General features: G+C 35.3%; 8 protein-coding genes and 1 long non-coding RNA gene across 23 annotated transcripts; 4 read left to right on the forward strand and 5 right to left on the reverse strand.

Moving 5' to 3' along the window:
- The first annotated feature begins 7,428 nt into the window (after positions 1 to 7,428).
- On the forward strand, positions 7,429 to 12,517 carry LOC125675128 (meiosis-specific nuclear structural protein 1-like). Of its 2 annotated transcripts, XM_056160123.1 has the most exons (3): positions 7,429 to 7,692; positions 8,488 to 8,504; positions 10,854 to 12,517. In XM_056160123.1, the coding sequence occupies exon 3, from the start codon at positions 10,888 to 10,890 to the stop codon at positions 12,052 to 12,054; it is 1,167 nt and encodes a 388-aa protein (XP_056016098.1). In that variant the 5' UTR covers positions 7,429 to 7,692; positions 8,488 to 8,504; positions 10,854 to 10,887; the 3' UTR covers positions 12,055 to 12,517. The 2 variants fall into 2 exon arrangements, with proteins under 2 accessions (XP_056016098.1, XP_048768585.2); XM_048912628.2 differs by lacking the exon at positions 8,488 to 8,504 and having other exon boundaries at positions 7,430 to 7,692.
- Positions 12,518 to 16,267: 3,750 nt separating this feature from the next.
- Positions 16,268 to 37,116, reverse strand: LOC125674218 (24-hydroxycholesterol 7-alpha-hydroxylase-like). Its single transcript, XM_048911318.2, has 13 exons — positions 36,910 to 37,116; positions 35,664 to 35,799; positions 32,952 to 33,101; positions 32,461 to 32,558; positions 29,143 to 29,225; positions 27,739 to 27,826; positions 24,301 to 24,396; positions 24,124 to 24,217; positions 19,313 to 19,443; positions 18,974 to 19,069; positions 18,768 to 18,856; positions 18,517 to 18,607; positions 16,268 to 18,214 (listed from the first exon to the last, which is right to left on the reverse strand). The coding sequence occupies exons 1-13, from the start codon at positions 37,114 to 37,116 to the stop codon at positions 18,140 to 18,142; spliced, it is 1,434 nt and encodes a 477-aa protein (XP_048767275.2). The 3' UTR covers positions 16,268 to 18,139.
- Positions 37,117 to 37,124: 8 nt separating this feature from the next.
- Positions 37,125 to 65,165, forward strand: LOC125674219 (protein OSCP1-like). 4 transcript variants are annotated; one of them, XM_048911319.2, is made up of 11 exons: positions 37,125 to 37,346; positions 41,182 to 41,336; positions 44,884 to 45,051; positions 47,880 to 47,960; positions 50,295 to 50,398; positions 55,026 to 55,154; positions 55,318 to 55,341; positions 60,103 to 60,178; positions 61,491 to 61,612; positions 61,818 to 61,887; positions 63,630 to 65,165. In XM_048911319.2, exons 1-11 carry the CDS (start codon positions 37,235 to 37,237, stop codon positions 63,732 to 63,734), a joined length of 1,146 nt encoding a protein of 381 aa, XP_048767276.1. In that variant the 5' UTR covers positions 37,125 to 37,234; the 3' UTR covers positions 63,735 to 65,165. The 4 variants fall into 4 exon arrangements, with proteins under 4 accessions (XP_048767276.1, XP_056016099.1, XP_048767277.1 ...); XM_056160124.1 differs by lacking the exon at positions 63,630 to 65,165 and adding an exon at positions 62,334 to 63,620; XM_048911320.2 differs by lacking the exon at positions 55,318 to 55,341.
- Positions 65,166 to 66,435: 1,270 nt separating this feature from the next.
- Positions 66,436 to 68,092, reverse strand: LOC125674915 (enoyl-[acyl-carrier-protein] reductase, mitochondrial-like). The gene has a single exon (XM_048912282.2). It carries the CDS (start codon positions 67,677 to 67,679, stop codon positions 66,567 to 66,569), a length of 1,113 nt encoding a protein of 370 aa, XP_048768239.2. The 5' UTR covers positions 67,680 to 68,092; the 3' UTR covers positions 66,436 to 66,566.
- A 34-nt stretch (positions 68,093 to 68,126) lies between these two features.
- LOC125676701 (sperm-associated antigen 17-like) lies at positions 68,127 to 98,563 on the forward strand. 11 transcript variants are annotated; one of them, XM_056160126.1, is made up of 41 exons: positions 68,127 to 68,302; positions 68,410 to 68,550; positions 69,239 to 69,430; positions 69,657 to 69,671; positions 69,996 to 70,022; positions 71,846 to 72,008; positions 72,257 to 72,442; positions 73,736 to 73,920; positions 74,092 to 74,233; positions 74,626 to 74,810; positions 75,541 to 75,678; positions 75,852 to 76,128; positions 76,584 to 76,796; positions 77,706 to 77,738; positions 79,321 to 79,479; positions 80,364 to 80,528; positions 80,836 to 81,020; positions 81,195 to 81,349; positions 82,030 to 82,205; positions 83,571 to 83,755; positions 84,150 to 84,290; positions 84,683 to 84,794; positions 84,935 to 85,090; positions 85,315 to 85,479; positions 86,576 to 86,709; positions 87,188 to 87,323; positions 87,760 to 87,938; positions 88,232 to 88,453; positions 88,588 to 88,726; positions 89,145 to 90,027; positions 91,525 to 91,688; positions 92,021 to 92,362; positions 92,709 to 92,810; positions 93,236 to 93,253; positions 93,946 to 94,092; positions 94,943 to 95,050; positions 95,527 to 95,666; positions 96,343 to 96,603; positions 96,904 to 97,048; positions 97,376 to 97,513; positions 98,282 to 98,563. In XM_056160126.1, the coding sequence occupies exons 1-41, from the start codon at positions 68,213 to 68,215 to the stop codon at positions 98,317 to 98,319; spliced, it is 6,882 nt and encodes a 2,293-aa protein (XP_056016101.1). In that variant the 5' UTR covers positions 68,127 to 68,212; the 3' UTR covers positions 98,320 to 98,563. The 11 variants fall into 11 exon arrangements, with proteins under 11 accessions (XP_056016101.1, XP_056016103.1, XP_056016109.1 ...); XM_056160128.1 differs by lacking the exon at positions 93,236 to 93,253; XM_056160134.1 differs by lacking the exon at positions 79,321 to 79,479.
- Positions 98,564 to 100,978: 2,415 nt separating this feature from the next.
- LOC125675249 (uncharacterized) lies at positions 100,979 to 103,220 on the reverse strand. Its single transcript, XM_056160139.1, has 4 exons — positions 102,873 to 103,220; positions 102,291 to 102,414; positions 101,607 to 102,085; positions 100,979 to 101,497 (listed from the first exon to the last, which is right to left on the reverse strand). The coding sequence occupies exons 1-4, from the start codon at positions 103,046 to 103,048 to the stop codon at positions 101,029 to 101,031; spliced, it is 1,248 nt and encodes a 415-aa protein (XP_056016114.1). The 5' UTR covers positions 103,049 to 103,220; the 3' UTR covers positions 100,979 to 101,028.
- An 8,587-nt stretch (positions 103,221 to 111,807) lies between these two features.
- On the reverse strand, positions 111,808 to 121,329 carry LOC125674822 (proprotein convertase subtilisin/kexin type 5-like). Its single transcript, XM_048912126.2, has 3 exons — positions 121,230 to 121,329; positions 117,148 to 118,941; positions 111,808 to 115,499 (listed from the first exon to the last, which is right to left on the reverse strand). Exons 1-3 carry the CDS (start codon positions 121,284 to 121,286, stop codon positions 115,455 to 115,457), a joined length of 1,896 nt encoding a protein of 631 aa, XP_048768083.2. The 5' UTR covers positions 121,287 to 121,329; the 3' UTR covers positions 111,808 to 115,454.
- A 3,239-nt stretch (positions 121,330 to 124,568) lies between these two features.
- On the forward strand, positions 124,569 to 141,406 carry LOC125674820 (uncharacterized). Its single transcript, XM_048912123.2, has 8 exons — positions 124,569 to 125,269; positions 132,342 to 132,374; positions 132,764 to 132,915; positions 133,399 to 133,653; positions 138,708 to 138,812; positions 138,903 to 138,938; positions 139,043 to 139,102; positions 139,401 to 141,406. The coding sequence occupies exons 1-8, from the start codon at positions 124,714 to 124,716 to the stop codon at positions 139,596 to 139,598; spliced, it is 1,395 nt and encodes a 464-aa protein (XP_048768080.1). The 5' UTR covers positions 124,569 to 124,713; the 3' UTR covers positions 139,599 to 141,406.
- Positions 129,038 to 129,810, reverse strand: LOC130053249 (uncharacterized). The gene is made up of 2 exons (XR_008801776.1): positions 129,643 to 129,810; positions 129,038 to 129,395 (listed from the first exon to the last, which is right to left on the reverse strand). It is a non-coding gene; the product is annotated as an uncharacterized LOC130053249 (long non-coding RNA).
- Positions 141,407 to 144,179: the final 2,773 nt, after the last annotated feature.

Raw genomic sequence — 144,179 nt, forward strand, 5'->3', positions numbered from 1 at the left:
TTCTAACCCGGATCCCCACGGGAACACAATTTAATTACATGTGTATTATTGGTTATTGACTAGATGGTACCCCTAAAAGGTAGATTAACCACGAAAACGTCATTTCCTAACATAAAATCTTTTGCATTCCATATTTAAACCATCATGGATAGTGCACGTGGAAGCATTGCTCAAAACCTGATGCAAAAATTTATTTCTTCGCTCTAAAAATGACTGCTAATTTTGATTTCATAAACATGCAAATACATGTCGCTTAAATTGAAAATACCCTGATTATGAAATTTCTACGCAAAAATATATTTGTCTTAATACAAAGCTTCATCATATAAAACAATCTTTCAAAAAAATTATTTATATTTTCATATAGATGCTGCAAAAATTGTAATGAAAGACAAGTATTGTACACGTGCCCTGAAAATGACTGCGACTACCTAATCAAATTCCTTAAATTCATTACAGATGCATGCATGGGAATTGATTATAAGCCAATTACATATTTCATAATAGCTATTTGGCTACCACCATTGAATTGATTGATTAAAGGTTTTTTTATGTTGACTTCGGTATTACGATGTATATACATGCAGAAAATGACAAATCAAATATTGTTATTATAGACGAATTCTATTTTGATAGACGGGTTGATAAAATGACCCAACTTTCACATGCTGTGCCGTCTTAGCAAAAATGTCTGACCAGACAATAATTACGTTTAAGTCTTTCTAATCTAAACTGTGCTTAAGGAGTTATCTGAGGAATTCGTTACATTTGCAATAGCGTGAATTATGAGGTCAAGCATGAGTACTGGAGTTATATTGAGGTCAAAGGTTATACACTAATAGTTACACATTAAATCTTGACTTTAGTTTGAAAAGGAACTATACAATAACATCACCAAATTCAAATGTTACAGTGTATGAAAAACCTACCAAAATGAATACCCATCAATAAAATATCTGTTGATAATATTTTCTGATATTTTCGTATTTCCTTTCAGCACAGAACATTAAAATCTGTGTTTGAGACTATAACATATTTTTCTAAGATTTGAATTTGAGGAACTTAGTTATTTTTAGATAGGCCTACATGTGTATTTCGAAATGCGTTACCGCGTTTCAGACGCTACTCACACGTTATACACATTCAATCTACAGTACCGTAAATATATCACATCAAAATATTACATACACGTCTAATCTATACAGTGCTGTAAATATATCACATCAAAATATTACATACACGTCTAATCTATACAGTACTGTAAATATATCACATCAAAATATTACATACACGTCTAATTTACAGTACTGTAAATATATCATATCAAAATATTACATACACGTCTAATTTACAGTACTGTAAATATATCATATCAAAATAGTACACACACGTCTAATCTACACAGTACTGTAAATATATCATATCAAAATATTACATACACGTCTAATCTACAGTACTGTAAATGTATCATATCAAAATATTACATACACGTCTAATTTACAGTACTGTAAATATATCACATCAAAATATTACATACACGTCTAATCTATACAGTACTGTAAATGTATCACATCAAAATATTACATACACGTCTAATCTACAGTACTGTAAATGTATCATATCAAAATATTACATACACGTCTAATCTACAGTACTGTAAATGTATCATATCAAAATATTACATACACGTCTAATTTACAGTACTGTAAATGTATCATATCAAAATATTACATACACGTCTAATCTACAGTACTGTAAATGTATCATATCAAAATATTACATACACGTCTAATTTACAGTACTGTAAATATATCACATCAAAATATTACATACACGTCTAATCTATACAGTACTGTAAATGTATCACATCAAAATATTACATACACGTCTAATCTACAGTACTGTAAATGTATCATATCAAAATATTACATACACGTCTAATCTACAGTACTGTAAATGTATCATATCAAAATATTACATACACGTCTAATTTACAGTACTGTAAATATATCACATCAAAATATTACATACACGTCTAATTTACAGTACTGTAAATATACCACATCAAAATATTACATACACGTCTAATTTACAGTACTGTAAATATATCACACCAGAATATTACATACATGTCTAATTTATACAGTACTGTAAATATACCACATCAAAATATTACATACACGTCTAATTTACAGTATTGTAAATATATCACATCAAAATATTAGATACACGTCTAATTTACAGTACTGTAAATATATCCCATCAAAATATTACATACACGTCTAATCTATACAGTACTGTAAATATATCCCATCAAAATATTACATACACGTCTAATCTACAGTACTGTAAATATATCCCATCAAGATATTACATACACTTCTAATTTACAGTACTGTAAATATATCCCATCAAAATATTACATACATGTATTTAACAATATACACTGTATATAGAATGGTTATATTATTGTCCTGTATCTCTAGATATTGACAAAAGACCCCAGTCTCTCTTTTCGAGATACTTCAATATATATTGTATTATATTATACATGTTTACAGTGTATATGTGACTTTACGGCACATTAATTGTAAGAAAGTGAAGGTATATTCATTTTTTTTCTTTATTTGTTGGATAATCAAGACGGGGAGCTCGAGACATTGCATGACAGAAGAATATGTCACATTGAAGAAGGGGGAGGTCCTGAGATTTCGTATCTTGTGAATCAAAAAAGATTCTTGAACCAGATTTCAGATTATCTTTTATGCTCTAGTTTCACTAGTCAACACATGTGTATACCTCCATATATTATCTCTAAATTCTGCAGTGCTTTATCAGTCTGAAAGTCGGTGATTTGTGAAACTACTTCTTCCTTAAAACCGACCTCACATATCTCAAAGTCCGAGATACAACTTTAGATAAACCCCGGTTTCAGATTTTTAGAAATTTTCTAGAAACCACTGCTGTATCGTCAATAAATAGATAACGAGCAGCCAATCTTTTTTAAAAAAATTTTTTACCGACAGACGTCATAAATCCAAAGTTAGAGAAGATCATGTCACCAGAACTATCTCCTATACCAATAAAAGTAACTAAGTAACTACTTGAAAATCGCTGATCACATAGGAGCATCTAAACCAGAACCAGGTGTCAAATCGTAGATCACATCCAGTAACAGGTTGTTGTGGTTTTTCTTCGTTTGCGAGCTGTAAATTATGCGAACTTGTATTCATAATTTGTGAGATAGTAAATATCTAATAAAGAAATTATCTAATTTGATATTTTTCGTTTACGTTTTTAAAAAAAAAATGTTTTGCTTTGAAAATGATCTCGAATATTAGATCGTTGGGGTATGATTGGTTTATTCTTCTGTTTATAGAGGGAGGGATGACAAGGACGCCGTTGTCCTATATCCAGTTTGGTTAAAGGGGCATTAGCTGTGAAAGTGAAGACAAACACCCCACCCACCCACAAAAAATCTTTAAATGGCAAAAGAATATATATAAATGACTAATAAAAACATTTATTTTGTACAAAAACAAGAGAAACCTAATAAAACTACATTAGATAACCGCTTTTAGCGTGAAGAAATACATGTATATACGGAAGAATTATTGTCTTGCAAGACAATAAATCACCAAAATTACACATTCACGTGCCTGCTTTGAGGTTAAAAGGTGTTTGAAATAATTAGATACAGGCGTTATTACTGCAATGTATGATATAGAGCAATTTTTATTGAAATCAAATTTTGGTGACAAATTACAGCTAATGTCCCTTCAACTTGCTGATAAAACGTGTTAACTAACGGCAGGGCTAGGCACATACACATTTATTGATATGAAGTTTCGCAATATACAGCAATTTTGTAAGATGTACATTCAAGTTTACCAATGAATCGGTAGAAATCTATGCTGTGTGCATGTGCTTTGTTTCTCGATAAAAACAGCGGCCTTATATCATGATAAAATACACTTGTTTATCTTTAAAATGAAAAAAAGTCAAAGCTAATAAGGTCAATGGATGGTCAACTGAATTTACACATAAAAATTCATAAAAAAGCTTGTGTAGACATTATCAAATAAACGCAACACATGTTTATGGTAAATCTTTTCCAACAAAGCCAACCTCAGTGCTGAATTAAAGAACTGTTCGTTCTTACTCGTGAAACAACTACGTGTACAGTAAAACCTGTCTAGTCCGACATGTGCTGGGAGATTTGTCGGATTAGACAGGATGTGAGATTACACAGTGTAAAGAATGTAGGGTAATTGATTGGAAATAAAAATTGATTCGGAATTCGCAGTAAACTGTTTACACGGATATCGGATTAGAGAGGTATAACTGTACCAATGACTACTTGATGAAAACCGCCATATATGTTTTATTTTTGTTTTTAAAACACGTTCCTCAGTCGGCTCAGTAAAATAACACTCAGCTGATCACAAAATTGTTTTGATATTTTTGTCCTCTTCATATGCCCCATCTTTCCAATAACCTTTAAATGGAACTTTCATCTTTAAAGTCCTCTGTGTGTCTGTCGACCTGCTGAAATGTCGACATATCAATCGGTAGAAATATTTCAATCTGTGGACTGTAGTTAATATAACATTGTTTGGTGAGTGTGCGGTAGCTGCTGATTCTATGATATGATAAGTTATATTCATTCATTTTTGGGATGGATTATGCGTAACAGAAAAAGTGATAAGGTAAACTGCATAATGTTAACTTCAAATAAGTGATTGGACTGCTAAATTAACTCTTTTTCGCTGTCAATGCTGCATTGCTTCTCATCCCAAAATGAAAACATTTACTAAATTGAAGACTCACATGGCGTAATTCTGTATCTCTTGACATTGAAGAGTTCCTATAGTCTGTTTAATATACAGTGGGTATGGGCAATTAAAGCATATCACTAATTTAAGAAACAGACTATAGGAACTCTTCAATATCAGGAAATATACAATTACGCCATGGGAATCTTCATCTGAACGGAAAATGTAGTGACTGTTTTTATTTTGGAATTTTCTTGCCTAGACGGTAAGTATTGAAGTATCAAATGATAGTGAGAGAGAGTAAGTTTAACAGTCAATTATACGAAGCGAACGTCCATGTCACCAAAGTGCACATTAATGGCTAGAACTTGCCGAAGTCGAACGTGAATTTATGAAGGCCTGTTCACAGATTCGGTGAAGGCGTCAGTTCAAAATTTTCAGCCGAGCCGAATCTCAGACGAGATGCTGACAAAATACGTCACAATTTCACAACTGCAGATACGTCAATTGATCCCTTCGTATGATGTAAAAACAGGTGCTCACTGAGAGATTAGTAAATTCCCATTCTCGTATTACTGCAGTTGACCAATTGAATTGTTTGCAATGAATCAATTCAAGTTTTCAATTTTCTTTATTGCAGAGGACATACATGCACATCTTATAGCACAGTTTGAAACATATTGTACGTTGTTTTAGTATAGTCAAAATGGACGGTCAGTTCAACGTATTGTATTTAGTTCAAAGATGAATAAAAAAAATTCATTATATACATATTCGGAGAATGACAATGCAGGTAAAATCTATATGCATGTATTACACACTAGAGTCATTTGGCATTGAATATAAACTTTCCCAAATTACATAGTTCTGTAATATTATCGGCATTTAATAACTTGTATGTATTAACCTGTGCATAGAGAGTTTATACCAATAATACTTTTCACTAGTTTTGATCGTATTTCAACATATACTGGGCAAAACATTCACTGGTTCAAAGTTGTTCCTTGTGTATGGTGTAAAAACAGGTGCTCGCTGTCAGACTATTAAATTCCCAAGCTTGGATTGATGCAGTTTAGCAGTTGAATTGTCGCCAATCACTCAGAGCGATTGCAGCAATCCTGCAATAATTTTCTTCTGTGCTTGCATGTTCAAAATAAAAAAAATCTGACTCCTTTTCTGATAAATCATATATTTTGCCTGGGGTTCTGGGCGGCATTTCCCTCTCTTGTTCCACAACCTATATTTGATGCGGCCCAGGCACGAGGGGGGCTCGAACTCACGACCTCCCGGTTACAAAAGCGATCGTTAGACAACTAAGCTACCGGTGTATGCAAATGGAATAGTTTAAATGTTGTTAATATATTTACAGATACAAGGCATTATAGATTGACAATTTTGTCATCAACGAACCATGCAAATGTATGAAGACGTAATAAGAATCATCTATACCAGTCTGTATCACATCTGGACGTTTTAGTGCAATGACCTTGCACTTGGTAAAAAAAAAAATATAGGTTAGATGCAGCATCCAAACCATGAATGGTTGCGAACATCCACAGAACTTAGATCGATTTCATAAACGCCGTCAACACAAGATGTCACAGGAGCTAAAATTGTTCTCCACGAAAATTGGACCCCATTAAAACAACCCGATTTCACTGTACACTGTAGTATAGTCATATGAATTAACTCCCTAGGCCTGTTTCAAAGTCAGATCCAATGGTATACAGATTGATAAAGCAACCAAACGGAAGTAAAAACAAAACCGGAAGTAAAAGAAGAAAGATACACCTTTGACTGCCTGTCTCGGTTTGATTACGATTATTGAATATAGTACATGTGTTAGTCTGACTTTCTACAACAATCTGATCATAAAATGTTTAAGATTTATTGTGTTTTATAGAAAAGAAAACCGAATCTACTTTAATCTATTTGTAAAATAAGTCCAAACAAATAAACTTGGCGTAAACTTTTGAGTTTGACATACTTCTGATTTCAAATTTACTCAGATGAAAAGTCAATATTAATTTTTTATTAGACCAGCATAGTAGATCATTATATACAACAGTACGAGCTACAAACGGATCAGTAACTGCTCGATAGCAACAATTTTTATTACCAATATACTTGTGCCCCCCCCCCTCTCTCTCTCTCTCTGGTTTTTAAAACAATTTCCTCACAATACATCATTTCAAAAACCTAGATCGTTTCTCCCATGCAACGGCGAACTGTTGACATTAGTTGACGTCACATAAAACCTTTAGGATCCGCCTCCCGCGAGAAAATAACACACTCCTGCATGCACCCGATCATTGACAAAATCTGTCTGACTTCAAATATCGTGGTCAAATTGTATCAAGACTAGAATCTCTATTTACCAGTAATGTTAGAAAATGTTAAATGACAAAGTTTATTAGTGTGTTTGTTTTAAAGTTCAGACTATCACAGAACACAGCGCGATAAAAAAAAAAATTCTTCCTTCACCGGAGACGAAACTGTTAAATGCCCACCGACTGTACCGTTCTATACTAGTATTTTGTCTATATCATCTCATCATTCACCCAGGGTATTGAATATTAACTGCGTCTCCAATCTAATGACTATAGATGTTAATTAAAAAGAAGCTTTAAATGACCAACAATAGCCACACAATGAGTGTATATTCACGATCAGTCACTGAGGCGATATATGATAAATTCCACCGAAACCCGAAGACAACTGCTCAAATCCGAATCAATAATCGTTCCCTCGTTACAGAATGCACCTCTAAGTATCTGCCAGAGGATAAAGTTCTATCCCCCCTCCCCCTACAGATATATTGCAGGAGGCTGAGAGCCTGAATCGGACAAAAATCGTCTCCTTCAGTCTTACCAGAGGATATAAATAAGGGAAAACCAAAAAGGCGACTTTACTAACGGTGAGTTTGCTTTAACAATCGATAATATAAATTTCTGAAAACAGATTTCTTTTTAAAATTCTGTCACTGTCAAAATCCGTTTTATGCTGCTTGAAGTATGAATTTTAAAAATTCTTAAATTACATGTATAGGACTATCATTCAAATGAAAGGGGCACTCACAGTACCTTCATATCTGTTTCATGAAAATCCAAAGACGAAGAAAAATCGATACTGACTTATCAATTTCATTTTATATACACCAAGTTCATATTTGGAAAACTAAGGTATCAGAAATGAACTACAATGTATTCAAAATAGAAGTTGGAACGAAAAAGTAGATATTCAGAATACAATTATCGATATACTTATATAGTTACAACGACACGGTTACATGTATCTAAAGAATACTCACTAAAGTATTCAAAATTCATTTTTAGTGATGTTAGTGCAATTAAAGTTCTTTGATAGCCTCGTAAGGCCGGTATCTAACGTTATGACACATTGGGTATCGTTTAAACGTCTTCCCAGGACATGGGGGTCTCCCGTATATCAAAGACGTGTCCAATTCCTGTACTTTAAATGCCGAGAAACAAAGAAACATGTTCAAGTGACCTGGATATGTTACAAGGTCAGAGTAGGCTGGTTCTTGGTTATTTTGCATTATCATCATTATATGAGTAACGCTGGTCTTGACTGTTTCGAGATGCTATAAATGACCATTGTAATGATTGTTATTCAAATGAGGTGGTACGCCGGTAGCTCTTGTGTATACACAGCAAAGTAAACTTTTAGCATTCAAAATTTACTCCAATAGTCCAAGAAAACCTATTTGTAAGTATATATCTCTTTTCCAATAATTTGTTTTTAGTTAACGTTTGATGATGCATGCCGTTTTAGTTCCTTTCAAGTAAAATCATCTTGGTTGTGTCTTACCTATTAAATATTGTTCAGTTAACGTAACTCATACAGTTTATTGATATTTTGCAATACATTTGATTTCAAGTCAATAGTACAAGCGGTGGCTTAGTGGTTGAGCTTTCGCTTCGAGATCAAGAGGCCGTGGGTTCGAGTCCCGCTCGTGCCTTGTATATAATTCTAAATGTGTGGTACGTCGCCTAAAACTTTGTTTCGAAACAAGAGGATACTTCTCGAAAGGACCGTGCAACAAACAAACAAACAAACAAACCAAGCATAAAAGCAACAGCTACACAAGTACATCTAGGCAGAAGTATATGTATTATTCTGAATGTGAGAAAATTCAATCAGAATTCAAAATTCTAAAGTAAAAAACCGACAAAGTGAATAGATAAGAAAAATACATATTTATACCCACATGTTGAAGACGATACGATGCCACAGAGACATAAAAACATATGGTTTCATTTACCACGTACGAGATGACGGAGTTGAACCTCACAGATCCTATCTATGCAAAATGAGGGACACATTATATTTTGATGAAAGGAAAATCTACACATATTTTTTGAGAGACAGTATCTCTAGTTACAGGGAAATACACATGTACCCTTTTCATCTAAATTTCGTGAATTCATCATACATGTACTTGAGAGCCGTCAAAGTTTGTTGCAAGTATAAATGTCACTATCACTAAATATTTGCTATTTTGTATCGACGAAGCATGTGAGTGTTTAGATTACCTAGTGCCACACGTATATCAATGACAATAAATATATACATGTGCATGGTATATTCAAATATTTACTTTGCCAATGATTTTGCCTGAAGCTGATATCTTTACGAATTGTGATATAGCCATTCCCATTATGAATGCACTGTCAGGGGCGGATCCAGGAATTGTGGTTACGGGGGTGCCATTTTATGAGGCAGTGGGTCCAGGTCGAAGCCCTGGTGGGGGTCCAGGGGGCGAAGCCCCCGGAAGCTCCTGGATTTTACAGATTTTATGGGGCTTGAAATATTTCTCCTATAAAGTCATTTGTACTATTTTCTATCATTTTAATAAGGTGAAATTAATAAAACCACCCAAATTTTAAGGGTTTTTTGGGAAAAATTAGGTTCTCCCAATAAAGTAATTCAAAAAATCAAAGGATTTTGTCATTCATTTCTCCGGGAGTGGAAGAAATCATTGCTTCTTTTATCGTTTGGTACATTTTCCGAAACAAGATACCGCGATTTACCTTAAATTTGAAAATTTTAGGGGGGGGGGGGGGGGGGGCGCCGGCTGCGCCCCCTCTACATCCGCCACTGGCTGTAGTTGTGAAAAATTGCGCGTAGGGATCTTGATTGATAAATATAGTACCAGGTCTATATTTACGGCTGGAAATTTCGACAGAAATGAAAATAGAATGTGGATATGAAAAATGCATTTCATTTTTTTTTTTTTTTTTGGATAAATACATGAGGGAATGAATTGCAATTTTATGCCGGTATATTTTTCATGAGGTGATAACGAACTTCTTGTCGGCGTGAAGCGTCGCAATTCATGTCCCCATGTATTTAAAAAAAAAAAATCGTCAATATGTTCTCTATACCTTTACTTCACTAAAAGATTCCGAAAAGCCAACATGGATGTATTTTTAAGTTACAGGAATGCCTAGTAAGATATTCACAAGATACCTGTTTCACAAATAAACAAATACACAGTAGATAATATATTAACAACATTTTGCACTAGCTTATCTCATAATCAATTTTAACACCAGCAAATACCGACTTCTTATCATTTAAAGGTTTGTGGCGATATTTTTAAAGACAATTTAACAAATCTCATTAAACCAGCGGTAAACAAAAGGCTCCACCGATAGCCGTTTGTTCTGAGGGTATTAAACTGGTTCGGACGCAATATGTCACATCATGGGTGATTGAAACATATAAATTGTTTCATTATCGTCATCTCGTTACAACTAACATATCGATGAAAGAATTTAGCCAGATCTTTGGGTCAAAAGAGTATTGGAAAATTTGTCAATGTGTGTAGGAATATTAAATTGCATTAAATAAATCTGCAGGCGTACCAAGTGTACAAATTTAATTTTCTTTTCTGCACTTCCTTTGAGTCATAAATTGTTAATTGGTAACTAAGTACATGTATGTTTCTGTTTGACAAACTTTAATAAACCACGGAGTAATTTGCAATTTCATTTTTTTTCTTCTGCGGTAGTGTAACATATTTCATTTGCAAATCATTTTACCTTTCAACAGTTGAGAAGAATCAGCAAAATATGTGGACGGCAGTATGAACGATGCAATATCGGATTTAAGGAAACGCGGAAAAAAGAAAAGTAAAATAGAGCAGCTTCTCTTGGTGGACCACAGTAACATTTATTTTGAAAATGATCGTCTGGCAGAACGTCTCGCTAAGTTTGTGGACGAACTTCACAAGGACAGACACAGGCAGGAAATGCTTAGAAATGTCGAGATTCAGGAACTTCAGCGTGAAATCGAGAGTCTACAGTCTATGAAAGCAGCCTCGTCTGCACAGACGAAAAAGTTTTTGCAATCTCTTGAAAACTATTCAGGGACAAGTGCAATACCTAAACCTACAAAGAAAGTAAGACCTCACACAACCGGAAGTTACTTTAAAAAGTCACGCGCTAAATCCGAAGAGCGGGGACCGGTTGAAAAAGAAAAGATACGAACAAGGGCGCGCAGTGCGAGCAAACAGGAGGATTCTGGGAGTGAAAACGAATTCGAAAGAGCAACGAAACGCGAAAAACGTGCAGCTGCAGACGACACAAAAACTGGGGAGCAATCAGAAGGCGGGAAAAAGAAACTGAAATATCCCGAGGACTGGTATACTACAGTGCTTCCAGCCTCTGACAATTGCTTAAAGAAAATTCGCCAGCAATACAGGAGAGAACAAACTGCTCCGACATTTTCTCTCTCAAGAAAGTCAAAGAAAAAGTCGGAGAAATCAAAAGACAGTGCCAAACCTCATCCTAGTACGGCTATCGGACAACGTGGCCAAAGTCGAGAAAAGACAGAGGAAATGAAACAGAGATCGCTCGTAAATACTGCGCAAGGCCGGAAGCATTCTACCGGGACGGTAGGAAGCAAATCCGAGATGGAGGAACAAATGGAGTCGAAATCTCGAATCAAGCTGCTTTGCCAGCAGAAGGCAAAACCGGTGTTGATGTCCTTAAGACAAATGAGAGAGTTAACAGGCATGGATGGAAACAATGACTCCATGCCGAACAAACGTCAGGAAAAGTTAGATCAACAGATACAGGCCACTAAAGTCAAATTTCTTTCATTGTCACAGAGGGTTAAGACTTTTGTGAAAGAATTGGACGCCAAAATTGCTCAAGATTTAGAAGACACTAAACCTAAGGAACTTGAATCTCATCACAATGACATGTACGCCGGGATAATGCCTCCGGACCAGATACAAGTACCATCTTAGAACTTCTTAGCCTGCAGAGCATCGAATCACACCTGTTTCCCACGTATGAAATTTAAAAATATATATATACACTGTATATCCATTCCATGTATCCCCCCCCCCCAAAAAAAAAAACCCAGAAAAAATCAAACTATTCATACCAATAGATTTTATATCGTGTTCGATATAACATCTACTGTATGAAAATCAACAATGTGTTGAGCACTGAAAGAACATGTGATATCTAGCCATAGACACACATATACATATATATTGTATTTGTGAATCATTCTAAAAAGTAAAATATATTTTCATTGTTGTCTGATTTGCGTCATGTCTTCGATTCTAAAAGTATGGGTCATTTTGTAAGTGTTATCCCTTCAATGTGATTTGCATATATAATTTCTGTCTTCATTGCTTGTGTCTAGCTGGGTCAAAGGTGGCGGATTTGTATCTTGTGTTCAATAAATATCACATCGCTAAATAATAGTGTTGGTGTCAATATTGTGTAGCTAAAGTAATGAAAAAAGCCAATATGTTTTCGTGAGACAACAATAAACATCTGTTCCTATGTCTCTCATTGGACAAGGAAAGGGATAGAAGTCCATTTCTAGGCATCGTACAATATTCTAATTTTCTGATTGATTTCTACACAAATGAAACACAATCATAAACTTCGTAAGCTATGCTATTTAAAGATGCTATTTAAAGATAAATAGCACAGCTTACGAAATCTATGAAACAAGCGCTTGTGCGTTGAGAGAAGTCGAGAGGCATGAAGGCTATGCCTTTCGACTTCTCTAAAGAGAATACGTTGATACTAGAATAGGTTGTATTCAATGACATGTTAATATTTTTAGAAACAAAATGTACGTAAACCCAGATAAAAATCAAACTCAAACGAAATTTCACAGCCTATGCGTATTTACTTTTGTTTTTTCTCTCTCTCGAAACAAGCCATTGGTAGGTTGGTTTTTTGTGTGTGTAAATAATCGATGTGCGGAAACAATACATTACATGTCTGTTAACTGGCTATCAATTGACTCAAGTGAAGGAATTTGCAGTATTTTCTTTCCAATTGCACATACAATGTAACAACTTATGGTAACCTTTACTACCGAGCCGACATGAATGCCTACACACGCGCGTGTGGCTGTATAGCGGCAAAAGAACACGACTGAATTTTCTCTCACTTTATAATACGCCCTGACCATCTCTACAATGCTTGCAGATAACTTATTTTATTTAACGACCTGAAGTTTCTCATCTTTCATAAAGGCAAATATTTTCCATGTGTTATGTACTCCAGTTCACAAAGTTTTAGAAATTTTTAATGTGATGTCATATTAAGTTGGATGCCTTGTAGTGCGTCAAGTTGCCATCAATAGCGAACACACCTACATGTGTATGGAGCGCCATAATTAACATAAACTCAAATAATTGAAGATATCTTTAATCATTTGAAGATATCATTAATTCATTTGATGCACGCAACAATAGAATTAGATATATCTTCAAATGATTACTGATATCGTCAATTCTGAATTATTGCGCGCATTAAATGAATTGTTGATAGCATATATTATTCAGCTGTGTTGATGACTGCTATAATTGAATTTTCGCTCTCTTCAAACGAATTGATGATTTCAACGATTGAATTGATGCGTGCTACAATTCAATTGAAGAGAGCATTAATTCAGTAAATGCACGCATAAGTTTAAATAATGCTCGCAAAAATTGAATTATTGCTTTCTTCGATTGAATTGTAGCGCGCATAAAGTCAATTATTGCTCTCTTCAATTGAATTAATAATAACATTAATTCCTTTGATACTCGAAATAATTCTGAGAGAGAGAGAGAGAGAGAGAGAGAGAGAGAGAGAGAGAGAGAGAGACAGCAACTGTATATGATCAGTGATATCTTCAGTTCAATATATCCACAATTGAATTAATGATTTTTTTAAATTGAATGTTGCCTTCTTTAAAACATCGATGCGCGCATGAATTACTTGCATAAAAGCATTGTAAATAATTAAGATATTTGCGAGCAATAATTCTACCATATTGATACGAACATCAATTGAATTCATGAGGGCAATAATTGAATTGATGCGCACATCAAATCAATTATTGCTCTCATCAAATGAATTAATGCGCGTATCAAATGAATCGATGCTCTCATCAATTCAATTCATGCGCGTATTAATTTAATTAGTTGATGATAGTAATATTTGAAGTGATGCGCGCATCAATTCAATTTTTGCGAGCAATAATCAAATTGATGACATCTTAAAATAATTAAAGATATCTTCAATATTTGATTTTATGTTAATTTGGCACGCCATATATACCAGTAAACGTATCAGCACTGCGTTCAGGCAAGCAATTAATGAATATGTACCTTAGCAAAAGAGTCGTAAACTAACATTGGAGGAAAAGTGTTGCATATTAATGTATATGCCCTGTGAATGAAGGTGGGCAATTCATCATAAGATGTTTAGAAATATGAATAGATATAGGTTTACTAAGTTTAGATCTGACAAAAAATGGGATCAATTGACGAAACATAGAAAGTTAGTAAGTATACATAGGTCTCAATGTGAAATTATTTTCAAGAAAGATGTGTTGTGGCCATGGGACTTAGATTCTTGGAAAATTGTTAAGCCGTCCCTTATCGTTTGATATTTCAGTTCAGCTGTTTGGTTTCGCAATACCAATAATAATAATAATAATAATAATAAAAATAAAATATGAGAACGTAAATTTATGTACATCTCTTATTTACGAATATTTCAAAAGCAACATTACATAAAGCTAAACTACCCTCTCTTGAAGTTCGTAGAATGCATCGTATATAACTGTTAAACGTTTTAAGACTGTCAGACTGATATTAATAATTAGGCTTTCTAATGCTAGGACATGTTCGTGGTTAGGACTTCAACATATATAATAAAGTCTTTCAGATTTTTGGAGTTTTCGAATTCTTCCGACAAATTTTTGATGTCAGTTTTTCTTTTACAATGTACAACATGCAGATTCAGGTAAGGCTGTATTGTTTGTGTCTGAGTTTCAAGTTTAACTGGTGCCTGTTTTGTATTGTCCGTGTATGAAAAGTTAAAGATAACGAACAGTGATCAATCTCATAACTCCTATAAGGAAAAGTGAAGATAATGAACACTGATCAATGTCATAACTCCTATAAGCAATACAAAATTAAGAACTGGGCAAACACGGACCCCTTGACACACCAGAGGTGGGATCGGGTGCTTGGGAGGAGTAAGCATTCGCCGTTGACCGATCACACCCGCTGTGAGTTAGCCCATTATCTCAATCAGGTAAACGGAGTAATCCGCAGTCAAAATTAGTGTATAAAGAACGGCCTAACCATTTGTATGAAACACGTCTGCCAGCATTTGTATCTGGGTTTTTTTCCACTTACATGTAATATAGTACTAATGCTGCATCACGTAGTATATGCATTTATATCTTATACAGTTTGTTCTTTTCACAACTAAACAGAAGTACATGACACATAAATAGTGAGAGAAAAGAACAAACTGGATAAGACATAAATGCATATACTACGTGGTACAGCATTAGTACCAGATACAATTTTGGTATTCAAAGGGGGTGAGGGGGCGTGTCCACCCTCAAAATGCATTATTTTTACCTTTTCGTAGCAACATTTTCTGACGAAAAGGGGGTGGGGGGTCTAACTCTCGGAAGCCACCCCCCTCCACCACTGCAGACTACTGATAAACGTCACTCATCTCATTAAGTACGAATTTCTTACAGTAAGAGAAATTTGTTCATAGTCAGGGAAGCTTTTTGGAAAGCTGTTACTTTTCCTGTATTAGAGGTAGTGACCTTCTGTTGTGTCAGTAAGGTCAAATATCATTTGAACACCTAATCCATATACATAATAAGGAAATAGCCATCTCATTCTCTGTCTTTAAAAAACGTCCATAACGCTTGGAAATAGCCAACTTATCACTGATTTACACACTCTCTGCTAGTACATGTGAACACCTCTAAAAATTACATTACACACCAGGAGTAAAATTTTCATATGTGTGCATGCCTATGAGTAAATAGGTGCATTTGACCTGGACTATAGGTGTAAATTTTATATGGTTAGGTGATAGTGTGTGTTATCTTCAATCATGCATGCAAAATTTCACTAAGCTTCACCTCGTTGGTAAATAAAGAAATGAATAAAGCAGATTCACATAATATATGGTAACAAATTGTCAGTTTATTGATTATATTGATGTAAACATTTGATGTCACTCTAATATCATCTCATATGCATAAGATATTTCCTCATAATTACGAGAAAATCAACTCATAGTTACAAGTAACACTTCCATTCTAAGAATAGAGTGTTATGGAAAATGAGTGGTTAATTTTTTTTTTTTTTTTTTTTTTTTTTTTTATACAAAATACAGCTAACAAATGTACAGGTATATCACAGACTCTTAATCAATCAAAGAAATGTCCATACATGACAAGTAAATTATCCAGGTTATTCATCTTTCAGAGCTTCTCTAGATATAGAATATTCATGGCTGCTGCATGTATGTCAAGAAATACCTCAAAACAGATGAACAATGTGGACAATTTTATACACAACATTACTGTAACATTGAATACAATGAAACAAACATAGACATGCTATTTTTCAAGAATTACATAAAATTCAATCTCGGCTATTTCTAGAAAGCAATGAATACACTGAGACTACAGAGAGATAAGAATTACTAATTTTTTCAAAAATAATTTATCTCCTCTCTGGGTGTCTTCAATTCAAAGAAGTTTCATTGAGTAATATTTGCCAGATACAAATGTATACAGAAATCTATTAATCATCAGTCAGATGATAGATTCGCATGGCTTCTCGTTACTGAATCACTCTTGAGGGTTTGTATCACAATAATGACCTATTTTTCCCCCCTTGATTGTTTTTGTTTTTAAACAAAACAGGAATATATTTCTTTCACAAAATCCATCAAAACACACTTTTCAACATTCTTATCATAAAAATAGATTCTAATATTTGCTATTTTCAAATTTCTGCCTGGTAAATAAAATTCATTATGATGTATGTAAAACGGAGTAAATCTATGATTATAAGAATATCTATCTCATCCTCAAAGAAAGACAAATTCTCAAAATTCTAAATCAGATGAAAATTATGACTACAACAACGTGATTCTAAGGATCCCATGCTGTTTTCACCCAAAATAGGATATGCCGTAGTCGTCAAAAATACATTAAAGCATTAAGATTTAAATTTGTATTTTGGCTAATTGTCAATCTAATTGAAATTAGATGTTGGATCCGCTTGCATACTCGCTACACAAACATCTAAAAACATCCCATAGAGGGTCACGTCAGAGGTCAAATTTGGTATCACTCTAGACTTATCGGCTTCAACATTCAATGATTTTGCCAGCGGTGATTTCATTGGTCAATCGAATTTGACCTCTGACGTGACCCTCTACGGGATGTTGTTAGATGTTTGTGTAGCGAGTATGCGAGCGGATCCAACATCTAATTTTAATTAGATTGGCTAATTGTCGTTATATTTTTGTGAACTAACAATTAGAATTAATTACTGTATATATATAGGCATTAAGGAAGACAATTTACATATAATTTTGTGCACTTCGGAAACATGTGATAAGATTTTCCTATGAGTACATATGAAACATATTAGACAATGTAATAAATATACATTATTTCTATTATCAAATAATTATAAAAATATGGGAAAAAATAGTACACACTCTGAAGTATTCAATTACTGTGCTAAAACTCAGCACTCATACACCAACCTTTTTAAAATATTGTTCTCAATACATGTATGTTTCAATGCATATTTGAAAATGATTTTTTTAATTATAATATCAAGTTCAAATTACGACAACATAAATACAGTGCTATGTTTTATACATGTACCACATGGAAATTTATAACGACAATTTGCAATTTTATGATTCATTGATGATGTATGTATATGAAAAACAAAATCATAAAAATTTGCATAGAATGTATCGCTGCAGTGTGTTTTTGAGTTTTACTTCATGCAAGCAAACCTTCTTGCATTACTGAGTCCTTGTTTTGTAGGAAACAAGGAATGGCTCGGATGGTTGCTGCGTCCCGACCACATGTTTAAAGCTCTGACAAAAAATCCCAAAGAACATGCTCTTAACTGCTTGCTTTGAATTAATAAAGAACACATAAATTTGATAAAGCAATGCTTTTTTTTAATGAATATAGACACAAAATGACAGACACCAATAAAAATAATTACTTTGTGGTGTTCTATCACAAGAAATGATGCCAAATTTGTCAAGAAAATATATGATGTTTTGATCATAAAGAATTCAGCTTTGAAAGAAACACACATGCATACACGTTATTTGAATTTATAAATTTTATAAAAGAAATAGCTCTTTCAGAATGTTTAACTTTTACTTACAGGCATAGGCTCATGATCCGACAATAACGTGACTTTGTACTTGTGCAGGAATAGGGCAACAAACATCTGAAGCTCCATCTGAGCATACCACCTACAAAACATCAGGTTTGATAGGTCACTTGGTGAACAGGTGCTTCTTGTTCAAACCTTGAATTTACGTGTAACTTAGTGCAGCGCTTTTTACATAGATGGTGAGATAGACAAAGAGGATAGATGGATTGATGGATAGATTGACAGACGGACGGACAGACCTCCCAGGGCACTGGTAGCGTCCTCCACCGAATGCAATAAAACCATCCAGGAATATATTCTTCTCTAGGTCAGATGTCTTCCATCGGTCCTTAATGAAACAAAAATAAATTTTAGTAGAAATTCTAATACTAGTATTGCTACAAAATAATCTTGTCAATATAGTGGATAAGTAATTTTTATAAGTTATTCGTAGAGTAAACCTCACTGGATTGAATGCATGTGGGTCTGGGAAATACTTGGGATTTTTGTGGCTCCAGAATGGGGACACCATCAACATATCTCCTTCAGGAATAACAAAATTCTGAAAATATAAAATTTAAAAATATTCTAGAAACATTGGTACAAAAATTATTATCAGAATTACATATGCAATTTGGTTGTATTATTAATCATGTATTCATCATTCAATTTAAAATCTTATCTACAAATATAATTAAATGTAAAAAAAAAAAAAAAAATAGAAGAAAGAAACAACTTCCATTATGAATTCATGATAGAAAAAAAAATCTATCTCTTAACTTTGAAATACGAGAAATTTTCATACTCTGACTGTGAATGATGTCATCACTCTTCGTGTAATGACCCCCACCGGGTGTAACCGAATGGCCTCCAACACACAGCTCCTAAGATAGGGCATTTTCTTCAGAAACTCCTCACTGAATTCCCACTGGTCCTCTGAAAATTGGTGTTTTAACTAACAATTCATAATTGTTACAATGTAATTAGAAACGTTTTAACAAAATGAAACATGCAGTACATGTAACAGCGAGATGACTTTTCCCCCATAGATGAGAGGAATGAACACAATTGTAAGAAGTGTTTCTCCCGTCTGAATGAACACAATTGTAAGAAGTGTTTCTCCCGTCTGTTTTATTGTTTTATGTCAGTTTAAGATAATGACATTTTTACCAATGTACTAATGAAGTGGCTAATTCCCTATGAATAGTATACACTTAAAATAAAGACCATCTTGTATTCAATACCCACCATGCTTGTAAATAATGCTTGCAAAAGTAGAATTTACAGATTAGTAATATTTGACAGAGAGAGAGAGAGAGAGAGAGAGAGAGAGAGAGAGAGAGAGAGAGCACAATGTAATTCTCATATAAGACTTGGAATTATTGTACAAGATGAATGAATGCATCCAAAGATGTCGGTGATTATGTGATTAATGCTTTAGCAATCTATTGCCTGATGTTTTTAAGTGACTATGATTAAGATACTGAAATGGCTGTTTACTAGCAAGTAATTTGTTTATCTAAATTTGATTACACTTGTTCTTGCCAAGAAAACATCTTCTTGTAGTGTTTGACAGATCTTTATATCAATTAAGATGGTATCTGGATTGAAATTGTTGTTTAATTATCAGAGCCTGGCACTGATGTGAACGGCAAACAGACTATACCAGAGAAAAATTAAAATATTTCAACTTCCAGACTGTTTCCAATTATAACAAGTCCATAAAATATGAATTCACACAACCACTGGTCATTCATCTGGAAAATATAGGTCACACTCAACTTCCCCAATGTAATTTTCATAGAAGTCTGGTCCAGAAAGGGTCTGTTGATATTTCGGGAATGTGACCAACAAGAGATATTTATGAAAATTAAAACCGTTATTTGTTGATATATTCTAAATCTACGGCTAAAATGTCAAGAAACAGTCAATATTAGAAAAAAGATATATCAAAGAAATATATTTCAAAGAGAAATTGAAATGAAATGGCCAAAGTTCAGAAATATTGTGATTTTTAAAATCTGAACTAATGAAACATGGTTTTGTTGTCATTTATTGAGGAAGATGGTGATCACCAGCATTGTATGAAAATTTACAGGATGCTCTTATGCACATCATGTAATATTCACAAATTGTTTGGCATCCATCGTGCCCTGAATAATGACAACAAAGCCACACTTCATTGTTTTAATATCACCCAACCAATGGACCATGAATTCCACAGTTTGGTTATAAGCTTGCAAGCTTATTATATTGCACCCAGTTTATGTATACAAAATGTTCAGAAGTAAAAAAAAAAATATAATTTTCAAAAATTTCATTCATTTTACTACATTTTTATGAGTCATACAGCTTGACTCTTACACCAAGACTTTTGATCCCCGAGGCCATGATTTTTTTTTGATTTTTTTTTTTTATACACATTCATGCTGCACCCAGTCTGATTTCTTGATATCCAGGAGTGAAGAAGAATTCTAAAGATGACAAATTTTCATTATATGATGCAAGAAACCCATCCAATTATGGGAACCCTTGATCCAAGGGCAATGGATTTCACAGTCTTGTTAGAGACTTGCACGGTCATTATAACTATTTATGTACTAAATGTTCAGGAGTAAAAATATTTTGCTAAAGGATTTCATGCATTATACTAAAACAAGTCATATATAAAAGCTCTGACCCGGAAGCCATCAATTTCAAAACTGTTTTGACATATTCATGCTTATTATCACTATATGCACTCAGTTTAACTATTTGATATTCAGGGGTCAAGGGAAGGAATTCAAAGATATATTTGAATTATGTTCATCAAGATTTTTAAAGACAATACATTTGCGTTATATGATGCATAAAATCCCACCCAAGCACAAGAATCCTTGATCCAGGGGTCATGAATTTTACAATCTTGTTAGAGACTTGCATTTAGCTCATTATAGCTGTGCACCCAATTTACATACTAGATGCTCAGGAGTAAAAATAATTTCCAAAAGATTTCATGCATTTTACTATATGAGTCATAGAGCCTGCTCCTTGCATAAACCCCTGACCAGCAGCCATGAATGTCACAACTTTATTTGACACACCCAATTTGGCCGTTTGATGTCATGAAGAAAAGAATATATCTTAACGTCGTTTGGCTCGGCCCCACAGCTCCTAGGAGCTAGAAAATAGCTCACATGAAATTAAAAATAAATTGTTGCCATCAGCCCATAGATAGTAAATATCAAATTTGTCAAAAATTGGTCAAGTAGTATCTGAGAAAAAGCTGACAATATTCAGATGTTGACACATAGTGGAAGGCTATGGACAAAATCAGAAAGCAGTAGGTAACTTGAGTTACCCCGGTGACCTCTCTACACTGTAACGTGGTTCAACTTCCATCATTTAATGCTGGAATGGTAGAATACATACTTTGAGTGATTTCTGAGCAAGTTTACTACTGGCACTATAAAATCATAAATCAGAAACTAGATTGAGCCTAAAAAATACCTGAACATGGGCTATGATACTGTTAGATAAGCTCACATTGATTCTGTCCAGGTGAGCTAAATATCACTCCAATATAAATCTTAGATATACAGATATATTTTAGAAAGCAAAATTTAATTCATTGTAGGCTTAAATCTATTTGGCAAACACTCTTACTTTACATTTTTTATTATCTTTCCCCTCTATTAATAATCAGCACTAATGTGAATACGTGAATTTGTTTTTTCTGTTTTGATCTCAATAATCATTGAATCATTCCACAAAACACCCACTTCTCGGGTCTGGGAAAGGTTTCCTAATCTCGGCTGTCATTTCAAAAGTTTGTAAGTTTTTTTTTTTTTTTTTACAGCTATATCATACGATATCATTTCTGAATGTGTTAAAGACAACTCTTTAGGGTGACCCAGTGCTTACAACTTAATCTAACGTGCCATCAAGATCTGTTCTTACAAGACAGATAGTATTTCAGTGTAACTGGAGATAACTCGGACTGATATAAGATATCAACAAGATCAGTGTGTTATCAGTGTGTTGGAATATCAGTACACAAGATGGTGGAGTATGATATTGTTATTTGTTGCAGGAGATTGACATAGAATAGAGAACATACCTGTAAATCAGTACATCAGTACCGACACATGATACCAATAAATGTTCACAGTATGTTGCACCCTGTACACAAGTTTTGTACAGTTACAGTGATTCCCCCCCCCCTTTTTTTAGCTTATCTATAATGTCATATTTCTTCTTACTCATACTCCTTCATATGTTTAATATAGGATATACATTGTACCTGTAGAAGTCTGTGTTACCTATAGAAGTCTGTGTTACCTGTAGAAGGTTATGTTACCTGTAGAAGTCTGTGTTACCTGTAGAAGTCTGTTACCTGTAGAAGTTTGTTACCTGTAGAAGGTTATGTTACCTGTAGAAGTCTATGTTACCTGTAGAAGTCTATGTTACCTGTAGAAGTCTGTGTTACCTGGAGAAGTCTATGTTACCTGTAGAAGTCTGCGTTACCTGTCAATGTTACCTGTAGAAGTCTATGTTACCTGTAGAAGTCTGAGTTACCTGTAGAAGTCTGAGTTACCTGTAGAAGTCTGTGTTACCTGTCTATGTTACCTGTAGAAGTCTGTATTACCTGTAGAAGTCTGAGTTACCTGTAGAGTCTGTGTTACCACCTGTAGAAGTCTGTGTTACCTGTAGAAGTCTGAGTTACCTGTAGAAGTCTGTGTTACCTGTAGAAGTCTGAGTTACCTGTAGAAGTCTGTGTTACCACCTGTAGAAGTCTGTGTTACCTGTAGAAGTCTGTGTTACCACCTGTAGAAGTCTATGTTACCTGTAGAAGTCTGTGTTACCTGTAGAAGTCTATGTTACCTGTAGAAGTCTGTGTTACCTGTAGAAGTCTGAGTTACCTGTAGAAGTCTGAGTTACCTGTAGAAGTCTGTGTTACCTGTCTATGTTACCTGTAGAAGTCTGTGTTACCTGTAGAAGTCTGAGTCACCTGTAGAAGTCTGTGTTACCTGTAGAAGTCTGTATTACCTGTAGAAGTCTGTGTTACCACCTGTAGAAGTCTGTGTTACCTGTAGAAGTCTGTGTTAGGCCAAGTAAAATTAATTAGTAGATTATCATTCCCACCCGCCCCTGGAAAATCACCCCACCCCGATTTTTTTTATTTTTCAAAATTACGATTTCCGGATATTTTTATGTCCGGTCCGGTATCGTAAACGTACTTTGTTTCACTTTGCCTTTTAGAAACCCAAATACACATGTAATTATGATTTATAAAGCCTTTTCTCAATGAGAGACGGCATTTTCGAGGTCAAGAATACCATGGCGAAAAATAAAAATCCTCCCAACCGCCCCATTTTTTTTGTGAATCTACTAATTAATTTTACTTGGCCTTACCTGTAGAAGTCTGTGTTACCTGTAGAAGTCTGAGTTACCTGTAGAAGTCTGTGTTACCTGTAGAAGTCTGTGTTACCTGTAGAAGTCTATGTTACCTGTAGAAGTCTGAGTTACCTGTAGAAGTCTATGTTACCTGTAGAAGTCTATGTTACCTGTAGAAGTCTGTGTTACCTGTAGTTGCCTATGTTACCTGTCTGTGTTACCTGTAGAAGTCTACATTACCTGGAATATTTCCCATTGTGTTCTCGATCTGTGATTGAAGCTTCTGTAAAACTGCCTTATTATTGAGAATTAGGCACAGTGTCCAAAACGTCAGCTAAGAAACAAACAAGCAGATTAATCAAAAACTGCTTATTCACATGTCATCATACTTCACAAAGCATTCAAATAAAAACTCACAGGAACAGCATTGGCCAGGGAGGCCCAAAGTAACAGCAAAGCATAATTTGGAGCATGAGGTCTGTCTGTTATACTAAACAGTGTCTGCAGAACTGTCTGAAAAAACAACATTCTGAGTCTTACAAAATGTGCCCAGTATATAAATTATGCACAGATCCTGAAATATTTTGTAAGGAGGGTGTCAACTCCCAGCAATATTTTATAAGGGTGGGGATGGGGGTGTCCAAAAATTAGTTATTTATGACTGAAACATCATAAATGGTTTTTTTTGACCATTCTATAGGGGTATGTGTGTTAGGATCCCTAGTTCCCCTCTGGACCTACACTTGTAAATCACAGGTACGAGCATTACAGACAGGTGATTTACTGCTGTCGTGTGATTTCACACTCTCGGGTAAGATAACTTCCTCACTTTATTCTGAAGAGTCCTCATGCTTACAAGTATGTGAAACAACAGCTCAGAAACCGCATCCTGATACAAACATCTTTCTCCATTCCAAAGGATTCCAATGTCAGAGTTAACCGTGACAACACAATGTGTGAGTATAAAGAAATATCCATCCTCAACATGGCTACATTCACATGTGATAATTTCACCTTAAACTTCATAAACAATCTTGACATTAAGCAGAACTTTACAAAAAACAGTTAAGTTTAATTGTGACAATTTGACCTTAAACTTCACGAATAATCTTGAATATAGAATCTTGAATCTTGAAATAAAGCAGAACTTTACATAGCCCTGACCTTCATGAATAAGCTTGACCTTGAGAAGTTATATATCACTGACCTTGACAAATCAGTTTATGAAGTATGGAATCTCCATCAAGCGTAATTTAAAGATTATGGCCTTGAAGGTTAACATGCTTAAAGTTGCAAACAAAGAGACAGACAGACTGAAATTTATATCCCCTCCATTTTTTTTTTATTTCAGGGGTAATATTTACAATAAATTCTCCAACCTAAATATAACTACACATCATGACTCAGGAGTCTTCTATAAAAATCAGTCGAGACATCGTAATTAAATCAACCCAGTGAAAGAAGGTTGGATAGAAAAGATATCTCTGAAGTGAGATCACTACAAATGTACTGTTAGATGTTTATTTGTTACATGTGAGAGGTGAGAACTTTCTCCGCATCACAACAATTCTACAGTTAGATAATTCAATGTTTATTTGTTACATGTGAGAAGTGAGAAGTTTCTCCGCGTCACAACAATTCTACAGTTAGATAATTCAATGTTTATTTGTTACTTGTGATTATGGAATAGTGCATATCCTGAGGAACAACACTTTGTGAGAATGCAAAGTTTTAGAATTTATCAGTTTTACATAATAATTTTTATGTACATGTAATAGTATTAGTCCAAATTTCTCTGTGTAAATGCTGTTGTAGTGCATTTCAATCACTACTACAATACATGTCAGCACCTACGGGTATCTGATCAGTAAACAGTGTCTGAGTGTTAGATGAGTACTACCTGATACATATGTACTTTGGTGTTAGATGAGTGTTAGATGAGTACTACCTGATTCTTTGGTGTTCGATGAGTACTACCTGATACACTTTGGTTAGATGAGTGTTAGATGAGTACTAACTGATTCTTTGGTGTTAGATGAGTGTTAGATGAGTACTACCTGATTCTTTGGTGTTCGATGAGTACTACCTGATACATTTTGGTTAGATGAGTGTTAGATGAGTACTAAACGATTCTTTGGTGTTAGATGAGTGTTAGATGAGTACTACCTGATACTTTGGCAAGATGAGTGTTAAATGAGTACTATCTGATACTTTGGTTAAATGAGTGTTAGATGATTACTACTTGATACTTTGATTAGATGAGTGTTAGATGAGAACTACCTGATACTTTGGTGTTAAATGAGTGTTCGATGAGTACTACCTGATTCTTTGGTTAGATGAGTGTTAGATGAGTACTAACTGATTCTTTGTTGTTAGATGAGTACTACCTGATGCACTTTGGTTAGATGAGTACTACCTGATACTTTGGTGTTAGATGAGTGTTAGATGAGTACTACCTTATTCTTTGGTGTTAGATGAGTACTACCTGATACTTTGGTAAAATGAGTGTTAGATGAGAACTATCTGATACTTTGGTTAAAAGAGTGTTAGATGAGTACTACCTGATACTTTGATTAGATGAGTGTTAGATGAGAACAACCTGATACTTTGGTTAAATGAGTGTTAGATGAGTACTACCTGATACTTTGATTAGATAAGTGTTAGATGAGAACTACCTGATACTTTGGTGTTAGATGAGTGTTAAATGAGTACTACCTGATTCTTTGGTTAGATGAGTACTAACTGATTCTTTGGTGTTAGATGAGGGTTAGATGAGTACTACCTGATACACTTTGGTTAGATGAGTACTACCTGATACTTTTGGTGTTAGATGAGAGTTAGATGAGAACTACCTGATACTTTGGTGTTAGATGAGTGTTCGATGAGAACTACCTGATACTTTAGTGTTAAATGAGTGTTAGATGAGTACTACTTGATTCTTGAGTGTTAGATGAGTATTACCTGATACACTTTGGTTAGATGAGTACTAACTGATTCTTTGGTGTTAGATGGGTGTTAGATGAGTACTACTGATACTTTGGTTAGATAAGTGTTAGATGAGTACTACCTGATACTTTGGTGTTAAATGAGTGTTCGATGAGTACTACCTGATTCTTTGGTTAGATGAGTGTTAGATGAGTACTAACTGATTCTTTGGTGTTAGATGAGTGTTCGATGAGTACTACCTGATACAATTTGGTTAGATGAGTGTTAGATGAGTACTACCTGATACTTTGGTGTTAGATGAGTGTTAGTTGAGTACTACCTGATACTTTGGTGTTAGATGAGTGTTAGATGAGAACTACCTGATACTTTGGTGTTAGATGAGTACTACCTGATACTTTTGTGTTAGATGAGTGTTAGATGAGTGCTACCTGATATTTTGGTGTTAGATGGGTGTTAGATCAGTGTTAGATGAGAACTAACCGATTCTTTGGTTAGATGAGTACTAACTGATTCTTTGGTGTTAGATGAGTACTACCTGATACTTTGGTTAGATGAGTGTTAGATGAGAACTATCTGATACTCTGGTGCTAGATGAGTGTTAGATGAGAACTACCTGATACTTTGGTGTTATATGAGTGTTAGATGAGAACTACCTGATACTTTTGTGTTAGATGAGTACTACCTGATACTTTGGTGTTAGATGAGTGTTAAATGAGTACTACCTGATACTTTGGTGTTAAATTAGTGTTAGATGAGTACTACTTGATTCTTGAGTGTTAGATGAGAACTACCTGGTTCTTTGGTTAGATGAGTGTTAGATGAGAACTACCTGATACTTTCGTGTTAGATGGGTGTTAGATGAGAACTACCTGATACTTTGGTGTTAGATGAGTGTTCGATGAGTACTACCTGATTCTTTGTTGTTTCTTGATTCTCTAACTTGGACACTACTGCTTTGAACTTTGATAGAAGATATTGCTTTGCTGTTGACCAGTCCCTGATAAAATACACAGTATACGTGCATATAGACACACCAGAAATCAAATCCATACACATGCATTTCTTCATACGTTGTAATAACTAAGTAGTATGCAGATTGTACCGGGTACTGATGATTACATTAACAATATTTTGTAGAGAATTCTGCTTACTTCTATACTAATATTGTCCTGGTTTATCTATAGTGTGTGCCTGTTTTGTTGACATATTTTGTTTTCCTCCGAAGTAAGCAATATATAACGGTTTAATGTGACAAACCTACTCCTGGCAATTTTGTTAATCTAGCTATTAGATTTGCAAAACTATTTTTTTAAATGAATCCTTGGAAGAAACGTATCATGTCTGTATCATGTCTATTTCATGTCTGTTAGCAACCAAGTGGAGATTCACAAAATTTTCATACACAATAATAATCATAGCATTATTGTCTGTAAAGGATCAATGCATTTGATTGATTGTTTTCCTATTTTCCGCCACACTCAACAATTTTTCAGTTATCTGGTGGCGCACAGTTTTTATTGGTGGAAAAGAGAACCCAGATACAATGTACCTGGGAAGAGACCACCGACCTTCCGAAAGTAAACTGGGAAACTTTCTCACTTACTGGCGCGAGCAGGATTTGAACCCGCGCTGAGCAGAGGTGAGAGGCCCTGTGATTTTGAGCGTGATGCTCTAACCACTCAGCCACGGAGGCCCTGCAGCTGTATTAATGAAAAATATTTTATATGTGAAAATTATCAATATTTGTAACAACCTTTAATTTCTTTGTAACGGAGGCCCCTCAATGTATTTGAATGCTGAGAACGTAGAATCTTGAACAACATGTAAATATATTGGTGGCGGATCCAGAAGGGGTGTATGGGGGGTTGAAACACACACACCCCCATTTCGTCCGAAAAATGTTCTTTAAAATAATGCATTTTGCGGGGGTAATATTCATTTGAAAACCAAAATTAAAGGTAGAACCCCCCCTTTCAAAAATTCTTGGATCCGCCCCTGTATATGCACATTGTCACATGAATAAACTCATGAACATGCTGCTGTACATGCACGTACATACTGTAATCTGTACACATAAATTTCCATGTTTACAGTATACTGTAACCTGCACATGTAAATTTCCATTTTTACAGTATACTGTAACCTGAACATGTAAATTTCCATGTTTACAGTATACTGTAACCCACACATGTAAATTTCCATTTTTACAGCATACTGTAACACGCGCATGTAAATTTCCATGTTTACAGTATACTGTAACCCACACACTTAAATTTCCATGTTTACAGTATAGAATACAGGATTATGAAATACCTGATGAACATGGGAGGAAGTCTTGCTCCATACTCAAATTGTTCATCAAATACGATGAAATGCTTACACAGCTTCTCAAACTCCTAAAACAAAACAATAATAATTATTTCACACAGCAGACATGGGTAGCAGATTTATGTACAGAACTTCAATTTGAACTTATTATTGTGGAGTAGATTTTATAGGATTAATATCCTGACTAGGTCTTATCCATGGAGACTGTGAAAATGATACAGGTACTTTGTTACAATCCCTAAACTATACCCTCTGATTCAATTCCTGTTACAATGACCTTTCCTAAGCATAAGGAAACTGGGGAAACTGTGAAAACATGGCCACCTGCCAATGCTGAAGTATTCTAAGAACAAATGAAAATGTGTTTCCATGTAAAAATACTTAAATGGACAGCACACAGTACTATATTAAGTATAACAAGTGACGAAAAACCAGAGCTACGTAGGCTGCATTTGTTGTTATTATTTCAGAATCTATTTGTTGATATGTATTTTTTTGATACTTTTAAATTATGAGTCACTAAGCTGTCAAATACTTATATTACAATTATAATCATGAAGAATGAGCTTTTGATTGGAATATGTATGCGTGTGTGATTTTGTGTGTAATATCATATTTGTATATATTATTGTAAATTGTAAATGTCTGAAAATAAAGCATTAAAAAAAACAAATGAGCAGCACACCAGGTAAAACCACGACCGGTGAAGCATAAAATGTAGGTCAGATGCAGCTTCCAGTACCTGGATTAGATAATGAATCCATAGATGTGTCACATTAAGGTGGCTCGCTACATCTTCAAAAAGTTTCTCAAATCAGCACAAAATGATTTAATTATGAAAGATATGATGATATATAGAGAATATTACATACTAAAATCCATATTATATGTCATATCAGCCCGAGTGACCTCATATCAGCCCAGGGGCCAAAGACCCAAGGGTTGATAAGACATGTAATATGGATTTTGGCATGTAATATTCTATTTATCTTATACTGCACTTTTTATACTTAAATATTTCATACTAACGGGTTAGTATTTTTGTTTTAAAAAGATACGGAGTCCGAAAGCTGATTTTATAAAATGATATATTCTTGTTATCACATGTGGGTTATGTTTTTGCATTTTAAAGGCAGATCAAGGAAACTGTGATACATTTTCTGTGTTAAAAACCTTTATCAGTGATTTACTCTGGTAAAACCCTTGGTACATTGAATTACTACGATGGTAAATCTCTGATACAATGACTAACAATAGTACATGTAAAACTTTGATATATCAATCCTACTTAACTATGGTAAAAACTCTCACACGATGATTTTCTACAGTAAAAACATTGATACATTAATTTACCATGGTAAAAACATTTGATATGTTTATTGTTACGAGCGAATACGTAATTTCCGGCTTGATATGCATTTTTGCACGCTGGTCTGATATGTGATATGGATTTTTGGACCGGTCGTTGATATTGGCTATTGTGATGTCACCCGTATCACGCAGTGCATAATCTGCATAATCATTACCAAGTATAGGATGAACAAGAGGTACTGTGAGCAATGCTCACTAAGAATACCCCCCGCTTACCCCAATCTCCCAAAGGGTGTTGGTAATAGGTATAAACTACCTCTTTTCTGAGTGTAAAAAACAAATGGCATGACAAACCTTAGGTATTCTCGTTTGTAGGGAGAAATGGATAGGAGATGAAATGATTGAAATTTTCCTGTAAACTTCAGTGTCAACTTCTTATTTTCGCAAACTTCAGAATAAACTTCAGTATTATGATCCAAAAGGTATCTAGGAACACAGCATCTCCATGTGATGTAAAAAGCCATTAAAGAATTTAAATGGAAACCATATTGCTACTTCGATGTCCAGTGCACGTGACCTTTGACCTTTTGACCCCAAAATCGATAGGAAACATCTTCATCCCATGGGTAGTCCATATGTATGATATGGTGACTGTAGGTGGAAAGGATAACGCTTTAGAGCCCGAAAACCATATTGCTACTTCAATGTCCAGTGCACTTGACCTTTGACCTTTTGACCCCAAAATCGATAGGAAACATCTTCATCCCATGGGTAGTCCATATGTATGATATGGTGACTGTACAGTGTAGGTGGAAAGGATAACGCTTTAGAGTCCGGAAACCATATTGCTACTTCGATGTCCAGTGCACTTGACCTTTGACCTTTTGACCCCAAAATCGATAGGGAACATCTTCATCTCATGGGTAGTCTATATATATGATATGGTGACGGTAGGTGGAAAGAATAATGCTTTAGAGCCCGGACACCATTGCGTCTACAAACGGACGGATGGACAGACAGACAGACAGACAGACGGACAACCCGTAATAAGTACATTTGTCAAAAAGGCAGAAAATATGCAATTCTGGATGAAAAAAACATGATTTTCAAAACTTTATTTCAGTATACATAAACAATAGAATAATAGACTCTTGTGGATTTGAACTCAGGATCTGCGGTTCACCAGCCTGATGCTTTAACCACTGAGCTACGATGATATACAAACAAATCGATTGATACAAAAAAATTCACAAAACATTTAAATCACCATCTTGTGATGTAGTGTCATAAAGAGTATACCGTATATACTCCCCTATAGGTCAGTTTGCCTATAAGTCGGTTGTATATTTTGTAGGCTATTTTGGAGGGATTTGCCATTGACACACTTATAAGTTGGTATAACTTTTTTTCAAGAATCAGTTGACAATTTTTAACATTTTCACCTCTGCCCCCCCCCCCCCCCTCCCCCCGTTTCAAATAATATTTTGTGACATGCGCTGATATTTAGTCATTTTCTCAACAAATCAATTTCAATGATATACACTTAAGATAAATAAAATCATTTAAATATGTAAATACTTGTACTTTATGCATAAAATCTTAGAATACATGAATAATATAATATGTCCAGTCAACGTTAATCATGATAATCGTTGGAGTACAAAGTTGTTTAAAAATGCTACATTACGCTGTCCAGAAAAATGCTCTATCTTCTTAGGAATCACCGTCTGATATAGCGTTTTAGACCAATTTTTATCTCCCAAAAATCTGACTTATAGGTGAGTATATACAGTAAGCCTTGGTATAGTGAGCTACCTTAACAAGATTTGTTCACACTCCACAAGGGATAAAACCTACAGATAGGTTTTAAACGCTGTACTGCTGATGCACTGACAAACAGACATAGTGATTTCAGTACCCACCCATCCCCATCCCACATTGTGAAGTGTATAATGATTTTTTCAGTTATAGCAGGATATAATTAGAACTTACCTCTGCATCATCGGTTGGAAGTATGCTGTCACCAAACAAGTTGTTTATGACGCCAGCATACATAGTTTTTCTGACCAAGTTGAATAGTTCACCTTCTCCTGAAAATTGAAATGATATTCAAAAGTAGTATTACATACAAAAGTATTCCCGAATATAACATCAAGTTAATAAAAGTAACATTCATGATGAAATTCAACCAAATCTGAAAGATCCCGTAGAAGTGGAATTTTTAGCGATTGAGCAACAAATTTAGTGATTTTCCACCCAGAATTGGTTTAACTTACATATTTCTAGTGAGAGCTAATTTTAGCGACTTTATAATTCCAAGAAAGATAACTACATGTATTGACTATGATGTGGAATAAATTGTTAGCGATATTTAATTTTAGCGATCTCAACACCCTCGCTAATGATGCCAAATTTAGATGCTTGCTAAAATTCTGCTTATACGATAATTTGAATTGATTATGAATATATATATATATATATACCTTCTGAGCCAAACACAGTGTGTATTCTCTCCTTAAACTGTTGAAGAAGATGGGGAGTAACTTCATTCAGCCGTGAAGAGGCTAGTCGTCCCTTTAACATGTCATGGATTTTTGTGTGGTTCTGCATGAAAGACTCTTCACTAACAGAAGCTAAAAAAATTCAAATACTAGTATTACTAAAATTTAATTACAACATTCAAAGTCAAGTACTTTTAAGTAGTCCCTGCAACTCCTTCAAAGATGTATTGATTCCACACATAAATACAAATGTATATGTGTTAGTAGCATTTTATTTATAACAAGAGGCCCATGGGCCTAGAATCACTCCTCTGATACATTGTAGAACAGGCAAAAAGTCTCACTAACCAAGATTCATCAATTAACAAAGTTTGATGATGTTAAGTCAAATAGTACCTGAAAATTTAAATGTTACTGTCCAAAAGTAGGTCGTTTGGTCAACACACTGAATACTCAAGATGCATCAACTGACAAGTCAAATAGTATTCAAATATAGCCGTCAAATTCCAAAAGTAGGTCACAGTGACCTACTTTTTGATCGACACACTCTGAAGACTCAAGACCCATCAACTGACAAAGTTTGATGATTGTAAGTCAAACAGTACACAGCGGGGTTAAGGTGTCCCGAGTAAAATAACAAGCAATAACAGCATATTCATATAAAAGTAAAATTCTTTCAAGCGTCGCATATTTTTAGTAAAAATCGTTTGTCAATACATTAACAAACATCGTATCATGTAGGGAAATCCTTTGCTTACCTATTACGTCGTCATACAAGTGACGTAGAGCTATTTTTATCCGCTAGACTTTTAGTTGTTTATCACTTCGTTCCAGGTGAAAGATGCACTCAAATCATTTGCAGCTTGGGCTTGATATGTCGACATTAATATGGTAAATTTAAAGAGTGATACGGATCGGTACAATATCCTCTCAAATATAGCAATTTCCATAATCTCAACTCAAATGTTGGGCATTTTCCACATTCACATCCAAATCGTATCTAAACGAGGCAAAATCTTGTACTTTCCGTATCAAAATCCTAAATCTGCAACTAGTTACCTTTCTGAATATGCCTAGGTCGAAATAAAATATCGTCATCTTTCACCTGTAACGAGTCGATATGTACATGCGTTGGTTTTCTTTATTCTAAATGACTATACACATCGGGGGCGATATCAAGGTCACAAAGTGATGTAAAGATTACTTTACAGTCTTTCGTTCACATATTATATATAAATATATGAGACTTATATATTATTGAAGAAATTTAGGGGGGGGGGGGTCATCTGACAAACAGATTAAAACACATACAGCTTGAACACTAGATAACGGCAATAAATAGCGAGAAAATATTATGACATTTTCCCCGCGATACAACTATAGACCTGTATGTCGTGACGTACTTTTATATTGTGACGTCATATAGTATGAAGTGCACCGAGGTACATTTTATGATGATTATTTTAACTTTACTCGGGACACCTTAACCCTGCTGTGTATCTGAAATATTCAAATATAGCCGTCAAAATCCAAAAATATGTCACGGTGACATACTTTTTAGTCAACACACTCTGAAGACTCAACATGCATCAACTGACAAAGTTTGATAATTGTAAGTCAAATAGTATCTGAAATATTGAAATATAGCCGTCAACTTCCAAAAGTAGGACACGGTGACCTACTTTTTGGTCAACAAACTATGAAGACTCAAGATGCATCAACTGACAAAGTTTGATGATCCTAGCTTTCATAGTGTCCAAAATATGCATCTAAAATTGAAAATGTGAAATTTGGATGTCTGCAAAATTCAAAAAGTAGGTCACTGTGACCTACTTTAAAAAAAAATGTTTCGAGGCCTCTAGATGCATCAACTTACAAGGTTTGATGATTCTAAACCTCTCGGTATCTGAAATAACAACCTAAAATGTATTCATAAATGATTATTCATAAAATTCAGAGAGTAGGTCATGGTGACATACTTTTTACATGACGCACTTTAAGGTCCCATGATCCATCAACTGACAACTTTTGATGATCATAGGCCCAAAAATGTCCAAGATAGGCATCAAAATCCATTTAATAATAATTACCTGCAAAATTAAAAAAATAGGTCACCATGACCTACTTTTGAGACAACATGATATTAGGTCCTAAGATGCATCAACTGACAAAATTTGATGATCCTAGTCCTTATACTAAGCAAAATATCAAAGTTTTAACAAAACAAAATTTAAGGTCAACTCTGAAGTGACCTTGAGACCACATCCTTTGCCCCAGGATGATGCCTTGCACATTTTTTTTTTTTATCTACAACTTATCCTCATCCTTATGCATAAATGTGGTGATAATTTGCCAAGTGGTTCTTGAAAAAAAGATTTTTTAGCAACCACTACTTTTGTTTGCATTTTCCTAATTATATCCCCTTGTTAAAGGGTCACAGCCCTAGTTTTAGTACAAATGAAAGCCCTTGGGCCAAGGATACCCCGTGACAAATTTGACAAAAATTGGCCAAGGGGTTCTTGAGATATAGCCCTTTTTCCAAAAAGTTGACGCACACCGCACGCCAAACATATGGCCATATGAATAGCTCTTTGAGCCTTCGGTTCATAAGAGCTAAAAATGCAGTAACCATGAAATTCAGTCTTTTTTAAAAATAAAAGCACTTAAAAGCTTGGATCCACCACCAGTGCCTACCAACATTCTGGACTGGATCCTGCACCGCTCTCTGGAAATCGACATTCGGTGACTGGAAAAAATGGTGGAAGTCTTCAGCTTCCGTCAGGAATGTTAGTCTCTCCCCCGCCACATGGAACGTGAATACAGGACCCAGCTGTGAAGATATTAAAATGACAACAGTTTTCAGGATAAGATTTCATCCATTTCTGAATGTTTTGTACATAATCATGATCAGTTGATGTGGAGAAAATAAACATTGGTTCAGTGGGGATAGTTCTGATCAGTGGAATTTTTAGCCAGACATAATTTTTTAATTGCTCCTAGTGATTTGATACATTTATGGCAAGAAATAAGGACACTGTTTTTAGGCCATACTTGTGTGCCCAAAGTTCAAAATTATCACCTCAAATTGGAGTCCTTATACAGGTTGGGAACATTTCCCCTGTAGCGAGATCTCGCTATAACACGATTACCCCTATCTCTCTTTAGTGAGAAATAAACATACCATAAACAGGTGTTTTGGTGTCTTTATTGAAAATTTTAAATAATGGCAAATTCTGTGCAATGCTGAATAAGTGTGACACATATTCAGCATAACATGAATTGTCTCTAGAAAATTGACAACACAGTCAAGAAATTTCATATCAAAGTTGCGGTGTAAGAGGGAAGGAGGCTGAAACCCAATACACATCGTGAGTGTTTTTGTTTTGATTAATATATTTGCAGAAGTATCAGACATTTTAGCACTTTCTCTTCTTTTCACGTGAAACATGTAAAGATGTACTCCACAGGTGTTTTTCTCGGTTGTACAGGATATATTTTCTCTCGTTATCGAGGGATAATCGCGTTTTTGCGAAAATATCTTGCTACAGGGGAAATGTTCCCAACCTGTTATATCTTGCAATAGACTAAATCTAATTTGATAGGACTGGCTGATATAAATGCATTTAAACATATACTTTAATGGCATCCTAAACTTTCATTTAAATAATACAAATTGGAGTGCAAATTATTTATAGTCTTTTATCTAAGTAGGAATGAGATTGTTGTTTTTGTGTTACTAAGCTCTAATGGGTGACATACGAGTTATCTCCCCTGAAACGCACTGTTTATGCAGATGTTGTAAACCAGTTCAAAGATTCTTTAAATAGCCAACTGGAATATTAGATATTGAGAGACATTACTGGAACTTATTGTTTTTCTAATAGTGGTGTGTTTTTGTTTTTTCGGACTATACATTGGACAAGTCATAATATCAACAAACCTCCCTCCTCTTCTTATCTATAAAACCAAGTGGAGCCACCCCGAACTCAAAAGCACATCCTATCCACGGGATCCAGCCTTTATATGATGGCGGATATTTGTTATTTTGCCCTCTCTTCCTTTGTAAAATATAGTAAGTGACTGACAGAATGACAAATAATGCAGACAGAAAAACGGCAGGTTCAAGCGAAAGTGAAAGCGCTTCCATGTTTGATTTTGATTTGTCCGAGGTGTTCCAAAGGGCACCTGACAATGACCTTCACCTTGTAACAACGTGAAGCTCTTCTACGAGATCCAACAGATCGATTTCGAAGGAAGCTAACAATATGTCGTACAAAACTTTACCGCTTCTATTCATTAACCTCGGTGGTGAAATGATTTATATTTTAGATCAAAGACTGAGGGCTCAAAACATTCCTAATGAAAAATCGAGGAAAGGTGAGTGATTTCCGTTACCTGTCTTGAGAAATTTTAACGTGTCATGCTTTTATTTAACGTTTCTTTCATATCAATCTCTTTTTGTTTTCTTTGCTTTTTTTTTACCCTTGAATACTTCACTTCTATGCAAGCCTTTGAGTTCAGAATGATTTGTGATAAGTTTATCTATTGAAAGGGTGTTTAGCCTACGATCCGGAGGCCGACTTTTTACTCCTATGAAATAAACACTATCCACCCGAGTATGACTATGTCCAGTAATGTCTGCTAAGAAGGAAATTTTCGTCTCGTGTTACATTGTAAAACAATTGCAGCCGATGGTGCAAACATTTCTAAGAGAGTTATTTAGTTAATTTTGTGTCGATTATGATTAAGAGGATTCGAGCATGCAAGAACAGCACACGTGCATTAAAGTTGAAAGTGAAACTTGGAGAGAGGAAGAAATCTATAAGAGAGGCAACCTATGTATACAGTATTAATTGGTGTCTCGATTCCATCACTGGTTCTGTAAGGGAATTTGTCATGTTTGTGAATGAACTTGCGATCAATGAGCCACCAAATCTCAGTGTAACAATTTGCAAACTCTGTTCTGAATAGGAGATTATGACCAAACTTATTTCAAATGTTAAATTATTGATTGATTATATCTTGTTTAACGTCCCTCTCAAGATGTTAAATGATATTTGATCTTTGAGATGAGCTTGTATTAAAATTCCAGCTTATATATTAGTTTGGCAGTAGGATTTGTATGATATCAGGGTTAGAAATAATGATAGTTTTTCATTGCTCACTTGGGTTATCAGCTAAAATTTTTACTGGTCAGTTGAGAACTTTTGCCCAAATTCCATGAATGAATAATGTAATAAAACAAGATCATGAATAATTGTTGATTTCAAATACATTTATTTTTCAACTAACAGTAAAAGAAAACCTTTTGATAAACTTTACAAGATAGATGATAAAGTCTTGTTTTGATTTCCAATAAAGGATAATATTTGATTGATTGTATATTATTTTAATGTCTCACTCAAGAGAATTTTTCACTCATATGGAGATGTCACCATTGCCAGTGAAGGGCTGTAAAATTTAGGCCTATGCTCGGCGCTTACGGCTTTTGAGCAGGGAGGGATCTTTATCGTGCCACACCTGCATGACATGGGACCTCAGTTTTTGTGGTCTCATCCGAAGGACCATCCTATTTGGTAGCCTATTACAACAATCGGTGTAACTGAGGACCTATTCTTAGACAATTTTTGTCTTGTTTTTCACATAAACTTAGACAGTAGAACTACTTTGGTGTCATCTTTTCTTTTCTTTTTTATCATTTGTGGAAACGTAGTTTCACAGAATTGCAATAATTAAGTGTTACAGTTAAACTTAAACCTAAGACTTTAAAAGGTAGTGACTCTTCCCTCACCATGCACCTGTCATTAGAAATGAAATGATGGGTATTTCAGATATAACACTAAGTGTGGAGGTCGTGTGTCATGGTAGGCATTAGCATGATAAAGAACCTCACTGGTATGACCTTGAGAGCAATGTATAGGTCAGAATTGTGCCAGGCATTCTATTTACAGCTGGTGATGTCTCTAGTAGACGAGTGAAATGTTCTTAAATAAGACATATAACATCAAACAAACAAGTCATTAGGAAGTTTATAAACATGATAAAATTGATCAGTGTCTCAATGTCATAACAAAAAGTGGTCACTTTCAAGTAACAACTTTTCAGAATAGCTTTATAAAGGGCGGTATCATTAATTATTATATACTTTCAATTTCATCTCTTCTTTTTTCTTTAAAAGTTTGCGGGCATATATCACACGATATATGCCCAGAAACATTCTGGCCCGCAAACATTATGTCACAATCAAATTTCTACACCGTTAATTTTCAAATTTTTTCGTGTTTTTCATCTTTTACTCAGTTAAACTGATAAAGTTATTGTTAAAAATAAAATTATTGTTAGTTTCTAAATGAAATTGAAAGTATATAATAAAAAGGTTATAGACTTTGTATGGGAAATATGATGCAAGCTCGGTCCATCTACGCGCCAAAAAACTCGGTCGTCATATTTTCCCATACAAAGTCTATAACCTATAAATGTAAAGTTACCGTATATACTCGCCTATAAGTCGGTTGTATAGTTTTAGGTCATTTAGGAGGGAATTGCCATTGACCAATTTACAAGTCGGTCCAACTTTTTCAAGAGTCGGTTGGCAATTTCAAATCAATGCTCTAATGTTTTTACCCGTGTTTCAAATAATATTTTGAGAAATGCGTCGATATTTTATATCATTTTCCCAACAAATCAATCTCATATCAATACTCTTAAATATATGTATTTATCCGTGTTCCAATAATTATATTTTGGGATATGACATCGATATTTCGATCGCTTTTTATTCTCAACAAATTAAACAGTTACTATTTTGGATAATTCGTCCATGTTTTTGTTGTTTAAAAAATACTGGGCTATAAATTACGCCATCCATAAAAATACTAATCTTCTTAGGACACTCCTATAAGTCGGACATAGAGTTTTGGACCAAAATTTAACTCCCAAATATCGGACTTATAGGCGAGTATATACAGAAAGTAAATTGTACCACATTTAGCTACATGTGGTTGATTATATAACAAAGTAAAGCACTGCTGTCGAGGTAGAAACAGGCTGTATGTTGGAAATAGTAGGGCTGTCCATGGATTTCATCTCACATATAAAATGATACTCTGAAGCGAGTGAATTAAAGTGCAGAAAAAGGAGACAGATGTTTCTAATTTCGATACTATGTTTGTATAAAACCTTGCAGGTGCTTGCTGTTAATGTAGACTCCAACCCATTTTTTTTTAATTTACAGTAACTGTTTTGCAAAACAGGACACCTGTATGTCTGTCGTGTATATAGAAATTAATTCCATTTAATTCAAAGGAATGTCAAATTTTGAGATATATACATAATTACATGTATATGTTATTACTACAGTAAAATTATCTGAAGAGTCGGATCACGTCGAGTGTACAGGCGCGAATTATCAGGTAACAAGAGACGCGAAGCATTGAGTTCGATCTGATGATGCACATCTGTAAATGAGACGTACGTGATCCAAGTCTTCAGATCAAGTTACTGTAGTAATGATAAATTTATTATATACCCCCTTATGTATTTATAAGATAATAAATGTAATCCAAATAAATGAAATTATCAATAACACAGATATGCAGTGAAATTATATTTTGTGTATGCAGTTTTGTTTGTGACACGGTAGATATTTTCCACAAAAAACGTTGTGTTGATGCATTGTGACATCATCAATTTCAGAGGATACTGATACAGAATCAGAAAACCACAGTGTGGTGATCTGGAAAATAGGATAATAAATATATTATTATTACTACAGTAACTTGATACGAAGAGTCGGATCACATCGAGTTGACAGGTGCGGATCATCAGATCACACGAGATGCGACCCAACTGTTCGGATCAATTACTGTAGTAATGATAAATTTATTGTAGATCCCCTTATGCATTTTAAATCCGCATTTATAAGATAATAAATGTAATCCAAATTATCAAAATCACAGACATACAGTGAAATTCTATTTTGTATATGCAGTTTTGTTTGTAACGCAGTCAATATTCTCCCCAAATACGTTGCGGTGATGCATTGTGACGTCATTGTGACGTTTTCAGTTTCAGAGGATACGGATACGAAATCAGAAAACCACAGTGAGGTGATCTGGAAAACCGGATCACATGCTGTGAAATCCACAGTATCAAAGAACGATACATTGATGGGTATATAACAAATGTAAATATCACTTTGTTTGTCTTACAGTTCTTCATGATATCATATCTACAATGTTCCACAAAAGATTTATGGAGGAGTTGTTTAAACCCCAGCCCCTATATTCCAAGAAAGCCATGAGGACAGTATTTGACAGACTAGCACATGCTTCAATCATGAGACTTAATGCTCCAAGCATGGACAAGGTAAGACTTCTTGTCTACCAATGAATTCTGCACATGTATGTTTGTCAGGAATTGTTTACAGTAGCTCTCAGTGAATTCTGCACATGTATGTTTGTCAGGAATTGTTTACAGTAGCTCTCAGTGTTGCTCCAAGGGGAAAAAAGACTAAGGGGAAAAAGACTGGGGGGGGGGGGGGGGAGGAGACTGAGGGAGAAAGAGACTTGTGGGTGGGTGGGGAAGAGATTTGGGGAGAGGAGATTTGGGGGTGGGTGTATGGGGAGGATACTTGGGGGAAGGAGACTTTGGGGTGGGTGGATGGGGAGGAGACTTGGGGGTAGGTGGATGGGTAGGAGACTTGAGGGAAGGAGACTTTGGGGTGGGTGGGGAGGAGACCTGAGGGGGATGAGACTTGGGGAAGGAGACTTCGGGGTGGGTAGGTGGGTAAGGAGGAGACTTGGGGGAGGAAACTTGGGGGAGGGGGGTTGAGACTTGAGAGAGAAAGATACTGAGGGGAAGGAGACTTGAGGGGGGAAGGAGACTTGAGGGAGGAAGGGATTCAAGGGACTAGAGGAAAGATAAGGTTTGCTTTCTTAATGATATGAAGACATTTTTTATTTTACTTCATGTTCCACTTGTAAGCAGAGTATTTTGAATGTATTTAGTAAGTAGTACTACTTTTAAAGTTATAATGGCTCTCAATTTGAAAATTTCATTTTATTATGAAAATGTGCTATTACAATAGTTTTGTATGTAACTTAACCATAGTCATTGATAAAATCAAAATTAAGTTTAAGATTTTATCAAATTAAAGATTTTGGTTTTATTGAACATTTATCATGATATAGAAATCAATTTTTTGTATTACTTCATTCAGAGCCCCTGGATAAGTTTACTAACACAAATATCAATAATAAAGTTTATATTAAACCATATTTTTTTCTGTCATTGAAACAGTAAATCACAATTTTGCAAAAAAAAATTTCGACACAAAAAATGATAGCTAATATAACTTTAATGACATTGTTTTAAAAATGCTCACTTCTGTTGCTTAAAAAATACTAGCCCATTGCAAGACATTATACGCTTCTAAAATTAACCAGGATGTCAAGAAGTACGCCCAGCCTTGTAATGTACTCTGATTGAAGAAGTCGTGCACAATACTTGATCATTCATGCATGTTTCCGGACTGTTGTATTTCATTATTTTGTTACTAAATGTTAATTCTGAATTGATTTTTATAAAGGATCCAGTGTGTACTTGATTAGTTTCTACCTGTGTGTAGTATGATGAAATTGCTGTTCATAACGATTAATACCAATAATGTTTATCGGTTCATTACCGGTAATGTAATCTTTACATCTGAAGTATTCATCTTGTTCAGTATAGCTAGCTCGGATTTCGTCAGTAGATAGAAGCCTAATTCAGTAAAAATCAATTCCCTTCACTCTCTGTTCAGAAATTCTTTAATTTATGTTATTATTGTGACATTTGTATACACCCGCATAAATATGTAGGAGCATTATGCTATACCGCTGTTGTCTGTCCGTCCGTCTGTCCCTTTAACTTTGTCTTCGCAACTCTTCCTAGACCCTTTGGGGGATTTTGATGAATCTTGGTACAAAGAAAGAAAACAATGTGGAGCTATGCATATTGCAAAGGGAATGCTGTCCAATGATTTTTAAAGGAGTTGTGGCCCTTGGACTTAATTTTTTAAATTCAAAATACTTTGTCTTTGCAACTCATCCCAAACTCTTTCGGGGATTTTGATGAAACTTGGTACAAAGAAAGATCACAATGTGGAGATATGCATATTATGCTGCACCACTATTTTTGAAGGAGTTAGGACCCTTGGACTTAGATTGATTATTTATGCAAGTACCTTGTTTTCATAACTCCTCCTAAACCCTTTGGGGGATTTTGATGCAACTTGGTACACAGAAAGATCACAATGTGGAACTGTGTATATTGCAAGGGAAATGCTGCACCACTATTTTTGAAGGAGTTAGGGCCCTTGGACTTAGATTTATTTTATGCAAGTACCTTGTCTTTGCAACTTTTCTTAAACTCTTTGGTGGATTTCAATGAAACTTAGTACAAAGGAAGATCACAATGTGTAGATGTGCATATTACAAGGGGAATGCTGTCCCACTCTTTTTGAAGGAGTTACAGCCCTTGGACTTAGATTTGTTTAATGCAAAATACATTGTTATTACAACTCCAGCGAAATCCTTTTGTGGATAATCCTTTCTTACTTGTTCAAATTCCTGGGTCAGTAATGTATGCAGGCGTATCATATACTGGTTTAGCAATTACACATTTCCTTGAAGTCACTTGAAATGCAGTGTATGGAGTAAAGGTGTGTTTCAACATGCAATTTGTAAACGCCGGGCCGCAGCAGGCTGCCACCAAGAGACCGACGAGAAGCATGGCCACTCGGTCTAAACATTCATCAAGAAAAACACCAAGAATTGTTTCTTATGCGATTTGACTTCATTGTAGGACCCTGACCCTAGCTCTCACCCTGACATGGATGACACCAAAGACTCACCCCTCCCCCCCCCTGAAGGGCTACACAGCCCTGCCCCCCTTTCATCTCTAGGGGCAGGTCTATGGCCGTCATGAAGAACACCAAGAATTGTTACTTAAGAGGTTCGCACCTGAGATTTGGAGTATTATGTCAATTTTTTGGGAAGTGTATTTTTGATTTCTACATTAAAGGAGGATCAGGAAATTAAAAAGAAGAACTGGGGTCGCATCACTTGTTAGTTATGCTCTGACTTTGACCAGCTTTGTTTAATACCGATTCAGTTGTGCGTGACCTCACAGGCAATTTTATAGTCTCCAGCTCCAGCGGGGTTGTGGAAACTGTAATCTTAGAATATTTTTTTCCTACTTTTTCAATTACATTGGAACTTTAACAAAATTCTGTGTAAATTAGATTCCCTAAAGAATAAACAGCATCAAACAAATGATCATCATTCCATCGTTCATAATCATTGTTAGTAATGAAGAATGAAATAACGGTGTCATTTTATCTTGTGCAGTTTGCATTTCGGACCACAATGCAAGTTTATATTTAGAGAACAAATACTCATAGTAACTATGTCTATCAATCTTTTGCACTAGGTGGGAACTTACTGCTATACAACTTGTTCCACCAATACCAGAAAGAGAAAAATACAGTTATTAGGGCCCCGTCTGTATGTGAGAATCCAATAGCGATCAGCCTTCACCCTGAGCATCCATGCATTGAGAGTGTCTTGACTTTTTTGGCTGTCCATGCAGCTATTAAATGAAAACTTTTACATGAACTTATATCAATGGGTTACAGTCTTACAGATCAAGTCTGATTTTGGGTTTTAGTGACCTTTTTTTGTAAGAGTTGTGGGCCTTGAACTTGGCAAATAATGCTACACAGTGGGACCCTTTTGTGATGCTTGCCATCCCATTATCCAGTTTCTTTTATGTTTCTGTAAATATGACATATTGTGAAGGTTTATACAAAAACAATTGTGGCATCTATAAAAGTTTTGTTAATTTGTTGAGAAATAATTCTTTTCTATTGTAGCTATACGACTTGATGACAATGGCTTTCAAGTATCAAGTGTCACTGTGTCTGAGGCCAAAAGAAATCATTCTGATCACCTTGAATCACATGGATGCTATTCGTGCCTTTGTCGAGGGTCAGCCAAACATCAAACAGCAGGTGGATCACGTCTACAGATTGCTCATAGAGGTACAGGATAAAGCACACACTCAAAAAGCTTCATTAAAGCCTTGATAGTAAGCCACTTTCAAAATTGCCAAATGTAGTCCTCACGAAAAAAACTTTTGAGCACTGGCCATTCGGGCTTCTTTATCTGGTCTGTTTAAGGAGGTACTCTACATCATCGTAATGGCTGACTTCTTTAAAGGGGACGATTCACAATTTTTTTTCCCACTGTAGATGATCAAAATCTACAGTTTAATATGTTTAAAAGGTTTCACAAAAAATTAAGGTTATATATCATGACAGAAGCTCATTATAAAGAGTTTATTATTTGTTTTGAAAACAAATAAGTTCAGGTGTGTTATTGTTTATGAAGTTTTCAAATGAATAGATATCGATCCAAGTTTATTACATATTTCACATTTCAAGTATAGTTTAGATAAAATGTGTTATTTAAAAGTTGTATTTGTGACTGTACCAAATTAAGATGCTTTAATTACAAAATTAACTTACCACTTGTTTTTTAAACATAAAAAGACTCGAGTCTTAATTTGTTTACATAACACAGAGTTAAGGCTAAAATTTTGCTTTTATCCTTGCATTCAGACAGTCCAAATTTTGGTTGTCAACATTAAATGAATTATAACTTTAATTTTTAACATCAAAAATAAAAAAAATATTTTTGTTCAAAAAATGTGAACCAGTCCCTTTAAAACCATGAATGGAAAATATAGATATATCTACTCCAATATTTATCTATTCACTTTAAAAAATCATTACCTAGCCGAGTAGCTCAGTAGGTTAGCACATCGACTGCTGAACTGTAGATCGCGGGTTCAAGTCCAGCAAGTGTTATAATTTTTTTTTCAGATGACTTTCTACCAAAACTGCATTGTTTGACTTCATAAAGAAAATCTGAAGGTTTTCAATTTCAAAATATTGTTGCACATATATCCTCCATTTTTCATCCATGTCAAATTTATTCGGTGTAGCATTCCTACTTAAGAGACCAAAGAAAAATCCATGACCCATGTCAAACACATAGTATTTCATATTTTTTCAGTTTTGTAAAGAGTACAAGACACTAGCTCCTTTGGTTTTAGTCATGATTAACATGCAATAGAAACTCTTGTGTATACAATTGATTCTGATTACCGTACCATCTACATTCCAATCCATTATATGGTGTTATGATTTTAGCTTGAAATCAGTGATATTGATGAGTTTAAAAGCACAGGCCTGATGGTCTTGTATATGTAATGATTTTAAAAGCCCAACCGTCAATATGAGATTTTGTCTTCAGGCCAGTGGTAATAATTTCGAAGACTGCAAATGTTTGCCTGTCTTGAAAATAAGCTAGCAAAGTCATTGATATGGGGAAATGACGTTAACTGGTGTAACAGTTGCTTATTGATTTGATTTTGAATGGCAAGATTTGGATTCCAAATATGAGAGATTAACGGTCAGAACCTAGTTGCACAAAGAATTTATAAGTTAACTTGAACAGTTAACTTGCCATTAAGTCTTACATTTATTATATATTACATTAACTGTTACAGTACTTTCATTGTCAGTTGAGCTTAAATGTATTTTAATTCTTGTGCAACAAATTTGCAATTAGTGTTTGCATTCATGACAGAGAAATAATTAAAATTTTCTTAAGGATTCTTCTGCCTAAGATTCTATGATGTATTCATACAATTGTTGCTTTTGCTCTGCAAATTAGCTATATATGTAAGACTCTAAGGTGCGATGGTCGCTCCAAAGTGCGGTGGTGACGCCAAAGTCCGATGGTGCGGAGTTAAGTAACGTTTGTGATGTCACGTCATTGTGACGTCATTCTTAACGTCTTTCAAAATAAAACTGAAGAAATGTTACATGGACGACAGCAACAGCAAGATTTACATTGTTGAGGATAGTGAGAACGGCAAAGTACATTTGTTGTCGAACTATCTTCTTTGCCCAAATATTCTTTAATTCATTATCATTAGTTTGACGTACACATATTACATTCCTTGGGGTGTGCTATAATACAAAATATTCTATATGATTTCGTGTTGGAAAATTTTGTGTTTTTAAAACAAGAGATGGTAATTAAATAAGTTCTTATTCTTATTTTTTGTACATGGATTTTGCACTGATATTTTGGTGAAACAACACACGGTTGGTTCAGTCAGTACCAAAACCCTGTGTCGTTTACAAACCAATGGATTTCGGGATGTCACACCATCGCACTTTGGCATGTCAGACCATCGCACTTTGGCGCATGAGTGAGGACCATCGTACTTTGGCGTGCCACACCATCGGGGTTTGGCGCAGACCATCGCACTATGGCGTGACCATCGCACTTTGGAGTCCCATTGCACTTTGGAGTCTTACATATATATAATCTTTTTAAAAAAATTGACATTTTAGCTGCATGCTTTTGAAAATAAGCCTTCATCTTCTTATCAAAACTTGAAAACCAGAAATGGTTTGTTTCTAAATTTTGGTGTATATACTGTAAAAAAAAAATGTTGTTGTGTACCCCGACATGGACGAAGCCACAGAATCAAACAGAATCAAATCCTCTATGAACTAGATAAAATGAATTACAAACTGTTGTAAATACATCTACTAACTGTTAAACCATGAGACGAAGACCTCACAACTATGTTAATTTTAATGGTACCTCACAACTATGTTAATATTAATGGTACCCCACAACTATGTTAATTTTAATGGTACCCCACAAGTGATTCTATTGTATGTGTACAGATGCTTAAAGAAGGTCACAGTGAAATATATCAGTCATGAGATTTAATTGTATCTCAAAGCTCTTGTTGAGTATTACAGTGATTTCTTTTTATTTTCAGACCTTTGGGTCCCTCTCTATGGGAGAATTCCAGCTTATACGACAAACTCTTCTGAATTTTTTTCAGGATATGCATATTAGGGTAAGTACGTTAATTGTGTCTGAGTGGCATAAAGAAAGGATTGAGATGCATATATTATTTTAATTATTTACCACCAAGATTATTATACCAAATAAATTATTTCTGATCCAAAGATGATATGCATAATGTACGAGATTTGAAATTGATTGAAATAAAGCTTCTTTTTTTTTCTTCTTTTGGATGAATTCATTGAATCGATGAAGCTATATTTTTGTTGTCTTTGATGTCCCAAATCCATTCATTGATCCACAGATGTACGGCCTCACTTCTGTACTCCAGGTAAAACACTGGAAAACAAAATGTAAAAAATGTTCCTTTTGTGTTTTATCTGTTCGATTTTTATTCTGAAGACAATGTTTGCATGATTTCAGTGCATTATAAAGTTGTTGCAGTTTTGATAAAAGAAATTGGCGTTCATGAAATTCATTTACGTTCTTTATCATAAATTAATGACAGTGGAGCCCCATAATAGGTTCCCAGTCAAAATTGTCTGTATATAGGTAAGTGAAACGTCTGGATTGATCTGAATCGCCTTGATTTCTGCTATACATGTAACATTTTATATAGCCTTTTATTCCAATGACGAGATAATAAAGAAGTTTGCCTGGATATACATATGTTTGACTGTATTCAATCCTATAAGTAATTCTACGTTACATTTGTTCAAGTAAGAGAAACACTACTAAAACTACTAAGAGCTTGTGATGGCCGACATTCAATGCGATTCTGTTTTTACGGTCATATCAATAACTATCTCAGCTAATTTCTAATGACCCCCTCCCCCCCCCCCCCCCCCCAATCCAATTGCTAAGCAATCATATATCATGCTTCTCTCAATATACCCAAGCAAGCTGTCAGAAAAAAAATATAATTCTAACTTGAATGCTCATCCATGCTAAATCTGGTGTGAACTGTGCATATGTTTGTACATGTGTAAATTTGATTCAAGTTATTGATTGATTTGTCAACAAATTATGGATTAAAGTTAATGCAATACTGATTTATATGCATAGTGTGCTTACTAGAGAGTGATTGAACTGAAACTCAGGAGTCAGGGTTATGAATAACTTTATATGTGAACCAATGTTATCGATGTTATATGTAGATGTTTTGTCAATATCATATATTAACCTGTTGATATTGGAAAACTATTTTCCTTAGACAATACAATAGTGCAATTCAATGCATGTCAGGGAAGTGAGAGTGTTGAGCACATGTGTTGAGAATTACCATGCAGTAATTAGCCTTATTGTGATAACAAGTCTCTGGCAATCGTCTTTTAAAATCAGAAAGCCAGTCCAGTTTGTTTTTTACATTAATTTACTCCCAGCTCGTGGAAAACTGACTAGAGTGGACAGACAACAAAGAATTACTGTTTGGATAAATGTACCAAAATAAAATGGAAAATGCATGATGTGAAAAAGAAACCTTTCAAACAACCCAGAATGCAAAATCCCAGAAATTTGCTATATGTCATTGTTAATTTTTCATATTTTTAACTTGTTAAGAATCACAGCTATAGGAGCCTATTTCAACCACACTTTTCAGTGCAATGCATCCTAATATGTAAAAGACATTCAGAATTTAAGAATAACTAAGATATAGCTAAGATATATATATATATAATATACAAAATATAGTCACGCTTCCTTCCAAGAGGAGATTATAAGGAATTACATGTAGTGAAAATAACATTGTGTGTTCAAAACATATTCTTCACAAGAAGCACTGGACCAGAAAATTCTGAACTGCCCTATGAAATAAAAATTGAAGATTGTTTAAACATGACTTGTGGGCCAGGAAGCGGTTAAAAGTTTTACAAGGGAATTAAGATGGGAATTAAAAAAAAAAAAAAAATCTCTTTTCAAGAACTGCAAAGTTATAGTTTGTCAAACTGATGTGCAAACATTATCATTAAGAGGGGATTTATATTGATTTACATTAGAATAGAAAATTTGCCAAAAAATTTAGTGTTCCTCTCAATGGTGCAGTTTAATCCAAGTACTATAATGTAATCAGTATCTGTGCAATCTCGATATTGTGCCAAGGGTGGGACCAATATGAAAGGGCAATTCAAGTCTCAAAAAATCTTTGCAATATACAATTATCCTGCACCAGAATTGGCCAACAGTGGAGATCCAAAGATGTTTAGAATCTTTCTGATATCCGTAAAATAATCACAATATGGTATCATGTTGTGTATTAATCAAGGTTTTTCAAACTTACGAGTCTTGACTGTGTATGAGAAAACTGACTCGGGTTAGCATTGTGGCCTCTGGGCTTTATGTTTACTATTATCCGTATTCTTCCTCAATGTTTTCCTTCCTGTTTTAGGTTTCAATATTTCTGAAGGACAAGGTTCAAAACAGCAATGGCCGCTTTGTGTTACCTGTAGGTGGCGCTGTGCCTTATGGAGCAGAACTTCCAGGATCCATAAAGTAATTGAATTTGTAACCTACAACTGATGATGTATATTTGCATGTTGTGCAATCTTGCTTGAGATTCAGTGGCTAAATGTTACTGTACTTCTGGAATGGTGTTTGATATTCATCCTTGATCTTAAGGCTATCAATATAAAACAATTTTATTACAGACTGTCTATAGAAACGTATCAGATCGTCTATGGATTGATCAACCTAATATGTTTCTGTAGACAGTCAGTAACAAACGTAATAAAAAACGCATCTCAAGTGTGCACACAGAATAGTGGAACAAGTGCAAGGGGTGTTAAGATTAGATTCAGTACGGCTATAACAAGTGTAAGTCAGTGTTAAGATTAGATTCATTACGGCTATAACAAGTGTAAGTCAGTGTTAAGATTAGATTCAGTACGGCTATATTCAATACGGCTATAACAAGTGTAAGTCAGTGTTAAGATTAGATTCAGTACGGCTATAACAAGTGTAAGTCAGTGTTGAGATTTGATTCAGTACGGCTATAACAAGTGTAAGGAGTGTTAACATCAGATTCAGTACGGCTATAACAAGTGTAAGTCTGTGTTAAGACTAGATTCAGTACGGCTATAACAAGTGTAAGTCTGTTAACATTAGATTCAGTATAGCTATAACAAGTGTAAGTCAGTGTTAAGATATTCAATACGGCTATAACAAGTGTAAGTCAGTGTTAAGATTAGATTCAGTACAGCTATAACAAGTGTAAGTCAGTGTTAAGATTAGATTCAGTACGGCTATAACAAGTGTAAGTCAGTGTTAACATTAGATTCAGTACGGCTATAACAAGTGTAAGTCAGTGTTAACATTAGATTCAGTATGGCTATAACAAGTGTAAGTCAGTGTTAAGATTAGATTCAGTACAGCTATAACAAGTGTAAGTCAGTGTTAAGATTAGATTCAGTACGGCTATATTCAATACGGCTATAACAAGTGTAAGTCAGTGTTAAGATATTCAGTACGGCTATAACAAGTATAAGTCAGTGTTAACATTAGATTCAGTACGGCTATAACAAGTGTAAGTCAGTGTTAACATTAGATTCAGTACGGCTATAACAAGTGTAAGTCGGTGTTAAGATTAGATTCAGTACGGCTATAACAAGTGTAAGTCAGTGTTAAGATTAGATTCAGTACGGCTATATCAAGTGTAAGTCAGTGTTAAGATTAGATTCAGTACGGCTATAACAAGTGTAAGTCAGTGTTAACATTAGATTCAGTACGGCTATAAGTGTAAGTCAGTGTTAACATTAGATTCAGTACGGCTATAACAAGTGTAAGTCAGTGTTAACATTAGATTCAGTACAGCTATAAGTGTAAGTCAGTGTTAAGGTATTCAGTACGGCTATAACAAGTGTAAGTCAGTGTTAAGATTAGATTCAGTACGGCTATAACAAGTGTTAGTCAGTGTTAACATTAGATTCAGTACGGCTATAACAAGTGTAAGGGGTGTTAAGATATTCAGTACGGCTATAACAAGTGTAAGTCAGTGTTAAGATTAGATTCAGTATGGCTATAAGTAAGTCGGTGTTAACATTAGATTCAGTACGGCTATAACAAGTGTAAGTCAGTGTTAACATTACTAGATTCAATACGGCTATAACAAGTGTAAGTCAGTGTTAACATTAGATTCATTACGGCTATAACAAGTGTAAGGGGTGTTAAGATTAGATTCAGTACGGCTATTACAAGTGTAAGTCAGTGTTAAGATTAGATTCAGTACGACTATTACAAGTGTAAGGGGTGTTAAGGTATTCAGTACGGCTATAACAAGTGTAGGTCAGTGTTTAGATTATATTCAGTATGGCTATAACAAGTATAAGTCAGTGTTAAGACTAGATTCAGTACGGCTATAACAAGTGTAAGTCAGTGTTAAGATTAGATTCAGTACGGCTATAACAAGTGTAAGTCAGTGTTAAGATTAGATTCAGTACGGCTATATTCAATACGGCTATAACAAGTGTAAGTCAGTGTTAAGATATTCAGTACGGCTATAACAATTAAGTGTAAGTCATTTTCGTGATTGTTATCTTGTTTTTCATAATTTGAATTTTAAGATTTTAATGGTCTTTGTTTCCACGAAATTCTTTTCTTTTTTGGCATTTGCCGCAAAAAAAAATCATGAATTACTTACACATGGATGTGGTGTTGGAATTTACAACCAACACACAATTAATGTCCATATACATGAATTTATTATATAATTTGCTACGATTTCTTTTTGTAAATGTGCACTTCTTCTGTAAACATGGTAAATGTAAGAAAAATCCGTCAGCAGACTACTAGTACTCAGCAGTAATGACTGGAGTGTCACATTAGGCTTATTAATTTTCATACAGCACTATATGGTAGATGGCAGCCACTGTTTCATTTCTGCACTGATTGATGTGTGCAATATTTAGTCCCGGTGATGGCAGCCGCTGTCTTCGTCTCGCATTTCTTCCTAACCAATCAATAATTACCTGCTGATGCGACATTTAGCAGTTTTTTGATAGATAAAATTTGCCTCCTCTTGTCTGACAAGCAGAGCCTTGAGAGATTTCTCTAAAGTGTATTCTCTTTAGATGTGTCATACTGCATTAATTTAACCATTAATTGGCTTTTAGAGCTCAAAACAATCTATTTTATTGTAAATATGTCATGTGCTTCTATAGGCAGTAAATTACATCAATTGATCCAATCCTGTGATTTCTCTATGGAGTAGAATGCAGCTATTGAGTGAAATGCTGCACTATGTATATTTATCAATATATTCATTATGAACAGATTTTTTTCTCTGAGCACTGCATGGAATATTGATTCAATTTACATAACCTTTGGAGAAACAGATTTTTTGTAAATCTTGTCAAAATGCTGTACACAATTTGCAGCAGGTTCATTTTCTGAAATTTGCTTTCCTGTTCAATTCATGGGTCATTACCATTTTATATGAATTCTCTATTAATTTCACTTATATAAATTCTGTTAATTTCACTTAAGTGTAATTACAAGAATTTAAACTGTCCGCAAAGGCAGCAAAAATAAAATGTTAACTAAGGCGAATTAAAATCAATTGATAGATTATCATCCCCGCCCGCCCCTCAAAAAAGGGCCCGCCCCATTTTGTTTATTTTTGCAAAAATTATGATTTCAAACAAATTTGCTTCCCAGTGACATGAGTGAATGATTAAAATCACAGAATGTTGGTTTTATATCTTCTATCAAGGATTCTTTGAATGTTAACTTGATTAACACTTTGTGTGATGCCTTTTGTCATTAATTTTCACGGGAAATAAGAATTAGAAAATAAAATCCTCCCACCCGCCCCATATTTTTGTGTGACCCCGGATGATAATCTACTAATTAAGTTCAATTTGTCTAAATGTACATGTAAGTAAATCACAACATGTTAGTACATATAGAGTACAGTAGGCAAGATAATTTTGTGCACTGTATTCATGATGGGAAAGAAAGTTTATCCATTCGAAACTAAATCAAAATGAAATCCCCCCCTCCCCTGGAAAACCAGAGAAAAATAGTTTTTCCTGTAACCCGAATGACCCATCCATTTTTCTGTTGTCCCAGAGACTTTTAGCTTACCTGAGGTGAAAGCTCAAGTTGTTAATCAATCACCAGGTTGGGGTATATTGTGACGTGTTAATGATAATTACCAAATTGTCAATCCATGGTTTTTTTGGTTTTTTTGTTTAGCTACAATGACCTTCTCATGGGTATAAGGTCACATGACACAGATTAGATCACATGTGAATAATGGCTAGGGGTGAATCAATATATCGATATATCGAAATGTACCGGTATACTCCTGTCCAGCGATATACGATACAGTGTTTTGACGATACGATATAATGTCGGGGTTAAAAATAGCCCTTTTAATAGTCGGGATCGAAGTTCATAATTTAAAAATGGCTTCTAACAGGAACACGATTCCTCAGACTTTAATCCCCGTTTTTACATTGTGACATTGGAGTTTCCTCAGACTTTAAATCCCCGTTTTTACATTGTGACACATCGGAGATTTCTCGGACTTTAATCCCCGCTTTTACATTGTGACATTGGAGTTTCCTCAGACTTTAATTGTCATTGTTTGTTTTGTTATGAAATAAAAGATATTAAACACTTCATTTTTTAAATTTTTTTTTGATATATTACTTCAGAAAATGCTTAACTACCTTGTACAATGTATATCCAATATATCGGATATCGCATCAGAAAATATTGTATCGTATCATATCGGAAAATCTTGAGCAATACACACCCCTACTAATGGCTACACCTGTATAAACAATTAGCATTTCAGGGTATCGAGAGTAAAGTTTAATTAGGTTATAGGTAACAGGACTATAGTTTACTTCAGAAGAGAAATTGAGAGTTTTGAAAGATTGAGAGTTGAAGAGAACAGACTAAAGTTTACTTATAAAGGGGAAAACATCGGGGCCAGGAGATTACTTTAAACATTGAAGTTCGAGCTGCTCATATGTACGTAGCTTAATTGTCCCCAGCACTTTGCTATAACTGTGTTATATTGTTTTTATATCTTGTGTGTTTTTACATTTTATTTATATTGTTTTCCTGTCATATTGTACACGATTCCTCAACCAGATGCATTTTTTTAATACAGACTTTTTAATGCCAATGGTGCCGAGGTTAAAACCTCCTCATTTCGACCGGGTGGAAGTTACCAGCCCTCCCAGGGAGACGGTTCTCTGGACATCATCGGAAATAGGGTCACCACTCTGGGAACAAACATGTAAGTCTCCTCAGTTAAATTTAAGTCAGTATTTATTAACAATGTTCTGTAAGATAAGGTCATAAGTAGTGACATTGGTGTATATATAGTATCAGATATTGATAGTGATATAAATGATGAATGACTTTGATGAAGGAGATGGTGAATAGAAATAATTTTATAGGTACATACACGCCTATGGCCAGCAGTGAGTGTTGTGTGTAGTTTGTGTAGAGGGGTGGCTAATGCTTCATGTTAATTGTAGAAGCTCGTCATTAACTCTATAGATATCAAAATAGAATTCTGTGTTGCTTCAGTGGTGATTGCATTTAACGTTTTTGCATTTTTTATATGCCCGTCAAAGACGGGACGTATTATGGTATGGTGTTGTCCGTCTGTCTGTCCAGACCTTGTAGGCAAAATACAAAGAGAGCTGTAAGCTCCAGGATCTTACTATGACAAAGATTTTGGTTCAATGTCGTTATTTTTATTATATATACAAATTGGCAATGAGCTATTACAAGGAAAAGAAATAAAACACAATAAATATTGTTTCTTTTCAAAAATATACAACATATCAAATACTCAGTCAAAAAAGACATTGTCATGAATATTTTGGAAAAAATAAACACAAATACATCAATAACATACCCCAGTTGTATGGCAGTGCCACACCCAATTATACCTGTCTCACCGCAACAAAGAGGTATTCTTTTGTGAATAATAAAGAAAATTGTATAAACTCATTGTCGAAATTACTAAAGAAATATTTCACTGCTATAATGCATTAGAATTGTTATAACTATAAATTAACGTTAATTAGCATATTTATGAAATTAATAAAATGCTAAATGTTACTGTAGTAGAAATACATGTATTGATACTGATAATATTTATCCAAAATAAAATATCAAAAGCATTTATAATTTGCTTACCAATATTTAAAATGTGTTACCCCGAACTCTATTCAAACACCCAGTGAACTGTGTGAAGGGCGGCGTCAGAATGAAGAGCGTGCACATATAGTGAGTGAGTTATAAATAAGCCGACAAACCGGTTTTAATATTCCAAGTAATCAAACATAATTTATAAATTTCTTAATTACCTGGACTATTGTTATAAACACAAAATACTAATATTAAATTGTATCTGAAACTTAAATACATTATTTTGCATATTTTTTTAATCTCAAAGAAAATGATTCGCAAGGACAGAACTCTATAAATAACTCTCAATCAATTACGGTGCGCAGTTCGCGATAAAATTCCGCAATACGATTTATGCGTCACATTACTACTTGGTACATTTGATCACCATGATGAGAGGAAGATGCCTATTGTTTTTCAAGGTCAAAGGTCATAATATCACTTAGTGGGAAAACCTTGTAGGCAGGATACAGTTTGAACCATAGGCTCCAGGATTTTACAACTTGGTACATTTGATCATCATGATAAGAGGAAGATACCTATTGTTTCTCAAGGTCAAAGGTGAAGGTTGTAGTGTCACTTAATAGGAAAACCTTGTTGGTAAAAAACAGACCGAATTATTGGGGCTAGGACCATCAAACTTGGTATACATACTCCTCATGCCAAGTGGAGGATGCCATTTGTTCGTCAAGGTCATAGTATCACTTAGTTGGATACCTTGTAGGCGGGATTCAGACCGAACCATTGGGGCTAGGACCATCAAACTTGGTACACATACACCTTATGCCAAGCAGAGGATACCTATTGTTTGTCAAGGTCAATGTCATAGTATCACTTAGTAGAAAAAACTTGTTTTCGTCATACGGATTCAGATATTGCCCTGAAATTTAGTCACAAGCTTCTTATCAGAGGAATATAAGTCCAGTTTGCATTTCAGGTGGATTGGCACCATGACCTACTTTAGTAGGTCAAAAAACTTTCCAGATTTTTTTTGTTATGAATACATAATGAGTTAACACTTCCACTTGATTATCAGCTAATTTAATCATCATTAAATATGATATGGATTGTATGATACATCATAATTGCATCACATTTCAACTTGATTGGTGCATGGTGATCTACTTTAGGGCTAAAAGTAAGTCAAATGGTTTTCCGGACTTTTTCTCATCACGGATACTAACAAATATTACACTGTAGGTCTAACGGGCGTATGTTGTAGTGTTAGCGGTACTCGTGTTTTAGGTCACTTGAGTTACTCAGGAGACTTATTGCAATCTGTGCCTTTCTGCCATCATCCATTTTCAACATTTTAACTTCTAGCTCTTTAGAAACTGTTAGGAGAATAACAATGATGGATGTAGTAGTCCTTGTCTGCCCTTTTAGACCCTTTATAGGGGTAGAGACTGAAACCTACGAAAATAGTTCAATATTAGAAAGTCTTCTATGCTCCTGGGTACTTTGCATTAGATATTGGGTGTACAGTCATATTGATGAAAACCTCTCCCAAAATTAATAAATTCATGGCCTCTGGATTAAAGATTCAGAGCTGTGTATTTGCATGGCCTGGTGGTATGATTCAGAGCTGTGTATTTGCATGGCCTGGCGGTATGATTCAGAGCTGTGTATTTGCATGGCCTGGCTCAGACCTACATGCATGTAATTGCTATTAAGTTATGAATTTATGGCTTCTAAATCATGAGCTCTTCAGTATTAACTTGTAAAATGATATTGCATTATTTCTTTAGAAAATGACAAAATGATTACTAACAACCCAAATAAATGCATAGTAATAATGCGTATCTACTAATATTGTGCAAGTGATGCCCCATGTGTCAGGGGTTGTCATGTCAGGGCATTGCTTTGTGGCACATACAGTAAAACTGGGTGAAGCGTATGAAAATATTCTCCCCCTGCCCATCTAGAAAACAAAACTATAAATACACAATTAAATTGTTCATTTATTTATTCTATATTCGGGCAATAACAACCTATAAGTAGCATATAAAATGATCCAAGCATCACATGTTCATTACAATGATACATATTACAGGTGGTATCACATGATTTATCACTATTTTCAATTTGTATCACAGATGATATTGTATTTTATCACATTATCATATCACAATTCGTATCACATTGTATTGCAAATGGTATCACATAATTGCATATTTCAAATATTAAACCCATCAAAGTCAATTAGATGGCTTATTTCCAATGGGGTCCCTTGATGATAAACATTTATCATCTTTCATTTTAAAATACATATCAATTTGTTTTGGGTTCAGGCTCCAGGATAAGGCTATTTCAGTTTGTTGTGGGTTCAGGCTCCAGAATAAGGCTATGTCAGTTTGTTGTGGGTTCAGGCTCCAAAACAAGGCTATGTCAGTTTGTTGGGGGTTCAGGCTCCAAAATAAGGCTGTCAGTTTGTTGGGGGTTCAGGCTCCAGAATAAGGTTATGTCAGTTTGTTGGGGGTTCAGGCTCCAAAATAAGGCTGTGTCAGTTTGTTGTGGGTTCAGGCTCCAGAATAAGGCTGTCAGTTTGTTGTGGGTTCAGGCTCCAGAATAAGGCTATGTCAGTTTGTTGTGGGTTCAGGCTCCAGAATAAGGCTTTATTAGTTTGTTGTGGGTTCAGGGTCCAGAATAAGGCTTTATCAGTTTGTTGGGATTCAGGCTCCAGAATAAGACTATGTCAGTTTGTTGGGGGGTTCAGGCTCCAGAATAAGGCTATATCAGTTTGTTGGGGGTTCAGGCTTCAGAACAAGTCTATGTCAGTTTGTTGGGGGTTCAGGCTCCAGAACAAGGCTATGTCAGTTTGTTGGGGGTTCAGGCTCCAGAACAAGGCTATTTGGATCATATAATGAAAGTATGAATCTAGACAGGTTTTCTTCACTCCTGTATATCAAACATCAACTGGATGTGTGATAATAGTGAGCATGGAGACCTCTACCAAAATCATGAATCTCTTGGCCCCTGAACCTGGGAAGGGGATCACACTGTGAAATGGCATTCAAAAGAATCTCTTCTTCTCCTCTAATTCTGAATATTTAGCATACAAACTGAGTGTAGAAGTACAGGGAGAATAAAGGCCTCTACTCAAATTGTGAAACCTGTAACCCCTTGGTTAAGAGTCCAGGTATGGAAGTTATAAAGCTTTTACCATACTCATACTTAAACGCAGTAATGTTTGTTTTGAGTACAACTCAGAGCAAACTCCAAAGCATACTCGAAAAATCTTGTGCATATACTCCATTTGAGTATGAGAATGATTTTACAAGAGTTTTATGACCTTCACTTTTGAGTAGGAGTACAATTTAGAGCACGGAGGCCAAGTTTGAGTAGGAAAATGTGCTCAAAAAAGTTTTATAACCTCCAAGTCTGGCCTCAAGATGCTTCATATATGCAAAATGTATTTACATTTTTGAAAATATTCTTTACTCCTAAGCGTCTAGCTCACACTTTGCATCAAGGTTGCTAATGACAGGATAAGGGGTCACAACCCCGAGTCAAGGTCATTTAAATAGAGTAAAGGTCACTATTTGAAAAAATCTTTATCTGGACTACCAGCGACTCTCACTTCTCATACTTTTGGTTTTATGATCTACGTTGTACAACACTCAGATGACCGTTAAGGCCCTTGGGTCTCAAGTGATTGGTTAGATATTTAATTTACATGTAAAAGTCAATAAATTTGTGATGTGTCAAATTGTGCTCTTGTTGCATATAGAAATATTTTTATACTTTTCATAAAAGATGGGGTAAATCTTTCCACTCTCACTGTCTTAAATGTATGGTTACTGTTAGTAGCTTATTTGTGTAAAACATAGGATTTAGAACATTTTCCTTTTCTAGCTGTTTTCTAGAGGAGAAATACTACTTTGAAGATGGGTGTTGAAATAACTATTATCATCAATTTTATTAAGTGTTTGCGATCTAATTCCATATTTATTTGTTAGTAGCAAAATAACTTTCACAAAATGAGTAGACATTTGCAAATTTTGTTTTTAAATCAATCCATAATGACCTTGACTGTTTAACAGGTACTCAGTGTCAAGGCCGGTAGACACCACTGGATCCCACCGCATTTCTAAATCAGCACCCACCATCTCAGATATCGTAAGTGTACTGTACTTAAAAGTAGAGCTCTTCTTTAATGATATTGTCTTATAATCAAGTTTACAGACAAAGATATGCATGGATGAATTTTATACAATTTGACCGCATTTTTATCAGTGTAATTAGATGTTTTTGACATGATTGGATGGTTTTTGGCATTTTGCTTTAAAGGGATGTGTATGCATTTTATCAAAACATGGACCATGCCTTGTTTATGTTCGAGACAACACATGAAAGATTCGATCTGTTAATATTCCTGTCATCTGAAAAAGAATTAATTACCATAATTGTTAAACATAGTGTTAAATCTAAAGCAAATTAGCATGGTGCTGCGCCATGCCCTTTTTGGCTGGCCCCATGCCCTTTTTAATTGCACCATGCCCTTTTTTCCCTATAGATTTTTTAAAAATATTTGTGAATATAAACAATTGTTCTTTATTTCACAAGGTTGATTGAAAAGTTTAAAATCAAGGCAGCAGGTATTAACTTTTAAAGAGGCTAAATGATTATTCTATTACTATCATAGTATGATACAATGAAAGTGCCCCTAAATTGTCTTGCCGTGACGAAAAGTGCCCTTTTGAACATATGATATGTGTGCCCTCTCTAGATCCTAGATTTAACACTATAAACGTCATACCATAAATGCCAAGCACACCCTGAAAACTCATTGGTTGCAAAAAAGCATCTATTGCAGCAATGTCTTGGGCCCAGGAAGTCTGTTTCAAGCTGTACCATAGATATTCTTGTAGAGGTCTTGTTTATAAACACAAATGTTTAAAACTTTTTCTCATAATTTAAAAGCATTGGTAACCCAAACCAGGCAGCAGTTTGAAGCATTAGGTTTTTGAGATGTGATTTTAAATATTGTCTTGAAATTTTGCCTAGTGCCCATGCAGTTCACTCAAAATGTACAAAACTACAAACGGCTCAATAATATGTGTGTAACACATTTATTGATAACTTACCTGTATTAAATTGCAGTTACATCACATTTCAGACATTGAATATGGTTTAAAAATACATTGTAGCATCTCTGCATTACTGACTTAGTTACGAGTCCCAACTGCAAATTGAAAATATTTGATTGCTTTATATACAAGAACAGCTCTACTTCCCCCAATTTTCAGGATTTTAAAAAAACAAAAACAAACAAAACAGTAGAAAATCAAAGGGCATTTGTCTAAAGGATGCTTTGCCCATCCTCATTTTGTTCCTTCCTTTAATTTGCTTCCTATAGCCTGGTATTTAGTTTCTCGGTGTCAATTAACGTAACTTAAAATTTTCTCAGTTATCTTTTCCATTCATTTAGGATTCAGCAACTCCAGATCCAATGGCCAAAGCCCACCTAGATCTCCTGTGTCAGTTAATCGGTAGCTCCGCAGCGAAGTCAGAAATCCGCCTGAATCTGTTCAAAACAGACGAGGAGGAAGAGTGAGTGTTGGAAGGGAAGCAACTCTTAAAAGTCATATTTCTTTTAAATTGAGTGTCTTGTGCACATTTTGTGCAAAATACAGATATTTTGTCTTTTTGTTGCAAATATGAATTTAGGAATTTGAGGTTTTGTGTGTGAAGGATATGTTTTTGTGGAAGACATCTTGACTTGAAATGCTATGGAATGTTTTATGTATCTTTACAGACAAGCATCTGTTGCCTCTATACAACCAGTGGAACATGCTCAGTCTAAAGTAGTCAACATTGATCTCAAGGTATATACATAATATTATCTGATGATAAATGGATTGTTAGAAGGGCTTTTCCAAAGAGCTGGGTGAAAATTAATTACTGAAACATCCCAGATACTGTAAATGTTTTATTTTAGGGGAGCATGTAATATATCTCAAAATGACTCATAGACACCAGATAGCAAGATTCGTGAGTGGACTGTCAACAATCAAGAGTTTTTTCATGTATATTTAAGCAATGTTAAAATTAAAGCGAGTATTTATTTTGAAATGGTACTTTCCAAATTACACAATAAGAAATTCCTAGCATATATTTAGGAGTCTTCAGTATTGATTTCGAGACTATCTCGAAATAAAATGTATGGTGTGTCATTAAAAGTGTAGGAACTAAACATGCTGCGAGTTAAGATTTTTATATCTTTGTTATGATTTAACATATTAAGTGATAAATTAACTTGTCGATCTATTAGGCAAATCAGGGGCATGTAAGTTAAAATAGCCTGTGTCTTTTTCACGTTGATGATTGTTGATCAGCACGGACTAAAAGAAGACATGTTTTAAGACAATCTTCTACTGTGTACAGCCTTGAATTCGCTACTGCGTACTTTCACTTTTAATTCGCTGCTGTTTACTTTCACTTTTAAATTCATTGTATGTTCGTTCTATATCAATGTCAAGGTTAAGGATTATATTTGCTGCTGTTCAGGGTTTTAGTGAGCAGTGAAAGTTAAACTTCAGTGAAAATCTGGCTGTATACAGTATTGGAATGTGAACTCTTTAAGACATTAATCTATTGCATGTACCTCACAAGATGATGTTTTAGTGCATGTTTATGAGGATTATATTTCCTTTATTGCATTGTTAAATGTAGCATTTCAAAACGTTTCCAAATTTTAAAAATCTTTTTTGTTTTTGATTGCTTTATATTTTCTATCTTTTACACTAGGACTGGGTATTGCCAACAATTTTCATATAATACCATATACATGTATTGGGTTATTATGGCATAGGGATGTAGCAGATTTTTATCCAAAAAAGAAGTTAGCACTTTATTTTTGGTGCAATTTCGTTTAACAAGTGAATCATATCTATTGATAGGAATTTTGGCGCTTTTAATTTTTGGTTAATTTTTCTCATTCTCTAAAAAAGCCAACATTTGCAGCTCGCATAAAATACCCGATATAAGGTACATTGCAATATTTAAAACTGTATTGTAGTATATTACAATTTTTTGAATGACAAAATTAGCTTAAAAACAAGAAAATCTACTGATTTTGGACAATTAACTTTTCATTTTCAGTTAAGAGAAAACAAATTTATAAAGAAAAAAGATTAAATTTCAACTATGAATGGTAAAATGTTTGAAAACCCATTTGTCAGGCAAAGGATAATGGTATATATTACTGTAGTATCTTAAGCTGTAATCTTTAAAGAGTATCATTTATTTGTTTGAAAACGTTTGGAAGCCAATGTACCTCTATTGAAAAAATGTAATGTGTTACAATATTTTAGGACTATATTGCAATACAAAGCAGTATCAATATAACTGCCCTGCTCTATTTTACACCAATTGATGTTGATAACAGACTTACCAGTAAATATACACATGCATGATTTATTCATACGGTATATTTATTTTCGTTTAAAAGTTTTCGTTATGTTTTTATCAATAGAGAAGTTTAAATGAGGCCTTTTAATATGTATATCTTAATATATGAAACAATGATTTCAAATTTTGTAAAAGAAGCTTTTTTTTTTCAATGCAGAAAAACAAGAATGATGAACTGAACAGAATAGTTGGAGAACTCTCTATTGATAACAGTCAGAATGAGGCTGAAGATGACCTTTTGAACTTGATGGATAGTGCATGATGGGAAATCTGTATCATGGAGGAACAGTGGTCTGCTGGACCAGACCACTTTAAAATCCATAACAGAATCTGCAATACGTTTGTCTTAATGAGACACTTTATGAGTGATTCATCGTTTGAGTCAGAAAACAGAGTAGTATCTCCTGTAAAGAAACTTCTTTATTCTGGATTGTCAGATTTTGTGAGCTTAATTTTGTTTTGAATCGATCACGTTTATGTTTGTTTCATGCTTTCGATTTGAATATTTCACTTCTTTTGAATTGAGATGAATTTTCAGTGTGATTTAGGCTCTGAAATCTGCAATTTATATCCTAGAGAATGATTTGTTTCTTAGCTAGGAATTTCTCGTAGAATTGATTTGTATGCAGCACACATGTATACACTGTTCAGCAGGACTTTCATGATGTCAATTTCATCATAATTTGTAAATTCTTTCGTAGTACTTGTGTGAAAGTTTTGGCTTTGAATTCAACGTGTTCATTTTGGAGCGTAAATCACAATTCCACCTAGATATAGGAGAGGAAAGGCAGTCTAGAATTAGAAATGGCTGAATTCAAAGCCGATAGACATAACCCCTCCTCCGTTTTCAGTAGTCAATAACTCGCATGTTTGAAATGATATAATTTCCAAGTGAAATCCATTTAAAAGGGTATAATTCATGTATCGTGTTTGAATGCACTATGGTGTTGGGGACCTTGAGTAATGCTATAGTAGATACTGTGATACTAAATTATGTACATTGTAGTCTAGGTTTTATTTTAAGACATGATGCAGCAAATCATTACTTAATTGCAAATTTATTTCACAATTGACAGATGGAGTAGCTATTCTTGTGCTTAACATTCATTGTGAATCCAGTCGTGTTTTTTTAAATTATCACAATTGACATCTTATTATCCATAAATATGTTGGAGGCTTTTTCTCCTCTTAACAATAGATGGATGATTGGGTTGTTCTATTTGAATTTACTTGGAAGGGACTGAACTCTTACATATTCGTGAAAATGGAATCTTTACACACACACCCACCTCATTTCTATGGTACAATGAACAGGAATGAAACATTGGGACTTCTCCCTCCCAGGTAAACTGAAATGGAACAGCCCTAGCAGTGATTTAATAAAACAAGTCAATGTATTTTTATGGAGTGTGAAAGAAGGTCAAGAATGTGTGATGGAAGTAAAATTAAAAATTTTTGAGAAATATACAAATGTTGAAGCCGTCCAAACACATGTACCAAACTTTATTTTGTCTTGTAATGTGTCAAAGAGTTGTCTTTCTTGCTCCATTGTTGTGCTATGAATCTCCTGAAGGTGACTGCGACCTGCAGATGTTTCAAGAGCATTTATCTCGTGTTATTTTGTGCAATTAATGAGAGTTGTGATAATGTCACTTTCACGTGTTTATTGTCAATAAAGGTGTATTTTATTGAAGGGATTTGTTTTATGATCATTTCAATGTCTCTTGCCCTCCAAAAAAAGAAGGTAAAAATGCTTATCAGGTCAACAGCAGGTAACAATACTGATGAATCTCCAAAAATGAAGGTGAAAATACCGGTACTGAGGTGATCTCTAAACAGTAAGTGACACTGCTGAAGGATTCCTAAACAGGACGTGATACAGCTGAATGATCACCAAACAGGAAGTGATACAGTTGAATGATCACCAAACAGGAAGTGATACAGCTGAATGATCACAAAACAGGAAGTGATACTGCTGAATGGTCACCAAACAGGAAGTGACACTGCTGAATGGTCACCAAACAGGAATAGGTACAGTACTGCTGATGATCACCAAACATGAAGGGGAAAATACTGAATGATCACCAAACAGGAAATGATACTGCTGAAAGATCACCAATCAGGAAGGTCAAAATGCAAAGGAATTAACAGGGAAGTAATGTTATGATGAGGAATTGTCATTCTTCCTTAATAGGGGCAACTCTGCAATCTTTGTTGCAGTGAAATCAAATTTGCACATTAATTTTTGACCATGACCTTTAGATCATTACCTTTTAGATCACAGGGGCTAAGCCCATTTTAACCCGAAACTCATTATAACCATAAATATTTATGGTTACAATGAGTTTCGGGTCAAAATGAGCTTAGCCCCTTTGCTTTAGATGTATCCCTGATATTGCTGCATCAATGTTATAGCATTAGGTCTACATCATGCAATAATGTATGGAAAGTAGGTCAAAGTTACAATTTTGGATTGTGCTGAAAATGAATTCAAACTTGGATATTTAGAACTTCAATGATCTCAATATTTGTCGGAATCTTGGTAGAGGTTATGTTGCCAAGTTGAAGGTCATGGGGCAATGAATTGCTGTCATGTTTTATTTGCACGATTGTATACTTTGCAAGGTCTTCCTATGATTGAGAATAAAGTTTCACGATTCTTGTGTTGCAGCACGGCATATATTATTCATTTCGGTGCATTTACATTCTCAAACATAGGTTTTACTGTTTAAGACAACATTAGATTACTATCTGTATGACCTTGATCTCAGTAGACATTACGTTTTTGTTTTTGCCTATCTTCCTTGTAAATTGAGTGAGACTGAATCTGGTATGCTACTTTTAATTATATACAGTGCCCCTACATTACTTAAAAGAAGAAAAAAATTTAAACTTCACTGGGCTATGGAGTGTGGCAATCACGTTTTTGCCTGTCTTCCTTGTAGATTGAGCAAGACTGGGAATATACTGTATTTTTTTTAATCAAAAGTCTTTCTCTTTAACATGTTTAATGAAAATCTTGCTATATATATATTATATAAAATACATTTAAAACAACTATTGAACACTGATTAACGTAAATTTCTACACAGTATCAAGGATATTCATCCATTAGGAATATTTTCTTGCTTCCTTTAAAACCCTCTAGAGAAGTTTTGACTGCATGCTGAAAGTCAGACAAAGAGAAGGTCTCTGAAGCTGGTGGTAAGAGTTTACATTCTCTTACTAAGTCAAACAAGTCATCAAACATCCGCACAAGTTCAGGGTTTTCCTTGTTTTCTTGTACCCACTTGGCATTCCAGTAACCAGTGAGTCTCGCCCTCTTAAAAATGAGAGCTCCTGTAGGGACTGCAATCGACTTTTTTGACATCCCTCCGTATGTTACCATAACTCCTTTGTTGTCTAATCGTTTGAGAATATTAGTGGCACTGTCACCTCCTACTGTGTTGAAAGCTAATTTGGGGGGACTTTTCATGGAGCTGACTAAATCTTTCATTTGGTGGGAGCGTGAAAACTCCTCTGTCACTACATGAGTTGCACCTAAGCTTTTCAGATATTCTGTCAGTTGATCTAAGTCCGGTCTATTCCTAACTACATTGATAGTTTGATATCCCCACTCCTTTGCCAGTTGAATGACCGCTTGACCCACAGCACTGTTGGCACCATTCTGAATCACACAGTCACCTTCATGCAAACACACAAAGTCCTTCAGCATGCGATAAGCTGTGCAAGGATTGACCATAATCGTGGCAGCACTGATCGCAGGAACATCATTTGGCACCTTTCTCAGTAGAGTTTGGTCAGACACGGCAAAGTTTCTCCAGGTTCCAAAACCAGTATCTGCTGGGATAACCCAGTCCCCCGGGCGGAGGCTAGACACCCGGCCCCCTACTTCCACAACCTCCCCAACCCCCTCATTACCGCAAACAGCGGGGAGTCGTGGTAGCATGTGGTAAGTTCCTTCAACCATGTTAATGTCTGAGGGATTAATCGGCGCCATTATCATTTTCACAAGGACTTCAGTGTCTTGCACTGTTCTCGGCATCTGACTGTTTTCTAGATAAAGCACCGAGTTCGGATCACCGTGCTCCGAGTGCATTATTGCCTGTGAAGGCAGACTTGATGTTGAACGTGCAAACACATGTGTCATTCGCTGAACTCCAACCCTGAAGGAATGTAATACTGGCGCAAATAATTTCAGCAACATCTTTACTTTGGTAGTTTCGTTTCGCGCTATTCGGAACCCCTCTTATTTTTAAAGGGGACACTTTCTAAATAACGAATTCAAGATAAATCGTCGTCTTTGTCTAAAAATTCCTAAAATTTGGGGGAAAAATATCACTAGGAAATAAGAATCATTTCAATTTTTTTTTTAAATAAAAAATATCGTTGGAGAGTAATATGCAGCATAATCTTGAAAATATCTTGAAATTCACAAGAGATAATAAGAACTCTCACTAATTTTGAATGTGCATAGAAATTTTTTTTCCACTTCTTAAAGGTTTTTACATTTATCCACATGCCAAATACATGTAATTATCTCTGATAAAATATATATTAATTAAAACATATTTATCATATCCATATATTTATCATATTCTCACGTTTTATACGCATCCTAAACCGGAAACACCATTGGGGCGCATGCCTACTTCTCGTAGCAACCTTCTAAACATAAATATGGCGGCAGAATTGTAGCACTTGTGAATGCAAATGTATAAGCAATAATAGGTCAATACAATGTCAAAGGCAGGAAAGAGAGTAAAAAGTGGTTCGGGACAAGGAGGTGCCAAATGGGAACAACCACTTCTGGCCGCTGTTTTTGACGAGGTATGATTTATTGTTGCGTGAAGCATTGCGATTGCGAGTTGTTTGGCTTAATACTGCACAGAGCAATGGCATGGATTTTGCTGATTCTTTTATTTTCTACTGTATAGGAGAGCTGGAAGGCTAATGTGACATTTGTAGTTGGTGATAAACCCGATGATTACGCATGGGTTGACATCCTGGGAGCCACTGTTGCTGCAGGATCTAGAAGACTCTTCAGTGTCATTTCCAAGGAGCAGCTGGATGCTGAGGTAAGAAAGAAACTATTCGTCGTCATATTATTAAAATTTCAAAAATTTGTGTGCCAGGGAGTAGGAATCGGAACTATATTTTTATTTGGCAATATGAAACAATAATATTGTCGCTCTCATTAATCATTATTATAACACTAACAGAGCTAACAACAGGTTTAATGTGTTATAATTTCAATGTTATTTATTACAATGGTTTTGATTGGATAAAAATAAAGCAAAATGAAAAATAAAGCAAAATGAGAATTTACACATCAATAAATCCAAAAATGCTATGTACATGTATATTCATATGCACCTGAAAACAAATAACATAGTTTGAGGAAACTATTCAAATTATTGAAATTGATAATACAGGGAACGAATTGGAATTATAAGAATCAAACATTCTTTTTGAAGAATTCATTGAGGTGTAAACTCTGGACGTTTTACTCACAAACCTAACATGAAAATGCTTCACACTTTTATTCAGTTTGTGAGTAAAATGCTCAGAGTTTACACATCGATGAATTCTTCATAAAGAATGTTTAATCCTATAATGATTCATTAGTTATTCATTAGTCATTGTTGAACACCAATGTGAAGAAATTATGTTGTAACACTTTGTGCAGTATGTTAGCATATTAGGTGAAGGAATTATAGATATATTAATTGGAACAGATAAATCATGATTAGGGTGTGCTTGCAGGTCAGAGAGTTGGGAAACCCCAAAGGGAAGAAACCAAAAGAGGTTCCTCAACATTTTGAAGTGTGTGAACCATGTAGAATACATCTTGATAACGGAGAGGAAATCCCTTTGCCACTTCTGGCCAGACTCATCAAATTTAAACTGCTTGCAATCAAAGCCAATGATCTAAAACGTAGGGAAACTGAAAAAAAGGTAAGTTACTACAATTACAGTCTAAATGTGAACAAGGATGCATTGTTAATAATCACACAATTAATCAGAATGGATCAAGAATTGTAGTATACACACATATATATAACGAGAAACTTCAAGAAAAACTCCAACGGAAAATAGTGGATAGTATTATGAAATGTCATGATATTTTGAATCTGGAGTGAATTTATAGCTGACCTTTTAAACTTTGTATGTCTCACATCAGAGAGATAAAGTTGAGGTAAGCTGATAGTTGAGAGATGGTGTAACGTTGCTTGTGTATGAATAATTCAGTCTCAGAATAGTCATATTATGCTGGAAGTTTGGATGTTTTCGTGGAAATAGAATAGATGTAAATTTGTTGTGTGCGACTAATAGAATGCCATGGTTCATTATAAGTATTGCATGTTGTATTTCATTTATCTAGCAAAACTAATTAAATGTGGATGATTGTTGTAATCTTTGTCAGGCCATAGCCTCAGCATGTTGTTTAATATGTGTATAAATCTACTGAATATTATGTTTATTTGAAAGTTAACACTTCCTAATGTATTATTGTAAACAGCAAGGTCAGGGTGGTAAGAAAAAGAAGGTGATGTATTGATATTAATTTGTTTTTTATTTATAGACCTTTATTTCTCTGCACCAAAATCAAATTTAAAATTCAGAGTAGAGGATGGACATTTTGTCCTAGGGTTGTTCTGGGTGAAAAAAAATATTACTGTCTGAATTTATCAAGAATTATTCCAATTAAGTTCTGTATGTAATTATTTGCACATATACTTTACACGTTAAATCTATTATATATAGACACAGCTGTAGAGGGAGCCTAATTGCACAGATAATTGCCTTGATTATATATACAATCACCTAGATTTAAAGTAGCTCACCACCAACACCATGATATGTGTGTGTATATATATATATATATATATATATATATATATATATATATATATATATATATATATATATATATCCTATAAGAATGATGATTTATTTTGTTTATGATTATTTAGACCAAACTGTATTCAATAATATTCCAGAACTGCCATTTAACTGCATGCTATTCCCCATTCACTGTATTATACATGTATATACCCATGTTATCATTGTGACAGTGAAACCTGTTTAATTCCACATGCACTGGGAGACAGATTTTGTGTCTGATTAGACAGTATGTCAGATTGTACAGTCATTGGTTAAAAGAGAACTGGGAATGAAAATTGAAATTCACGGATAAATGAATTACACTGGTGTGTGATTAGACAGGGTTCACTGTATTTTGCATTCAGTGTATGTATTATATTCATTCTAATTGAAGGTAAAAAGTACGAATATGTATGAATAATTTTTCAGACATCGACCACTGTGAGAATCACTAATTTTCATTAGGGTCACATTATTATAGCTTTTCGTAACATCTCCTGCATGTATCTATTAACAAATTTATATCCAACATGAACTTAATAAAGTCAGAGGTTTAAGAAAACTGGCCATTTTAATCATTTATCTAGTCAGAAATATGTCATGTTCTGTCATGTTTTACTGCATGGTCAAAAGGAAAATTTGGTTGTTAAAACCCTCAGACTTTGGTTGTTAAAACCCTCAGACTTTGATTGTTAAAACCCTCAGACTGGTACATTTGCAATAATTGCAAAGTGTAATGGTAAATTACAATAAACAAACTTCATCTGTTCTGAACAACACAAGATGTTTACATAAATCACCAATGTCACATTTTTGAAAGCAATGAACCTGTTATATAAATCTAATGCATTTTATTTCTTGATAAAAGCATTGACTGAACATTCCATTTGAAGAAAAATATATCATGTGATTCATAAAATAAACCATAAATGCAATGGAAGCATGGGGTAATTTCTGCAGAACCCCCATGTTAGTCTCATCGGCATTTGTCGAGGCTGGATATTTGGACTAACGCCTCTTCCGAATATCTAGACTCGACGAATCTCACTTTGATTGCCCCGTGCTTCTGTTGCACTTATATCCTCCGTAATACCAACAGCTTAGACATGGAAACCTTGCAAACCAGTATTTCTATCTAAACCATCAAAACGTGACCACACAAAAATAAGTGATTGTAGAATAATTTTCACTGATGTAGAGTAAAACGTAAATGGTATGAATATTTTCTTAATTTTTGCAAGCTTTGATTAAGATTAGTTTTATTTTTAGGAAAGGTTCCCATAATTAACATGTTACAGGTTATGTAATCCATTTGATTTTGTAGGATAGTTAATGGAAATGACAAATAGATATTATGCAATGCTTGAATAAGAAAAAATTGTTAACAATATTTTTCTTGGGACTATTTTTAAAAGTATACCTCATTGATTATAAGTTCCCTGTAGAAATCTTGAATCTAATTTGATGTTTCCATGACTCATGCAGGCTGCTGATGGTAAAGATAAAGGAAAGGGAGGAGGAAAAGACAAACCTAAGTCTGCTGGGAAAGGAAAAGGGGGAGGGAAGAAGACCCCAGAGCCCCCCTCAGCCAAGGAAGGGTCCAAACTAAGGAAGCGGGGCGAAGAGGATGATGATGGAAAATACATAGGTATGGAAGCTAGTTTTCATGTGTGTAAAAAAAGGAAAGAGGGAGGTGGGGATGATGATTCTTTTATGTGTATGTTAATTACTTATAAACAAAGCTAAGTGATTACAATATTGAGTCTTAAACTCATTCATTTCTAGCTTCATCCTATTTGCTGGTTGTTAATCATACTAATAACATAATAATGTGATTTGTTTCGAGACAATTAAGAAGAGAATTTAAATGAACACTTTTGTATGTGGTATATGCAGATGATGAACCGGATGATGGAGCCCAGCACTACATTCTGATCTACGGCTTCCATAATCCTCACCTTGTTGCGTACATGTCTGAGCTTGGCATCACCGTGGAATCTGTCATCAAGATCAGCTCGCAGGATTACTCCAGATTCCAGAAGCAGGAGGTTCCAGATGTTGAGAAGGATGACAAGACACTGGGTAAATATTCTGTGACCCGCCCTTTAGTGGGAGGGACCCAAACACATGCTGTCCCCAGGAAGTTCAATAGGAGAGTGTTTACCATTAGTGGCCATTCTTGAAAATTGATAAGGACAGTATTTACCATTAGTGGTCATTCCTGACAATTGAATACAACAGTATCTACTGTTAGTGGGAATTCCAGGAAGTTGAATAAGACTGTATCTGCTGTTTGTGGGAATTCCAGGAAGTTGAATACAACAGTATCTACTGTTAGTGGGAATTCCAGGAAGTTGAATAAGACAGTATCTACTGTTAGTGGGAATTCCAGGAAGTTGAATAAGACTGTATCTACTGTTAGTGGGAATTCCAGGAAGTTGAATAAGACTGTATCTGCTGTTTGTGAGAATTTCTAAAAGTTGAATAGGACACTCTCTGCTGCTAGTGGTAAATTTTGTGGATAATTTGAAGTACTCTCAGCTCTCATGCATTCAAATGTTTTTTCCAAAAATGTGCATGCACAATGAAACCTGTCAGATCCGAGAGACAAGTCTTAAGTCAGAGGTGACTGCATGTTAGATTACATAGTGTAAGGTCTATGGAGAAAGAAGAATTTGCAATGAGTATAGAGATGGAATTCACAGCAAAATGGATTATAGAAGTAATGGATAAGTCAATTTTAATTGTGTCTTTGAAAGCATTGACACATAGTCATACGTCAAGGTGATATCATATATTGGATAATTTTTGTGCACAAGAAAGTATTTTTTTTTTTTTGGAGCAATGAGCGAATTTTGTCAAAAATAAGAGTGCCAAAATTTTTATTCATGTAAACAATACATTTGTTATTGCAATTACTCCAAAAAAATAAAGCACAGGGATTTCAGACTACTTTTTTTCTTGAAAAAAATTGGGTATAGATAAGATAAGACTTAGTTTATACCAATTTTGGGCCCAGAGGGCATAACAGCAAGACAGCTAGCTTATAAAGAAGGAAATTTGAAAAAAAAAGGTTTACAACATTAACTACAGATTTCATGAACCGCAAATTACAAGTGGATGTAGCATGTAGGGGAAACGAGTACATACATATATGAATTGCTAATCAGGTGTATACACAAAGTCATGTAAATGGACAATATCAGTGTTATACCAACATATGAATAATAAACTATTGTGATTTTTGTAGTTTTAAAGCGTCGCTCTTTTTCTCTGAAAGTTTCAACTAACTATTCACTCAATTTGACAATTACTGGTATATATTCATGATGCCAGAATTATCCAATATACAATATTCAGTGTATTATGTTTTAGCTTTGGAGGAGGCAGAAAGGGTCCAGAAGCAGCAGCTGAAGAAGGAACTGAAGCAGTACTGGAAGGATATTCTGTTGCTGCTACAGAAGCCACCAGACGGCAGTAACCTACATAACATCGCCAGGAAAGACTATGAAGTCAAAAATCTTATTGTCCCAGAAAATCTGGAAGATCCGGAACAGAAGGTAAGACTCCTGTCTCAGTAGAAATTTTCTGTTTTGGACGATAATTGCTAGTTCTATCAATTCAATAAGTGGAAAACTGATAGATCAATATTTAGCATTTGTATTTTGATTTTATTAGGGTACTTTTTATTCTTTAAAACTTTTTAATTTTATTCTGACATTTGTTTGTAGAACAATCTAGGAACAGCCCTTTTTGAGGACATAGCTTGTATGATTTATGACCTGATTGATTCCAAACGACAGTACCAGACCTATCTGGACAACCTAAAGCTGTTGCATGTTCCCATCCCTGGGGAGACAGCACTGACCCAAGGTAGGAGAAACAAATACAAATGTGTCGCGTAAAACTCAATCTCCCCTGTTAACAAACCAAAATCAATTGCTGTAATACTAAGGAAAGATTTCAAATCAATATGATAAATGCACTTCTGATACCGATTAATGGTTAAAGGGGAGAGCATTGCATATGAAAGTCTTCATAACACATTGAACATAGGATATAATATGCTATTTATGAAGGATGGGCTTGATTGAACCAAACTGAATTTTGTCTGTTTGTCAAGTCCAACACTTTGATGTGTTTGGCATAAGCTGGTGCAAAAATCTCCAATTTAATAATGTTCTAGACTATCTATACATTCTACATTCATAGTTTTTTTTATTTGCTTTTCTAGCTTGTATGAGTACTTTGTTTCTATTAAATAGAAGAGAAGCCTGTTTCGGCTGCCCCCACCCCTCAGCAGACCACTGCTCCTAGTATCCCCTCCATCCCCCCGGACCAGACAGAGACTAAGGTGGACGTAGACACGCGGTATTACAATGATCTGATGAACTGCATCCCTCAAGAAAGTGCCAGTATCCCCCTCATGATGCACTGCATGCTGGAACAGGTTAGTTTATCAGTTATATCTGGAACAGCTTAGTTTATCCAGTTGCATCTGGAACAGCTTAGTTTATCCAGTTGCATTTGGAACAGTTTAGTTTATCAGTTACATCTGGATCAGGGGTTAGTTAAATCAGTTACATCTGGAACAGGTTAGTTTATCAGTTACATCATGAACAGCTTAGTTTATCCAGTTGCATCTGGAACAGCTTAGTTTATCAGTTACATCATGAACAGCTTAGTTTATCCAGTTGCATCTGGAACAGCTTAGTTTATCCAGTTGCATTTGGAACAGGGGTTAGTTTATCAATTACATCTGGAACAGTTTAGTTTATTAGTTACATCTGGATCAGGGGTTAGTTTATCAGTTACATCTGGAACAGGTTAGTTTATCAGTTACATCATGAACAGCTTAGTTTATCCAGTTGCAGCTAGCTGTCACCTTTGAAAATATTTGCTATCTGGCAAGAGATTATATGCAATGTTCACTTTTATGTAAAGAAATTATTAGGATCATATGACCATAAAAAAAAAATCTTAAAAATTATCTATATATATTTTCCATTATTTAGTGCCAGTATATTGAATTTGCCACCTTTAAAGATATGTTATAAGGAATTCATACTTGGAACAAGAGTAAAGAGCTGACAGAGTTGTTTCCCTACAAGTTGATGTTTCTTGTTAACTTCAGATTATATGTGTACAGTAGTGTCAGGTGCTGTGTGTGTTTTTTATAGGTCGTGGCCACTGAGGAGGGGAGGGATCCACCCAGTGAACAACTCCCACCCAGACGCGCAGATGGACTCAACTCTAACTTAGTATCTCACATCAGCAGCATGGCGTTCAAGCTGGCCTTGTCAGAGGAAGAACACAGTGTATGGGTTTTTACTTTCAGATAAATTTGGATTTCACTATAAAGTACAGACTGTCTAAAACTGAGTTTTTGAAAATATTCGAATTAACAGTCAGATTCTTCAAAATCCCTGCTGATATTACTACAAGAAATTACATTGAATTTGAAATACATGTGTGCCATATTTTTTTCCAGATGCTATCTGACATCTTTGATTTACCAGAAAGACCTCCTGATACTCAAAATCAGCCACTTCTTATGAATATTCATGATGACATTTGCATACGCACCAACCACTTGAAGACAATATATGGATTCAACCCACAGGAAGTGGAGAAAGAAATGCTGAAGAAGCTCCCATTCCAAACTCTTCTACAGCTACCTCGCCCAACTTCCTCCGTGGCAAAGGATCGTGCAGCTCGCCTTCAGGAGCTGGTGCATTTCTGTGCCACAGGTGGTCTCTCTCAGTCAGGTGAATTATATTGATCATACTTGGCATAGTGATAGATAAGTTGTTCCTCAAGATATTGGTAGATAAACAGTTCAACTTTGTTATCCCGATCATCAGTATCTCAAATACCATGACTATGTTAAAAAGAGTTTAAAGCCCCCCCCCCCCCCCTCCCCCCAACTACATCATCTTTATGTAGTTTAACCTCAATATCTCCAACCCTCAGATATCTCGGATTTTTTTTCTCAGCCCCATCAAGTTTCAAGATAACAAGGTTTGACTGTATGCACAATGATTAAATGTGCATTGTAAATAATTTGACATGATTTTATTACTGTATACATCAGTATTTTTGATACTGGAAATTGTTCAATGAGATTATCAGCATTGTTTGTTTACTGTTAAAGTAGGGGTGATGTCTATATCAAATTATTCTCCATCTTGTTCACTTGACAACTGTAATGCATTTTCTTCAGAGATTGACAGAGCCTTTAAGCAGTTTGTGTTTGAGTGCATGGATCTGGCAGGTACTGATCCCAATGGCTTCATCCTGACCCGGGACAGTGAGGGATTGGAGCACTCTGCAATCCCATGGGATGACCCATATCCCTTTTTCAAGGGAATGATCCCAAAACATGAAAAATCGAATAAAGAAGACTTTATGTCAACTCCTTCAGAGGAGAGATCAGGTAAGGTTTAACCAATCAAAATTTGAATTGAAAGGTTAAGGGTCATCAATTTAAAATCTGTTTCAAATATGAAGTAATCTTTAAAGTTATACTTTTGACTATATCTTGGAAAAAGGGGAAAAAATAAAGATTTTGTATGATTTTCGTAATCGCAATTCTTATCTGATTATTCACAAGCTGTAACTTAAATGTTCACCAGTCTGTATTTACATCTGTAGGATTTAATTGACAATTGGTTTTAGGACTGTACATGTAACTGGTGCTTAATATGTACGATATGCAATATTTAGAAAATAGTGTTAAACAGGAGAAGGGGAATAGAGCGACTCTAAAAAGAATAGCTAGGGTACTAATTTACTGGAGATGTACTAGGTACTATATCTGTAATGTGTAGAGGGTGACGGGTCTGTTATAAACACCAATAGCTGCATGCCCTTGATAGTGAAGAACTGATGTTATTTAATGTAGGGATAATTTGATGTCATCTCACTTCCTGAAATGACTTAATGAAATTCCTTTCAGAAAATTTATTGATGAAAAGTTTCACTTTTATCTGCTATGTAAAATATATTCTTACAATATAGAACCATCAAAGTTAAATCATCTTTACTGTTTCATGATTTGTTCATTTCACTGCACACGAGTGGTTGCATATTCTGCACAGTGTTTTATGAGCACACTACTGAAATGGCTAAACTGTTGTGTAAACCATGCATAAGTTGCAGTGTTCTGTTGTGCTGGGAAAATGGGATGGGGCCAGTCTACATACAAAACTCATACTGTGATTTCTTTAACTCTACATGTGGGATGTTGATAGATCAGTGATTAGAGAAATTGACCCTTGGGGTGCGAGGGCAGATATTTTGTGGGATTGGATGTAACATCTGTGTTTGTTTTTCATGCTATCAGGTGGCCACACTGTCACAATAAATGTTGTCAAGTGTAAGTCCTCGTCAAAGTTACATTTTTTTTTTTACTAACTGTAGCTTCACCACAACGCTTCTTGGGCACACACATATGTACTCTGGAACAGTAGAATCTTTATATCTCCTCTCTCTGTTAAATTCATTTCTGTCGCCAATGACAGAGACTTGGCTCATGGGACAATTTGCCTTAGATTCTTGGGTGATGGAGATCACCATTTTTTATGATCTATATATCAATCATTTCTGTGCACACTAATACCAATGCTTTTGTATCAGCAATAACAAAATTTAAAGTATCCCGATATATTCACTAACCTCTCAGCACTGATATTAATGCATTGCATCATATTTGCTTTTTTTTCTTCCAGATCTGTTTTTGTAACAGATTTGTTGGTAATTTCTATATTGACTTGCCTTGTTATAATGTACTCGCAAAAAGCACAAATGCGTAGATCTTAATGTTACAAAGACTTAAATGAACTTTCCAACTTTCATTTTTGGCACAGAATTCCCCACATACTAATTAAGACCTTTAATTGTTAATGTAACAGTAGAGAATTTTTATTCAAAATGTATATATATTTTGTTGAAAAAAAAATTAATCATACATGTATATCTGGCTTTAGTGTAAAATTGAAGCAAAATATACTTTTTCTAATTAATACTCAATATCCTTATCTATCTATTTCATGTATATCTTGTACTTTTACAGTTTATATATATGCTTGAATTTATAATGTTGAACAGATTCTTTCAGTCAGAACTTAAAAGACATTTTATAGAATTCAACCTCTTAAAGATATTTAAAATGTCTAAAAATGTAATTTTAGTGACTGAATTTATATTCAGATACCACACAATTAAGAAATATTGTGATTGAAATTAAGATACATTGTATTTGCTCTAGTCACAGTATGGAGTATAATATGTACTAGCAAAGGACTATATAATGTTTTGGGCCTAATTTTGCACCCCCCCCCCCTTTTCCTCCCAATTACTTTATTTTTTAAAAACAGAATTAACTTTATTTTCATGTATGTTAAATGTTTTATTCTAATGCAACTATTTGGTAATCTGCATTTTGATTGGCTAATGTCCTGAGGTTTAAGGCTCTAATTACTATTTGGTAATCTGCATTTTGATTTGCTAATGTCCTGAGGTTTAAGGCTCTAATTTTGAAATAAAAAAAGAAACTATCGAAGTGATGTGCTTGGTAAAAAATCAACTGTAGAATACTTGATATTTAAAATTTCTGACAGCATATTACAAGAAACGGAGCAGAATCAAGGAATATAGATACATGTATAAAAATAATGTATTTATACATATAATTTAACAGATTTCACTTGAATTTTGGCAAGCCTTTAGGCACATACAGAAAGTTATAACCAAAAATGGGATAATATAGTACTATTCAGATGAATTCGGTGAGTGGTGCTTGTTATATGTATAGAAAACAAGCATCCAGGTTAACTTCATATGTATATATACATGTACATAGATATCAAATTAGGTCCGAAACATTTACAGTCCTTTTTTGTTAGATTGACATTAATCGAGAGAAAATTAACACACATAACAATGATAACTCTTCACAGGGAGTGACTTGGAATTCATAGACTATGATGTTCCCGATACCCCTTCTTCAGGCCCCGATACAAGGGAAGTAACTCCCAATGTAACGCCGGAACCACCCTCGACACCTAACTCTGACCAGACTCCCAGAAAGTCTCGGTCAAAGAAGAAATCGTCCAAACGTAAACACTGCGTAGCGTTCATAGCTTTGTATTATATTTTCGTATTATCCCTATATATATATTGTTGCCTGCACCATTTATCCTTGAAACTTTTTCCAGGTTTTCTCCCATTGAAGAAAGTTTTGAAATATTAAACTGCTGCATGTTAATTTGTTCTCCATGAAATTGTTGTGTTTGCAGTTGTAGATTGCTATATTTTCTCAAAGAACTATGAAAAAAATTAGAACATATTACCGAAATTGTTTTAAAAAGCATGCACTTTATAAACTCTCTCTTCATCAGAGTATAAATTTCTCATCCTTTGGCAGGTGCTTCACAATTTAGATATCAATCTGTTAAAATTGCAGTTTCTTGCCGACTCTAAAATTTTCATTCTTAGCTTTTAGTTGCCTGTTAGTTTTAAAGTTTTCTTGTAGCATGCTAAAGTAGATGTTGAATTCCTTATTAAATTTAAAATTCAGTTCTGTTTTATTTTACTCAAGTTGTTTATTTTGCAGTTTGAAAACAATTTTTATTAAATGTTCATTAACGGTTTTTTTTATTAAGCTTCTAGCTATCAATAATTAAGATATAATGAATTTTACGATATTCTAACGATAACTATCATGTACTAAAGTTTTGCTATGATTTTATGATTTTGATTTAAAATTAAACTCAATAACATAGTACATCTTGTTTGAACTTCACTGTAGTGTGACTTCAATGTTAAAATTGCACATCAGGCTTTGATGTTGTTTTAGTGTTAAATCACTTAGAAATCACCACACACACATATTCATACCATCAGTCCATCACTATATTTATGCAGTAGTTTTAACACTTATGCTCCATCTGGGTTGACATATTAAAAGCATATAACTGATTGTCATGTTCAATGTGTGTAGGTGCTGTCACCCCTACCCCCATCCCTTCCGATGAACTCAAACAAATGGAGAAGAGTCCAAATGGCAGTGACAGATCCCGCCCCTCAACAGCCGACAGCAAGAAGGGAATTCTACGTCCATCATCACGCTCTAGTTCTGCGGGAAGACGATCACGCAGCAATTCTGGTAGGAAATGAAATTTCATGAAATGAACAGTTTTGATTATCTACATGTTTTTTCAGTAATATCACAAACAGAAAATGCATACAGTAATATCACTAACAGAAAATGCATAGCATAGAGAATTAATGTTTATTTACTCATTCATTTTCTTATTTTTTTTTACAAATAATACAGTTATATATACTTTAAAGACTTAGTCTAATTAATATATTACTTCGATAATTTGAAATGACAATCTTTTCCAGCATTTAACAAGCCTTTACAATTTTTGTATCTTCAATAAATTCAAATACACTCCATTGTTTTGCAGTACATTTTGAAAAGGATGCAGCAGGACATCCCATCAGGCACGTAGAACTGGACAACAAAGAGGTGACTGAGGAGGAGCCCACTAAAACGGCCGAGGAAAGCATGCACGAAATTGTGGATGCACAGAAGCGTGTTCTGGACCAGTGGTGCTTTGCGGAGCATTACGAACCTCACGTTCTGCTACAGGTATGTAGTCTTATTGCAACAACAAAACCTGGTAGTTAAAACATATCCTTATCTACTGGAGTTACACAATATTGTAGACTTTTAGAAAGAAAAAAAGCAAAGAAAACATAAATATTTTATAGATTTTAAAAGTACTCTTTACCAAGTTTCATCAAATTCATTGAATTTTGACAGGTACTGAAGGAAGCTAGTTATAAACTTCCATTCATCGATACGTACTACAATAAAAGGGACCACTCCATGATGGTAGTGCTGCACAATCCCTATAACACTGAATTCCAGAACCATGTCGACTGGCACACCGAGCTGCACTGCAATCTGGGATTCAGGTAAATAGGACTGTTTGTAGTGAGGATAATGAGGCCATGTTTGGTAAACAGATTGATATGAGGGAAGGATACAATAAAATGGATAGATGAATATGAAAGAGGGAAAGACGAATGATGAAGTTTAGGGCAGATTCAAATTTAGTCATTTTGAACAGGTTGAAACATTGATTCATTAACTTTATACCATCATCTCGGAAGCTTAGAACACAAACTGATCAAGTCTTTCTACCACAGTTTGCTCGGCTTTGTGTTTCATACAAATGATGTTGTTTATGAGCATTTAAAATTGTTAAAATACCAACATTAGAAATCACTGAACAGTGTGGTAGGGAATTAACATACAGTGCAACTGTCTTATGTAGAAATTATATCAAAAAGTACATGCAACTACAAGTCTGCATGTCATAACTACACCTCATATAATGAAAAATAAAGTCAAACCTCTGTATCTCAAACTCGATGGGACCAAGAAAAAACTTTTAGATATTCAAGATATCAAGGGTAAAATACTTAAAGAATAAGTAGTTTGGATTTCTCAATCACTTCCACTTATCCTTGGTATTCGAGATATCGGTGTTTGAGATACCAAAGTTCTACTGTATACATTAACTTTATGTGACAGCTGCTAGCTTATATCATAAGACAGTTAACTTGCAGTGTATTGGTGCTGTGTGTTGTAGGAATTACTTGGAGTACGTGGCTGAGTCTGTATCTGACTGGGTCCAGGAGGAGGAGGCTAAATATAGTGCACATTTGCTGACTAGGGAACTGGACAAGATGAGGAAGGATGAAGACACGGCTGCCAAAGCTGCCGAGAAAGCTACTAAAGGCAAAAAGTCTCCGCGGAAATCCCCAAGTGAGTATGATCTATTTCAGAAATAAAATTTAATTTTTGAAGACGTGTGAGGATACGAAACGCAATGCTTCATACCTCAAAAGTATGCCAGCATGGTGCATTGCTGTTTATTCCCCGACGTATTTTCAAAAATGACATGATGAAATGATGAAATTTATTTGTTACATTTACATTCTACTTTCATTTCTGTCGGAATATTCCCAGCTGTTAATTTAGATGTACAGATACTATATTTATCAAGAGTCATACATGCATTTTTCACAACTGCAGCACATTCATGAGGAAATGGCTGTAGTAATTACAATGGAAAATTTCCTTTCAAAGTGTGGTATGTTACTTTGGATCCCAAACATGTTCTAGATACATTAATGAATGCGTCTTTCTAAGTTAAAACTCAGTTACTGTTTTTCTGTGTTTGAATTATGATAGCTGAAAGAATGTAGGAAATTTTTCATGAAGGTAAAAAAAAACCCCACACCTAGATCTCTTCAAATAGCAGATACCCTTTGAAATGTACAAAGTGGATTTTTTTATGATATACTGTAAACGTATTATATTTGGCGTGTACGATATTTGGCGGAAATCGTTTTTTCAACAAGTTAGTGTAGATTTGATTTAGCGTATTCCTGAATTACTTTAAACATTTAGATTTACGGATGGCATTTAGTGATGTACTTGATTTAGCGAAAGCTGCGTTCCGCCAAAGGCGCTAAATAGAATACACAGCCAAATGTAATACATTTACAGTATATTTTTTTATATTCAACACTTCTGAGATTAAAACACCCATATGAGATATAAAAAAACAACAACAAAAAACTCTGGTATTTTGCAGCTCAGTTTTTGTTTCTGAATAGTGTACAATTGAACTATCAAAAGAAACACAGTAAATGAATATTATGTCATTTATTATTATCATTAAACAAATGACATGATAAACCAAATATACCAAATTAATCGGCTTGGACAATTCGATACACCCAACTTGTTACTAATGACTAGATTTACAAATGACAAAATAAAGATGTAAATTACACAAATTGATCCCAGCCAATATATTTCTTAAAATTAGCACTATCACATGTAACTCAATACTTCTGCATGATTCTGTTAAATAGACAACCATCCCCACAAATATCTTGCCATTTCTATGAATAACAAATTGTAACTACAGTTATAGTATTCCACAAATCTATAGGTCTATGATTTCTTCAAATATTTTAAAATATATGCTATTCATTGTGTAAGCAATGAAATTTTAATCAACAAGAAATATACCTATCCATGGGTTAAAATGTTTGTATCAGAACAAGTCTTTCCTGGGTATTTATGATTATTTTCAGTTTTTTGATTTTTTTTTTTAAGGTCGATCCAAGAGTCCGAAGTCCAGAGGAAGCAGTCAGGAGCGGTCCTCTTCAGCCAATAGTAACATGTTTATCAGGAGTAACTCCTTGAAGGCCTGGAAGGAGGAGCAGGATCGCATCAAGGCTGAGGAGGAGGAAAAAGAGAGGGTTCAGAGTGCAAAAAGGGCAAGATCTGCTCAGAAGAGGGTAAGTGCTGCGAACCAAGATTTAGTTGCGAAAATTTTCAGTCACCAATTGCCAAATGTAAATTAAAAAAAAAAAAAAAAATTGGGTTCATGAGTGCCAGTAGTCAATCAGACAAAATACATGTACATGTTTATACATTTACATGTAGAAATAATAATTACTTGTTCAGAAGTGGTTCTTTTTTTCTTGTGGTTTTTTTCGCTTACTATTAAATTAAAGATGGTTGACAGTAATAGGGAGAATTCAACATTAGCTTTCTTCATAAACAATGCATACAGTTTAAAAGAAAGATTTTCACTACAAATTTATGAAGCTAATGTTTACACAATACGATGTGAAAAAATTTTCTTTGCTTTGCAATGGGATTATGAAATATTCATTTCTTTATCTTCAGTCTGAGAAAGAAGCAGAAAAAGACAAGAAGAGGCCAGGATCCCGAGGGAGTGCCAAGTCGAAATCCTCCAAGGAGAGAGAGGCGGAGCCACAGGAAGTGCCGTCTGAGGAGGGGCTAGCTCCGCCCGAGAGATACTGGCCGGTTTGTCTTTGAATTTTCTTTGTTTTTCCATTGACATGCTTCTGTTGGCTCTCTCCATGAGGACATATCAATGTCTTCTGCACAGTCTGAATGAAAATCGATCTGTAAAACCATGTATTTTTTGCTAGGGTAAAATGTTTGTGGTTTGAGAAAAATAAGCCAGTTCATTGGAACTGAGTTGAAGAAATTGGATTTTTTTTCTTGTTCTTATTAAAGTATCCATTGTTAGTGGTTGATGTAAATTTATGGGAATCTCCGTACTGTGAAAATGATGGAATAAAATGCCCACAAATAAGGATTTTAACAGTATAGTTTAAAATTCATAATTTATCCAACAATTTGTTATAAGGTTTGTTTTATATAAAATATAATTTTCTTATTTTCTATTGCAGTTCACAGGATATGATGTTGGAAACAAACTTATTCATGTGTCGGGCATTACCACATCAATGTTTCCCTCTGATGGTGGACAGATTCGAACCGAGAGAACAGAATTTGTACAAGGTTAGTACAAGGAGTTGTTAATATTATTAATTATTTTTAGCTATAAACAGAAAAATCATAAGATTCATAAAACATAGTCTTTAAGGCAAAGATTAATTGATATTTCTGTGATCATTATTAATTGAACTTTTACACTTCAGGAACAACTAGTATTAAGTCAACAGTACAAAAGGATGGGCATAACTTCACTGTGCATATCCTGGATCCAAAGGAAGCCGCGGAAGAATCGGAACCAGAGGAGGATCTGCCCCCACCAAGCAGAGAGAAAGCTGACTTCGAGAAATCGGAAAAAGATGGTAAATCTCAGAGCAATTATTAATTTGTGAAGGAGATTGCATTGTTACTTTTCTTCTGAAATCAAGAAAAAACCATGTCTGATTCAATTGAATTATGTAATAATTGTTGCCATTCATTTATCTTAACATTTGCTATGGAGCAGCTTAAATCCTGCAGCATTTTGTTAAGAGGGCTTTGTGAGAGCCACAAAATTTCAGTGATGCTACATATTCTGTCTTTCCAGATTCTAAAACAGTTGAGGGAGATAAGGGCAGCAGTGATGGGAGAACCCTGAAGACTGACGGAGACAAGAACTCAGTCAGCGCATTTGGTTCTGTCACAGCACAGCTGATAGACGGCATGACCTTGTCCCTCAGTCAGTTCGGCGCGTCAGGGGAGTCTAAAGATGGTAAGCAATGACCAATGATGAAATGTATGGCCACAGCAAGTGCAAAATGATTGGATATTTGAATTGATGAAATTATACATATTAACTATATACATGTAAATGGTATAAAATAAAATTTGCTAGCTGTTTGTTAGAATTTCAAAATGCTACTAATTCAGATTACTTACTTAGTCCTCTTTGTGCTGGTCAGCACATAAGGCCGTCACCAGAGACTTCCATGTTGGTCTGTCTTTCGCCCATTTCTGGACCTGTCCCCAACTCCAGTTGTTATCTTTCATTTCTTTCTCCACCGATCTTCTCCAGGTCTCTCTTGGTCTTCCTCTCTTTCTCTTGCCAGTTGGTGACCATTTCAAAGCAACCCTTGGGATGGAATTTGGGTACATTCTGCATACATGTCCTATCCACAGCCATTTTCTCTTTCTGATCGTCTGGGATAGAGGAGTGGTGTTTGTCCTTTTGTACAGTTCGTCATTTGAGATGGTGTTAGGCCAGAAGATGCGCAATATTCTGCGGAGACATCGGGTCTGAAATACATCCAGCTTGTTGGAAATAGACTTGGTTACTTTCCAAGATTCAGCACCATATAGTAGGACCCCAAGCACGTTGCTCTTGAAGATCTTAATTTTGGTGTTGGTGCTAAACTTTGTTGACCTCCAGATGTTCCGCAGAGCAGCATACGCTCCTGTGGCTTTAGAAATGCGAGCTTGTACATCTGCCTCAGAATCCCCATCAGTGGTGATCTTACTTCCTAGGTATGGGAAGTTGGTGACATCCTCAATGTTTGTGCCATTTAAGGAGATTGGTTCCTCTGATATGGTATTGACCTTCATGATCTTGGTTTTGGAGGTGTTTATATGAAGGCCAATTGTTTCAGCTGTTACTAATTATTTGAATTGATGAAATTATACATATTAACTATATACATGTAAATGGTATAAAATAAAATTTGCTAGCTGTTTGTTAGAATTTCAAAATGCTACTAATTCAGATTAGATTATCACAAAAAATTTTAGATTTTGATAAGATTCATTTACAGACTTGTTTTTGGGGACTTACTTTGATAAATGTCAACACCTGTGCATGTTTTATCAAATAGGCAAGAAGTATGAGCCCATCCCCTACACTCCTCCTCCATCCACACCAATGCCGGGACCTCCCCCATCTCCCACCAAGAGCAAGAAAGGAGACAAAAAGGGGGCTCCCACCCCAGACCCACCCCCACCCACAACGGTAAGTCTTCGCAATTTCCTTACAGGAATTCCAGGTAACAAATTGTGCACTACCATTCCCAGCAAGAAAAGATCATTGCATTACAAACTTGTCTGAGAAGAAGCATGCACCATATAATATAAGACATTAATGCAACAATTAGTCTTTATAAAGTGTGTATGATACTGTAGATCTATTATTTCGTGAGACCTTATTTTCACGTTGATACAATGACGTAATCTTTATAAGACACAACTTTCATGAGTCATTGAATTTATTGCTCAAGTATTTCATGTGTAAGAGTTTATTCATGAAAAACTTAAGGTTTCGTCAATGGCTAGTCTAGCAAAATTTACACGTAAATAATGTTCTTGCGGATGAAATGTGTTTTACAGTATATGTCGTTATTGATAGATTTAATACGTGTTAGAAATTCTTAAAATGACATCCGTGATATCATTAAGCATCAGTTGTCATAATTTCTGCAATTATTTAATAGCCCCGCGAGGATGAAGAAAAGAAGGAGCAGGAAGAAAAGAAGGATGAAGAGAAGCCTGTTCAGCAGCCATTCCAACAGCTGTATGTGTCCTGTCCTGATGGGCTCAATGTCAAGTATCTTCTGGAGAGCTCCCTAGGTAATTATCTGTGATGGACTCAATGTTAAGTATCTTCTGGAGAGCTCCCTAGGTAATTATCTGTGATGGACTCAATGTTAAGTATCTTCTGGAGAGCTCCCTAGGTAATTATCTGTGATGGACTCAATGTTAAGTATCTTCTGGAGAGCTCCCTAAGTAATTATCTGTGATGGACTCAATGTTAAGTATCTTCTGGAGAGCTCCCTAGGTGAATATCTGTGATGGACTCAATGTTAAGTATCTTCTAGAGAGTTTATAAAGGAATTGTGTCTCTCATGGACTTAATCATTTGGTATTTTATTATGTATAAATATTTCTGAGGTTCAGTCAAAGTTACCAGAGTGTAAAAATGATTTTTCAATACTGATCATGATATTCCAGGAAAGATAATTTGGAGATGCAGTTATGTTAATTGTGTTGTTTTATTTATCGACAGGAATGAAACCGATAGCAGAAGATGACAGACGCCTGCTTGTCAAACAGAGCTATCCATACAAAACCAAGGGAGAACAGGAGTGTGAGGCTGTCCGAAGAAAGTATGCGCTGAAGGAAACCTCGAGGATCATGACATCCGAGGGAACCGTCATCAAAATGATGGAGGATGGCAACATTGAAGTATGTAACGAATTTTATAATTCCCTGTTGATCAATTCATTATTCTTTGAAAATAGTTGATATTCTTAAAATAAAATGGAAAAATACGTTTTAAAAATTGGCAAATGTACTATCAGCATTTAAATCTTATGCATGAATCTACTCTGACAGGAGAATTTATGACCATTTCCTCTCTCACATTTTAAATTCCCATTTCTTCTGCAATTAAGTGAGTTTGATACGTAATGCTGGACTACCCTGTTATCATACAGTAACATGTATAGAATCTCAGACATGGCTAATCTTTTCTTCAGGTTTTGTATGCCGATGGTACTCTCAGCGTTCACACAGGACACTGGGAGGTTCCTGAAGGAAGAGGTGTCTCCCCGCAGCGAGCTGAAAGTGCCAGATCCGAGAAGGGGACCTGGACCACCACATACCCCACGGGGGAGAAAATCATGTACAAAGGAAGTGGAGAAATGGAGGAATTAAAAGCGGTCATGATCTCTGTGGCCTCAGATCCAGAAACCAATCAGGTGAGGTCTTTAGAAATTAATTTGCCTACTATAAGAACTGTTTCATAATTTATTTACATACAGATAAATGTGCCTCAATAGTTTTTTACTGCATTATGAAAATGTCAGCACCCATACAATTTCATTTTTGATAGACTATGGCAACAAGAGATGATCATGTAATCACAGTGAGTTACCCTGATGGTACGACAATCGTGGAACATGCCGATGGTACGCGGATCACTACCTACTACAGGGAGAATACTCCGAATCCAGAGGAGAGCCAGGACTTAGGTATTATAACTATTACCTAGATATATATAGTGTGGACTCGGGTATTATAACTGTTATACAGGGTCAGACTCGGGTATTATAACTGTTACATAGGGTCAGACTCGGGTATTATAACTGTTACATAGGGTCAGACTCGGGTATTGTAGATATACGTAGTGAACAAAATAAGTGTCTAACGAAAGACATTTGATTGCTAAAGCAGAAAAAATCTATTTGGTTCAATGAAATACTGTCAGATGCATCCTGATAAGTTTTTGCATACTCTATGTACAAAATCAGTCATATTATGAATAGGCCACATAAAAAGATAAGTTGAAATGTAAAGGATTTTATAAAAGAATTCAAGAAAGTACCATTAATTGGTTAAAGAAATATTTTGCTGAAGATGTTGTACAATGATATGTTTTATAAATTGCAGAACCGGAGAAGGAATTTGAGAGCCAGACAGTGAAGTTTGTGAAGGTGGAGTGTCCAGCGTATGCCACGGTGGAGTTTAACTGTGCCACGAGTGAGAACCTTACAATCTTCGGGAACGGGTCCACCATTAACGTGTTCCCCGACGGCTATTACATGCTTCATCACTGGGACGGTGGCCGATGTGAGGTAGACACCGAGGGAACCGTCACATACTACCCCCGCCCCGATAAAATCACAGAACAACTCCTACCAGAGAGGGAGTTACAGTATGTCATAAGACATAATGCTGATGTCATTGTGGAAATGGTGGACACTGACGGAAATGTGTTTAATGTGAAATCTAACGGAGACTTCCAGGTTATACCGGCTAATGGAGACGAGATGTCGGATGTCAGTAACGATGACCTGCCCAAAATAGAAAAGAAATTGACCACTTTTAAGGAGCATGCGCCAAGGTTTCTTATCATTCATTCTGATGGGAGTGGGACGGAGTTGTTAAGGTACCAGGATATCGCTGAGTATCTCACAACTGCGGAGCAAAGCCCAGCGACAGCCGTGTTGAAGGATGAGCTAGCTAATTTCCCAGGTGTCACTGGCATAACTATCCTGAAGCCGTACATTGGAGGACCGTCAGAGAGATGGCTGAAGAAATACGACCAGGAGTCCATCATTCCGCACGGAATCAGGTGTAGAGATCTCACTACCCTTCCACCAAAGGAGTTCAAGACCCCAGGAGCTAAATTTGGCACAAATATAGGTCAAGGTCTTGCTGTGGGTGGGGCCGTCAAACAGCCGGTCAGGATTCCTATTCTCAAGTGTCCGAATTTACTGGAGCTGAGACAGATGATTCAGTATAAACCAGTCCCTCCTGCACTTAGAGAAAAGTAAGTTGTGTGGAATGGCTAATTCTTTAAATACAAACCTGTCCAATTTGACACTTCGGAAAACCAACAAACTTATTCTTGAGGAGGTACTCTACATCGTCATAATGGCTTACTTCCTTTTAAAACATGGATGAAATATAAATATCAGCAATATTTGTCAATTCATATCAAATATTATTATATACTTTCAATTTCATCTCTTCTTTTTTCTTTAAAAGTTTGCGGGCATATATCACACGATATATGCCCGGAAACATTCCGGCCCGCAAACATTACGTCACAATCAAATTTCTACGCTGTTAATTTTCTAATTTTTCGTGTTTTTCATCTTTTACTCAGTTAAACCGATAAAGTTATTGTTAAAAATAAAATTATTGTTAGTTTCTAAATGAAATTGAAAGTATATAATAAAAAGGTTATAGACTTTGTATGGGAAAATATGACGACCTCGTTTTTTGTCGCGAATGGACCTCGCAAGCTCGGTCCGTCTACGCGCCAAAAAACTCGGTCGTCATATTTTCCCATACAAAGTCTATAACCTATTATTATTACCTGGCCGAGTAGCCCAGTAGGTGAGCATGCTGACTGCTATACTGTAGATCGCATGTTTGAGTCCAGGAGGGGTTTTAAAGCTATCAATTTTAAAATATTGTACATACCTTCCACTTCATCCATATCAAATTTCTCTGATGTAGCATACATCCTTAACACAAATTCCTTATACAGCATGCTGCATATGAAATGATTTTGACCCACAGGAAATGTTCTCTTTTTAAATTGAAGTATATTGTTGTTGTTTTCAAGCAAAACTTTCTAAAAAATAAATCAGCAACATTTTAGACTTCTTTTTCAAGAAAGTTTGCTAGAATTACTCAACATACAACATGTCAGAATATACAGGTTTCGCTGTACATGGTACCGCATTTACTTCTTTTATTAGATATTTTCAACTTGCATATCATCAGGGCCGTAAATTACATGGAGGCGGAGGAGGCAGCTGCCTCCTCCAACTTTTGAGCCAAAAAAAAATTAAAATTTAAAGTTCATTAGAATTTATGTTGTTTCCAATAACTAAGAACATGATACCTCCCTTAAAAAGCATTCCAAATCTTTCATTTAGAATGAGTTAGTCAAGTAACATCTTAGAAGGCCCTAGAATCAAGGATTTTGCACGAAACGTGTTCAGTGTGCACAAAATGTGCTCAGCGTCTGGGGGCCTGGGCGGCCCCCAGACCCCCGCCTAATTTCCTGCCTCCTCCAAATTGAAGGTTAATTTACGGCCCTGATCATCAGTAAAGATTATAATTTCTGGACCAGACGTTAAATGTTTGGTACAGAATTACACTCTACTTTGTATTGAATCCATCGATGGAAATCAAATTTAAGTTGAATAATCAAATTTTCACCTGGCGTCTTGAACACAAGGAGTTCATGAGATGAGTATATTTGAAGGCAAGGAGATCGGTTAGATATAAAGACTCCTGTTTTTTGTTCAAGGTTACAGAGTGGTCTTCGCGAATATGCAGAGTATGTGGTTGAAAGGAACAAGGTGGCGGATTACATGAAGGTAGTGGATCCGAGAACTGAGGAGGAGAAGATAAATGCCTCTGATCTCCAGGAGATAGGTTTACAGCAGGCCAAAGACAAGAACTATGCCTCTGGTGAGTATCCATCAACAATTTACTACCTCAGCTGTTCAATGTCAACAAAACATATACTGTGGATAAGATAGAAGTTATATACCTCTATCATCCAAATTCAGATAGGATGATGTGGGACAGCTTGATATGATGTTTGTAACACAGCAACACACATTCACACAAATAAAACCATCAATTAATTACATGATTATTTGACTAACTATTACATGTATTTTAAACTCTACTGTTTTACAATTCAAATGTCTGTACACTACAAGTTTCCTTTTGTTTATATAAACTTCCTTTTATGAAGGCCTTGCATTAAAAGTGATTTTGAGAAGTATATTTTTCAGCAAATCTAAAAGAATTGTATGAAAGAGCCACTGCTCCCCCTGTGCCCAGCCCTCCTCCCACCCCTCAGCCCAAAAGAACCCAGGCAGACTGGGACCGGGATCAGAGAGAGGTATCAGAAGAGTTAACCGGGCGGGACGCACTGAAGAAAAACAAGATCCCCAGATATTTTGACAGTGAGTTTGGCAAGGCCTTCCTGTTAACTCAAGCCAAGGACCTGGATGAAATACTGCGGGAACTGTCGGCAGATCCAAGAAAGGATGGAACTGAGGCAATTCGTGGTCAGCTGTCCGGACAGAGTGGTCAACAAATAAGTCCAGTCACCAGTGCCTATCCTGCCAGATGTATGTTTATATTCTGAGATTTTATTAATCAGTCAAGAATCACAAATAAGTTTTCGAGTAAAGTATTATAAAGATATAATTTATGGATATTTAGTGTTGATGGCAGACAATATATTGCACTGTACAGTTATATATGAGCAAAGCACACATATAAAGCACCTGTCAAATATTTGGAATGATGGTCACTGGAATTTTGTTGCACATGAGTAGAAAATTTATCGGGAAATTTATTGATGTCAAGCACTGGTACAGGTCAGCAGAATGATTTATTTTGTTTCAGAGAGCACTGGCTTTGCTTTTGTAAGCACACTTGTATATGTATTGCTTTGTGGTCATTTTTTGGTAGCACTGGCCGCAGTGACCTCTGTACAGAGCGATCGGTCAAGCACCTCCCCAGTGGACACTTTGCCCCCCAAAAATGTTCCGGACACGCCTCTTTCTTATGCAGGTAAATAGCTTCACTATATCTTGCCTTATCACTGCTGTTAACCACTGTAAACGTGGGTATGTCTGTGTGTTGTTGGATATGCGCATTTCCTTTGCAAACCGTACACGCAGGGTTTGATGACATGATGTCAGTATCATCAAGTAATAAATTGCATAACACTAGATATAGTACACGTAGGGATAATTTACAAGAAAATCTTGTAATCGTGTATTTATTGTGAAGAACACTCGCACGTAAATTTCCACGTTTACAGTAAATTACGTCAGGTCTTGTGCTGTAGTAATATTGAAACATTTATATGCATGTAATGTTTCCAAAAAATCATGTTGAAAAAAATAATCAGATCCCGAAACATATTTTTTCATGGAATTTAGTATATAAAGATAAATGAATATATCAGTATTTTTATTAATTTTATCATACAGATAATGAGTTAAGAGGAGGTTTGTATTCTGAAAAAAACCCACATTTTTTATACTTTGTCATATTTTCTAATATTCCATAAAATACCTTCTATACCAGTTCCAATTCAATATATATATACCCTTTCATCATTTGTACATCATTATTGTACAATATATATACACCCTTTCATCATTTGTACATCATTGTTGTACAATATTATGTCCTTTCTCTCGACTAACCCTAGTTTTTATTTTATTTTTCGTCACATTCTATAAAATTTCTGCTGAGCACATGTACATTAACTGTGCTAAAAGAACAGAAAACTACAGAATGATTTCATTCAATGTATATATCCATTCTAAAAGTACCCAGTTTGCAATAATGTTAACCTATTCTCCTGGCAAAGTCATGGCATGTCACAAGTTTTACATTTCTGCTGCTTTTCATTCTACAGAATGTAACAAACCTCCCCCCCCCCTTTTTTTTTCCTCTTCTAAACCTTTTTTTTTTCAAATATTTTTTTTAATGTGCTTTATATATAAACTACATTGTAATAATATTTTTCTGGAATACAGTAATATTCCTTGAAGAATTTATTTTTCCAGTACAAACATTGTTTCTTTATTTCAATAAAAGGAAAATCAACATTAAAATTTAATTATATTTTATTAAATTCAAAACTTTGGTCATTTTCATTTTGGAAAGTTTAAATGATTTTGTATGTTATCAGTATATACGGAAACCGTTCCTTCTCGCGGAGGCGTGCGACCAGGTAACCCAACCCCAGCACACGCCCAAGGTCAAGGGTCACCAGCTCCCATCCGACCACAAAATCCCACTCCAGTTCATGCTGGCAAGGAAAAGACAGGAAGACCAGGTAAAATTACAGATCATTTTATGTCCCGCCACGGGATTAACAGGACATTACTGTATATATACTGTAATTAACGTTATTTAGATTTAAGCACCTTTTTGGCAACAAAACAAGAACTCAAATTTATGATTGAATTAAAATTTGTTTTTCCACCACTACTATAGTCTCCAAATAACTCATAAATGCACCTTTAAAGGACAGGGGGGGGGGGGGGGGGTATATTTGTATATAATTGCAATGCATTTCAAATTTACAGAGAATATTGTTTTGCCTGAAGGACAAACTTGAGCTATTGCTAGATCTTATAAAAACTACTGATATATGGGGTAAATAGGTCATATATGGGTAAACTTTTGTTATGTATGTAGTAAGTTGTAAGTTTTTTCCTGTAATTTTTTTTTTTTTTTTTTTTTTTTTGATATTGTAGATGGAAATGGGTTTTTTTTCATCAGATTTTCCATTTAAAAGAATTCAAGCACATTATTATTTTTCTACAGTATATGCTAATTTTTTTTATTATTAGAATTATGCATTCTTTTTTTTTTGGTGAAGTCACACATATATATGTATATGAAACCAAGAGTCATCAAACATTATTTGTATTTTGAGTTCATGACCAGATCATACATTGCAAATAGAGGTGTCTAATACTAGCAAATTTTCATACATGTACATGTAACATTGTGCAGCAGGCACTCAATGATCGTTATACTTTTAAACTGCAAGAAGTACTGCAAATTTCTTTTTGATTTAAATAAATTTAACAAAAGAATGAAAATGAAAAAAATTTGAAAGCCAGAAATTTTGTTTATAAATGCAGATGGATTCTGAAATCTGAATTTTTTGTGTGTAGTTAATCCAACACCCAAACATGCAGGAGGAGGGATGGACTCTCCTTCAGATCTCCCATCACAACTCGACTACCCTGCCATCATAATGGAACAACCCCTTGAAGAGGAGGGTAAGACTTCGTGAATATGTATATATACATCAATGATTTACTTATTCACCAATATGTCTTCTTTTCAGTGATAAACTGCTGCAGTCTCAGTATGTTTTATTTCTCTATACAAGCTATGACCTTTGAACTTAATGGAAAAACCTTTACATGTATCTAATGAAGTAATGATGGGAGGAAGTGTCTGATTAGCAAATGATACATACATGTTTTCATTGTTTATACCCAGGCAAATGTGCCTCACGTGAATTTCACATGAAATGCTGTTCATGTGAAATTCATGTGAACCTTTCACGTGAAATTCATGTGAACCTTTTACGTGAAATTCATGTAAATTCATGTGTATAGGCCACAATGACGAACAACTTTGACATTTACTCTTTCAATAATTCCATCTTTTATTTGGCATACATCTTCATTACTTTTTATGTATAAAAAAAATACGAAATTTGGAATTCTTTATTTCATTGTAATTTTAGGAGAGGATGAAGATGACAATGAGGAACTGACCTTGACCAGAAGTCTCAAGGTCAATGTTATAGGCCAGCCAAGGAAGAACCGTGTGCCCTTGCCAACTGGAATTAAAGGAGGTCGACCAGGAGCTATTCCTAACATCAAGGTTGGTTGAGGTTTTCTCACTTTAGTAAAACTGCTGAAAGCTGTAGTCAGTTCATTACAACACAATTAAAATGTTATAAAACACTTGAGGATACTATCTACAGAGAAATATTTGCCCCTTATTTTATATTCGGCCCTTTTGCCCTTGTTGACAATGGGTAAATTTAAGACTGGGTGAATATGAATTCATTCCTTATCTTAAATGGTAAGAAATAACTCCCAGTGTGTATAGGCGTATATAACACAGGTTAAATATAATCTGCATGTAGTTTTCATTCAACATTTGTTTTTGAAAAGCTTAAATAAATGCTGTGAAAAAAGAAATCCAGTAAATTTTATTTCCTTCCATTCAGCAAGGGCCTCCTCCTTTAATTTTCAATCCTAAATGTGAAAAAAATGTTTCAAAATAGTACGTGTACATTTTTTTGTACAACAAAATAGTGAAAAATTGTATTAAAAATATGAAAAGTGTACATGTAATCTGTACATTGTACAGTTCAGTCAGATCGACAGGGTGCATGGAATAGGGAGAAGTGAAATGGTTATACATGTAACAAATTTTTAAAACATTCTAAAGCAGTGAAAGTGTTGCATTCTGACATTAGATATACATCTATAACACCATGCCTTTGACTACAGTATCTATAAATTTTTATAATCTCTATTTGCCTTTGCAGTACATTTCTGTTGAGGAGCCTGTGAGAAGGAAAGTCAACACCTCCCTGATAGCAGGGGCCTCCATTAAGGGCCAGAACCAACTCTCCCACATGAGTGGTCTGATCTTGTTTCCTGAGGAGGTGGAGTTTGGGGTCCTGAGGGAGGGGTACACATACTGCTACACGGTGTACCTAAAGAATACGGGGGTGGACTCCTGTAGGTTTAGGATCAAGCAGCCTCCCCCGGCCACTGGACTGCGGATTAATTACAAGCCTGGACCAGTACGTTGTCTTTCTGTGATTTTCATTCCTGTAGAAGTATTTCTAGTAGATATAATTATCTTACGATTTCTTTTCTCTCACCAGAAATGTAGACCCTGAAATTGTTTTAGAAACATACTGTACATTGCATACAAAAGTATATTAGTCCAATGTGATACAAATACATTGTACATATATAAGATGTATGATCTATGATTCTGTTGACAGATTGCAGCTGGTATGCGGGTGGAACTGAACATTGAGCTTTATGTATATATAATGTACATGTATAAGATGTATGATCTATGATTCTGTTGACAGATTGCAGCTGGTATGCGGGTGGAACTGAACGTTGAGCTTTATGCTATAGCAGTAGGAGTAGAGGGAGAGATGGGGGTCGGATCAGTTCGCCATGACCTAGAAATTGTCACACAGACAGACGTCCTGTTTCTACCTATCTCAGCAAATATCCTTTCTAGTTCTAGGAAGTGTGAGTGTGTGTGTAGCGTTGAACTTGTAGACACTCTACAGACCACATTATTTGCTCAATTGATTTGATACTGCACATGTAGCTTTATTATCAACAGGGGAAAAACCCTAGTTATTTTGGAGTCCAAAGGTCTCACTATGGGACTTCATAAAAAATAAAGTTTGTTGACACTAATTGTGAGGGGATATGCAGCACCATGCAGAGCTCTACTTTATCTCATATTCATTCTATTTACATTAATTCATATAAATTTGAACCTGCATTTGAAATCTCAAAACATGTATATTCCTTAACCCTGCCCACCTGTACTGACGGCCTATGAGTATGACCACAGAAGTCCTAACAGTCCAAAGGGAGGTAAATCTAATGGAGCTAAACTGGTATCCACAAAGCCACCAGCTACAACAGGCATCATCCGACCCAGGAAGACACCCCTTGGAGGTAATGGTCCGATACTGTCGATCAGGAACTGTTACAGTATCATCTAGATCAGCTGTTTCAGTTTATTCACGAGATCCTTTAGATCAACCATTTCAAGTTATTCATGAGATTAAATTCATACATTTAAAGTGAGATGCAGCGGGGTTTTCTTTTTCTTTTTTCAAAACAAAATTTAGAGAAACAAGTTTAAAGTAAAGAAACTCTATTCAAAGCAAAAGAAATTAATGTTTATATTCATAACTTCCGTTGGGTTAGAATTCATACATTACACGTCAGTGGTTGATTGACAATGAAACTTGCATGATGATTGGATTCAAAGATCGTGGATCTTAAAAAAGAAACATGTAAATTTTACGTACGTCCCTCCAGGACACATCCGTATTTGAATATTCCAGTTTCATTAATTTTCACTTGCATCTAAATTCTGTGATTGAAATGAAACTTTGATTGGATTGTACAAGTAAATTATAGATTACTCGCACTGTTGATGCAAGATGTGTGCATGTGCCTAATGTTACACATGTACATGGCAACCGTTTTTTTTTTATATCATGGAGATCTTAAAAAATACAAATGTATGTCATAAATGTTATGTTCCAAGCTTTGTAATAAAGTAGAAATTGGTTACAGTATTGAAAAAAACATACAATATATAATTATATACATGTATCTACGGATTCTTTGAGCTGGCTTAATCAATTAATTAAGAGATAATTCATCATTTAAAATTAATATAAAATATTACTAATGTGAACTACTCTTTTTCAGTTGGTAACAACTCCAATGGTTTCTCATACATTAGATGATCAAGAGTAAAGGTGAAATCTTAAGGCACGGCCGTCCATATTGTCAATATTACAATGCATTTGAATATCACATGAACTGACGATAGTGTGTATTGGGATTGAACTCAGTGAAAGTGATTTTATTGACTGTGATATTTATTAAAACTATTTACCACTTTCAAAAAAATTCTACATAAATGTATATTGAATTTATGTATATATGAAATATTCTACATGTGAAATAAAACATTTTCGATTTGTAAAATTGTTTAGTTTTTTTTTTTTTTTATCACCTCTAAAGAATGTACAACAACCATTTTATTGGGTACCAGTTCTGAACTGGTGCCAGTTATAATGGCGTGCCAGTTCAGAAGAAGTACCCAGAGTGTGGCGCCTAGCATAGAGGCTAGGTATGGTGACTGATTTGTGCCATTTTACACTTAATCGTCTCTTTGTCATGTTATTTCGAGACAAAAGGCAACAAAAACGATTAATTTAGCGACTTTTCATCCCAAAATAACGTAAAGACAACAAAATGAAAATATTGGCTACTTTTCGCATTAAAATAACAAAAAGATGACAAATTGTAAGATAGCACAAAACAGCCACCATGTACCCAGCCCCTGCTACCTGCACTATAAGGTACCAGTTCTAATGGGGCACCAGTTCCACTATACATACAACTCTCATTGTGCTAAAGTCCGCATTAAATTTACATTTCTTTGAAGTATTTTCACTAATATTCTTTAGTTGTTTGAATGAAGTGTCAGCAGATATGGCCTGAAAATATTATATACAAAATTAATTCCCCTTAAATACTTGACAGAAAGATAGGCTGAGGAAATACAAATTAACTTTATGTGCCAAATTTTTTAAAGTACTTGATAGAGAGATAGGTTAATTAACTTTATATGCTTAATTTTTATCAACCCGTTTTGGTGAGTTGTACGAGGAATAAACAGCAAAAGTCAAGAGAGAAGAATTGAAAAGTGGCATGGTCATGATGGTGAATATTGTAAAAAGAAGTCCGTAACGCCCAGTGTGACCGTCTAGAGAGGGTATATACTGTACAACAGGTAGAGATTTCATTGTTCTCCATATCAACAAGAGGGCATTCATTTTATTAGTTGAATTAGTTTAATAGCTTCAGAGGGAAGGCATTCTCTATGTATTTTCAGGAGAATGGTTGATACATCTACATCCGACACTACTAGTTGAAAATGTCCAATGATAGAAATGGTTCAAGGACATTGTTAGATATTTTGGCAGTTTATACTATTAAACCTATATATATATATATATATATATATGTATATATATATTTGGACACATCAGCACACATGCCTTAAATTCTCCCAACATATTAAACTATGGGCATTTGATGTGGTACAAATGTTGTCATGAAATCATGGATGGTTATATAATGGAACAAATTATTTCATATACATGCGCTTTCGTTCATAAAACATTAGAGAGGTATTTGTGTAAATCTTTAATGTCGCTTAGAAATCAATTATTCTGTGGTGGTTAATGTCCCAAGCCTAGCCACACCAATTCCTGCAACATTTCTCCACTTAAAGGCAATGCTGTATGAAACTTTTATACCTTTAAATCAAGGGAGAAGTCTTTGGAGGATACAGTATATTTTGTCGGTCTCTGTCATAATTAAATCTCAGGGTACATGCTACTTTTCCTAGGATTTTGATATGCGTTTCTATCTCTACTATATATATAGACCCGTATATTAATTCTCGAGTGAGACGTTAAGCAAGATACAATCAATCAATATATTCGCTGAAAAGATCACGTGATTGGTTAATTCAAACTACCTGGTAGGACTTCAGCCTTGCTTCAGTCCATGTCATGACGTCATCGGCTTAGGGTGAGGACGGCGATGTATAGTAAATTTTGTCGTAGAATCGACACTTTCCCACTATCAAACCACATGGAATACGTAAAAGGAGTACATTAATGCATATTTGGATATTAATGAATATTCTGTATGCTAATTGATATTTTAGAAAAATGAAAGTGGAGAAGGCTAAAGCATTAAGAATAAAATAATAGTAATAAAAATTAAAAAAAAAAAATCCTAGTGTTGTGAAACTCGAAGACCTACATGTACATAATAACGTCAACTAAACTATGGGAACCTTTTATCTGCAGAGAGGATTTTCACTTTCATCATTCCCTTTACACAAATATCTGGATTACTAAATATTATGCAATTATGCATATATATGAAAGGTGAAGATAACAAACAGTAATCAATAGTGATATAATATCTCATAACTCCTATAACCAATACAAAATAGAGAGTTAGGCAAACACGTGCCCCCTAGATTGATTGATGTTTTCCGCCACACTCAAACAAATTTTCAGTTATCCGGTGGCGCCCAGTTTTCATTGGTGGAAAAGAGAACCCAGATACAATGTACCTGGGAAGAGACCACCGACCTTCCGCAAAGTAAACTGGGAAACTTTCTCACTTACCGGCGCAAGCGGGATTCAAACCCGCGCTTATCAGAGGTGAGAGGCCGTGTGATTTTGAGCGTGATGCTTTAACCACTCGGCCACAGAGGCCCCTTGGACCATGAATTCTTCTTGGTTTTACTGTATAAAGCAAATTATTTTATTTTGATTTTTTTGTAAAATTGACGGAGTGACATAATTGTGAAAATTCAGTTAACATTTTATGCATGAATAAACAATGAATATTCTAACGTTTTATTACGATAACATTTCACTAACAGTTTTCACTCTTCTGCGGATTCTAAAGCGTACATTAGTCTGTTCACCAACAAAATATCTCAAGACTCCATTCAAGAGCATAGAGAGGGACTCCGGTTCACGTTCATACGCGTGCATCACAGATACCATGGAGACGGCGAACAACGCCACAGAACCGAAAGGAATGTCCTTCAGAATCCTCTTCTGTTTTGTCCAAAGATACAAGGCATAAAGCGTGTGAGGGACTAAGAACAAGGATAACTCTTTTCGTCTAGACGCGCGTTCGAATAGAACTCCTAGTCCACAAACAAATCCAGCGACAGCAGGAATATAAGTAGCCAAAGGAGGAGGCTTTTGTGATAAATTTCTTAACAAGCATATCATATACTTGGCCAGCATTACCATGGTCGCCAGGAAAGCGGTAGAAAAGATGGTGTTTTTCAAAATGGACTTCAAAACTCTGTACGGCCTGGAAAAAAACAATAAAAGGAATGTTTATCTAGCGAAGAAAAAATAACCATGAGCACGAGAATTTGCCTTGATAACACAGTATTTTGAATGGGACAACCTTTGCTTACCTCTCAAGGAGCAACGCCCGTCTAAATATAACGACTGGTGCGACGTGAATGGGGAAGTAAAGTTTGGCAAAGGCGGGAAAACTCTTCACCCAATCAACAACAGCGTGACGAAAGCAGTTGTCTTTGTGCAACCCAACATCCTGGCAGGTCAAAAACCTTTCGCCAGGTTCTCTGAATAAAACCTGCAGTTTTTTGTCCGTGTAGTCACGTGACCACTTCAACACAGAGAAATAATACCCAGTATTGAGGAGCTGTGGATTAAGAGCTGTGCAGTATACTAAGAATGCGCAGCACGAACAGAAGGACACGGTCTCTGAGTAGGGGATTTCAGGTATCTTCTCTCTGGCTACAAGGGTGGAGACTAACGCACCAATCGCTCTGGAGATAGCGAACAGACAGAAGATAAGTCGTCGAGTTGGGTCCTCTACACATAAAGTTAACCCCGCTAATCCTCCAGCGGCCATGCTGTTCCACCCATCCTATACACAGAAATCTTTTGATTACACATAGATACATGTATTCCTGGTTTCGTTTCAATTTCGCAAGAGATATTTAATAGCCATATTTCAAGCAGAAGAGTGTATGTTGACACAGATACTACTAGTATTTGATGTTCAATGATGTATTATCTATATATGTAAGAATAAAATTTTAAAAATGAATTAATAGAATTTATTTTCGTACCTTCGTGTTCCTCGCTTTCTGTAAAATTTCACGTAGAAGTTGATACACACTTGGATAAAGTCCAAGAAAAGAAGCGAAGCGTAGACAGTCCGTGGAGAATATTTTCATCAGGACACTAGGCAACCTTCATGTAAACATAGAAACGTGATATCAGTCAGGACACTAGGCAACCTTCACGTGGACATAAAAACGTGATATCAAAGTTATTCAGGAAAAGGCATAAAAACGTGATATCAAAGTTATTCAGGAAAAGGCATAAAAACGTGATATCAAAGTTATTCAGGAAAAGGCATAAAAACGTGATATCAAAGTTATTCAGGAAAAGATGAATTGATAACGAACAGTGACCAATCTCATCTAATCAGGTCTAAAGAACATTAGACATATATTCAAATTAAAAATCATAAAAGTGAGAATTTGTAAAGAATATAATATACATTGCATTGTGGTTCTTGGTGTTTTGTTGCATCAATTTCAATAATTAATTGACATCTACACGTGTTACGTGTTATTGCAGTGATCAGTTCTTTCATAACACGGAAATGCAGCTCAAAGAAAAACAGGATGATACCAAACACTTACTTCTCCCGGAAGGGGTTCCTCATCAGGGCCGATATGACCTTCACCCCACTGTACAGACCAACTCCACTGAGAAATCCCTTGGCTAATCGCTTGAGGAACAGAATGGTCAGTTCCTCGGACTTCCACTGGATTTTCTCACCCCGCGGTTTCTCTCCCGCATTCTCCCGCTCCGCCATTGTCGTCGCTTATGTACACTTTATTTATCAGGATTCGCCTTCCGAGGGACAGATTGGGTAGACATGTAAAATGCGTGCGATGTAAGCATGCTATTGACATGATAACACTTATCGATAGATAGTGAGTGTACTTATATATTGTACATCTAGTGTAACTATGTATACATCTCATTTAATCAACCTTAGCGGGTTACACGATAAGCCGTACAATGCATCCGGTGTTGCAGGAATAGAAAGGGGTCGTCAGGAGAAAATTAATACTGATAGCAAATCTCGCAAACAAGCGTAACATCACAGTACAGACTCTTTAGGCAAATAATCTGAATTTATCATTACTATGAAATTATCTAATTGTTTCTGCGGATATCACATTATTTATAAATATTTCAATACAAAGCCATGCGGATAAAACATGTTAATGTGAACTTAGTGCAGTGTTCTCTCTCTCTCTCTCTCTCTCTCTCTCATCAGTAAACTAACAACTTAACTTTATGACAAACGGGATTATTTCAATTTGTCCATCGTCAACTTTCAATATTTATGTAGCAACATTCCATTATCATCTGCATGTGGTGTTAATAACTCTCAACTGATTTGATACACAAGAGCTTGTTCTGCTTAGGGTCAGTTTTTAAATCGAGGCAAACTACTGACAAACAAGTTGATGCTACAGGGGTTTCAACAGTCTCGATTAAAGTCAGCATTTCGCAAATTCTATGGTCGATATAACGATCTAGTTCGTCTATATGACCTATCATTGGGTCAAATGCTGTCCGACATGTTTCATACCGATTGTTAGGCCGTTCTTGGCACACTGATTTTGACTACGTATAGTCAGTTTTAAAATCGAAGTAGGCTACTGACAAACAAGTTGATGGTGCAGGGGTTTCAACAGTCGCATTTAAACTCGGCATCTCGCGAATTCTATGATCGTTATCAGGCCCGTAGGCAGGATTTTTCAAGGGGGGGGGGGGGGTTACATAGACTCGCAACGCGAGTCTATCACCTCGCACCGCGAGATGCCACTACGGCAGGGGGTCTGGGGTATTTGGTGCAAAATCCTGCAATCTAGCAATTTCCTGGCACTTAATTTGAATTTTGGAATCATGCCTTTTTTACTATGAATTTTCATGATTTTCGTAAAAAATCCCGACTTTTATAGTCACAATTCAAACAAAATGCCGACTTTAATAGTGCTTAGTAGTTTTCAAGGAGGGGTTCGTACGAACCCCCCCCCCCCCCACCCCCCCCCCCCCCCCCCTGGCTACGGGTGTGGTTATAATGATCTAGTTTGCCAATACAACATATCATTAGGTCAAATGCTACCTGACGTGTTTCATACTGATCATTAGGCCGTTTTTGGCACACCGATTTTGACTACGGATTACTCCGTTTACCTAATCGGGATATTGGGCTCATGACAGGAGTGACCGGTTGACAAGGGATGCTTATTCCTCCTAGGCACCTGATCCCACCTCTGGTGTGTCCAGGGGTTCGTGTTTACCCAACTCTCTATTTTGTATTCTTTATAGGAGTTATGAGATTGGTTACTGATTATTCGTTATCTTCTCTTTTCATCTGCGATTTTCCTTAGCCCGAGGAGTTCACGTGGTAGCGGGGCGCGGGCTAGATAATCCGTTGCAGATATCGTTTCATCACTCACAGGCTTCACACAAGCAACACAGGCAGTCACTACAGGGTTGATATGTTTGCTGACAAATCCTTATCTGCCCAGGGTGATACTCGAAGTGACAATACTTTTGTATGCAAACATATTTACCATTACGATATCTGCTACGCCTTAGACCTCAGAAAATCAAAATCATTTTTTGGAAGGGGTGTCTATTAAATCAAACCCGAGAATGAAGAAAGAAAAATTACAAACCTCTCGCATTAATAATTTGATGCATTTTTAGCTCACCTGAGCTGAAAGCTCAAGTGAGCTTTTCTGATCACCCGTATTCCGGCGTCCGTCCGTCCGTCCGTCTGTCCGTCTGTAAACTTTTCACATTTTCAACTTCTTCTCAACAACCACTGGGCCAATTTCAACCAACGTTGGCACAAAACATCCTTAGGTAAAGGGAATTCTAAATTGTTAAAATAAAGGGCCAAGGGGAGATAATCAAGAAAAGGTAAAAATAGGGTAGGGTCATTAAAAAATCTTCTTCTCAAGAACCACTGGGCCAGAAAAGATGAAATTTATATGAAAGCTTCCTGATATAATGCAGATTCTAAATTGTTAAAACCATGGCCCCCGGGGGTCGGATGGGGCCACAATAGGGGGTCAAAGTTTTACATACAAATATATAGGAAAAATCTTTAAAAATCTTCTTCCCAAGAACCACTGAGCCAGAAAAGCTGAGGTTTATATGAAAGCTTCCTTATATAATGCAGATTCTAAATTGTTAAAATCATGACCCCCGGGGGTCGGATGGGGCCACAATAGGGGATCAAAGTTTTACATACAAATTTATAGGAAAAATCTTTTAAAATCTTCTTCTCAAGAACCACTGAGCCAGAAAAGCTGAGATTTATATGAAAGCTTTCTGATATAGTGCAGATTCAGGTTTGTTAAAATCATGCCCCCCCTGGGGTAGGATGGTTCCACAATAGGGGATCAAAGTTTTACATACAAATATATAGGGAAAATCTTTAAAAATCTTCTTCTCAAGAACCATTGGGCCAAAGAAGTTTACATTTACATGAAAGCTTTCTGACATAGTGTAGATTCAAGTTTGCAAAAACCATGGCCTCCAAGGGAAGGTTTGGGGCAATAATAGGGACTACGGTTTTACATGCAAATAGATATGGGAAATCTTCTGATATGGACCAAGGTGACTCAGGTGAGCGATGTGGCCCATGGGCCTCTTGTTTAAAATGTTTTTTCTTTTCTTTTAATTTACATTGAAAAGCATTTTACAAGTAATGTCACTCCTGGGGTACATTGTACAGTATATATCAACAACTATAAGAATGGCAATATTGATATTGAATAGGTTAATCTATGTGACTATCTTTCCAATGGTACATGGTCTGTATTAATATATCGCCAAGGATTGTCATGTTTCCTAAACGCATATATGAATTTCATTTTGAAACAGACACCGATTTCATTTATTGTTTTCTCTTTGGTCTTCAGCATTTTGTAATGTAAAAGGTGGATTGAAATACCTCCAATTGTAGTGATTTATGTAAAACTGTTATATCTGATTGCTCCTTATGAGCCATGTTGTTTACATTGAATTGCTCGCCCCGAGCAATCATTGTTTGTTTACATTGGATTGCTCGTCCCGAGCAATCATTGTTTGTTTATGTAGCATTGCTCCTTCCGAGCATTGCACATTACCTATATACATGTATATAAGGATTTGATGACCATAGAGAGAGTCAGATTCTTAACTGTTGTCTTGATTGTTTGGCCATGGAGATGTTACATAGATGTAATGATTAGATTTCTGTAGATAAACTTGGAACTTTAACTACGTGTTTTTATTGAACTGAAAGGAGTATTTCCTTGAAGGACTTAATTTATAATTATGTAATTTAGGAATGACTTTATCAACTTTGGATTAACAGAATTAATAAGTAATTCTGCGCCGTTTACCGCTCGACGGCGCTACACAATTATTATTATTTTTTTTTAGCAAATCGGATTATAGTAATGCTAACCAATTAGGTGTGAATGTATTAGCCAAGCAACTTGGGGCAAAGGCAAACTTCCGCCAGAGTTCGTTTGCTCACAAACCAAACTCTTCCAGTTAGGCATTATGGCCGATCAAAAGGTGAAACAATTAATCCGTACATCGTGGTATTCTCCCCTAGATCAAACTATTGAAAATCTAAATTTCAGATAATAGTAAATGAAATTGGCGTAATGTCTTAACATTACTTGTAAGAAACTAAAACGGAACTTGTTGATGAGTGCCAACGATGTTGGCAGTGCTGGTACTGCTATGCATCCAGTTGGTGAAGCAAGGAGATGTATCGTTGGTAATATGTGGCGGTACCCAGATATCTTAAGAGAAATAAAGTTATGAGAAATAAACCGTTGTCGTTGATCAGAGGGAGAATAACATTGTCATGCAAGGTGAAGATAACGAACAGTGATCAATCTCATAACTCCTACAAGCAATACAAAATAGATAGTTGGGCAAACACGGACCCCTGGACACACCAGATCAGGAATAGGTTTAGCCAATGTTCATTCTGGCAAAGTCAATCATTTTGTTCATGCCGTTAGGACGGAATGACTTTAGTCTGTGCATCCAGAATTTTTCTTTTTTCTTTCTATCTGTGGAACTCCAGGTTTGGTTGTGATCAATAATCACGACAGTCATGTCTTCCCATTTGTGGCCATCTAGGTTGAAATGTTCTCCAACAGACTCGGTGATTCTTTTGGTTTTGATGGTCGACCGGTGGTTATTAATACGTTTGCGGAGATCTCTAGTGATTCTCTGGTCATTCTAGTGCTTTATATAATCATTTTCCCTGACCATTGTATCTGGTGTGTCCAGGGGTCCGTGTTTGCCCAACTATCTATTTTGTATTGCTTGTAGGAGTTATGAGATTAATCACTGTTCGTTATCTTCACCTTGCATAGATCCGACAGTTTTGGATACTGAATGTTGTTGGTTCTTCAGTGCTTTATATAAAAATAAAAACTCCTTTGTCAGGCATGATAAGTTTTTATTGGGGATGGCAACAATCAAGAACATTGACAACAAATGAGGAGATGCTGACCATTTAGACAGTAGGTAACCCGATTAGAAAAAAAGGGGGGGGGGTGAACTTGGAAATCATTCTACAGTTAATATATTTAACAAATATCTGCAAGCTACCATCGTTCTCGAACTCCAAATAAAACAACTCTGCGTACATAAGATCATAAATTATTGCTACTTGAACTTACTACTCAGGTGTTGCCGAAAATAATTTAACGTGCGTCAATCCGGACAGTCCTAATTGTAAGGAAATCTAAATCTTGTAAATAAACTATAATTGACTGGCGTCACGAGAAAAGGGCCCTTACGGTAAAAATTTCACATTTTTAGTTTTACCTAGAATTTTATAATGTATCATTTTCTGTTCACAAAAATACCAAATTTATGCTGATATCACGTTATTTAACGTTTTAATGACACTTTTTGGGACACATCTGTAAAAATATTAGAAACGTCAACGTAACGAAATTGTAACGTCATACGTCAAATATTATGCTGATTATATTGCGTGTCCATGAAATCAATTCCGATTACTGTCATATATTCATTTCAAACACAAATATTTGATCTTATATTGTGGGGGAAAAGAAACATATAGAAATGGTAATATTTTAATTTCCAACGACCTGAACACCGGTGAATTCGCACGGAAAGACGCAGCATCAATTTTACAATTCCAGATTAACGTCACATTCACGCAATCATTTTACTTATGTGTTTAGAACTCACTTTCAACACAAATATGCATAAATGAATGAATAAATTTAAGGTTAAATAGTAAATGAATAAATATAGTTCAGTGACATTACTTGTCGGCGAGAATCCATTCCTCAGGCAGAGCGAGACAGGTGCGGATCTAGAAATTTTTCAAAGGGGGAGGGGTGAAGAGGAAATGCAGGGGAGGATCCAGGAATTGCTGTTACGAGGGGCGTCACTTTATGAGGCAGGGGTTTGGGGGGCCGCCTTGAGGCCCCAAGAGGGTCCAGGGTGGGGGTCCAGGGGGCGAAAGCTCCGGGATTTTACAGATTTTATAGGGCTTAAAATATGTCTCCTATTTAAGTCATTTTTATTATTTTCTATCATTCTTAATCAGGTGAAATTAGTAAAATGACGCAAATTTTAAGGGTTTTTGGAAAAAATTAAGTTCGCCCAATGAAGTAATTCAAGAAAGCAAAAAGATTTTGTCATTCATTTCTCCGGGAGTGAAAGAAAGTATTGCTTCTTTTATCATTTAGTACATTTGTCTAAACAAGATATCACGATTTACCTTAATTTGAAAATTTTAGGGGGAGGGGGACGATTACGCCCCTTAAATCCGCCACTGAAATGAGAGTTGTTATAACGTACGTTAACGTAATTAAACGACAACTTAACAGGAATGCTATCAATTTGTATTTCTAAATTCAAATTTGGATTAATGTTATTGTATAATTATCAGACGTAGATCTGTCACTCTTGATTTTAAAACGAATCCCGTTTTAAAATGCATTCCGATTTACTCCCAGTAATTCGTTATATTTTTAAAAAAAAATAAAATGAAATATTACAGATACAAACTATATAAAAGATAATTTGAATTGTCATCACCTGATAGAAATGTTGACGCACAATTGTATAAACAATTTTCATCGCCTAGGATTTTAATAACTCTATAGTCATTCTCTCTCTCCCCTCTCTCTCTCACTCACTGTCTCTCTTTTTAATTTAGCGAATCCAAAGGGGGGTTGCAATCCCCGTAACCCCCCTCTAGATCCGCCACTGCGAGACATGGTACATCTTTGACTGAGTCTTTTACAAACGATCTTGCCTGACGGTACATGTATTTTTGTCTTATGAATTTGATTCATGATAATATAAGTTCCATTTTGTATTTAATCAGATATATAGCTACATCACCTTTAGCTAAAACCCGCGGTAGTCTCCTGTTAAATATATCAACAGCTCTGTTTCGACACAATGTAATTAGCTTTTCGTCAAACACGGCCGGAAATGAAAGTAAAAATTTCGAAATAGCACACTTTGAAATACCCGACAGATTACAAAAATGAGTGTATTCCAGTTCCACTACAGCATCGTTTTGTGAGCGATGACTACGCACGTGCATTTCACTTTACACTGTTCTTACCAGGTTTGAAAGAAAACAATTGTCTATCGCAAATGTAAACTATATTTTAACCAAATAAAGCATTAAAACTACTGCCGTTGAGAGATACCAATAAATGTACGAGCATCCAGTATCTGCAAATTTTTTTTATATGGACAGGCTAATGAAATCTTTATATGGTTCGACCAAAATGCACCAACAAAAGTAAGGCATAACGTAGCAATTTTTATTCTGATCTAAGAAAATAAAAGAATCAGACTTGATACAAAAGAGCGCTATCCAACACAAAGTGTGTTTATCAATTAATTACAGAGAAAGTATATACATGTATTATTTAACCTGCACAACTATCGCGAATGGATATGACATCTGTATGATGTGCCATGAATAAAACAGTGTTAAGGCGATGGGACGGCATTTGAACCACCAACGCCGATCTTATAGTCTTCATGAATAAGGTAGTGATTGTACTATTTTTACCGCCCCGTACATACATGCCCCGAAAAGGTGATTTTTTCTTGGTGTTGTGAACTAGAGGGTCCCTCTTGTCTAGAATTTTGGAAAGAAATCCAAGGTTTAATGAACCTGAGACAGTTGTTTTGAACAAGAGGCATCGGACGGCGCGCACGTATACGTGCTATTCTCTCTAGTGAGGTTTACACATTCATAGTAAACTGCGAGTCGAGATGCAGAAATATTTCTATATCTGGAACTTCATACCCATGGAATTATATCTTAAATTGAAAACACAAATGCATTCCGTTATTTTGCAATAGATCGTTTGTAATACTTAGAAACCGTTTTCCCAAGTTAAAAAAAAGTAGTCATGTGAATAAAAAAGAAATCAAACTGAATGGTACAGCAGTCATATAGGGTGTAGTAATTTGAATGTGTTTTGAATCGCGTGAAGAAGTTTTTACTTTTGTATATGACTGTACCTTGAGAAATTTTGTTTCTCCTCCTTTGAGACAGTGACCAACACGCGGCATCGAGTAGGTCTACATATTAGACAGACATTAGATCTGAGACGGGCGATTTTAATGTAAGGAAAACATAAATTGTTGACAGCCCCACCTTACTACTTGTTGTTTTGTTTGCATCTTAATTTGCACTAAATATATAGATGCAATGTTTCACAATATGGCAACGTAACCACCGGACATGCAGTAGTAAAATGAAATACATGTAGTGGTTGTTTATGAAAATTCGCTGTTCATGCGTCGCATTTATTCACTTTGTGTGCGTGAAATAGTAAAAGTTTACATAGACATGCATGCACCGGGGCATCCGCAAGTATTAGACATTGGGGAGACGAACTGGATCGAAAACTAGCATGTTTTGGCTTAAATTCAGAATCCCACCTGAATCTTGATATAATTCTTTTCTTATTTTGTCAATATTTTCAGGACACCATAGCAATTGTTTAAATATATCATTTAAATAATTATTCTTTTTAAAATTTGTAGAACTTTACCAATAAACATGAATTTAGCTACAGTTCCGCATCTAACATGAATTATGACAGATCTACCATTGCTCCCCTCACAGACAGAATTGTATCTTGTGAAAAACCATATCTTTTTCGAGGATGCTGGCAAAAGAAGTGCATGAGATTTGGGCTGTATATTTGACATAAGGTACTGCAGGGATTGGCAATCCGTATTCACTGTATTGGAAAATCACGTACGGAAACGAAATGGCGAGTCCATTGTTGTCCTGTGACTTGGAAGTTCATTCTTCACATGCTTCATACAAGTATCATGCACAACGAAATAATCTTATACATAATGCTAGTACGTACCCTTACAAGTACAATATGCAAGAGCCCTACAGTCCTTATGCATTGTCCCCTTGTTTTCAGAACGTTCATTTCCCGCTATTTTTACATGCATAGTTATTTTTACATTAAACAAGATCTATTTAGTGACTTCCCCTTTTGGTGACTTGTCGATAATATTAGCCAACTTCTCCGTAAGCCCCCCCCCCCCGCGCTTTGTACTACGTGACTTTATGGTAAATCGTAAGCACTTTTCCTTAATTTTTCATATTAGGGCCTATAAGCTGAAATCAAATTATTTGATATTCGTTATCGTTACATGTAATATATATAGATACTATTTACTACTTTAAATGGCGATATTAAGTTGTGTTTAATCATCTAAAATACATACAATACTACACCTCTTGGGTTCTAGACATAAAACTTCCACTAAATAATTAGTAACTGTATTATCATTATTTGACCTGAAATGTTTGTCTCAATTTGAATTAAAATGGTGGCTTATCAGAAATCTAATTTTACAGCTCCATATAACATATCAGTATGTTTCGGAAAATAGATTGTTTCTTCCGATGAGTTCTTACGTGTGTATACGGTACAAGTATACAGGAATGTGCATAGATCTGTAAATGTGAGATAAATCAAATACTGTATGGATATAAATACATGTATATATTTAATCTAAAATTAAAGGTGCATCAAAACTAAGAAGAATATGTACTACGATAATTAACAAATATCGGTACGATTCAGCATGGAAACCCGTACGTATTAACAAACACAGGTATTTGTACCCGTTCAGTACAATTAATGACATGTAATATCTAACTAGAATTCTTTTCGGACATATACAGATTCTATATTGGAACTACCATGTGATTATTTATATAATTAATGCATCCAGAATGTAAGCAAATATAATCAACAAACATATTTTTTTTTTTTTTTTTTTTTTTTTTTTTTTTTTTACGTTTCCGCGATTTTGACGTTTCAAGTTCACGAACTTTGACGTCGTTTTCTGTGAATTGTGACGTCGAAAGATAAGGGCCCTTTTCTCATGACGCCAGTCATATATCTGACACTAAACTTCTTAAATGTCCTTGATATTCAACTACGATACCCCTTACATATAAGAGAAATTATTATGAATAAATTATTCCTAAACTGACTTTATTTTAGCTTAAGCTTATCCGAACAAATAATGCCGAAAATCCGGACAACCCATTCCGGACAAGAATAACCTAGGTGAACTTAGTTTTGTAAAATACTCTGGAATCCGAACAAATTATCCGGACAACTATCAAAAGACATAAACGTTACTTAAATTAACAAATAAACCTCTAAACTTGGAAACAAATGTTCCGATCATAAGCCCTAATTAATAACTCGATATGATCTATAAATAAACAAACTACTAGACTACATGACTGGAATGATATCTACTCGAAACCTGTCCTATCCGGACGCGCAAAGTCCTTATAAAAATTAGAATCATCCACTACAATAGATTTATCATCTTGAATACCTTAGACTTTCTCTGAAGATTTGGTTCTGAGTGTGTCAACCCTAGGGATGAAGATTCAAAAGTGACGAGATGCTGAAGCTGGGTTCCTTATATAACCTTCTACGACCAATCAGCGTTTGTCCTTTCTGTCCGGAAAATTTATACCTAATCCAAACGCTGTACGGATCTATGGAAATTCTGAACAGTTCCCGATTTCCGAACAAGCTGATTAAAAACCCTTTATAAACATTTAAGGAACAGCACAAGACCTTGTCCTGATTGCTTATATAATATTGACATTAAATTATGTAATTGGTTTAATGAATAAAAATATCTAAGATTACGTTGCTTTGTTACAAAAATCAAGATTTGAATCTGGGCCCCTTCTAAAGTAGTGCGCGCAAGGATATATGTAAATACGGAAGTGTAACTTCACAACTTAGTGCGTCGATGAGATTGATAAAATAAGATAATAGTTTACCACCATATGGTAAATATAGACAAAAATAGTGGTCAGTATCATTTTACAATAATTGATGGTAAAATCAATATACAACATAATTAAATAATGAAAAATCAGGTGGCAGAATCACAATATGACATGATGATTAATACAGCGGTCAATCAGACGAGAGGACGCATGGTTTAACATCCAAAAAGCGAGCGGTAATTGACAATTTCACTTAGAAATAAGTAATGACACAACTCAAGACTGCACAAAGTAGAATATCTGGTAATTATTAACAGTTGTAATTTAAGATAAAGCATTATTTTGCCGTATTTACGAAGGAATTTAGAGAATAAAATTTGTATATACATTATCCGAAATGGGGAATGTTGTCAAAACACGAACGGTATGACTATACGTTATGTGAACAAAATCTGAGTTAAAACAAGACATAATACATGCTGCTCAAGCTTGATCAAATAATTTAGAATCAAGTACAATAATTATAATGAATTTTATCCAGAATGGACATACTTTAACATGAAAATTAGCACATGAGGTATCATATGTTACACTATATATAATACAATATATATATTCAAGCGAGTGATGATACAAGGTGAGAATATAAGCTTTCAAGGTTGCGATATTGCAGAATAAATAGTAAAGCGGAGGCCGTGAATGTATTCAAGTAAGATAGTTTAAACTAATGGTCAGGTGACCACTGGCCGTGTGACATAGAAAGAACAGGAGGGACTAACCGTCATTCAATATATCTGGTGTTAAAGAAACAATCAACTCGATATGAAAACCTAATATGTCAGAACACCAAGTGCTTAGCCTTCCTAACCCTTTCAATCCAGCCACGACCCATTGAGGACCTGAAGTGGCGCACGTGACCCACTGTGTCTGGGATATCTACAAATTAACCAAATTCAGTTGTGATGTTGATTACATGTATTTTAATAGTTTTGTGACCTTGTAGACCATGATCGGTGAATTCACAACGTGTCAAGTTTAGAATATTCATCATGGAAAAAGGATGACATAGAAATTGTCCCATTGATACTAACTAAAATTAATTCAAATGAGCGAAACTTTGACAGTCTAGGGACGAAAGTGCGAAGGCAAAAATGTGAAGTTGCGAGGACACGGCGAGAGAAAACGCAAAGGCAGCAGAGGGAATCTGATATCGTTCTTCGTCATCGCAACTTTGCTCCTTCGCCTTCTTGCCTTTGCCCCACCTGGACATTAAGTTACTGAAACAAGATTATTACTACCCAGCAACAATTTTGAAATAAAGATTGCAAGATAAAAATGGTTCATGTTTGCATAATTAACTTATTAAACATACATGTTATAACGACCATACAATTTGCAATATGCTGACTTTAAACAAGACCGAAGAAACCCCTGCACCATCAACTTGTTTGTCAGTAGCCTGCCTACTATGTTAATTGTATAATAGAGAGAATAACTGTCCAAGAATATATGCTTTTTCAATGTTTATTACAGTTAGTCTTGTAATCCCAATTGGGGACGAATTAGTATTTTCTACTGAATGTCGGAATGTGAAATTTCCTGACGATTGCATTAATTACAGAGGCTATGTGTCATCTTTACCATCACACTTCATTTTCCTACATGCACACACACACACATAATATTTTGTAGCGATTTGAAACTTAGAATAATTCTCACAGCAACATCCATTCAGCAGCACGTCAGATAGTGGATGTTGGATAAAATATATCTCCTGAATACAAACTAGAATGCCTCGTTCATACTTTTCTGCGGTTCACAAGATGTTGTATGTGCATGCAATCAGTTCACGAAGAAAGGAATTAATTCAGCCTGTATGCAGCTCCTCTTCAATCAGATTACATGAATATTCCTGAAACATAACAAGGATATGTTATCATTATGATATCATCATCGCATCTTTTAAATACGATACAGATTTCGTAAATTAAAAACTGAACGAAGACTGAAAAATACCAAACTACTATACACCATCATTTGGTAATACTTTAATTCTTATTGTATTCTAGTCGCTGATTGGTCAAAATCAAATTAAGGAACGCAAGTTATTTTTGCATAACCGTGTTTAGTATGGGGATACACCTGTAGCGGTATTTAATTACTTCATTATGTCACTACATGATTTTTTGGTTTTTCGGCTTGCTAATCAATGTTAAAAGCGAAACGAATTAGGACATGCCTTATTCATCCAAAGAGCTGATCCAAAATGTACGAATTGACAAAAATATACTTAATGAATCTCAAGTGGAACGAGTTAACCATGTTACGTTGACAAATAGTAAAGCTAATTCGTACTCATAGAGATTCTATTTTAACTATGCATAAGAATAAATAATTTACAAAAGATAATGATAAAAACAAATATTGATAAAAAAAATTAATAAAAATGAAATATGTAAATGAATGAACACTATGAAAATTAAGTATGAAATAAGAAATGAACAAAAATTTAAAAGAAAAATGATATAAATGTAACAGGAAGGGAGAAAATGCAACGGACCAGACCGGGATTCGAACCCGGGCTCCCTGAATCTCTTGTCAGGTGCTCTACCAACTGAGCTAACAGGCCACTGGCGATCGAACCCGGCTGACCGCTACATTCCTCCCTCCTTAAATGTCTTCACAACTGAAGACATCATCAACCCAGGATCTTTATCCCCTGGCAGGCATTTTAACCTGTCAGTTCCAGGGGCTGGTCTACGATACCAAAATGTAACAGGAAGGGAGAAAATGCAACGGACCAGACCGGGATTCGAACCCGGGCCCCCTGAATCTCTAGTCAGGTGCTCTACCAACTGAGCTAACTGGCCACTGGCGATCGAACCCGGCTGACCGCTACATAAATAACAAGTTTGAATAAGTAAACAAAGTGGACCAACTCCAAATAAAAACTAAGGATAAGCAGCCCAGGAAATTGAATCAACATCAGACATTCCCGTACTGATCATGTCTAGGGTAGACGTGCAAAATACATAGAATCACTGAAACTGATAAATGGGTTTTACATGTAAGCAATCGGTTATGAAGGTCAAAATAATTAAGAGGGATTGTAAACAGAATTGAAAAGAAGAAAAATGTGTTCAAAAATGGTCATAGTACCACTGCTAGGGACATGATCAGACGAGTAGGTCTAAATGAAGCTAGTAAGAGTTTCGCCCATATTCATCCTGGTGAAGTCAGTAGGTCTGTTGATATCATGTAAACCTTATACGGTACCAATTTTTATGCACCAGATGCGCATTTCGACAAATAATGTCCCTTCAGTGATGCTCAACCGAAATGTTTGAAATCCAAAATAACAATGACGTTTTAGAGCTATTACAGGGGAGAACTGTGTACCCTGGAGAACAATAAAAGAAAATCACAACTCCGGTTGAATATATTCACTATTCATCATCGGGACTATTATATTCGTTTGAAACTAGCCGAATATACATGTATATATTAAATCGGGGTTGTGATTTAGTAGTGGCAATAGTACATGTAATCCCACCACGTACCGAATCTCTTTGAGAAGATTTTCTAGGACATTTCACTCCTCTATAACAACACATGCAGCCAAATAAAAGCCAGAGAATAAACGAAAGAGAAAAAAATGTCCACGCTAATCCTGTGTAGAGAGGCGGAGAACTTCTATTGATAACACCATGTACTTTGTTGTCACATTCGCATGTTTTTGGATATATGTAACTATCATAGTTATTTGGGCAATGTTGAACACACACATTCATTGGATTCTTATAATCAGTGTTATTCAAATGTTTGCATGGTTTGGAATTTGGGCAATCTTTGCTACAGTTTTGCCCCACAAGGACTTTGGTTTTTGGACACAATTCGACACAGAAATGACCATCAACGTATAAAGTTTTGGAACATTTCTTTGTACAGATTTTTCCTCGTGTAGAATTCTCGGTATAGAAAGGGGACGGACAGGAAGTCACATATCTGCAGATATTGTTGATAATTAACATGGTCTTGGGACATTTTTCTATGCATCGGTTTGTTCCCTCAATTATCACTGTATCGTTGGGACATGAAGTGGAATTCAGGCATATTATCCCCTGTTTAGTTTTTTTCTGAAAAGCCGATATATTTGAACAGGTTTTTTCACATATTTTGTTTTCAATATAAAATTTGTCTTTCGGACACTTTTTATCGCATATGTTTCCGTTATAAACATACTTCTTTGGGCATGATAGAGCACAAGTGTTATTATCGCTTATTATGTATGGGTATGTTGTCGGACATTCTGTCGTACAATTTGATAAGTAATGCTTTAAATAGGTTGGGCATTGGTCAAAACAATGATCTTTGAAATGATAAGCATCACCCGGACATCTTCTCACACATTCGTGTTCAATCCTTCCTTGATTTTCTTTAGTGTAATTTAAGGGAAAGTGTCGAGGACATGCAGAAACACACGTTTTCTTGAAGAATAAAGTGTTTCTGGGACAGTTGGTCACACATCGTCTGGTCTTCATCCAGAGAAATTTGTCACGTGGGCACTCCGCAACACACTGCTGGTAATATATAGTAGACTTCTTAGATGGTGATGTATTGACATACGGGCTATCTCTCCCACATTTCTTTACACATTTTCTCTGATATTCAAAGGGTGATCTACTGGGACAAATAGAAACACATACGTTTTTGTAAGACCCCATCATCGCATCGCATCGTTCGGAACAAACGAAAATCTTATTAAAGGCCGACATGTTCAGAGAGGTAAAAGGAACTGAAGAAGGACACGTGGGATGACACGTGTTGTTAAAAAGAAAAGGACTATCACTCGGACAGGAAAATTCACATCTACTACCATTAGTCACCGTAAAATATGGACATTCCTTTAAACAGTGATAAAGAAATGGCGATCGAAACACCTGCGGATGTGAACTTGGACACCTCTGAAAACATGTCTTCCTTCCTGTATAGCAAATTCCTTCACATGAGTGTGCCGTCATATACCTCGCTTCTAAGGGACATTTCAAGACACAGGAATTATTATAACCAATCGTGTATTCAGGACAGGTGTCGATACAGTTGCCGTCGAAACAAAACGGGTATTCTTTTTGGCAAATTGATTTGGGACAATTGAAGTTCTCGAGGTCACTGACACAGTACTTTATGAATCCATTTTCTTTAGCACTCGTGTAAGTTGGACAATTGTCGTAGCACTTTTTTCTGTACACGTATTGGTGTGAAGGACAGACCCTTTTACATTCATACTGCCATTTTTCATAGCCGACTCTTTCTTTTACAAGGACTTCAGTGGGCTGGCATTTCACGTCAGATTCCTGTAATGATATTGCCAATAATCAATGGATTGATATGAGTACAATCAAACCGCAATTTAGATTTGCAAATGTTTCAAATTTCGTATACCACAGATAGTTAAGGATTTATGTCCTCTCCATATCGAAGGTAATCATGAAGACAATGCGACATCTGTTGTGCGGTCTGGGACGCATCATGCGCTGTTCAACAGGTACTGGGGGAATGCATAGGACAGTCATTGACCGTGTTTAACGACAAAGTTATCATATACCGGAGCTTTGTCGTACAATTTTATTATACACTGTATTTTCAGCTTCTTACATGATAATGGACGTGAGGTCCATTTTGGTTATTCGTGTTACATTAAATAAGTAAATTTCGTTTAGAAATGATTGACCTGGAGCCATTAGAATCGGGGAGATTCCTTGCGATTGTCTAATATATATAAAATATATCCAACGATGATTAAGTACACATGATCCACATTTAATTAATTACGCTTAGCGCTTTCGCCGTGTTGTTTGGCTCTTCAGGGTGTAACAAGTTTTATAAAAAGAGTACAATGTAATTAATTAAATGTGGATCATGTGTACTTAGTCATCGTTGGACATGTGTACTTAGTCATTGTTGGATATATTTTTTCAACTTATCACCTATACCATGGACATTTTGTGCAATTTTAATGATATATATATCACAGAAAATTTCACTTTATTTGCATACCTACTTCCGCCCTTACCCGGGGTTGAACTCACGACCTGCGGAACCAACTCTCCTAGCAGCATGTAACCAGCGCGCTAGACCGCTCGACCTTCTAGGTAAGTAAAAAAAAAACTTGCTTTCGATGACGATGGAATTGTCTTGAACTCACGACCTGTGTATGAGCCTCTTAAATGTATGTTAATAACTGTATCCCACTTTCATTCTCAATGCCCGTGTAGAGTGTGGAAGTGTGGGGAAATCTCGTTTCATATCCATACTTGCACAGTATCCCCACAAATATTTTAGCTAAACATTATATATATTTTTTCATCCCAGTTTCATTAAATGATAGTCATTCAAATAGCTAAACTCACGGCAAATGCGGCTTTCATTAGTCTGGTTCGGTCTCTATCCCTGCCACACGTGTTAAGGACCATAATGGGCTTTTATAGCCTTTTCATACATCAAGAACTTATTCTACCTTTAGAAAAACTCTATATTTTTATTTCTATTAATTATTCGTGGTGATAATAAATGAAGAGCGAATACATAACTTACAACGAATTTTGTGAGTAAATACCAATAGCAACAGAGTTCGAATTGACCGGCTACCTAACATGGCTACGTCAACAAATGAAATCATTTGAAGATACGAGTTTTCGGGTCGTATGGGACTTTAATGAATATCTGAAGGTATGTTTGGACACAAGTATAGTAGGAAAATATGTTAAGATTTTTTTATATAAAATTTATGAGACAGCAACACTAAAATACAACGATATCGGGCCTCAACCGTGCGCAGGTTTTTTTGTGCGCCGTAAATCGAAGGTTTTTATAAGGATTGAATCTGTAGCTCTCTGTTTCGTCAAAATATTTTACAGAGAGCAACAGTTCTACAACTATAATCAGAGTAGAGTAAATTAAAATGCTGAAATGATTTTGCTTAATTACTGATGTATTATCAAATAATGCAAATAACGTGCAATCAAACGCATTTTTCTCATTGAGTGCAGTAGTAGAAGAGGGTATAGGGTATATTTGTATTCATGTGGTAGCTCCCCTATACACGTTTTTTAAAAATGTTACATACTGCCGTGGTAAATTAATTTAATTTTGTCTGAATAAAGTCGTAGGGTGTTCTTTCGACAGTCATGTGAGCACGATGACAGTCACATGAACATTTAAACCCCATGAAAGCAACATGAATTCTGCACTATATGTAACAAATTGTTGCGATCTTCATTGCAAGGCAAAATAATTGTCGGGATGGATTAAATCTAAAATAAGAATACCAGTCACCTTACCTGACAAAGGTAAGGATCGCCTTTGTAGAGAGTATGAAATTTATATAGGGAATTTGAAAAATTCCCATGTTTTTTTGTGGGAAAGTAATCTGAAATAATTAATTTCCCCTGGCGGATGAGGGATATAACTATCAAAAATGCTCTTAATTTCAACACTGGCCTACCTACAGACAATCTAAAAATAGGCACACCTCATAGATATACGTGTACCTTTTAGTGTACAATAAGATCAAAATTACGTATACATCCATTCTAAGCAAAATAATATTATTCATGTAAGAATAAAACCAAGAAATACTTACTGCTGTGGACACCATAAGATATATTGATAGATAAAAGAAATAAACAAAACGTTCCATTTCGCGTCTTAGTAAGTAGTATAAATTCACATTATGGTGCGGCGTATCCGGCATGATGAAATGATAATTTTTCGAAGTGGTGACGGTTTTCTTACACTGCATAAATGTACGAATCTAGATCAGTGAAGGGTAATATAGAAAGCCCTTGCTATGTTAATTTTCCCGTTCGAGATGGTAGAGGGAAATGTAAGATGAATAATGGAAACTGAATGAACCATATATTTCCAGTTTCCTCTATATTTCGGCAATTGCAAAGGTTTTTAATATGTTTGTGACATTCTTATCAAACACTGGAATTAGTCACTCCAATCTCAAATGGAAAATTAATGATTATGTATTTATTAATACAGACTGGGAAAAAAAATTGGCACCCTCCCCCTTTTCAAGATTACGTAAAAGATTCTAAATTGCATTGCTTATCTAGTGATTATTTGCTCCCGAGGGGGTATCTAGGGGAGAGACGCGTTGACCTGACCTAAATAATTCCCTTTACTATCCCTAACAATCAAGATATGACGATTATATCCTACCGAACACTGCCCCGAAGATTGTTCCATAATCTGATAACACCATACAAAGGAAAATGAAACGTTTTTTTTTAATTTGGCAACTGTGACGTCATCTGCAACTCGTACAGTGCAGGGAAAATTTTTACGAAAGAGCTTACGACATACGACCAACTTTACGTGCTGGAAGTTTCCAGTTTATAGTAGGGTCATTCCCTTCAATGTAGAATTGTGAAAAATATTGAATATTAAGCCTCAAAAAGTTTGAATTGTGTTTGCTGCACAGAGGATTTGAGGTCATTTTAAGATATATATACTGTAATCTTTGGATATTATCGTAGAAATGCAAGGTGAAGATAACGAACAATGATCAATCTCATAACTCCTATAATCAATACAAAAAAGATAGTTGGGCAAACACGGATCCCTGGACATACTAGAGGTAGGATCAGGTGCCTAAGAGGAGTAAGCATCCCCTGTTGACCGGTCACACCCGCCGTGAGCCCTATATCTTGATCAGGTAAACGGAGTTATCCGCAATCAAAATCAATGTACCAAGAACGGCTTAACAATCGATATGAAACACGTCAGACAGCATTTGACCCAATGCGAAGTTGTATTGACGAACTAGATCGTTATAACGACCATAGAATTTGCGAAATGCTGACTTCAATCGAGACTGTTGAAACCCCTGTACCATCAACTTGTTTGTCAGTAGCTTACCTCGATTTAAAAACTGACTATACACAGAACAAGCTCTTGCATATCGAATCAGTTGAGATATATAAACACCATATGCAGGTGGTAATGGAATATTGCTACATAAATATGGGAAGTTGACGATGGAGAAGCTGAAATCATCCCGTTTGTCATACAGTTGAGTTGTCAGTTTGCCGTTAATGTCTACTTTCAATAAAATGTCTAAGTATGAAGCAGAAGTGGACGACTCTGTGGTGTCCTTTATTTCGAGCTCACAGGGATATATCAAATCGACATATGAATGAAAGCTATTATTGTTAATAGACAAAACGTCATCGATATATCTAAATGTCGAATTGAAGGCCACAGCGAGAGATTTTTTCCTCTAGCGTAGAAGTTTTTGAATAAATTCTGCTTCATATGAATATAGAAACAGGTCAGCTAACAAAGGAGCACAACTCGTGCCCATGGGAATTCCAACAGACTGTTGGAAGACCTGATCACCAAAGACCACGAAGATATTGTCAATGAGGAACTCTAGCATATTTTTTATTTCAACTTCAGAGTACCTGTGCTTGGAATCAGAGTGGCGTTTAATAAAGTAAGTTTTTGAATAACTGATCACTATATATGAATATTTCAGTTTTCTGTTTTTGTTGAAGAAGGAACTATGATGTCAAAAAGTCTAGTCTTTAATTTATCGTGAGGAATGGTCGTGTATAGTGTTGAAAAGTCATAGGTTTTAATGTTATTGATTTGGGAAAAATTCTACGATTTCAAGTTTACTAAAAGTTCTTTAGAATTTTTAAATAAAAAACGTGTGTTTTATATCAAGTTATATGCATATTATGCAATCTCACTGAATCGGATTAAAAAGTAATCAAGCCACATTCCTATCTAATCATGCATCCTAAGAATCTGATAATGAATGCCCCATTTCGAAATATTCATGATCACGTGACATTGCATGCAGAGGAATTATATTGTGACTTGAAAGCGTGGATGGCCTGTAGGCTGTTTGCAGGACACATTCAGCGATAAAAAGCAGTCAGACAGAAACAGAGTAGATATAGCCACTTTGAGCGATGGCGGGGGAGTTAAATTCCATGATTAACATGAAATCACCATTCAGTACGATTACATACGGTAAACGAATTCCCTATCTCACCTGGTGTTTCTAATCATAATTTCTCGCACGGTTGCCCACATCCACCGTAAACGTATTTCCTTCATAAATATGCATTAGAAAGTCATCGTTTTCTCATTACATTGAGTAGAATAGTACTCCTTTAACACCCTTATATAATTTGTCACAATTGTCTAATCGCATCATTTTTCAGTTTATCATTCTGACAAAATTTTGGTCTGACTTTTATCATTCGAACAAAATATTGTTTAATACGGCACATATACCTTTCAACTTCAGGGAACAAAACCCATTAACAATTTGTCTCAGATAATATAAACGTCTATAACAAATGAATATTATAGTACAACGCAAGCAAAGATTTACTGGTATAGACATGGGTAAAACCATAAAAAACATGAAATTCCATCCAACTATTATTGTATTGCATGCAGTAATTTCCATTTTTGAGAACAAGCCTGCAAAGTGTACTTTTCAATTTCTGAAAAACTGCATTAGTTTACTTATAAATTAGACGATTCCATCTGCAATATTTTTTTAAATATAATTATGCTACTTTTAAACATCAATTCATATGTCAACTCAGTAGAACTACACCTTAGAGCAATAGCAAACACAACGGAGCGTGTGACAGTTCAACAGGGGGTTGTTTATTCCTAATAGTATCCCACCTCTGGTATTTCCAGGGGTCCCTGTTAGACCTTTCCTCAATTTTCTAACCTTTATATTATGCATGAGATTCATCACTGTTCGTTATGTTCATTTGTTGATCTTAAATTGATCAAATTGGTCTTATGTGTATGTCGCTATAAACATAATGACTATTCTGATAACTGTAAGATATTATGAATAACAGAACTACACCCCGATCTTACCGATTTTGATTTTGAAGCACGATGCAACAATCTTTAGACAAGAGAAAAATTAAGAAAATGGCTATTCAGCGAATCCATACTTTTGATATCGATTTTGAGATTATAAACGGAAGGACATTTCGAGTATTTCCTAAAATCTGACAGACTGGACTAAAAATAGAAGTTAACAAGCTGTATAGAGCCTGTATCTACTTTCGAAAATGTCTTATGCATTACTTGAAAATGAATTAGAAAACGAGCAGTTTTTCAAACAAGATGAAGGAATGAGTATCGGGATATTATCATATGAGGCACTGAATGATCCGATGCCGAAACAAGATGTCCTAAAGGAATCGGTTCCACTGCCGACGGATAAGAAATACCATTTGTTTGTATCCTACAGTTCAGAGGATAGGGACGATGCAATCAAGATATGTGATCATATGGAACAAAGATTTCACATGAAATGTATGAATTTCGAGCGTGATTTCATCCCTGGAAAACATATTGATGATAACATCGCGGATGAAATGCGGAGCAGTGTCAAAGTTCTCATAATTCTAAGTCCGAATTATACAAAAAGCCACTGGTGCGTTCAGGAGGCACGGGAGGCCTGCGAGTTATCGTTCACAGATTTATCAGACTTGAATGTAATCCCATTGATGCTTCGGCCACTGGATGGTAAATTACCTCCGTTTTTGAAGTCCTTGGTTTATATCGATGCACAGAGAGAGCTTGATGTACCTGCAAAGATACACGAAGCATTTGTGCATTCAGGTAAAGTATCATTTGTTAATTAACTATCTGTCGCCATTTTGTGTGTCAGTTGTCAATAAAAAAACATCAGAATATTTGACGCCTTCTATACTTTATAACTCCCCTAAACTGAAAGCTAAATTGAGCTTTCTGATTGAAATTTATCCGTTGTCGTCGTTGTCAACTTTTTACGTTTTTATCTTCTTCAGACCCACAGCGCCAATTCCAGACAACCCTGGTACAGATCACCCTTGGGTGAAGGGTATTCATTATAGGCTGTTTATAAGATTTGAGAAGTCGCGTGCGTTTTTGCGGGACAGATGTCTTTTACCGCGGAAGTGTTCTAATAGAGAAGGACGTCTTTTATCTATTTATTTATTGGAGAAGGGTTTACACATTTTTTATGACCACGGAAAAAGTAATTCAAATCTAAACTTCCAACTGTAATCTTAAATTCAAGAAAATCAATAGGACCCTTTGCACTATACCTTTCACTTAGAGGGACATTCTATTATCAGAAGACAAGAAAATCAATATACTGTTTGACAAGCGGTGTATTCTTTGAAGGTCATGTCATCAAGCTTTATCTATTGAGGTAATCGTATTAAAGATTCTAAGCATGTAAGCTTGTTAATCCAAACATGCAACCATGTTCATTTCTCAGTTGAGCTATGTGTGTTTGTGACTCAAGAGGTGTAAGTTATGTTTCCCGGAAATGTATACCTCAGTGATGTACTCTTCATTTGTGTCAACGTTTGATTTCTTATTTTACACTTCTCTATATAAAGATGTATAATGTTCAAAAATTAAAAAGATTCGGCAAACACTAGAAACGGTTTAATTGTGTTCATAATTATCTTGTGAATTGAAAATTTTGGTTTTAACGAACATTTTACTATTATATTGTTTACATAGCAAAGAACTGTAAGCTCTGAATCTCAAATGTTTGCTGACCATTAGAAATACCTTTGACAAGCATTGTAAACACTAAATATGGAAAAGTAAGATTTGAAAATGTTCTGCTCAAATCGTGTACATGACCCTTTAAAATGATATTGCTTTGTTATCCACGTAAACCTGATGGTTATATTTCTAGGAGCTGTGTCATGCTTCATATGGTGTTAATGTTTATGATAATTGTATGTTACTGTATGTGTATGGTTACATATGTATGTATTGTATATTGTTTGTCTACTTTGCCATGTATATTTTTTTTTAAGTTTTTAAGTTTCATTCTTTATTTCTCTCATCTCTGCCGTTCGAATCCCGCTCGCGCCGGTAAGTGAGAAAGTTACCCAGTTTACTTTCGGAAGGTCGGTGGTCTCTTCCCGGGTACATTGTATCTGGGTTCTCTCTTCCACCAACAAAAACTGGGAGCCACTATATAACTGAAAAATTGTTGAATGTGGCGAAAAACATCTAAACAATCAATCATTCTTTATTTCAACTTCTCTCATTATGTGTGTGATTTATTATTTCTAGAATAATTGTGCACATGTTACACACAGCGTACTGCAAGATCTAGTTTGGTGGTGCTCATTGAATATGAGTTTTTATGAGATCATAACCGATGATGTGAAAATGCAGTCAGATATTTATGAGACAATTTTATCTAGTCATACTTAATATATACCGGTCATTCCTACAGTATTTCCGTTTGTAGACTTAGTATTTACATAATTGTACCTTACAACATCGCATCAGACAAGTTACAAGTCAACAATGTCAAGTCTACATGATTGTCAAATTTTGATATACCATTATGGAAAGACAACGGAAATTCACGATTATCACCGAGAACCGAAATAATTTCCAACTTCAGGACTACGCTATCTAATTGCACATATGCCAAAATTGACAACACTAAAGAGCAGCTCGAATTTGTCAACTTTTTCTATACAAAAGACTAATCAACGTGTGTCACAGTATCAGTAGGCATTACACACAGGAAACAAAAATGATCAAACATATAATATGCGTACAACATTCGTAAGGTTACGAAGAATATATTTACATCAACGCCTAATAATGTTTGCCGTTAACGCCTACTCTCAATAAAATATCTAAGTATGAAGCAGAAGTGGACGACTCTGTGGTGTCTTTTATTTCGAGCTCACAGGGATATATCGAATTGACATATGAATGAAAGTTATTATCATTAATAGACAATACGTCTTCGATATATCTAATTGTCGAATTAAAGGCCACAGCAAGATATTTTTTCTTCTCACATAGAAGTTGTTGAATAAATTCTGCTTCATATGAATATTGAAACAGGTCAGTTAACAAAGGAGCACAATTCGTGCCCATTGAAATTCCAACAGACTGTTGGAAGACCTGATCACCAAAGACCACGAAGATATTGTCAATGAGGAACTGTAGCATATTTTTTATTTCAACTTCAGAGTACTTGTACGTGGAATCAGGGTGGCGTTTAGCAAAGTAATTTTTTGGATTACTGATCTCTAGGTATGAATATTTCCTTTTTCCATTTTTGTTGAAGAAGCAATGTTTATGATGTCAAACGTCTAGTCTTTAACTTATCGTGAGGAACGGTCGTGTAAAGCGTTGAAAAGTCATAGGTTTTAATGTTATTGATTTGGGAAAAGTTTTGCGAGTCAAAGTTTACTAAAAGTTCTTTAGAATTTTTTGGAATCCACATTTGATTAACTAACACCACTTCTGGCATATGTAGTCGCACAGTGAGTTTGAAGTTTGAAGTTTCCCCTTCACAGCTGTTAATATTTTCGTGAGGAGTAAAGAGAGGGGCTTGGTAGAGCACTTACTGGATCCAGCAATGAATCTTTGTTTGTAAGAGTTTTTATGTAGTTTAGGAATCCAGTATAGATGCAGTAACTGATATTCATTGGACCCATTGACTGGGATATTAAATGTGTCTAAAACTGAAGCATGGTTTTGAAGAATGTCATCTTTTGAAACGGCAGTTGTAATAATGAGTCTTACAAAGATAATGTTGTTAAAAGCTTTGTCAGCTGGAACCAAAACATATCCCTCATGTAAAACGTTTACAGTACCAATTTTGATGCACCAGATGCGCATTTCGACAAGTAATGTCTCTTCAGTGATGCTGAAGCCGAAATTTTGGAAATCCGAAATAACAATAAACTTATAAGACCTAAAAGGAAAAACAGAGTGCCAACAACTGGAGCCAAATTCGTCCAAGGATCAGAGCTATGCACGAGGGAAATAAGCCTTAATTTTCAAATGAATTTCTAAATTTCATCGCAGAAATTATATATACATCCGTATTTTCAAGCTAGTAACGAAGTACTTAGCTATTGGGCTGTAGAGACCTTCGGGGACTAACAGTCCACCAGCAGAGGCCTCGACCCAGGGGTCATAATGTAAAAATTATACGGTACCAATTTTGATGCACCAGATGCACATTTCGACAAGTAATGTCTCTTCAGTGATGCTCAAGCCGAAACTTTGGAAATCCGAAATAACAATAAACTTGTAAGAGCTAAAAGGAAAAACAGAGTGCCAAAATATAGAGCCAAATTCGTCCAAGGATCAGAGCTACGACACTAACCAGACCCAACCAGAGCAGTCCCAAAGCAGTCCCAGTAAACAAACCGAAAAGCAGTCCCAGCGGTCCCAGTAGGCGGGGTTAAAATAACTAGTGGGAGGAGCTAAGCCGACAGTGAGATTATCAATCAAAATTGTCGATAATCGCTGGAGCGCGTCAATACGGTAGTCGAAATTGAAGATAAATGACGTAGAGTATAATTAAAGAAAAAAGAGAATACATTATACACGAAAACAGCACATATTCAAAATATTTATGTGACACTTTTTCATGAATTTATAACAAAATGATAGTTTATGAATACGAGTGAAAAAAGATACATGCAGAGTTTATAAGTCTGATAACCACAAATTCACAACGTAAAATCAATTGACGTCCATGTTCTGTCAGGCAGTTTTGTTGTTGTTTTTCATTGTTTATTTTTGTTCATATTTCATACATTTGAAGTGTATGTTGGGTTCTGAAAATTATGTTTTTAATTTTTTTTTTATTTTAAACATATTTTATTGAGAATGTAAGCATATGACACAACAAAATTTGAGAAAATGTTTATTGGTCAGCTCAGTGCTCACAAACCTCTCTCACCGAGGGTGGAAACTGAAACATACATGTAAGAACAATATTAATTACATATTACAATATCACAAGACAGTATTCAATCAACACGCTAACGCTGAATATCAAAACAACAAAATAATGACATTCATGGCACACCATACTCGAACAAAAATAATAACGCACATTTCAAATCATGAAAACAGTCATGAGCTTAACTAATAATATAAATGCATATGTGTTATAACTAATTACATGCTACATGACAACAAATATACACTGTACTTACTCTTTAGGGGCACAAACACCAAAACACAAATCAACTTTTGCTATAAAAACAAGCATGGCCTATGCCGGATCAAACTGTAAACAATCTAATAACCGAACCAAATCCGGAATAAATTCCGGCGCCACCACAGAGAAACTCAACAGGATTGGGAAACAGGCAGAGCCTATGTAGGCCCTCTCCCAAATACAAAGGTCAAGTACAAAGGTATGATTGATAAAAAGGAAATGTTATTATGTTGCATAAGTATATTGATTTCTTGACTGGGTTTTTGAAATAACTGTGTCGCCTAAATGATTTATTCACTTATCGTCTATATTAAACTAGCAAAAACGGCTTTCCACTTACGTGTTCACGTATTTTAAAGTTGTAAATGATTGGTTAGATATGGGTTAGTTATTGCCAGCATTGTAAAATTCTTTAATTTCAGAACATTTAGACAGATTTAAATAATTATGAAGATTACAATCAAAGTGTATATGTACGTGTTGTTTTAACCTGAAATCGAAGGAACAGTGTTTGTAAAGTGCATGTTCCCAAATCGACGTGTTCAAGGCGTTACCGACGACAACATTTAACAATAATTGCTCTTTTGCTACTCATGATATCCCTGTTTTGACACCTGGAAACACACGACAGCATTTTATGTATCCCGTCTCCATGGACACAGTATACCTGAGTAGCTTCCCCCTTCAGATCAAAGCTTCCGACCCCATAGCCCTTCTCCCCTCAAGAATCATCTATAAACTCGTCTATCTAATAAATGGTCTAATGGATTTCATTTTTCAAATGTTATTGACCAATTAAAATTAATAAAGCAAATTCTAATTGAATCCGAAAAGAGTGATTTATCATTCTGGGTTAGAAAACCCAACACCGAAGATGCCACAAAGGCCAAAGCGGGCGCTGACAGATAATTATTTAATTTTTTTTTTTTTACATGAAAATATCACTGAAGTACACATACTTTTAAATTGTTACGTAAAATCATGATTTAGTGGAAAAAGAACAAGGAGTAAATTGTTCACAATCATGTAAAATCTGCTTTTTATAAAAAAGGGCATACATGTGCGTGTACATGTGCACATCATAAATCAAATTGATGTGGTTAAGACACTAATTTAGACTTAGTTACAAAGTAGAAAAAATATAAAGGTACAATGTACTTGTGGACCTATCAATCCACCATTTCCCATGACTTCAAAGACAGAATACTGTGCTTTTACCAAAGTATTTAAGTGTGTTTACAACGTATGTGCATTTGTTTGTTTGTTAGTGTGTGTTTTGTTTTCATGTGAAAACGCCTCTGTACAAATGTTTAATATTCATGATTTCATATAATTAGCCGCCGCTGAATGTAATGATAAATTCTTGTTATTCTATTTCCATCCATTATTTTTTCAAGTTCTCTAATGAAAGTGCGTCAGTAAGCGGTGAAAAAAAAACTACTGAAGTGATTTGTGTATATTCTGAATACACGGTGGACGGGGCTTTCTTGTCAATCATAACATCACGTGAATCATTCACGCTTGGATAAACAAAGCAGTCCCGGGGAGTGCTGGGACCACTGGGATTGCTTTTTAGAGCAGTCCCACCTTTTGAGAAAGCAGTCCCAAAGCAATCCCCGGGACTGCTTTCTGGGACTGCTTGGGTGTCAGTTTGGGTGTGGTTGGTACTGTATGTATGAGGGAAATAATCCTACATTTCAAATTGAATTTCTAAATTTTATCCCAGCAATTAAATATACATCCGTATATCATGTAACCTATCTAATTCTTTTATCATTTCTGGTTTACTAAACACAGAAGGATAGATGGTGCATAGTTTTGTTTTAATATGTTTAATGCGGGATTTTAATATTCCTCTTATGCTTTTAACCCATTCTGAAAATGTATGAAGTTCTTCTTTTTCATTTATAGTCCATCGTCTGGCATAATTTTCGACAGAATTCATAATAGAGATGAAATTCTGTCGCCTATTAAAAGACCTTTGAAAAACGTAAAAATCAAAATTAATGTAAAATATTCAACATTTCCTTCTAAATAACTTCGAGATATGGTTTGTCGGTCTAGGTGAAGAATAACTCATTTATTGTTTTCCTCTTCTTACGCGGTCTCGGTAGCTCAGTGGTAGATATTTATTTTCTTAAACGGGGGGTCGTGAGTTCGATCCCCGCTCATGCCATGGCCGCGTCAAAGTTATGAGATTGATCACTGTTCCTTATCTTCACCTTGCACGTAAGACATAGACATAGATAGTGGTTGCTCCTTTGCCAAACGCTCGTCATTTCGAAGTGAGAATCACGGGTCTTTCGGGTATAACCTTAACCACACAGGTCCCGTGTCGCGGCAGGCGTTGACACGATAAAAAAAAAAACCTCACTGCCTCAGAGCGCTAACCATAGGTCTAAATTTGTGGTACTTCACCTACAGCTGGTAATGCCTCAATATGAGCGAAAAATTCTCGATGGGATGTAAATCAAACAAACAGTTAGTCAAACACCTACTTTTTCTATTAACGAAACGTGTACTTTTTTATCTTGGGAATAATCCCGACTGCTTCTGATGTAAATCAATTCATGTAACTTTAGCATTCAATGTACGTTCGGCCAATACCAGTCTGACAGCATTAGTATCTAAATAATGTCATTTCTACCTCTAAATAAGGTGTAATGATATGATGTTTTTATATTTTTCAAATAGGTTCCATTGATCCTTTATTCAGAAATAGTAGTGGTAAGTAATTATTTATATACATGTACATTTCCTTTTGTCAGCCAATTTGTAGAGTTATATTACTTTTAGTGATGCAATTTTCTTCTTACATCAGAATTCAACCTTCTAATTCTAAATCCACATAACAACTTTAAAACCTTTTTTTCCTGAAACGAAATGGCTTAAACATCAGATGATAAAATGTGCCTTTATCCTAATCTGATACCAATCTTCCATCAATTTGTCTTATATGATCCATTTATTTGTTTGCAACTTACAGCATGGCTGACAAAGACATTATTTAAAAACAAATTAGAAATGTATACATAATTAAGATTGTACCAAACTTATTACTCTTACATTAATCAGATTTCTTGGTTGCAAACTAAACGTTTTCTATCTTATTGCAGAAAGGACGTTATATGCAAATAATGGAGCATTTCTTTGCCAGAAGTTTGCATCAAAAGCAAATTTTTGGGAGCATGGGTTTGCTTACCGGTTTCCGCCCCTGGATGATCACGAAAAAGTGAAATTGGCTTCCTTTGATCTCGATCCTATAAAGGTGATAATGAAATAAGGGCAATATTTAATGTAGTGTTCTAGATATTATGATACCATAGTCTAAAATGAACATAACACCATGGATCTCAGTTCTGTAACAGTGAATCAACTAATACCAATTTATTTCTTTTATTGACATGTGGGAAGCAGTAATTATTTCCAAAGAAACACGACTATTTCATAACCAACCCGATTTATCAATGTGAAAATCTGTTGATAGAGCACCTATTTTTATCTTTGAAAATTCTACCAGTTGTATGGTAGACGATCATACCATTTATATGGTAGAGAATTCTACTAGTACATCATATTTAAAAACAAGTTTTCTAGTTAAAATAGAATATACGAACCTTATTGCTAGTATGCACATATATTTCAAAGCTTGTTGTTTTCATACCGTACCTATCCGAAGTTTCACATTTCACTCTTCTCATTAATTACCGGTGTTGACGCATTTCAGTGTAGTTTATTTTCTCTGTTTCAGTGTGCCAAACATTATGATTTCCTTACAAAGGATTTGAATGACAGAATGCTTATTCGGAACTATCCATTATTTGTTTCTAAATGGCGCTTTCTATTGGTGTGTGTGATGTTTCTGGGAACCACGTGTTTCTTTGCTGGATTGGATTTCATGGATGGCAAAATACATGATCAAGACACACTAAACACTGTCAGCATCGTTGTTATCGTTTGGATTTGCCCATGTGCCTTTTGTTTTATGTATGTCTGTCGACGACGAGTAAGTATTAATTATTGTCTTCTCTATAGACTGGTTATTGAGTACTATGATCATTAAAAATGAAATTGTCTTATAAACCCCGAGATTTAGTAAATGTGTACACATAATTCAAAGGGACAGTTTTATTCCCGTCAAAATTTGAAAAATAAATAAAAAGGAATAAACAAATTAAAAAAAACCCAACAAATTCTTGTAAAAGAAAATCGATGTATTTGTTTGTGTTTAGAATGATCTGCCTTCTGCAATACTGTTGTCTTCCAAATGGATTATGTCCCAAAGAGACCCCACATTTGCAAAATGCGCTATGTGTTAGTATTTTCTTTTCTTTTTTAGTCATTTCTTCTTTATGTCCTATATACGTGAGTTTTCCAAATATTCGCGAGCACTGTAGATTTGTACATTATATTACACACACCATGTAATCCCCACATCATCAAGGCAAAAAGAAAAAATAATAATGAATAATAATAATGATGATGATAATAATAATAGAAATAATTAAAACACATGGTCGACAGGGGATGCTTGCTCCTCCTGGGTACCCGATCCCACCTTTGGTGTATCCAGGAGTATGCGTTTGCCCAGTTGTCTATTTGTTATTACTTAAGGGATTTATGAGATTGAGCATCGCATAAGATTTACGACGAATGAAGCTTGTGATGTACGTTCTATTTCTTCAATTGCACTTTTCTTGTAAAATCGCTAAACCTGGCATGAGAACCTTGCAGGATAAACAATACTTGCTATGTCATGTGAAGAAATTCGATATTGATTGCTTGATTGAATATTGTTTAACATCCATTTCGAGAATATTTCACTCATATGGAGACGTCACCACTGCCAGTGAAGGGCTACAAAATTTAGGCCTATGCTCGGCGCTTATGGCCTTTGAGCAGCGAGGGATCTTTATCGTGTCACACCTGCTGTGACACGGGACCTCGGTTTTTGTGGTCTCATCCGAAGGACCGCCCCATTTAGTCGCCTTCTACGACAAGCAAGGGGGTATTGAGGACCTATTCTAACCCAGATTCCCGCCGGATAAATTCGATATTGAAAACTAAGTAACCTTGGGACATCGTGTAATAAATTTCTTATTTTCACGAAACTTTACTGCACATTATTTTAACAGTGTAGCTAATCTTAGAAATAAAATTCGGTCAGATGGAGAATATCTATTTAATTGTGTCTTGCAAGTCAAGACATATATTAAGTTCCAAGGAAACCCTACATGACCACGAGAATATACACAAAAGCATAATGTTTCTAGAATACGAATTACTCTACAATTCATTTTGCTTTGAACACCCATTAAGAGTCTTTCGGGACATGGAAGTATACATTATTTCATACGATGAAATTTAATGACAATTTTCAGTATGACCCGCTATGCGTGCTTATTGCCGAAAATATGTCTTTTCTTGTCACATATTTAAAAAAGGTTGGCGCCCTGGAATAGATATGCCATACATTTAGAGGTCATTTACTTCTGGTTGTCTACATTTAATTCTGGTTATCTGCATTGTGCTTCTGAGATCCTTGCACCAAACGAGCTTAGTTTCTCCGAGCCAAGTTTGTAATAATTTACAGATAGCCAGTATACCATACCATACTTCAATATAACTGTTTTTATTTGGTCAGCACTAACTTCAATTGACTCGAATCTAAAGCAATACAGAATTATGAAAACCGTAAGAAGTGTAGGGTTAAAAGATTCTGGTGTTATAGTTATCAATTTGACCATTTTTGGTATCTATATAATTTAACGTTATAAGATTAGTCAATAGTCCTTGTAATTGTAGCGACTCGTTTATAAAGTGTTTTCTATAGAGAAATAAAAATAGCATTGTGTTCATTAAGATATTGTAACTTATAACCAAGAATAACCATTATCTATTGTGAAGTACAAATCATTGTTTTCACATTGATTTTGAAGGAGGACAATAGGTCCTGTACCTTAGGACATGTCCATAAGACATGCAAGATAGTTTCTTCTTCTATATATCAAAAGGAGTATAATTTTAGTCCCCTTTCCCGTATTTGTAGAGATTAATGTTAGTTGTAAGAATATACTGATTTACTCACTTACTTACTGGCAAGACCAATAGATGGCAGACCAATGACGGAGGTTGGTATTGGTGACAGACTTTTGCTACCTGGTCGACATGCTGTCATCAGGTGGAGGCTGTGAACTTGTTGCAGCTACACGTTGCAAGGCTGCCTGGAAACAGTTTAGAGAGCTGCTACCAATCCTAACCAACAAGCACCTACCAACAGCTACTAGAGGGCGTTTATACTCCTCATGTGTCAGAAGTGTGCTTTTGTATGGCTCCGAAACTTGGGCTGTTCTGCTAACACTAAAAAGAAATTGCAGCGTAACGACAAAGCAATGATAAGATGGATCTGTTTGGTGAAGCCTGAGCAGACCATTCCGTTTGAAACCCTCCTCGCTCAAGTCAACTTAAAAAGCCTCGCAGACATCATGCAGAAGAGCAGACTGCGTTGGCTGGGGCACGTTGAGCGCAGCACTGGCTGGATTGCTCAAGTCCGACAACTGAACGTACCAGCGGAGATGACCACTGGCAGACCCAAACTGTCTTGGGAGGGTGTCGTGAAGCGGGATAGGAAAGCCCTGGGTATGAATTCCGTCAACCCTCATCACAGACAGGAATGGAGATGAAGACTTAGATCAAGACTGGACAGTCAGGCCCCACCCTCAACAGAGGATTAATTGATGGCCTGATCAACAAATAAACTGGATATGATGATGATGACTCTATACTGTAACCATAGTAGTTTTGAACTTTTTGTACTTTTAAAAGGAAGTTCATGTATATTTTCTCACTGATCTTTTGTAATCAGAAACAACTTTCCCATTGTACATAACTGTCCAAATGGAATTATATGTTCTGAACATTGAATGAAAGGTGAAGATTGGTTTTGGTCCTTTTTAGAAACAAAGATGCTCTTCAATAAGTAGGTATACTAGGTTTGAAATTATTTTTTTCAGGAATTATTTTTATATTAATCATTACTTTCTTTATAATAGCTTGTAAACCTGCATAGCCAAGAAAATTTGTTTTTATTTTATATTTGGATTGAAATTCAGCGAGACTGTAAAATGCTCCGTCTTCATCCAGAATACCTGATATAAAATTTATGTTGGTGAAAATGGCTTTTCTTACATGTAACTAGCTAATGTGTTATCAAGACTTTGACAATTGCAAACTACAGTACACGTAATATCAACAACATAAATAACTCATTTTGGGCCGTACATTTTCCCATGAATGCTACTGGTTAGTCTAGATCCAATTAATAGATACTACTATGAGGCACACAGTTATGAATATTACTATAACTGTTTAGAAAAATATCCTATTATGATTGCAAATTATTCCTTTTCTCTCCCTTCCTCCCTCTTTCTTCTTCCTTTTCTCCCTGTCAAAATCAAAATACACTTAAATGTAATAGTGTTGATGTTTAAAATGTCATACAATCCTATATATAAAATCTAATAACATTTTTGATTTTTTTTTTCAAGTGTGTGACCGGTCGTCTAAAAGTCTTCTGTCGTCAATATATTTCAAAGACGTATTTAGATGTGTTATATATATGTTGTCTATGTACAAATGTATGGAAGTACAGGTGTGTATGTAAAACTTATACGGCATCAATTCTGATGCACCAAATGCGCATTTCGACAAATAATGTCTCTTCAGTGATGCTTAACCGAAGTGTTTGAAATCCGAATTAACGATAAACTTGCTAGAGCTATTATAAGGAAAAACAGTGTGCCAAAAAGTGGAGTCAAATTAATGTATGTATATATGACGAAATATTTCTCAACATACTGTAATTGTTATATCAATATTGTTTACATCCACTGGCTATAATATTGATCTATTTTACAGCTTTAATAATGGATTATCTATTCTACAGCTTTAATAATGAACTAATATTATTTATCTATTTTACAGCTTTAATAATGAACTAGTAATATTCATCTATATTACAGCTTTAATAATGAACTAGTAATATCTATCTATTTTACAGCTTTGATAATGAACTAGTAATATCTATTTATTTTACAGCTTTGATAATTAACTACAGTAGTAATATATATATATTTTACAGCTTTAATAATGAACTAGTAATATGTATCTTTTTTACAGCTTTGATAATGAACTAGTAATATCTATCTATTTTACAGCTTTAATAATGAACTAGTACAATTGTAATATTTATCTATTTTACAGCTTTAATAATGAACTAGTAATATTTATCTATTTTACAGCTTTAATAATGAACTAGTAATATTTATCTATTTTACAGCTTTGATAATGAACTAGTAATATCTATCTATTTTACAGCTTTATTAATGAACTAGTAATATTTATCTATTTTATAGCTTTGATAATGAACTAGTAATATTTATCTATTTTACAGTTTTAATAATGAACTAGTAATATCTATCTATTTTACAGCTTTGATAATGAACTAGTAATATTTATCTATTTTACAGCGTTAATAATGAACTAGTAATATCTATCTATTTTACAGCGTTAATAATGAACTAGTAATATCTATCTATTTTACAGCTTTATTAATGAACTAGTAATATCTATCTATTTTACAGCTTTGATAATGAACTAGTAATATCTATCTATTTTACAGCTTTGATAATGAACTAGTAATATCTATCTATTTTACAGCTTTGATAATGAACTAGTAATATTTATCTATTTTACAGCTTTGATAATGAACTAGTAATATTTATCTATTTTACAGCTTTGATAATGAACTAGTAATATTGATCTATTTTACAGCTTTAATAACGAACTAGTAATATCTATCTATTTTACAGCGTTAATAATGAACTAGTAACATCTATCTATTTTACAGCTTTAATAATGAACTAGTAATATCTATTTATTTTACAGCTTTGATAATTAACTAGTAATATCTATTTATTTTACAGCTTTGATAATGAACTAGTAATATCTATTTATTTTACAGCTTTGATAATGAACTAGTAATATCTATTTATTTTACAGCTTTCCTCATCAATTCACCCCGTGTTACTCCGTCTCAACGTAGAGTTCTACACGACGAGTAAATGCTTGATTTTCTTTGATAACAGTTCTGTTTCCAAACCCTCTGTATCCTTTTAGACTATCAGAAATGTATGGAATTGTATTCAAAGTAGAACGAGATGTTAATTGTTTAGATTTCTTAACGATGTTCATCAGCTCAACATCTTTAAGTATGATGCCTCAGAGTGTCGGGTAAGTGAATATACAGTCATGTGTAATACGTGTATGTAAGAATAAAACCCGCTAATTTTAATGTATTGCTTATAGGTGTATTCATCATTTGTTTTGCTTTACAGAAATATATTTGTCTTGTGCTAGAGAAAATGAGACCGGCCTTAAGTGAAGAAGAGATCAAGGTATGGTTTACCCAGAACCTTCACCTTTACATTAAATGTGCAAAGTCAAAGTATAAACTCACATGCACTTAAAGCATCATATTTGTGGATGATTGAATTTACAATGAGTAACGAAAATATAGTGAACTTGATTTCAAATTTATTGTAACAAATGTATTGTATATGGATGGTATTCAATATAAGTTAATATTCAAAATAAATTAGTATTCAAGATAATTTAGTATTCAAAATAAGTTAATTAATGCAGTGGGACACTGATACTAGTAGTGCATGTCTATATACTTTTTTCCTTCGATAGAAAACAACGGATGATTTGTTTAATGGGAAATTGAGGGACTTGCAGCTGACCAATGGCCTGATTAATTGGACATCTTTGCCAGAGAGCGCCTCCAAACGTCACAACACTAGGAACTACAGAGCTTGCCTGTGTGAAATGGTGGAAGATATTCTTAATTCAGAGAGAAGAGATACAAATCGGGGAATCATCGAGGTCTGAATAGAATGGACACCAGAATTACTAACAGTCACTAGAAGAATCCCTCCATTGTCGAGGTCTGAATAGAATGGACACGAAAATTACTGACATTCACTTGAAGAATCTTAATTAGTTTTAATATTAAGTTTGTTTTAACCATAAAGCAAACACACACACACGCACGCACGCACGCACACACATACACACACATGCACGCACGCACACACACACCTCCGCCCAAAGGAAAAGGGTAAAACTACTGAGACTACTGAATTGAAGTTGGTGATGTATAAAACTACTTTTAAAACGATTATTAGCCTAAGGTTTGAACTTTCACTAAATCAACGACCCCAATCAACCTATAAAGTATTCTATACAAATGAGGTTCTGCAATATATATGCAAAGGCTTCTTTACACCCATTTCTGTTTCTTTCAAATACTGACGTAGTATCATATAGTTCCTTAAAGTACCTATTTCTAAAATATTCTCGTGCTAAGATAGCACACAAATGTTTTGCGACAAGTTTTGAAACATATATCGTATGTTATAAAGCAGCGTGTGTTGGAAGAGACTGCGTGCCTTGAAAGTTTGTAAACAAAAACGGACCGTATAGCCAACCTATGATTTGTATGAAATGAAGTACTAAAGATACATGTAGCTACATTGTATTTATATATACATGATATATCATCAACTGTTGACCGTACACTGAAATGAAAAGATATCTCCGTCTGTTGGTTTGCCACAGTGTACACTAGTAAACTATTTTGGTTTGTATAATGATGCTAAATTGTGTGGTGGAAATATTGTATCTACTATTGCCTAAAAGGTCTACCGTAGACTGAAATGTTTGTATACACACGCAAGATTTTGTTTTGATCAAAAGAGCAAATGTTCATTATATGCAGCACTTGCTCTCTGTCATTTAGATTATTCAAGTAGTTCATGGTACTCTGGATCACCCAAAGCACTGAAACATAAATCAATCATTTATCAGAACGGGGTTATTGTATTCATATCAGATTTATCTCCAAGACATTCATTTAAGTACAATGTTTTGATACTTAAGATTGTTAAATGGGGACAGCAGAGTGAAACAAATGAGATTGAACCATGTTTGTAATATTGCACATAAAAAAGCTCCTGTCTATCGTAGAACAAATTTAACAAGTATATGAATAATGTGATCAATATTATAACACTAAATCTGTAAGTAGTCCCGATTTTAGATTACCACCAATCAAACTGTGCCAAGATCAGACCTAGTATCATGACATGCCAACTAACATCAAGCAATTACGAAATCTTTTAAACACTCTGCCAAGAAACGCCCGTTGGAAGATTTCAAATATTGTTTATAGAGATCTTTTGTATCGTACTTTTGATTTTTAACAATTATAGTTTTGATACATTGTTTTTTATTCTTTGGTAGTTTATTTTTCAAATTTAATACAGGTTTTTTTTTAACCTGTCATATCTGTATAAGGTGCCTTGATGATACATAATTGCTAAAACCTTGCCTACATCGTTTGCTTGATATCATATTTGGATGTTATTACTTATTTGTTACAATAAGGACCCCATTGAAAACAAGCAGCTGTGCTTTAATGGGATATCCTTAGGTGCAAATCAATACAAAGATACTGTGATAATCATTGTATCTATTTAATATAAACTTCAAGTCTTCGAAATTACATGATATTTTACGAGCATACTGTATATGGAAACATGTATTTATATTTCATTGATCTTGTCAGGTAAAATGCTATTTATATCACCCTGTGTAATACATTGATTTTTAACCCAAATAAATCTATCTATTTTTGACATGTAGTCATTGTATTGATAAGAAAACGAACAAGAGGCCATGGGGCCTTATAGGTCACCTGAGTATCATGTAACAACTTTCCAATGTTTGAATTAGGTTTGTGTTTAAATATAAGAATTTTACTTTTGGATGGAAGAAACATTGAATAGCTATGTGGTCAGCTCCGCCTTTGCACCAGAACCCCTGACCCAGGGGCCATAAATTTCAGTTTTGAAAGAAGCATCCTTGATCATCATTATCATACTATTAGTTTGTCTACTTAATACCCAGCAGCAGAGGAGAAGATTTTCAAAGAAATAAAATGCATTTTCACTATATGATCAATAGGGCCCCACCCTAATACCAGAACCTCTGACCCAGAGGCCATAAATTTCATAATTTTGAAAGAGGCATCCTTGCTCATCATAATCATGCTATTGGTTTGTCTACTTAATACCCAAGGACAGAGAAGAAGATTTTCAAAGAAATAATGCATTTTCACTATATGACTTATAGAGCCCCACCCTAGCACCAGAACCCCTGATCCAGGGGCCATGAATTTCACAATTTTTAACAAGAGGTACTGTGAGCAATGCTCACTAAGAATACCCCCCGCTTACCCCAATCTCCCAAAGGGTGTTGGTAATAGGTATAAACTACCTCTTTTCTGAGTGTTGCTACTTAGATGTCCAGTGCGCATGACCTTTGACCTTTTGACCCCAAAGTCGATAGGGAACATCTTCATCCCATGGGTAGTCCATATGTATGATATGGTGACTGTAGGTGGAAAAGATAACACTTTAGAGCCCAGAAACCATATTGCTACTTCAATGTCCAGTGCGCGTGACCTTTGACCTTTTGACCCCAAAATCGGTAGGGATCATCTTCATCCCATTAGTAGTCCATATATATGATATGGTGACTGTAGGTGGAAAGGATAACGCTTTAGAGCCCGGAAACCATATTGCTACTTCAATGTCCAGTGCGCTTGACCTTTTGACCCCAAAATCGATAGGGATCATCTTCATCCCATTAGTAGTCCATATATATGATATGGTGATTGTAGGTGGAAAGGATAACGCTTTAGAGCCCGGAAACCATATTGCTACTTCAATGTCCAGTGCGCTTGACCTTTGACCTTTTGACCCCAAAATCGATAGGGAACATCTTCATCCCATGGGTAGTCCATATGTTTGATATGGTGACTGTAGGTGGAAAGGATAACGCTTTAGAGCCCGGAAACCATATTGCTACTTCAATGTCCAGTGCGCTTGACCTTTGACCTTTTGACCCTAAAATCGATAGGGAACATCTTCATCCTATGGGTAGTCCATATGTATGATATGGTGACTGTAGGTGGAAAGGATAACACTTTAGAGCCCAGAAACCATATTGCTACTTCGATGTCCAGTGTGCTTGACCTTTGACCTTTTGACCCCAAAATCGATAGGGAACATCTTCATCCCATGGGTAGTCCATATATATGATATGGTGACGGTAGGTGGAAAGGATAATGCTTTAGAGCCCGGAAACCATTGCATCTACAGACGGACGGACGGACAGACGGACAACTCGATTCCAGTATACCCCCCCCCCCTCCACAACTTGTTGCGGGGGGTATAAAGAGGCATCCTTACTCATTATTACCATGCTATTAGTTTGTCTACTTAATACCCAGAGACAGAGAAGATTTTCAAAGAATTTCTACATTTTCACTATATGACCAATAGAGCCCCACCCTAACACAAGAACCTCTGCCCCAGGGGCCATGAATTTCACAATTTTGGTAGAGGGCTCAATGCTCATTATAATTATGCCCACAGTTTGACTTCTTGATGTCCAGGAGTAAAGAAGAAGATTTTTTAAAATTACACTCATTTTGATGGTTTTTGCCCCACCCCTCAGGCCCCAGGGGGGGCAGGGACCACGAATTTCACAACTTTTGTTCCCCTTCACCCACAGATGCTATATGCCAAAATTGGTTGAAATTGGTTCAGGGGTTTCAGAGAAGAAGCTGAAAATGTTCAAATGTTAACGCACGACGCACGACGAACGACGACGGACAAAAACAGATAGCAATAGGTCACCTGAATGAATTCAGGTGACCTAAAAATGTATGTGGACTTTGTACATTAAACTCTCGTTCAAAATGAAAGGTGGAAATAACGAACAGTGATCAATCTGATAACTGTGTCCTGGTACAGACATTTTATCTGCATCATACTTAACAACCAAACTTTTATTTTAGAGATAACGTAATGTGGTTTCAATACTTGTACAACTTACAAGAGCAATAAGAAATTATGAATTTTTTTCTTTGTTCTAGTTAATTGAGAAGAAACAAGTTTATATGAAAATCAATGAGAACCAAAACAAGGTTTTAGAATTTTTTGAAAAACTCCCAAACACCCAAACCTATAGATGACCTTTGAGGCCTTTTTCCACCTTTTCAGGTCTTTATTATTAAGTTACAGGTTGACTAGTCGGCTTAAAGTCTCCGCGGATACTCCCTTTTTAATCCTCACCTGGAGTGCCAAGGGCACAGTAATTACAAAATCATATTCATTTAGTAATTATGACTATAGTAAATAATGCTATATAATACATGTATAATTAGTAATAGGGAAAATATTGGTTGTGATATGATCAAATTTAAACTAATTCTGAAAAAAACTCATTTCAAAAGGAAATCCCCATCTAAAATACAATATGTATTTATAATTGATTAGAAAATTGTTCCAATATTTTGTTCTTCTCCGTTACTTGGTAACTGTAGCAAACTATTGTTTTTGA

The sequence above is a fragment of the Ostrea edulis genome, chromosome 3 (genome assembly GCF_947568905.1).
Source record: "Ostrea edulis chromosome 3, xbOstEdul1.1, whole genome shotgun sequence".
NCBI classification, from domain to species: domain Eukaryota; kingdom Metazoa; phylum Mollusca; class Bivalvia; order Ostreida; family Ostreidae; genus Ostrea; species Ostrea edulis.

Excerpts from the sequence above, each read along its gene's own strand:
- LOC125676701 (XM_056160126.1), top strand. The coding sequence starts at position 68,213 with ATGTCAAAGGCAGGAAAGAGAGTAAAAAGTGGTTCGGGACAAGGAGGT. Across the intron at positions 75,679-75,851 it reads TGTCAGAGGAAGAACACAGT|ATGCTATCTGACATCTTTGA; the intron begins GTATGGGTTTTT and ends ATTTTTTTCCAG. Across the intron at positions 84,795-84,934 it reads GAGAACAGAATTTGTACAAG|GAACAACTAGTATTAAGTCA; the intron begins GTTAGTACAAGG and ends TTTACACTTCAG.
- LOC125674218 (XM_048911318.2), bottom strand. The coding sequence starts at position 37,116 with ATGGAAGCGCTTTCACTTTCGCTTGAACCTGCCGTTTTTCTGTCTGCA. Across the intron at positions 35,800-36,909 it reads TAGATAAGAAGAGGAGGGAG|CTGGGTCCTGTATTCACGTT; the intron begins GTTTGTTGATAT and ends ATATCTTCACAG. Across the intron at positions 19,070-19,312 it reads TGACATCATTCACAGTCAGA|AATTTTGTTATTCCTGAAGG; the intron begins GTATGAAAATTT and ends TTATATTTTCAG.
- LOC125675249 (XM_056160139.1), bottom strand. The coding sequence starts at position 103,048 with ATGGCGGAGCGGGAGAATGCGGGAGAGAAACCGCGGGGTGAGAAAATC. Across the intron at positions 102,086-102,290 it reads AGAAAGCGAGGAACACGAAG|GATGGGTGGAACAGCATGGC; the intron begins GTACGAAAATAA and ends TTCTGTGTATAG. Across the intron at positions 101,498-101,606 it reads CGGGCGTTGCTCCTTGAGAG|GCCGTACAGAGTTTTGAAGT; the intron begins GTAAGCAAAGGT and ends GTTTTTTTCCAG.
- LOC125674219 (XM_048911319.2), top strand. The coding sequence starts at position 37,235 with ATGTCGTACAAAACTTTACCGCTTCTATTCATTAACCTCGGTGGTGAA. Across the intron at positions 37,347-41,181 it reads TAATGAAAAATCGAGGAAAG|TTCTTCATGATATCATATCT; the intron begins GTGAGTGATTTC and ends TTTGTCTTACAG. Across the intron at positions 45,052-47,879 it reads TCTACAGATTGCTCATAGAG|ACCTTTGGGTCCCTCTCTAT; the intron begins GTACAGGATAAA and ends TTTTATTTTCAG.
- LOC125674822 (XM_048912126.2), bottom strand. The coding sequence starts at position 121,286 with ATGGAACGTTTTGTTTATTTCTTTTATCTATCAATATATCTTATGGTG. Across the intron at positions 118,942-121,229 it reads ATCTTATGGTGTCCACAGCA|GAATCTGACGTGAAATGCCA; the intron begins GTAAGTATTTCT and ends ATATCATTACAG. Across the intron at positions 115,500-117,147 it reads AATCTTCTCAAAGAGATTCG|GAATATTCATGTAATCTGAT; the intron begins GTACGTGGTGGG and ends GTTATGTTTCAG.
- LOC125674915 (XM_048912282.2), bottom strand. The coding sequence starts at position 67,679 with ATGTTGCTGAAATTATTTGCGCCAGTATTACATTCCTTCAGGGTTGGA.
- LOC125674820 (XM_048912123.2), top strand. The coding sequence starts at position 124,714 with ATGTCTTATGCATTACTTGAAAATGAATTAGAAAACGAGCAGTTTTTC. Across the intron at positions 132,375-132,763 it reads TTTATTCAGAAATAGTAGTG|AAAGGACGTTATATGCAAAT; the intron begins GTAAGTAATTAT and ends ATCTTATTGCAG. Across the intron at positions 138,939-139,042 it reads ATGATGCCTCAGAGTGTCGG|AAATATATTTGTCTTGTGCT; the intron begins GTAAGTGAATAT and ends TTTGCTTTACAG.
- LOC125675128 (XM_056160123.1), top strand. The coding sequence starts at position 10,888 with ATGAACGATGCAATATCGGATTTAAGGAAACGCGGAAAAAAGAAAAGT.